The 120,000-nt window shown below is 36.5% G+C and overlaps 6 protein-coding genes and 1 non-coding gene across 9 annotated transcripts; 2 read left to right on the forward strand and 5 right to left on the reverse strand.

Moving 5' to 3' along the window:
- Positions 1–65,568: 65,568 nt before the first annotated feature.
- Positions 65,569–67,957, reverse strand: LOC141710589 (uncharacterized). Its single transcript, XM_074513160.1, has 2 exons — positions 67,362–67,957; positions 65,569–67,085 (listed from the first exon to the last, which is right to left on the reverse strand). Exons 1-2 carry the CDS (start codon positions 67,639–67,641, stop codon positions 65,905–65,907), a joined length of 1,461 nt encoding a protein of 486 aa, XP_074369261.1. The 5' UTR covers positions 67,642–67,957; the 3' UTR covers positions 65,569–65,904.
- A 6,758-nt stretch (positions 67,958–74,715) lies between these two features.
- LOC141711649 (uncharacterized) lies at positions 74,716–80,295 on the forward strand. 2 transcript variants are annotated; one of them, XM_074514246.1, is made up of 5 exons: positions 74,716–77,365; positions 77,443–77,488; positions 77,592–77,714; positions 77,856–77,933; positions 79,847–80,295. In XM_074514246.1, exons 1-4 carry the CDS (start codon positions 75,146–75,148, stop codon positions 77,915–77,917), a joined length of 2,451 nt encoding a protein of 816 aa, XP_074370347.1. In that variant the 5' UTR covers positions 74,716–75,145; the 3' UTR covers positions 77,918–77,933; positions 79,847–80,295. The 2 variants fall into 2 exon arrangements, with proteins under 2 accessions (XP_074370347.1, XP_074370348.1); XM_074514247.1 differs by having other exon boundaries at positions 77,595–77,714.
- An 860-nt stretch (positions 80,296–81,155) lies between these two features.
- Positions 81,156–88,637, reverse strand: LOC141711650 (tRNA dimethylallyltransferase 9). Its single transcript, XM_074514248.1, has 11 exons — positions 88,352–88,637; positions 88,205–88,258; positions 87,923–87,965; positions 87,227–87,335; positions 85,477–85,675; positions 84,776–85,001; positions 84,359–84,453; positions 83,591–83,682; positions 82,889–82,964; positions 82,359–82,498; positions 81,156–81,551 (listed from the first exon to the last, which is right to left on the reverse strand). The coding sequence occupies exons 1-11, from the start codon at positions 88,559–88,561 to the stop codon at positions 81,467–81,469; spliced, it is 1,329 nt and encodes a 442-aa protein (XP_074370349.1). The 5' UTR covers positions 88,562–88,637; the 3' UTR covers positions 81,156–81,466.
- Positions 88,638–89,373: 736 nt separating this feature from the next.
- Positions 89,374–93,346, reverse strand: LOC141711651 (uncharacterized). The gene is made up of 5 exons (XM_074514249.1): positions 93,259–93,346; positions 92,536–92,640; positions 90,827–92,291; positions 90,154–90,308; positions 89,374–89,885 (listed from the first exon to the last, which is right to left on the reverse strand). Exons 2-5 carry the CDS (start codon positions 92,623–92,625, stop codon positions 89,679–89,681), a joined length of 1,917 nt encoding a protein of 638 aa, XP_074370350.1. The 5' UTR covers positions 92,626–92,640; positions 93,259–93,346; the 3' UTR covers positions 89,374–89,678.
- Positions 93,347–94,175: 829 nt separating this feature from the next.
- On the reverse strand, positions 94,176–98,671 carry LOC141711652 (cold-responsive protein kinase 1-like). 2 transcript variants are annotated; one of them, XM_074514250.1, is made up of 8 exons: positions 98,514–98,671; positions 97,527–97,695; positions 97,147–97,262; positions 96,855–97,065; positions 96,532–96,772; positions 95,954–96,104; positions 94,994–95,360; positions 94,176–94,913 (listed from the first exon to the last, which is right to left on the reverse strand). In XM_074514250.1, the coding sequence occupies exons 2-7, from the start codon at positions 97,594–97,596 to the stop codon at positions 95,004–95,006; spliced, it is 1,146 nt and encodes a 381-aa protein (XP_074370351.1). In that variant the 5' UTR covers positions 97,597–97,695; positions 98,514–98,671; the 3' UTR covers positions 94,176–94,913; positions 94,994–95,003. The 2 variants fall into 2 exon arrangements, with proteins under 2 accessions (XP_074370351.1, XP_074370352.1); XM_074514251.1 differs by having other exon boundaries at positions 96,532–96,769; positions 98,514–98,669.
- Positions 98,672–108,772: 10,101 nt separating this feature from the next.
- On the reverse strand, positions 108,773–111,584 carry LOC141713861 (uncharacterized). Its single transcript, XM_074517429.1, has 2 exons — positions 111,073–111,584; positions 108,773–108,839 (listed from the first exon to the last, which is right to left on the reverse strand). The coding sequence occupies exons 1-2, from the start codon at positions 111,582–111,584 to the stop codon at positions 108,773–108,775; spliced, it is 579 nt and encodes a 192-aa protein (XP_074373530.1).
- Positions 111,585–117,803: 6,219 nt separating this feature from the next.
- On the forward strand, positions 117,804–117,875 carry TRNAT-GGU (transfer RNA threonine (anticodon GGU)). Its single transcript has one exon. It is a non-coding gene; the product is annotated as a tRNA-Thr (tRNA).
- The last annotated feature ends 2,125 nt before the right edge of the window (positions 117,876–120,000 follow it).

Genomic DNA, 120,000 nt, shown 5'->3' on the forward strand with positions numbered 1-120,000 from the left:
TATAATATGTCTAATGTTTTTTTAAATAAAATATATATAAAAATTCACACCGCCAGGGCTAAACAAATTATACTATTGATCGAATTTTAAATAAAATTAAAAAACTACATATAGTTAATTGGATTTGAATAATTGTGCTAATAAAATAATAAAATATTATTGATCCCTAAAATATTAAATATTGGATCAGACTATAACAAAATAAAATTTTGAAAGAAAATTCGTGGGGTCGATTAGTCATCAACTACCCCGGGGCTAAACAAAATTATATTATTGATCCAATTTAAATAAAAAATTAAAAAAATTACATAAGTTAGTTAGATTTGAAGTATCGGGCTAAAAGAAAATAATATTATGATCCCGATAAAAAGAATTATATTATTGAACCACTAAACAAAATAAAAATTTGAAAGAAAAATCGTGGGGTCGATATAATGTCATCAAATTAAAACAAAATAATACATATTATCAATTCGGTCTAAAATAAAATAATAATCATCCCGGGTTAAAATAAATTAAATAAATAGCAAGTATAATTAGCTGGATTGGTTAATTAAGGGCCTCAAGCTAACATAACATTTTTGCAATTGACACATAAAATTTTACTATTGATTCGAGTTTAAATACATTAAACTAACATAAACCTGAATAGTTGGTTGAATTTGATCAGTTAACAAACTAATGACATTTATATACTATTGATCTCAGCTAAAATTACCTTTTAATTAAATAATAATTTTTCGTAAACACACCTATAAATATTAATAAAATATAAATTTCAATAATTACATTATTTTTTAAATCGTAGTATAACTAACTTATACACGTATGTGTATTTAATAGGTATTATCAATCATGTATTAAAATTTCAAATGATAAGTATCATAATTTAAAATTTTTACTTTAAATTTAATTCAGAAAAATAATGTAGTATTAAAAATAATCCGTGCATCGCACGGGTTTAAGGCTAGTAGTTTTTAAATTTAAACTCAATAATTATTTATAACCAATCCCCTATGTTGATACTTTAATTAATTAATTTAAATATTAAAATTGCAAGAAGATAAATTTTCAGCACTAGTGATCTAGATCGAACAATTTATGTGTAAATATTTGATTCGGGTAAAATTTCCTCAAGGGCCTTACGTTGGACTCTGATGGACAAGACAGTATCATATTTATCCAAATGAAACGTCAGGCCTCCGAGTCCGGGGTTACCTCACAGGCTCACATCATCTGTCATCATTGGGCCATTTCAGGGCCTAGTGAACAAGGACTATAGTATACCATAAACATAAAATTTCATTCGGAAAAAACATCTGAAATAAAAAATATTTGTAATCTGTTTTATAAAAGGGTTCGTCTAGTGTGTGCAATTTTGATACATTTTAATTAGTATGTTTGTGTGAATGCAGTGACGTCCACCATTTTAAGAAGTGTAAGTCAATCAAAATAAGTTAAATTTATAAATTTTATGTTTAACATATTTTCACAGGTATACCACGGAAAACCGTTTATAAAATTATTGCCGGGACAAAAGTAATTAGCATTGCGTAATTAGGATTTTAGATACCAACCAAGATCAGATCGAAACTGAAACTACCAATCAATCACATTGAAATTGTCTTCGCAATTAATATACAACTATCATCACAAGTTTTTATGATATCATATATGATATGATTCGTGTGTATATTTTAGAAGAAATGACAAAAGTAGATAATTTTTTAAAAGAAAATAATTAAAATAATCAATTTTTTCAGTGACAAATTTTAGTTGATTGAATACTTTACTTTTAATTAATTATGCAAATTTGTATAAGATATTGTAGTGATAGTTGAATATTCTATATATGCGATATTTTATTGACACTTGCTTGAGTATCTTATATTTAGTAAATGTTTACCATTGGGTATGCGATTGGCTAAAATTGACCAATTTTTTTAAAATGATCATTTTCACTAATTTTATATAAAAATAAGCTGAATTTATCATTCACCCAATATTTTTATTTAATTTGAAACTATTTTATTTACATACAATTATTCACGCGTATAAGGAAGCAAAGCTTAAGTGGGTATGCATATTATTGGTAGTGGCACAATTTATAATTTATTTTTCTATCTATTCCCTTGATTTGGATGATGAGAAAGCATATGTAAAGAGTTATCACATAATTAAACAGGTATTTTTACTTTTTGGGAAAAATCGTTTTTTATTTTATTTTTTTAATAAAAAATTCAAATTATTAATTTTATAAAAATAAAATTTTTACAACCAAATGCATTCTGATACAAATAAATAAAAACTTAAACCAATTGAATTACTGTTTGAAAAAACATTAAAAAATTTTTTATATTAATTTTAAAAAACTTAAAAAAATAAATCAAAAAAATAAAATAAAATTCTAAAATTAATTATGTTTCTTTATTTTAACAAAATTTCACAAAACAATCTTACTATCGGAAAAGTTGCGGAAGACAAAAGAGTTTGTATTTTTATATTGATAAAAACTAATATTAATTTAATTATATCAAACCGTATTAATATGGCATGTTTTTAATTAATAATAAATATGTGAAATTTGTTGAATTTAATTAGAAATATAAAAGTCATTTATCATAAATGCACATTAGTATTTATGGAGGGTAGTTTTCTTACTTTTTAATAAAAAAAACTTCCCCTCCAATTATTTATCTTTTTTGACTTTCTCTAAAAAGTAGTACACAAATACTTTTATAGCTTTTCTTAAAGGTAAAATCAAATTGTAGGTTTTTGAACTATTATTTATTATTTAGATCCACTAATATTTCAGGTTACTTGACTTTTTCATTTTTTAATCTAAGTCTTCCGTCAAAAATTCTAATGACATTAGAAGCAGAGAAAATGGGTGTTTATACTCATCAAAATAATTTTGCAGGTATTAATAATACTAAAATTTAAAAATAAAATTCAAAAATTCAAACTAAGATTGAATCACCAGCAACACTCATACAATACCAATTTCTCAAACTAGACCCAATTCAAAAAATATATTCTAAATTAGACCTAAATCTTGCGTTCTTAATCGAATTTAGTGACTTAAATTTATAAATTTTGAATCGGACCGGTTTGTAAATATTGATGTCATATGAGTGTTGTTGATGATTCAATTTTCAATTTGACTACTAGAATTTTAAATTGGATATCACTACACATTCGAAATTATTTTAATTCGTATGAACATCAAGAAACCTAATTTTCTTATTCTTTTTAACGAAAAGACTTATTTCAAAATTTCAAAAATTAAATAACTCATAATTCGAAATTTTAGAGACCTAAATAATAAAACGTCAATAATTATTATTTATAATTAATTTTTCCTTTCCTAAATTAAGATTTTAAAGGAGTAAATTACTTAATCACTTGGGAGGGAGCATATCCTTTATACACGAATATTATCTACGTTGATTAGCCGAAACAATACTAATTTTGATCACAATCTCACTCGTATATCGTAAGATTGTTGACTGAGACGGCGCAAAATACCAAACGTGTACGACAATAACACTCTGACGTCCGTATCCGACTATTCCACGTGATTAGCGTGAAGTTGAAACTAAAACTAAAACATTAACTAATAGCATGTTTATTCAATCAAGCTGTATGCTTTCCCGATAGTCGTCGCTCTATATTTTAATCTTCTTGGTTTTGATTTAAATAAAAAAATCAACTCATATTAAGATAGTTATAACAATATAAATAGTAATCCCCCTATTAGTGCCTCCAATAAAAATTAATTACTTTTGTTATGCCTATTTTTGGATTTGAGCTCTTAACAATTCTCATGAATATATTGGATAGCTGGGTCTAAATTTTTGGAAAGTGCGAGCTCGCGCTTTGGTCCATCTGTTAAATATAGACTATTAAGTGATAAGAAGTCTCAACGAGTGGGGCTCGTGGACTCCCCATACATTAACATCGCACATGAGCCTAAACAAAGAAGACTGATTATAGAGTGCATGCAGGGATCATGGGCTCGCATCACTTATTTCTCAGGGTAAGTGGACTGCGAGCCCTCCACATGACACCCAGCTCGCATCGCGCATGAATTGAGTTACAAAAGGGTGCCCATTTATATGCGAGCTGCGCACATGAGCTCGTGTTTAATGGATAATAAAGAGAGGGCTCACTTATGGTTAGACAAGAGTCAGTGCGAGCCGAGGTGACCAGAAGGCTGCTAAGGGCAGGGAGACGACCAAGGATTCAAGAAAATCCTATACAAGTAAATGGCAGAAACACACCCCTCGTGACCTCCTCCATTGATCACATATATGCCACTTACGTAGGAAAAAGGGTATTCAGAAAGGCAGCCCCCCTCACAGACTACAACAAGAGGGACACCTCGAAGTATGGACATATCATGAGGTCACAGGACGCGATACAGATGATTGCAGGCAGCGGAAGATGAGATTGAGACGTTGATCCATCAAGGAAAGCTAAAGGAGTGGATTATCAGGAGGTTCGGAAATACATGATAGACTATCATGCAGTCCCCCTCCACCGTCGGAGGAAAAGGAAATGGTGCCTTGGGCCAGGGGCATTCATATAATTATAGGCGGTCTCATATTGGGGTAGATAACTGGAAAGCAATGGACAGGTATGCTCGGGAGGCGAAAGATAAGCCTCTCATCAATGTCAGTCATCTAAGCCAAAGGCCCCCCTGAGATCTTTGAAAGGGAGGTTGATGATTGTGTTCAGAAAAACAGATGCGAAGTGGGTCCATTACCCTCATACTAATGCCCTGGTGGTAAAAATGAAGACTGGGACAGTGAATATACACCGAGCATTGGTGAATACCGGGAGCTAAGCTGTGTTAACCTATGATGCTTACAAGAAACTAGGGTTCTTGGATAAAGAACTGACCTCCATAGGCATGCACCTTTACGGGTTCATAGGAGATTCGATCGGAGTAAAAGGGACAATCCAACTCCCGGTGACCTTGGAAGAAGAACCTCATATGGTCACCCAAATCGCTATATTTAATGTGGTAGACCATTCTTGTGCCTACAATATTAGTTTGTAGACCACTCATGAGTGTTGGGTTTTGAGGCATAAAACGCAGCAGACACAATGTTTAAAATTGTAAAACTAGAAAAATTAAAACCCATCATAGGATCCGTGCGAAAAGACTATATTTAATTCGTGGTTAAGATGTTTACCTTAAGAAATTTTATGATTTTAGTTGTCTATTAGAGATCCAAGATTTCAACAATCATCATCACATATCCCGTCTCAAAACGATCTACGCCTTGAAGGTATCCACACGAATGATCGAATAGAGGATGAGTGTGTACTAACACTCGTAAATCAGAAGCCGCCTTCTCCCTCTCTCTCTCTCTCTCTCTCTCTCTCTGCCAGGGTTTGTGTTTTATCTTATAAAAACGTAAAACCCTAGTTGAGGCTTAATAAGATATTATAGGCAAGAGAAAAAGACTTCTAGCTCTAAACTAATTTAGAGTTTTAATAAATCTGAAAATACTAATTATTTAACTAAGTCTTACTTAATCATCTAATAACTCAATTTCAGATTTAATAGTAAATTCAAATTTCTTATTTATTTAATTAATTAAGTCTTACTTAATAATAATAAATAATTCGAATTACTTACATTTAATTTAAATCCGAATTTAAATTAAATAATCCTCCAATCATTCTTTGTGTGACCTTTTAGGTTATTATTACATAGGAAAAAATTTTAATAATTTAAAATTATAAACAATGAGCGACATCTAGTAATACATCATTGCTACCCAAGTAATAATAATTAAATCGGTGATCTATTAAACATTTCGTGAATATTATACAATGTAATTTAATCCCTTTAACATATATTACAAATTAAACTAAGGCATGTTATGTGTCATCCTCTTCATGATTTGATCCAGGTTTCCTTGATCAATGAGTAGACTATCATTTCAAATCAACATTTGAGCGCGGCATCACACATTTTCATACTCTAGCTCACACAAGAGGCCAATATTATCTCTCCAAAATTAGGAGGTTAAATCCTTTCTAGATCATTCATATTTCTCACACACGATTACTAATATACTCGAAGTCCACTTTTATTATTACCCGGTCAAAGGTAACTTTTGATGTAATCAAATATTAATCATGGATAGAAATGTAATCAAAGAGTTGGGAAATGCATCAAAGGGGGTAGTCAAACCGACATAAGATGATTTCTTATGGAAGAGGCTGATGAGAGAAAAAGAATGCGCTCTAAGAGGCACGAGACATGTAACTCAATCTCGATCGAATATTTCCAGAGGGATATTTTGAGCACCTGGGATTTGGGTAGCCGTGCCTTTGGCTCTTGCTGATGGAGGCCTCTCAGCCGATCATGATGATACAAAGGGGATCATAGAGGAAGTAAGTGATGAAGAAGAGAGCCTAAAACAAATAGCCATGAGACTCAATAAAGGAAAATGGGTACGCAAAGAGACAACAATAACCATAGACCTGCACAATGGAATCACCCACGAGGTCACTATGACTTCTAAGGGTTTGGTAAGTCCAGTTCGATCCCATTAGCCCATGCTTGAGGGGGAAGAAGGCCTAACAATCATAAAAATAAGGAAACCAGTAAAGCTCAGGCAGACTTGGACCCAAGGATGCCCCCGATGGTTAAGAGATCCGGAGCTGCTAGAAGATACTGTCCCCATCCTGGTAAACCTCGAATGATCCTTATAAGGTGCTCCATATTGGCTCTAATTTGAGCGCCGTACTTAAAAAAGACTTGGCTCAGTTTTTGAGGAAGAATTTAGATGCATTTGCATGGTTGCATGCTGATATGGTGGAAATTGACCCGAAAGTTATGTGCCACCGTCTTAACCTCTATCCGAAGAAAAAAGGGTTAGATAAAAAGCCGGTCGATCGACGGGGAGAGCAGAAGATCTTAAGGAAGAGTGGATAGACTGATGGAGGAAGGGTTCGTGAGGAAGCCTTCTACCCGATGTGGCTGGAAAACCCAGTGCTTGTTAAGTAACCAAATGGCAATGAAGGACATTTGTGGACTTCACTGACTTTGACAAAGCCTGCCCGAAGAATAGATTTCTGTTGTGCATATGTTGTGTACTTGATAATTTCATAAACTAAACATTTAAGTGGATTTTACTTGTGAAATAATGTAGCACTCGACGGATAAGAATTACAGTCCCGACGAATAACTCATTATAGTCACGACGGACGTTCACTTATTATCCATCGAGTGAGTAGCTTATGTAATAATAAGTCTGTAGCACAGTTATGTATGCACCTTTGTATAGAATCTGTAGTGGCATATAAGTCATGTTGAATTTAACTAGATATGCAGAATAGGTTGATTAATTATACATAAATGATGTCATGTAATTTTGTATAAGTGAAGTGAAGTCATATGCTTGATTGCTACCCGACGAATAACCTACAAAGCAACCGACGGATGATCAACAACCCGACGATGATCACAACCCGACGTATGATCATGTACTCAACTAATAAAGAATTCAAACAGTAGTTGAATAGTGAAAGCTGAGCACAGCCGTCGAGATGTATACAAATCTACTGTGGAAGCCCATTAACCGGGTATAGAGATGAAAAGAAGCAAAGCTTAAGACTGATAGTTTTTATATTTGTTTAGTCTTTTGACTTTGTAATCTTGGTGATATATAACCAAGAATGTAGCAAATAGAAAAAGTGAGCTGAGATACACAAAACAGAGAAATCTTTGTAAGCAGAATTATTAGCATTTCCCTGTATTCTCAGTAGTTCAATTTTGTAAGCAGTGTGAGCATTCTTGCACACAGAGTCCTCTCGATATATATATATCTCTGGTGGAATTGTTTAAATCCATCAGAAAGTTTTTAAAGACTCTTGTTTTTAATTACTTGTGTTTTGATTCAATTAAGTTTCTATTCCGCATTGTGCTAATCAAAACATTATATCTATATTCGAGTTGAACATTCTTATTTTCGAGAAAAAGGTTCAAGAATTCCATTCACCCCCCTTCTGTAATTCTTGCTATATTGTTAAGGGACTAACAATTGGTATCAGAGCAAGCTCTTAATCTACAAGAGTTTAAAGATCAAAACAATTCAGCAAGATGAACAAGAAAGACGTTGGAGTCAAGATTCCTTTTCTTGATAAAGATAATTACCATCATTGGAAGGTAAAATGCTTCTTCATATGCTTCTCAAGATGAGGCCTATGTGGACTGCATAGAAAGAGGTCCTCATGTTCCAATGAGAGCTGCAACAGGAAACGAGCCATCTGTTCCCAAACCAAGGCATGAATGGTTTGATCCTGACATTGAACAAGTCAGGAAGGATAAAAGGCCATGAACATTCTGTTCAATGGAGTTGATGCAGACATGTTTGACAACATTATAAACTGCAAAACTGCCAAGAAAGTCTGGGATACTATACAGATAATCTGTGATGGCACTGAGCAAGTTAGAGAAAATAAAATGCAGCTCTTGATTCAACAATATGAGCATTTTCACAATGAGGAAAGTGAGTCACTCACTGACATTTTTAGTAGATTCCAAAAACTACTAAATGCTCTTAAGTTGCATGGAAGAGTCTATCAGACTAAAGACTCTAATATGAAATTCCTTAGATCTCTTCCAAAGGAATGGAAACCTATGACAGTCTCATTGAGAAACTCACAAGATTATAAGAGTTTACTTTGGAGAGACTGTATGGCATCCTGAAGACCTATGAGCTTGAGATAGAGCAGGATGAAAGGATGGAGAAGGAAAGAAGAAAGGAGGATCCATTGCACTAGTTGCTGACCTGGAAAAGGAGAAGGAAGTGAAGATGGAAGCTGTTGAATCAACTTCAAAGGTCTGTGAGAATAAGGGAAAGGGGCTTGCAGCATAAAGTGAAGATTCATTGAGCCAAGATGACATGGAGGACATTGATGAGCACCTAGCATTTCTTTCCAGGAGATTTTCCAAGCTCAAGTTCAAAAAGAACTTTGGAGCAGCCAAGCCAAATAAACATGGTGGATAAGTCAAATTCAATGTTTTAAATGTGGCTTGGCAGGGCATTTTGCAAATGAGTGTGAAAGTCAGATTCCAGTAAGAAAAGGTTTGAGTATGTGGATTATAAGCAAAAATACTTTGATCTACTCAAACAAAAGGAAAGGGCTTTTGTTACACAGAGAATGACTGGGCAGCAGATGGTTTGGATGAAGATGAAGATGTCAGCTATGTCAATCTAGCCCTATGGCCAAGTCTGATGAAACAGAGACAAGTTCCTCAAGCAATCAGGTAATCACTACAAACCTTGCACATTTATCTAAAGCTGAGTGTAATGATGCCATAAATGACATGTCTACAGAATTGTATCATTTGCGTATTACACTTAAGTCTCTTACTAAAGAAAATGCTAAAATCAAAAAAACAACTTATTTTTAAGTGAGAGGAATAATGTGCTTGAGTCTCAGTTTGTTGAGTTTGAGAAACTAAAAATTGAGTGTAAGATTGCCAAGGAGGAATTAACTGAGTCCTTGAAAAGGAAGAGATTTTAAAGAAGCAACTCGAGCATGAACAAAAGGTTATTAAAACATGGAAAACATCCAGGGATGTCCATGCTCAAATCACCAAAGTTCAAGGAATTGAGTTTTTTGTGATGAAGCCTGGAAAAAGAATAAGAGAAACTAGAACCTATTTTGGTAGATGGTTTACATATGTAGACTCGACGGATGATGAGGACTATCCGTCGGATAACAAAAAGTGTTATCCTCGAAAGATGAAAATCCTCATCCGTCGGCTGTGAGAAAGCCCATTAGCAAAGCCAAACTAATCAAGCTAAATGAGAAGTATGGGTCTGTTTCCAAGAACTTTGTTTCAGGAGAGTGAAGTCAAGCTAAGAAAGGGAAAATGCTAATGTTGGTCACATGACTGTCAACAGTTAAGAGACAGACTTGAGAAAATTGAGGTAAAAATAGAGACTAAAAGGAAAAACAATAGGAATAGTAAAGTAGGGATTACAAACACAATAACTACACACCTGATAAATATGCTCCTAGAAAAATTTGTGTCAAGTGTGGTAGTGTAAATCATTTGTCTGTTAATTGCAAATCTGCCATGCCTACTCCCATGTCTGTTCAGTCTCAATTTCCCAACATGAATGCCATGCCTCCTATGCCTGTTAATGCCATGCCTACACAGAACATGAATGCACAGTTTGCTAATATGCCATTTGCACCTAATCCATATTACTGCTGCATACAGTATGCCTCAAATGCCAATTAGCATGCCTTACTGGAATAACATGTTTACACCAAGCATGCCATTTCCTGTTAGCCATAATATGCATGATATTATTGTGCATTAGTGGTTTCAAAGGTAGTGTCCAATTGACTAAGGAAAATCTGAAATTCCTAAGTCAAATGAGATAAGACCTAAGAAACAGAAGAAGAACTAACAAGGTAGGACTCAAGGAAACTTGGGTACCAAAATCAACTTGATTTGATTTTGATGTGTGTAGGGAAATAGAAGGAATCTTTGGTACTTGGATAGTGGTTGTTCAAGACACATGACTGGTGATTCTACCCTGCTCACAGAGTTTAAGGAGAGAGCTGGCCCAAGTATTACTTTTGGAGATGACAACAAGGGTTATACTATGGGCTATGGCTTGATTTCAAAGGACAATGTCATCATTGAAGAGGTTCCTTAGTGGATGGTCTCATACATAATCTGTTGAGTATCAGCCAGCTTTGTGACAAAGGCAATTCAGTAACCTTCAACAAAGAAGCCTGTGTTGACTAATAGTCAAAGCAACAAAGTGGTTCTCACTGGTGTGAGAAGAGGAAATGTGTACCTAGCTGACTTCAACTCAACTAAAGCAGAATCTGTAACTTGTCTTCTCAGTAAAGCAAGTCAAGATGAAAGTTGGCTATGGCACAAGAAGCTATCCCATTTAAACTTTAAGACCATGAATGAGCTGGTAAAGAAAGAACTAGTAGAGGCATTCCTCTAGTGGAGTTTACAAATGATGGACTGTGTGATGCCTGCCAAAAAGGGAAGCAGATTAAAGCATCATTCAGGGTTGAAACTTGATTCAGCAATTGAAGAGCTTTGCAACTGCTTCACATGGATCTGTTTGGACCAGTCAATGTATTGTCAATCTCAGGAAAAGATTTTGCCTAGTAATTGTAGATGATTTCTCAAAGTTCTCTTGGACATATTTCCTAAAGTCTAAAGATGAAGCTAGTGAAATCATCATCAATCACATAAGGCAAATTAACAATCATCCTGATTTCAAAGTTAGAAGAATCAGGAGTGACAATGGAACTGAGTTCAAGAACTATGTCATGAGAGCATTTTGTGAAGAAAATGGGATCTTGCATGAGTTTTCAGCAGCAAGGACTCCACAACAGAATGGAGTAGTGGAAAGGAAGAACATATCACTTATTGAAGCTGCAAGGATAATGCTTGAAGAATCAAAATTACCAACATATTTCTGGGCTGAAGCTGTAAATACTGCATGCTACACTCAGAACATTTCTCTGATTAATCTAGCAAGATGCATGACTCCTTATCAATTGTTCAAGAATAGAAGCCAAATCTAAACTTTCATGTTTTTGGCTATAAATGATATATCTGAGAAATCAAACTGATCAAAATGGGAAGTTTGATGCTAAAGCAGATGAAGGAATTTTTGTTGGATATGCTATTGGTAAAGCATATAAAGTCTACAATCTAAGAACCAACATTGTTGTGGAATCTATACATGTTGTGTTTGATGATAAAAAGATTGAAGGACTGGAAGATGGAGATTACCATGAGAGCCTCAAATTCGACAATGTTGAGATGGTTAGTGATGAAGTGATGATGAGAGTGATCAAGAAACAGTGTCTAAGGATAATGCAGACAAATCTACCACCAATGAAGCACAAAACTCAACATCCGTTGAGTTACATAATGCCTCATCTGTCGGAAGGCAATCTGTGTTATCCGTCGGAAGACAACCTGCCTCATCCTCGGTACAAAAATTCACCATCCGTCGGGTTATCAAAGGAGCAGGAAGTCAAGACAGGTCACGTATAGAAAATTCTCCCTTCTTAAATCAAAGATCCATAAACTCAGGGGGAGTTTCTAGCATTCAAAACTCAATCACACATCATGACAATCATGAGGCCTCTTCATCTAGAGCTAATCTCCCTCAGCAAAGGAAATGGACAAAAGATCACCCCTTTGAGCTTATTATTGGTGATGTGTCTTCTAGAGTTCAAACAAGAGAACAACTCAGGAAGAATGTCTATACAGCAGCTTTCTGTCAAAGGAAGAGCCAAAGAAGGTAGAAGAAGCTTTGTTAGATCATGATTGGATTTAGCTATGCAGGAGGAGCTAAACCAATTTGAAAGGAATAAAGTATGGAAGCTGGTACCCAAGCCTAAAGGAAATAATCCAATAGACACCAAGTGGGTATTCAGAAACAAGATGGATGAAAATGGCATAGTCATCAGGAACAAAGCTAGATTTGTTGCAAAGGGCTATTGTCAGCAAGAGGGAATAGATTTTGATGAACATTTGCTCCTGTTACAAGACTTGAAGCCATCAGAATCTTCCTAGCCTATGCAACCCATGCCAATTTCAAGGTCTATCAAATGGATGTCAAAAGTGTCTTTCTGAATGGAGGTTTGGAAGAAGAAGTATATGTCAGTCAACCTCCTGGTTTTGAAGATCCAAAGTTTCCAGAATATGTTTATTATCTTCTGAAAGCACTTTATGGACTGAAGCAAGCACCTAGAGCCTGGTATGACACTTTATCAAAGTTCCTTTTGGAAAATCACTTCACAAGAGGTACTGTAGATAAACTTTATTTTTCAGAAATGTTAATGGCTCAAGCATACTTGTTCAAATTTGTAGAGATGATATTTTTTGGCTCTACAGATGAGAAACTTTGCAAAAAGTTTGCCAAATTGATGCAAAGTAAGTATGAAATGAGTATGATGGGAGAACTGACTTACTTTCTTGGTTTACAAGTTAAGCGAGTTAGTGATGGAATATTCATTAGTCAAACTAAATATATTTTTGATCTTTTAAAGAAGTTTGATCTAATGGATTGCACATCTGCAAAACTCCCATGACCACTGCAACTAAGCTTGAATTAAACACTACTGAAAAGTCTGTGGATATTTCAAGTTATAGAGGCATGGTTGGCTCACTTCTGTACTTAATAGCTAGTAGGCCATGTTTAGATATATTGATAATGTCATGGCTAATATGTTTTATGTTTAGATTTCAGATCTTATTTGAACAGAACAAATCAGTACTTAACTGATCAGTACTTATACTGGAAGTCAGAACTTAAGGTACTGGAAGTCAGAACTTAAGGGATATCAGTACTTATGTTATCAGGTATGTTATCAGGAGATAGATATCAGAACTTAAGTGCTGAAGGACGATCAGATAAGGACAGTAGCTGATTAAAGTTAAGAAGATCAAGATAAACATAAGAAGAGATATGCATGAAGAAGGAATTCCGTGAAGAATGGAATACTTGGAATAGAAGATATCTGATTGATATATTTTAGGAAGCAGAATTATATTCCATATCAATTAGCGAATATCTTGTAACTGTGTAGTATATAAACACAGAATAGGTTTACACTAAGTGTTATCATTATCGAGAATATTATTATTATAACTCTAGAGCTCTCGTGATATTTTGTTCATCACTGAGAGATAACAGTTCCAGATTGTAACAGAGTTTATTGTTTAAATAAAGTTTGTTTTCTGTTACATAAGTTCTTGAAGTTTGATTTGATTGTAATAAACACTGTATTCACCCCCTCTACAGTGAAAGTGTGACCTAACAAGTGGTATCAGAGCTATCTGTTAACACACATACAGTTAAAGATCCAAACACAATCATGTCTGACACAGAAACTCCAACTAAGCCTACCAAAACTGAGGAATCATCAAAGACATCAACTCAGAGTCGATATGAGACTATCAGAGTTCCCATATTGAGACCATCTGAATATCCCATATGGAAGGTAAGGATGACCATGTTTCTGGAAGCAACAGATCCAGAATACCTTGATAGAATCAGGAAGGGCCTCACAAACCTACCAAGCTCGCTGTTGTAGTTGCAGGTGAAGCAGCAATGACCGTACCAAAGGAAAAGAATTACACTGCTGAAGATATAGCATCTATTGCTAAGGATGCCAAGGTACGTCACTTATTGCATAGTGCCATTGATAATGTATGTCAAATAGAGGTAATCAACTGCAAGACATGCTAAGGAGATATGGGATGCACTGGAGACAAGGTGTCAAGGAACTGAAACAGTTAAGAAGAACAGGAAGCCAATACTCACTCAAGAGTATGACACTTTGACTCAGGACTAATGAGTCATTGACATGATGTATATGATAAGTTGTCAAAACTCTTGAATGACTTGTCATTAGTAAATAAGGAGTATGATCTTGAAGATACAAACCTCAAATTCCTGTTACTCTTCCCTGAATGTTGGGATTTGAAGGCAACAACAATAAGAGACAACTACAATCTTGATGAAAACAACTCTTGATGAATCTATGGAATGCTCAAGACCATGAACTTGAGATGGAACAAGAAGCAAGAGAGAAAGGAGGAAAGTCAAGGGACAGTTGCTCTCAAGGTTGAAGAGGAATCCCCCAAACCACCTTCCTCAAAGAAAGATAGGGTTAAAGCTCTTATCATAAAATCTGATACTGGTCATCAAGTTCTGAGAGTGATGATGACTCAGATTCTGAAGCTTGCCTGAAACGATGCTGATGAGGAGATGATGAAGCTGTGTGCTCTTATGGTGAAAGGGAATCACAAAGATTGCATACAGGAAGTTCAGGAAGGGAAAGATGTTTCCCAGGAAAGGCATAAGTTGCTGATAAGAAAATTTCAGAAGATCCTGAAGGAAAAGGAGGAAGTCTGACAGAGGAGATTTAACGCTAATGTTAAATGTTATAATTGTGGTAGAAAGGCCACATATCTCCTGATTGCAAGAAGACCAAAATGACAAAGGGCAAAGCTCTTGTCACAAAGCAGAAAAGCTGGACAGACCCCTCAGACTCTGAAAGTGAGGAGAACTATGCATGATGGCAATGCTGATAAATCAAGTTCTGAGAGCAGTTCTGAAGCTGCTGAAACAAAGGTACCTCAGACTACTTATGCTTTTCATACTGATGATATTGAATGAGATTGAGAAGATATCTTAAAAACCATGTTTGTTAGTTATAGAGATCAAACTTTAACATGTGAAAGATTAACTTCTAGAAAATTTTGCTTTTAAGAAAAGAAATGATTTCTTAGAAAAAAGAGTTAGTCATGTTTCATCAAACTCAGCAGGATAGAGATAATGCTTTTATATTAGGGATGAAGTGCTAAAAATGAATGAATCTCTAAAAAACTGAGTTAGAAAAGGAGAGAGAGATTATCAGAACTTGGACTAACTCTGGCAAAACAACTCAAAAATTTGCTAAGCAGTGGAAACTGGAAAGAGGGTTTAGGCTATGGAGAAAATGAAAAAGGAACTGTAGAAATTAAGCCTGTTGATAAGCAAAGCCGAAGTTAAAACCTGTTAAGTTTGTAACTGAAAAAATCCGAAAATGAGAAATCAGAAGTTAAAAAGGAATTAGCTTCTGACAAACTAAAACAGGAAAAGACAGCTGAAGTTAACATAGGCTTAATGACGAAGAAGCAGCTTAAGCATAAGCTGAAAGATGTTAAGGATGCAAACAAGGTAAAATCACCTAGGAAAAACAGGAATGGAAAGGAAGGTGTGAATAAAGCAATAACTATAAATCTGTTCCTGATGCTCCTAGGAAAGCATGTCATAACTGTGGAAGTTCTAACCATCTGGCTTCTTTTTGCAGGAAGAATAAGAATATTAACTCCTTATCTACAAAGTCAGGAGTTAAGAGTCAGTCTGTTAGATACAAACCACAAAATCCTTGTTTTCATTGTGGTAGTTTATGGCATTCCATTTATACTTGTAAGGAATATCATAGTTTGTACTATGATTATTATCAAATAAAACCTTCTTTAAAGAAAGTTTCTGTTGTTCCTTCTAGTATAAGGTCTGATAAGAAAACTGTTAACATAAAATCTGATGTTAAATCCGCTGCAAATGTTACAAACCTAAAAAGGCCAAAGGATCCAAGCAAGTCTGGGTCCTTAAAACTAATAATTAGTGGTCTTTTTGATTGCAGGGCAACAGGAAAATATTCTAGTTCTGGACAGTGGATGTTCAGGACATATGACTGGAAATAAGGCCCTGCTATCAGACTTTGTGGAGAAAGCTGGCCCAAGTGTTTCTTATGGAGATGGCAACATTGGAAAAACCTTGGGATATGGCAATATCAATCTTGGGAATGTCATTATTAAAGATGTAGCTCTGGTCTCAGGACTTAAACACAACTTACTGAGTATAAGTCAAATCTGTGACAGAGGTTATCATGTTGATTTCTTTGCAGAACATTGTGAAATAGTTAGTAAATCTAAAGGAAAAATTGTTCTGAAGGGATTCAGGCGTGGTAACATTTATGAAGCTAAGCTTTCAACAAGTTCTGATGGTTCTGCAATCTGTTTAGTGAGTAGAGCCTCAACTGAAGAAAGCTGGAATTGGCACAAGAAACTCTCTCATTTAAACTTCAACAAGATAAATGAACTGATCAAGAAAGATCTTGTGAGAGGACTGCCAAAATCAGTGTTTGTTCCTGATGGTCTTTGTGACTCATGTCAGAAGGCTAAACAAAGAAAATCTTCGTTCAAGAGCAAGACTGAATCATCAATTCTTGAGCCTTACTATCTACTTCATGTTGATCTATTTGGTCCAGTGAATGTCATGTCTATTGCAAAGAAGAAATATGCGTTGGTCATAGTAGATGAGTTCACCAGATACACATGGGTGTATTTCTTGCACACAAAAAGTGAAACTGCATCTATCCTGATTGATCATGTCAAACATCTGGATAAATTGATCAAAGATTCTGTGAAAATTTTGAGGAGTGATAATGGCACTGAATTCAAGAATTTGATAATGGAAGAGTTCTGCAAAAATCATGGAATAAAGCAGGAATTTTCTGCTCCTGGAACTCCACAGCAAAATGGAGTTGTTGAAAGGAAGAATAGAACTCTAATTGAAGCTGCACGAACAATGCTTGAAGAAGCAAAGCTTCCAACCTATTTCTGGGCTGAAGCTGTGCAGACTGCTTGTTTTACTCAAAATGCAACACTCATTAACAAGCATGGAAAAACACCATATGAGATGGTGAAGAACAAGAAGCCAAATCTCAAATACTTTCATGTATTTGGATGTAAGTGTTTTGTTCTCAAGACTCATCCTGAACAGCTATCCAAGTTTGATCTAAAGCTGATGAGGGAATCTTTGTAGGATATCCACTTTCTACAAAAGCCTTCAGAGTCTATAATTTGAGAACAAAAGTGGTCATGGAATCTATCAATGTCTCTTTTGATGACAAGAAGATCACTGGACTTGAAGATTGCATTGATCATAATAAGCTGAGATTTGAAAATGAAGATTCATATTCTGATACCTCAAGTCCTGACAGTCTAAGTCCTGATACTGTAAATTCTGATGGATTAAACTCTGATGTTATTGAAACTGTGGTGACTACGTCAAAGGAAGATGCACCATTGCAGGGGGAGCATACTCAAGATTTTATCACATCTCAAGAAGCATCAGAACATACATCTGGCTCGTCAAATTCTGATTCGTCAAGTTCTGATAAGCCAAGTACTGACAGTGCTGAAATCTAAATACTGAAGGATCCAACTCAGAGAGCATAGTTTCAGGGGGAGCATCAGAAAATGAAATCGAAGACAGCATGAATTATGAGGGAGCATCCAGTTCTAGAGAAAATCTTCCATCTGCAAGGAAGTGGACAAAATCACATACACCTGATTTAATAATTGGAAATCCTGAGGCAGGTGTCAGAACTAGAACAGGTACTTCGAATGAATGTCTTTACAATTCTTTTCTCTCTCAGTCTGAGCCAAAGAAAGTGGAAGAAGCTCTTCAAGATGCTGATTGGGTGCAAGCAATGCAGGAAGAGTTGAATGAATTTGAAAGAAACAAAGTCTGGACCTTAGTGCCAAGACCCAAGAATATATCGGTTGTTGGTACAAAGTGGGTATTCAGAAACAAAACTGATAGTGATGGCATAATTGTAAGGAACAAGGCAAGGCTGGTTGCAAAAGGATATTCTCAACAGGAGGGAATTGACTATGATGAAACATTTGCTCCAGTTGCTAGGTTAGAAGCCATAAGGATATTCATGGCTTATGCTGCTCACAAAAAGTTTACTGTCTTTCAAATGGATGTGAAAAGTGCTTTTCTCAATGGAGAATTGGAAGAGGAAGTATATGTTGAACAACCTCCAGGTTTTGTAGATTCCAAACATCCAGATTATGTCTACAGGCTTGATAAAGCACTTTATGGACTTAAGCAAGCTCCTAGAGCATGGTATGAGACTTTAGCTCAGTTTCTTCTGGAAAGTGGATTCAACAGAGGAACTATTGACAAAACATTGTTCTATCTCAACCATGGCAAGGACTTACTTTTGATCCAGATTTATGTTGATGATATCATTTTTGGGTCTCCAAATGACAAACTTTGCAAAAAGTTTGCCAATCTAATGCAGTCAAGATATCAGATGAGTATGATGGGAGAACTTAGTTATTTTCTGGGCCTTCAAGTCAAGCAGAGTGAAGAAGGAACTTTTATTTGTCAATCTAAGTACACCAGAAACTTGCTGAAAAAATTTGGAATGCAAGACTGTTCAAGTGCATCCACTCCCATGGCCATTGCAACAAAACTGGATAAGGATACTGGTAATTCAGTAGATATTACTGATTACAGAGGTATGATTGGCTCACTTCTCTATCTAACTGCTAGTAGACCAGATATCATGTTTGCTACCTGTCTTTGTGCAAGATTTCAAGCAGATCCAAGAGAACCTCACTTAACAGCTGTAAAAAGAATCTTTAAGTATCTTAAAGGAACAGCTGATCTAGGATTATGGTATCCTAGAGAATCAGATTTTAAATTAATAGGTTACTCAGATGCAGATTTTGCAGGTTGCAAAATTGACAGGAAAAGCACAAGTGGAAGCTGCCAATTTCTTGGAGGCAGATTGGTTTCTTGGTATAGCAAGAAACAAAAGTCAATTTCCACATCAACTGCAGAAGCAGAGTATATTGCTGCAGGAAGCTGCTGTGCACAGATTCTCTGGATGAAGAATCAGTTACTGGATTATGGGTTAACATATTTCAAAATCCCTATTTACTGTGATAATCAAAGTGCTATTGCTATGACAGGTAATCCAGTTCAACACTCTATGACAAAGCACATCAGCATCAGGTACCATTTCATCAGGGAACATGTGGATGAAGGTACAGTGGAATTGCATTTGTTCCCACAGATCAACAAGTAGCAGATATCTTCACAAAACCACTGTGTGAAGCTACCTTTTCAAAATTGGTAAATGAACTTGGAATGATTTCAGGTTCTTTCTCTAAATCTGCTTAAACTTGTTCTATGTTATCAGACTTTATGATCAGTATTTACAGAATTAATCTCTTTGTATATTCTGTGCATTAATTGATAAATGTCTTCAAGTACTGACTGTTGTCTGATATATGTGTCTAAACTCTGATAAGTGATATGTCTGTTTCAGTAACTCTTCTATCCTATGAGGATAACTGTGCTAGATACTGACCTACTAGTCTTCAATAAACAAATGATCCCATGAAAGAAGTAGTTATTTCTGTGGAAATCTTATGACACAAGCAAATTCTGATAACTGAGCTTAGTTAAGTTTACTTTGTATATCTTATTACTAAGTCACAAATTAGAATAATGCTACTCATCTGTTTAAGTTCTGATTCTAGTAAAACTGCTGAATGTACTAAGTGCTGATAAACCTCACTTATCAAAAGAAGAAGAACAATAATCAAAGAATAATATCAGGTACTCCTTTGAGATCTAGAGTAAAAATGTGAAAGGGACGACCCAAGTGCATTGCTGGTATTAAGTAAATATGCATTAGAAAAGCAAAATATTTTCTTGGTGACTTTTCACACTCTATGATTACTGGAGAAATACTCTGATAATAGCATAAATTCTAATAAACAGTCGTGACTCACTTACACTGAGAAGCCTCTGTAAAATAGAATTTCAAAAGATGCATAAAATTAGCACAAAAACAGTAGAGGTGAACTCATGCATGAACTCATTTATCAGTAGGTTTCAGGATAATGACAGATCTTTAGCAAAATTTTAATTATGACTTATTTCTAAGATGTACTGAAGTAGATCAGACTTTACTCTTTGTCTGTTATTTAGCTTAATGCACACACACATCACTCCATATGAATGATGAAATTTCTGTGGTGGTCTATGTTATTTTAGATAAACAGTCATTGTGTCACTTCTGCACAAATTCTGAGGACAAGTTCTAGTTACACGATCTGATGATTAATTTCTGACGTTCATAACTAAGAACTTGTATGAGTATTTACTAAGATAGATATTCCTTGTTCGAGTTAAGACATTATGTTCTGATGACTGTTAAGTTCTGGTATAGGTCTAAGTTCTGATTTTTCAGTCTAACCCTTTACTTAACTTATCTGTGAGTAAAATTTGGTAACAGTCTCAGATTAATTTCGAAATGTTGAAGTGGAAGATTAATAGTCTATGGTTAAAACATAATGGCACTCGTCCTTGAACAGTTCACTCTTGTTCCATGTGCACATTCCTTTTCCAATGACTGTTATTCTTTTTCAAAGTCTAGGGAGACGAGGTAGATTTAATTCTACCTGTCTGCATTCAATATCTTCGCGTCTCCTTGCATTCTCTTGCCTATATACACAGCCACTTCACATTAGTCTTTTCATCACACTTGTATCACAAATTCAGTCTTGTTTTTCATTTACTATCACAAATGGCTGAATTTGGCTGGTTCTACAATTACGGTGATGAGACTGTGCATGTCTTTTTGAATGGAATTCCAACTCCCTACCCTATCACCAACATCCCTCACAATCTCTGGATTCAATTTCCAGAGGTTATCAAACGTGATCTGGTGGCCGTTCAAAGAGACCTTCACCTTCGTCGTATCCGTCAGCAAGAGCGAATCATTCGACTCGCCATCTTGTTTGTCGAAGATAGGAAGAGGAAGATGACTTAATCTCGTCTTCTTCCTGTTCTTCTTCATCCTCAGCTTTGTCAGGCTTCTTAGCTAGGACTAAAGCTGTTGACGTTAGGATTAGAAGCTTAGGGAAAATCTTGTATTGATGTAATTTCTATTTCATTTATGTATTGACTTGATATATTAATGAAAACTGTTTTTACTTCAAGATTTTGTCTCTGAGTTATTTTATCTTGTGTTGATAAATCCTGCTTGATATTCTGATGACCATTTAAATTTTGTCTTAAGTTCTGATTTAAGTTCTGATTCTTTGTCAGCACTTATTCATCGAAATTATCAGTGATAACGGGTTAAAATTTGAATTGTTTCCATTGATAAATGGAACAGTTTTCCTTGAAACTCGGCAAATGGGTAAGTATTGACTACTGTTTTCTCGAGCCCAGTAACTATCCGTTATTACTGCATGTCTGACAGGTGTCCAACGGTAATATTTCTTTTGTATAAGTACAGCAGAGAGAAGATTTCTTAATCTTTTTAATTTCTTCATCTTCTATCTCTCTTCTTACTTTTACTCTCCTTCACTTTACTATTTCCGTTGTTTTCATACAGATATTATCTCAAACCACCTAACAGGCATACTTGAATTTCAATATTTTTCACATGGCACCAAGGATTTAATCATTGATGGAGCAAAGTTTGTTCCAAACAACTATGCTGCAATTCTTGATCATGCTGACGCTCCATCTGAATTGCATTTTGTGCAAGATCTTCTTGCACATAGTGAGGTTGGGTACGCCTTAACTCAGCCTGAATTATTTTCAAGTCAACAAGTTTCTGCGGTTCTGGAGGACTGGAATTTTTGATGATGGTGGTAAACGAGGAACTCCCAGTATTATCTTCAAGTGGGTGATTCTTCCTATGTAGTCACTCCTGGTACAGTACGAAGAGCATACATCTTCCAGAAGATTGTACCTTCTCTATACCAGAGGAATCAGAACTTCGGGGTTAATGACTGATTTGGGATATGAACAGAGTCTGACGAAACTTGGACAGTTGAAACGGGCTCATATCAGAAGAGAATGGAGTTTCTTCTTCGATTGCATCACCAAGGCTTTTGGGAACAAATGTTCTAATTATGATGCTATCCCAATTCTGAGTCAGCACATCGGGTATGCTATTATCCATCAAACTCATTTTGATTTTGCAACTGGAATAATTGGTTTTATTGGGGATAGGATGACAGAGGATCGGATGTTGTTTTATTTTGCTAGATTCTGTCAACTTATTTATACGTATTGTACTGCTGAACCCCAGTTAGTCAGCACTCAAACCCCACCTTTTAAGGTTGCAAAAAGGTACTTTAACGACCTGATAAATGCTGACACAAAGAAATCAATGGTGAGACAATTACAGATTCCTCAGTCTGTGAAACAGATTCTGGTAAATGCTGATCCAGCTACTTACAAATCTATTTACTCAAATGTTCAACCAACTCACCATAACCAAAATCCATCAACCTCAGTCCCTACCTCTCATTCTACTCAACCTACCCTCAGAACTTATCTCAAATCATATCTCTCCACTTCACAGACTGCTCAACCTTCTTCTTCAGCACCTACTGTGAAGCCTACATCCTCTAAACCAAAGAGAACAAAGACTGTTCCTCAAACATCTCAGAAGAAGAGGAGGATTACTTTGAGAGATGAAACAGATTCTGAAGATCAGGTTCCTTCTTCAGAACCTATGATTTATGAAGCTGAGAAGGCAACTTCTCAGAAGGATTCTGCAATTGGGGGTTCTAGGCTTCTAAGAGGCTTAGACGTATGACTGTTCCTGCAACTCCCAAGGAATCCAAATCAACAAGGAAGTACAAGAACAGAGGGCACAGAGGCCAGTTTTAGATGATGAGGAGGAAGCAGCTAAGGAAGGGTGATCAGGAATCTCTGATCTCACACAGACAAGGGAATTTGCTCCAGTCACTTCTTCTCCATCAACTCCATTCAGGAACCTGTATCTGACAAGGCTAATTTACCTTCTTTATCTCTTGTTGATCCAGGCACAATGTGCTGAAATTGATATTCAGAACTTGGTTTGTGCCTGAATAACTTTTCTTAGAAGCTCCAACAGCAAATAATCCTTCCACAACACCTTGTTACTGATGCTGTTCAAACTCCTGAGTTATCACTAACACCTTCTCTGCATCAAGATGATGATCAGATTTTAGGTGAGCATCAGGATATGGCTGTTGATCAGAACTTAGTATCAGATCAGCAATTAGAGGATGTTGAAGCCTCCATTGCTACTCATACAGTTGTCTTATCAGAAGATACTGATTCTTTAAGTTCTGATGCTGCAAATATTGGAGATACTGGTGAAGCTGCTACAACTGTAGATGCTGATGCAGCAGGTCCTTCAGGACATACTCCTCCACTGACTCTTCCTAAGTCTGAACTGCTAAAGGAGTTTGTTATCAGGGATGCACCAGTACCTTGGAGTGAAACTCCTGCAGGACAGGAGTGGACTAAGGAATGGAACTCAGTTTCATGTGTTCCAAATGCTTTACATCTTGCTGAGCACTTGACTAAAGCTGATGAAATGTTAAATTCTGATGATTTTAAAACCCAGCTTAGAGTCACTGCATTGAGTACTAAACATCTACAAGGTCTTCATTCCAACACTCATGCAGAGCTACACAAGATTCAGGAGAACTTTATTAAACAGGAACAAGTTTGGAAACTTGATAAGAAAAAGTTCTTCCAACCTACCATTGACAGGGTTGCTTATATTGAGAAAACTCAAGAGAAGCAACAAGCTCAGATTGATCAAATTCTGACAAATCAAGCTTCTCTGCAATCGCAACTTACTGAAATCCAGACCTCAGTGGAACTACTTATCTCTCTTTTATTACCTGCTGATGCCAAAAAGGGGGAGAAGGTAATTAAGTCCAAATGCAAAACCAACAAGTCACTGCAAGGACAGGATGATGGAAAAGATGACCAAGGAAACTCTGGAATGGGTAGTGGTCATAGTCAAGGTAGAAGATTTACATCAAGACAAGCTAGTCACAGAACAAGTTCTGATACTGGGAAAAGAATAAGTTCTGCTGCTGGTAAAAGGATAAGTTCTGATGAACTTCTAGATCTTGATGAGGAAATGTCAAGACAGTTATTTCTTCAAGAAAATCCAGGGATGGACTTGGAAAGTTTAAAGGAAGAAGAAGCCAGACTTAAATCAGAGAAAGTCACATCTAAATCTGAAGCTTCTGGTAAAAAGTTACTTCCAAAACCTAAAGGCATTGTGATCAAAGAGAGGATACATACTGAAGAAACTTTGGCTAGATCACAACCACAGATAGATCCAAGATCCAAGGATAAAGAAAAGGTTGGTGAACCTATCAAGCCTTATGTATCTCCTGAGGAAGAAGAAATTACTGATGGAAAACATAATCTTGCTCTGACTTCAAGAAAAATTCTTAAAACAACCTCTGACATGGCTCAAGTTGTTCAGAGTCAAGAAATTGTAAGTTCTGATATTCAGAAGAAGCAAGTAACCTCTGACAGTGCTCAAGTTAACTTGATATCAGAAGATAAATCTAAAACACTCCTACCAGGATTCACTAAAGCAAAACAGACTCAATCTTTGAAGACTACTTTAAGTGGTTTTGAAGCAAGAGTAGTTACTGGAAAGGAAGCTAGAGATAAAACTGGATTGGGAAGTGCTGATGAAAGAAGAGTACACAACACTACTGATGATCCAACTTCCTTGAGTGAACCAGGTATTGGAGCAACTCCTGAGAGATTGAATCAACTAGAATCTGTACAGATGGTTTACCATACCTACTTGAAAGAATACATCATGTTGTATTTCATGACAGATGGTAGGGTTTATCATATAAGACAAAATGCCATTCCATTGAAGTATTTTGAAGAATTGGAGCATGTATTATTCTTACTTCAAGTGGATGACAGAATAACAGAGACTGCTGCAAACTACTTAAAGGAACAGATTCAGAGACAGAAAAGACTTTATTCTGTTAAGTCTGACAGCAGATATGTTCCAAAGTACAGAAATCACAATGGTGATATTGTTGATATGAAGCCTAATACTGCACAGATCAGAACATATCTTGGTATTAAGGGGCTTGAATTCAATCTAGAGTCTAACAAAGCTTATGTCATAAGACTAGATCGGGAGTTGAGAAAAGCAAAGATTAATGATCTCAGAGCTGCAATATTTCAAACTGGTGAAGATACTGCAGAGCTTAAAGATGTCAAACGGAGAATGATTGATGAACTCAGATATGCTGAGAAATGTTTGTTGAAGAATTATCTCAGAACAACTCCTGACATCAGAGAGGTCGGAAAATGATGAAGCCAAGTCGAAGATCTACAACTGCTTAAATTCTGATATTTATACAGGTTGAAGTTGTTATCAGAAGTTGAATTGGTAAAAACTTTAAGGACTGTAAGTTGTAGTTATCTTGTCTATTTCTCATGCATTTGTACTTAATGTTTTTGACATCATCAAATATCTGTTAAACTTGTATATTTTGTTAATTTACAAGTTGGGGGAGATTGTTAGATATATTTGATAATGTCATGGCTAATATGTTTTATGTTTAGATTTCAGATCTTATTTGAACAGAACAAATCAGTACTTAACTGATCAGTACTTATACTGGAAGTCAGAACTTAAGGTACTGGAAGTCAGAACTTAAGGGATATCAGTACTTATGTTATCAGGAGATAGATATCAGAACTTAAGTGCTGAAGGACGATCAGATAAGGACAGTAGCTGATTAAAGTTAAGAAGATCAAGATAAACATAAGAAGAGATATGCATGAAGAAGGAATTCCGTGAAGAATGGAATACTTGGAATAGAAGATATCTGATTGATATATTTTAGGAAGCAGAATTATATTCCATATCAATTAGCGAATATCTTGTAACTGTGTAGTATATAAACACAGAAATAGAGTTTACACTAGAGGTGTTATCATTATCGAGAATATTATTTATTATAACTCTAGAAGCTCTCGTGATATTTTGTTCATCACTGAGAGATAACAGTTCCAGATTGTAACAGAGTTTATTGTTTAAATAAAGTTTGTTTTCTGTTACATAAGTTCTTGAAGTTTGATTTGATTGTAATAAACACTGTATTCACCCCCTCTACAGTGAAAGTGTGACCTAACAATTATGTTAATTGAAATTAAAACAGTGCACACAATATTTCAAACCTCACTTATTTTGTAGTAAAATCAAGCTAGTATTTTTCTACAAATCCTGGGTTCTTTGTAAGTAATGAACTCGGCTTCTTCCTTGAGAGGGTTACAAGAAAAACTAGATTTGTTTGATGCAATATAAAAGCAAACAACCAGTATTTACTTTATAAATTATTAAACACGGGTTTACACAGCATGCAATAGAATGTACTAAACTCTACTTTAAGTTATATGTAAAGCTTTCCATTTCTGGCTTAGTGTATCTTTGCAAATTCTGTGAATCTGTGACTTTTCTTTGTCAGTTAATCTTGGCATTTGATCTTGTACTCTTCAAACTGTGTTTGTAAACTTTTCGATCTAAGTTATTAGATCGTTTATTAATTGATAATCTTGAATATTTAATTTATCTGCATTCGGTACTTGAGCTTCATATCGAGATCTCCAGTTGTTGTTATAGAGAACTGACATCTCGATAAGTATAATGGTTTATCGAGATCTTTTAGCTCTCTACAAGTGTTTTGACTTGTCGAGGTCTTTGAGCTCTCGAGGTAACTTTGACTTGTCGAGGTCTCTAAGTTCTCGAGGTAACTTTGACTTGTCGAGGTCCAAAACTCTGCATATAGAAATGACTTGTCGATATCTCTGAGATCTCTATAGGCATATTGACTTATCGATATCTCTGAGATCTCTAATGAAAGATTTGACTTTTCGATATCTCCAATCTTCATGCAAAGTGACTTGTCTTATCGATATATCTGAGTTCTCTATATGCAAAGTGACTTGTCTATATCTTCAATCTTCATATCTTTATTTGACTTGTCGATATCTCTGGGACTTCTCGATAGGCCAATTTGGACTTCTCGATAAGTTATTCTGGAGTTCTCGAATAACTTCTCTATATGACTTGATCTGTGACTTGTAGATATCTTGACTTAGAATATTTTTTTCAAAACAAGTTTATTCAACTCCAAGCTTCTTCATAGTTTCTCTGAGGCATGATCTTCTTGATCTTCTTCCAGAGTTTATTCTTAGACTTGAGATTTTTTACAGAAAAATACTCTAGTCTAATCTTTGACATTTTTACAGACTCAAGTAATACAGTACAAAATACAAATTTAGATTATCATACAACTAATTCTTAGGGCTGTCAATTTGACTTAGTCTTGTTATGATATAGGCATGTCTTGCACAACAGCCACGAAATAGATGAGGAAAACCGCTAAAAAAATTAGAGAAAGTGATATTATTAAATTCCTTATGGAATTTAGAGTGTTTCGCTTTGGAACGCCCAGTTGCATCGTCACAAACAATGGCACCCAGTTTTTGAGGGATAAATTTGAATCCGCCAAATGTGATCTCAATATTCAACACTTGAAAGCCTCGGTGGCTTACCCTCAGGACAACGAACAAGTGGAAGTTACCAATAGGACAATTCTTCAAGGTTTGAAAAAAATAGGGATCAACATTCCTTCATCCAATATTTGCAAAGCTTCCTGAGTGAGTAAGCCATTATGCATGAAAGCATACTCGGAACAAACTTTAGACTTGCATTTCTTGTCCGCCATTTTCTTGTCTGTAAAAACTAAGATTATTTGGCATGGGATAACATTGGAGGAAACGGACTTCACCCTCACCGAAATTCTCCTAAAGTTCAAATTTTGAAAAATGGGAAAGTATTGTAAATTACCAAAATTTCTACGGACCCGGAGTAGTGTGTCCATGTTGCAAGGCCAAACTGGGTCATGTATTAGCAATGTGGTTCAGTTCGGTCGGGATGATCAAGGCCTTCCTCACTATTTTGTCCTATTTAATTCTTACACAATTTATAATTTGTTCACGATAACATATCACTTAACTAATGTAATATTTGGGGCAAAAATTCATCATATTATTATTCTATTACTTATATTCATATATTATATATATAATATTTAATATTTAAATTAGTAAAAAAACTAAAGTTAACATTTATATTAATTTTGTGTGATGTATATAAACATAATATTTTTTTGGTTATAATCCATATTGAAATTCTTTCCAATTTATGTAATTACTACAGAAACAACGGCTCCGTTTGGTACTGCTATTGTGAGAAAAAATGCTGGAGGAAAAATTGGTGTCAGGAAAATTAGATGATTGTTTATTTTTTTTAATTTATGCGTATTTTGAGATATAATATATAAAAATAATATTTTTTAGAAGGTTTGATGGAAAAACGGATAGTTACTTCCTGCAAATTTGAAAACAACTTTTTTCAAAAAAATGGGAGGACATATTTTTGCTAACGGCAATTTTTAGACCAAAAACGTTTCTATATATAGCAATCTTTTAGAATTTATCAAATATTTTTCTAATAGTTTTTCAGCAAAAATTTGTTATAAAACAGCACTACCAAATGGGCCAACATGTTCAATAATAAATTTTACCAAGTTACTTGATTAATATATAATAAAATAGATGTTTTAATAAAAGATATAATAAAATAGCTCGTGCAAAATTTGGTAAACCGCCGGGCCTATCATCTTATCGAAAGGCAAAAGCTCTCAGTTTAATTAAGATATCTATCCGTATCATGTTTCGATTCTTAAATTTACCTCTCATCTTTTTACCGAATTCTTAAATATACCTTGTTCGCAAATCATGTATGTTATTTAAATTGTTTCGTAAACCATTTACAGTTATATCTTTGAAAAATGAAACTAGATTAACTATTTTCACAACAGGTATTGTGAACATTAACTTCTGATATACTTTTAAATGCAACAAATGTTATCATTGTAGAAAAGAATATGATCAATATGATAATAACTAGAGTTTTGATACTTTATACATATTAAATTTTATATAAAATAGGTGTGAAAAAGATTAATATTAAGGCAGATGTTATGAATTCAATACTCATTTAAAACAATTTTAAATATAATACTCACAACAAATGAAATAATGAAGTATTAAATTTATTTTATTCAAGTTGTAATAAATTTTAGATTTAAATAATATTAAGAAAATTAGAATACATAAAAATTCGTATATTGCATGCAATAAAAATTAGTATAATGTAAAATGTTTATTATAAAGAAAAGTTCCTTTTTTTACTAATTGAGTTTAATTTTTATACATTTTAATTAGTTATGTTTGCGAATACATCTTTACTTTTAAATTTGAAATTGGTTGTCACAAATTTAAATCTTGTACATACAAATAAGTCAATTATTGTGAGAAAAATTTGGTTACAACACCCCATGATTATCGTGATAAAATAATTGTATAATTCTTGATTCTCGGGTTAATAGGTTTTACTACAATTGTGAATGTAATAGTATGACTGTGATAAGGCAGCTAAAAATGTCTAGTATTTGAGCTGAATTAGCAAAGATATCATGTACCAAAATGCAAGAGGAAGTCATTTTCAGTCTGTTCAAAAATACTCTGAAAATGATCATTGTGCTTATACATGTCAATTCGCGTAAAAAGTAAAAATCTGAACCATTTGCCAACGACTACATATCCAATAGTTTTACGTAATTTTATTAGGGCCGCTCATTTCCTTACGCAACAAGCCACATTGTTGGCAAACTAAATTTCATGTTAACCGAAGTGTATTTCAGGGGGTTTCTCGTGTCCATTCGTAGCAGGACACCCAAAATTCAATTTATTAATAATTTATAATGATTTATCCACGAATTCAAGTAATTATAAGTGAATATCATATTTAGAATGATAAATTTTCACTTAATGTTACGCAGAAACATATGTACCTATCATCCTATCATCAACTTAGAGTTTCAGTTTTGTATAAATACCCTAAAACTCACATAAATGTGGAATCTCATCTTATGAAACCACTCTCATCAGAATCTAAACATATTCTAATTATTCATTTCTATAGCTACAAACCATACTAAAGTTATTCTCAATTGATGTCAATCAAAGCTCCTATAGCGAACATGTGAAATTTTGAACACAATATAAATAATAAGTTAAAAGTGCAATTTTTATGTGCCCGGCAAGTCTATTTTAACCGACTTTATTGACCTCATCAACTTAGCATCTAATCATCTAATGAGAGGTTTGAATTATCAATAATGGGAATAAGTGTATATTTAGAAATAGGGTAAAAGAAAATGAAAATGATTTAAAATTTTAAGCGAGGACGATATAATTTAGCTCTTGAATCATTGAAGTTCATCTCTACCAAAATTATTAATCCAAATGACTGAAAGTTCTCTGATTACCCAACTTACTAATAAACCAAACCATAACTAAAAAAATTTATATATTTTTATCTAGTGGCCACAATATCACCTCATTAATTTGAAGTTAAATTTTAAACAAATAATAATAGAAAACAATAATATCTTAGATAAACTTTTTTTGTCAGTACACTGAATTAACTAAAATTAAGGAGTAAATGGACTCAACAGTGAATTTGGTCGAGCACTCTTTTCGTACCGTACGGAAAAAGTAATTTTTTGTGCAAAATCTGTGTAAAGCACTAACCTAATTTTAATTAGCTTTAATTCTAAAGCCATTATACTTTTACTTAAAATATTATTTAAGTTTTTGGGAAAATAATTTGCAAAGTTAGATAATGTGGAAACTTAAGTCCATCTAGTTATTAAAATTTTAAACAACAACATTTACATTTTCAATATGAAATATTTTTTTAATCCCAAAATTATATTACCCGCATGTTCTTAAATTATGCTCTAAAATTTTATAATATTTGTTTTAAGGAATAATGCATATAATTCTCTAATCATCTTACTTGTTTATTCTCAAGTGATAAGACTGCAAAAATCAAACTATTTGTTTTGTAATTGGGCTATTATGGTTTGACATGCTGTTATATTCAGTAAATTATGAATTTTTAAGAAATAACTTGTTATATTGAAGAGACTTTTGTTATAGCTGACAGAACATCCAAAATGTTAAGAACCGGATAAGGGAGTATGAAATGGATAATATAAGAACTAAGAATTATAATTCTTAAATAAATTATAACAAATTTGAAATAAATTTTGAAATATTCAAATAATTAATCATGGATGTTAAAAGCTTTTATAAATTGTTCACCGCATCCATCTCCTGTACATTGCTTGAACTTTTCTATTAGATGATTAAATATTAGTACTTTAATATGCATTCATCATCACACTTATAATAATCTCAAACATGCACAATCACATTAGCCGGTAAGGAGCAACCCATTGTATTGTACAAGTTTATAGTAATTTGTTCTAATCATTGAAAACTTGAAAAAGATTATATATGTCATAAAAATATGTTGTTCTTCTCACTAACAAGTATAACAACATAGAGGCAAGTGTATAAAGAATTTAACAAGTTTAGGCCAAGACCACAGTTAACAAAACAAAACATGCAGGTAAACAAAATCAGTAACTGAAATAACGTAGAGAGAAAGAAAGATGTACCCGAAACCATAGCTTTCAACAGTGACTGAAATAAAGGTTTACAGATACAAAACGCCAAGAAAATGATTACAGCTGAGTCACCAGGCCTTGCTCAAAGTCCTGGCTGCTCTTGAAGAGATTATTGCCCCCTACCTGCTGCGTTTGGGATGTGCGCAATATCTCCACCAGGATAAAATAGCTCGGAGTTTATGTTAACAGCAGCAACAAAACCTCCACTTCGACCAGCACCTCAGTCGCCGGAAAATATCAGCACTTCAGGACTTATGGGAGAGAAATGCAGAGAGGTTGAAGAGAAGAGATGAGAATGTAGTATGTTGTATTCATTCAGTTTAGCCTCTATTTATAGGAGAGGAAAAATGAAACTGTCCACACACTTAATGTCTGAATTAAACTGCTCCATTAATGAAAAAATCAAAACTGATCAGATTTTGAATTCATAAATGAAAAAATCAAAACTGAACAGCTTTTGAATTTAAATTATTTGTAACAGCTTTTCACATTAACACCCACATTATTATCAGAACTTAAGTTAAGTTCTGATTCGACTCATCAGTACTTAAGTTCTGATTCGACTCATCAGTACTTAAGTTCTGATTCTGATATCAGAACTTGTTAAGTTCTGATTTTATTCATTAGTTCTTAAGTTCTGATTCTTATATCAGAACTTGTTACAGATCAGATTATTTGCAGGTTCAATATAATATATTTAGACTACTTAGCCTATTTCAGAACCCAGCCCAATAATCCAATCACCGATAAATAAATTCGAATTAAAATAATTCTCAAATAAATAAAATCCTCGCCCAGGTCGCCTCGCGTACGCGAGACGCCGAGACATTCGCCCAATCGCCCTTCGACCCGACCCGGTCCGGTCCGGTGCGGTGCGTGGCGGGGCGGGCGCGCGTGTGTGTGTGTGCGCGTGAAGCACACAACAACACAATGGACCATCACACACCTTAGTAGTTGTATACTACTCATGTGGGTAATACCATATAAAGCACACAACCCCCTTTATTTATTTCAATGTGGGACAAACATTCTCAAATTTTCCAAGCTTTTCCAAGCTACTTTCATCTCTCATTTCATATGGATTTCATTAAGAAAATTCTTAAAACCATACATGAAAATTTAAGTTCAAATATCATTGAACAATTTCCAATCATTAGATTTTAGGATTAACATCAAGAACATAATTAAATTAAGCTCTAAAATCCTAATTTTCTAACAATCCCCCACAAATCCATACAGAAATGTGATCAATTTCCCATCATGACTTGTTTTTCAGAGTCGGTACCCATCCGGGTTTGAACCCTCCTAATTCCTCTACTTCAATGGCTATCGGACTCAGATGGAATGTTTCACCTTGAATCTTAATCCGTTTAGTATAACCATATTCCATAGACGACGACAAGTCAAAGGTTATGGTGCCAATCTACGGCTTTGAGACATTAATGGTCATGTCTCGATCCTGTTCGTCGAATGCTTCAAGGATTAACCCTATCCTCTAATTGCGACCACACAATTACATTCGCTTAGCTGGGCATCTCCAGAGATATACTGCCTCTATCTCATCAAATGACTTGATCCCATTCAGAGTTTCAACACTCTTGCTTTTCTGGCAGTGTCAGTACCTTCTAGGTTTACAGGGGATAGATTCAGATACTGTAGTATCATCTATGTAGCAAAGGTACTACCAACTCATCCTTACAGCTTGTTATTACCCATTGAATACACTTCAAGGGATCTCCTCTCATGTGTATTGGGTTCCCACTGTTGATGAATTATGATGGGTTGACAATCCCATCCCCAACCTTGACTTAAGGACCACTGCAGGTTCCAGTCCTTTAGTAAGAGGATCAGCTATATTATTCTGAGTTCCTATGAACTCTATAGCTATGATCCTATCAGTCACTAAACCCCTTATAGACTTGAGTCTAACTTGGATGTGTCTCTTAGTTTTAGCATTATGCTTTTTACTGCTAATCTTATCGATAGTTGTTCGACTATCACAGTGAATAGCAATAGCAGGAAGCGGTCTGCTTACTACAGGTATTGCAGACATAAGTCCCTGTAACCATTCAGCCTCCGTCCCTGTGGCATCAAGTGCACACAACTCAGCCTCAAAAGTAGACCGAGTAACAATAGTCTGTCTGCTTGACTTCCAGGATATTGCTCCACCAGCCAAGGTGAACACGTATCCAGTCACTCCATTGGAACCAGACTTCTTAGCTATCCAAATTGCATCACTGTACCCTTCAAGCACACCAGGAAATCTCCTGTAGTGTAAACTAAGGTACATTGTGCCTTTTAGATATCTAAGTACTCTATCAAGAGCATCCCAATGAGTTCTGTTTGGACAGCTTGTATATCTCGCCAATTTAGACACAGAATATGAAATATCTGGTCTAGTACAGTTAGCAAGATACTGCAAGCTCCCAATAATCTGAGAATACCTTAACTGAGACACAGGCACTCCTGAAGTATTCTTGACAAGGGCAACTTTCGAATCATAAGGTGTACTAGCGATTCTACACTGTGAATAACCATATTTCTCAAGTATAGATTTCTCTATATAATGAGATTGAGTCAAGGTTATTCCTTCAGTGGACTGAATCAATTTGATTCCAAGAATCACACTTGCCTCACCCATATCCTTCATTTCAAAATGCCTTTTCAAGAATTCTTTAGTCTCGTTAATAATCTCAATATTGGTTCCAAACAGTAAAATGTCATCCACATATAGGCACAAAATAACACACTCATTACCTTTAACTTTAGTGTAGACACACTTATCACTTTCATTAATCTTATAACTGAAAGGCAATATAGTTTCATCAAACTTTTTATGCCAATCTCTGGGAGCTTGTTTCAAGCCATAGATGGACTTGATCAACTTACATACTTTCCTTTCATTGCCTGATGCAACAAATCCATCAGGCTGATCCATATAAATCTCTTCCTCAAGTTCACCATGAAGAAAAGCCGTCTTTACATCCATCTGATGGATGATAAGACCATGGACTGAAGCCAATGCTATAAGCATTCGGATTGTTACCATTCTTGCAACTGGAGAGGATGTATCAAACTAATCAATTCCTTCCTTTTGCTTAAAACCCTTAGCTACCAGTCTAGCTTTGTACTTATCTATTGAGCCGTCAGGGTTCAACTTCCTTTTAAAGACCCATTTGCACCCAATAGTAGAACACCCAGGAGGGAGATCAACCAACTCCCATGTTCCATTGGAAACAATAGAGTCAATTTCACTCTTGATAGCGCCCTTCCAGTGCCTTGACTCAGAAGAATCCATAGCTTGCCGGAAAGTTAAAGGTTCATCCTCGATATTGTAAGTGATGAAATCACCTCCAAAATCCTTGACTATTTTTGCACGCTTACTTCTCCTTGGTTCCTCTAATTCCTTAGGAATAGAGCTACTACTAGGTTCCGCCCCCATATTTGTCATCTTTTCCACATGATCAGGAATAGAACTTGATGTGTGAGTAGGATCTTCCTCAGAAGTCATTTCAGGTATTCCAGTCTTCATAGGGTAGACATCCTCAAAGAATGTCGCATCTCAAAATTCAACTATCGTGTTTGCCACTATACCATCTATGTCAGATTTTAACACTAAAAATCTCATAGCTGTAGTGGTTTCAAGATAACCCAGAAAGATACAGTCAACAGTCTTTGGACCTAGTTTCTTTCTCTTGTGTTCAGGAACAAGCACCTTAGCAAGGCACCCCCACACACGAAGATACTTAAGACTAGTCATCCTGCCTTTCCATAACTCCAAGGGTGTTTTATCCATGTGTTTCAGAGGGACTCTATTCAAAATATGGCAAGCCGTATTTAGAGCCTCTCCCCACATGTATTTAGGCAACCCAGAGTTAATAAGCATACTATTAATCATATCTTTAAATGTTCTGTTCTTTCGCTCAGCAACCCCATTAGACTCAGGTGTGTATGGTGGAGTAACTTCATGAACTATACCATTGTTTGCACAAAATTCATTAAAAGCATTACTCGTATACTCACCACCTCTATCAGATATCAATCTTTTAAGTAACTTACTAGTTTGTTTTTCTACTTCAGTTTTATATATAATGAATTTACTAAGTGCTTCATCCTTATGTCTAAGTAAATAAACATAACAATATCTACTACTATCATCTATAAAAGTAATGAAGTATCTAAACTGGTCCTTGGTCAACACACCACCAAATTCACAAATATCAGTGTGTACTAAATCTAACAAGTCTGAATCCCTAACAACGTTATGAAAAGGTTTCCTTATCTGTTTAGCAGACACACATACTTGACATTTAGAATTCTTTTCTATGGTATATTTTGGAATCAACTCTAAGTTCATCATGTTCTTAAGAGCACCAAAGTTTAAATGACCTAGTCTAGCATGCCATATATTTGAGGATTCAATACAATTAACAGTAGGAATAACATTATTATTCAAACTTCCCAAAACGGGATCCGCATTAATAACAAATAAACCATTTGACAAGTAACCCTTGCCAAAGAATGTACCAGTGTGAATAAGAACTACTTTATTACACTTGAACGAAATTTCAAAACCACTAGAAACTAAACAGCTTCCACTTATTATATTTCTACGCATGTCGGGAACATGATGCACTCTCGTCAGAGATAGAATACGTCCTGAAGGGAACTTCAGATCCACGTTTCCAACTCCATGTACTTGAGCAGCACTAGCATTCCCCATCTTCACAGTCAGGCTATGACTCTGTTGATAAGATAAAAATAAACTAATATCAGCACAAATATGTACATTAGCTCCAGTATCTATCAACCATTCATTTGACAGATAGGTAGAAAATATCACAGGGTTGTAGGATACATACCGGTCAATATTGGTTTCAGAAGCCGTAGCCTCACCAACAACCATGTTCACTACAGGCCCACTTGCGGTTCCAAGCACAACATTTGCTTGTGCTACCTCGGTTTTCTTCGCTTTCTTCGTAGGGCAGTCCTTACTCCAGTGCCCAACCTGCCCACAAGACCAGCATGGTTTGTTTGCCTTGGGTTTCTTGGCCTTGGCCTTGTCACTCTTAGGTTTATTACTATTAGCTTTCTTAGCAAAAGCCTTCCTCTTTTGTCCTACAGTTGCTATGTTTACCTTCAAGGTACCGTGTTCAGTTGGCATCACATGTCCCTGTTTGGACTTGTGTTGTTCTTGCACCGAGATGTCCAGCATAAGGTTGGTCCAGGTGATCTCTCCTTTCTGTCTTTTCAGGGAGAGAGAGAACTCTTCCCAAGACTTCGGGAGCTTTTCAATCACACTCATCACCTTGAACTTCTCCGGGAGATTCATTCCAGACTCCTTCAAAGCATGCACTATCATCTCGAACTCATGCACCTGCTCAGTCATGGACTTATTGTCCACCAGCTTGAACTCGAGGAACCTTGCCACAGAATACTTTTCTAGACCTTGTGAGTCAGTATTATGTGTCTGGTCCAGCTTCTCCCATAAGAGTTTTGCAGAGTAGGCATCAGAAGAATAGACATCAAACAAAGTGTTTGTTAGTGCCGCCAGAATGGCCGCTCTAGCCACTCCATCCTTCTCAGCCCACATCGCAAAAGCGTTAACTGTGTCAGCCTTCTCTTGATCCACTACTGGTTTCTCATATTCCACAACCGGCCACAGACCCTTTATAGTCAACCACAACTTCATCCTTTTCTGCCAGCGAGAAAAGCCAATGCCATCGTTGAATTTCTCCGGTAAACCGGTTAGTTCAACATCTTGTGGGAAACTATAGGTGGTCCAATCAATGGCCCCAGCAGTTACACCCGAACTGCTACCACCACCAACGATAACCTCACTTTCGTTAACCATTATGCTAAATTCTAAATAACCAATAATCTCTTCAAGAATGTTGAGAAACTCACTAACAAGTATAGCAACATAGAGGCAAGTGTATAAAGAATTTAACAAGTTTAGGCCAAGACCATAGTTAACAAAACAAAACATGCAGGTAAACAAAATCAGTAACTGAAATAACGTAGAGAGAAAGAAAGATGTACCCGAAACCATAGCTTTCAACAGTGACTGAAATAAAGGTTTACAGATACAAAACGCCAAGAAAATGATTACAGCTGAGTCACCAGGCCTTGCTCAAAGTCCTGGATGCTCTTGAAGAGATTATTGCCCCCTACCTGCTGCGTTTGGGATGTGCGCAATATCTCCACCAGGATAAAACAGCTCGGAGTTTATGTTAACAGCAGCAACAAAACCTCCACTTCGACCAGCACCTCAGTCGCCGGAAAATATCAGCACTTCAGGACTTATGGGAGAGAAATGCAGAGAGGTTGAAGAGATGTGATGAGAATGTAGTATGTTGTATTCATTCAGTTTAGCCTCTATTTATAGGAGAGGAAAAATGAAACTGTCCACACACTTAATGTCTGAATTAAACTGCTCCATTAATGAAAAAATCAAAACTGATCAGATTTTGAATTCATAAATGAAAAAATCAAAACTGAACAGCTTTTGAATTTAAATTATTTGTAACAGCTTTTCACATTAACACCCACATTATTATCAGAACTTAAGTTAAGTTCTAATTCGACTCATCGGTACTTAAGTTCTGATTCGACTCATCAGTACTTAAGTTCTGATTCTGATATCAGAACTTGTTAAGTTCTGATTTTATTCATCAGTTCTTAAGTTCTGATTCTTATATCAGAACTTGTTACAGATCAGATTATTTGCAGGTTCAATATAATATATTTAGACTACTTAGCCTATTTCAGAACCCAACCCAATAATCCAATCACCGATAAATAAATTCGAATTAAAATAATTCTCAAATAAATAAAATCCTCGCCCAGGTCGCCTCGCGTACGCGAGACGCCGAGACATTCGCCCAAATCGTCCTTCGACCCGACCCGGTCCGGTCCGGTCCGGTGCGGTGCGTGGCGGGGCGGGGCGCGCGTGTGTGTGTGTGTGCGTGAAGCACACAACAACACAATGGACCATCACACACCTTAGTAGTTGTATACTACTCATGTGGGTAATACCATATAAAGCACACAACCCCCTTTATTTATTTCAATGTGGGACAAACATTCTCAAATTTTCCAAGCTTTTCCAAGCTACTTTCATCTCTCATTTCATATGGATTTCATTAAGAAAATTCTTAAAACCATACATGAAAATTTAAGTTCAAATATCATTGAACAATTTCCAATCATTAGATTTTAGGATTAACATCAAGAACATAATTAAATTAAGCTCTAAAATCCTAATTTTCTAACAAAATATTTAATTTTAAATATTAGTGCATCAAAAGAATTAATTAAGAGAATTTATGAAAAATATTTATATTTTCAAGCTTATTTTGCATATAAGATTGGGAGGTTGTTAATATTACATCTCATATTTTTTGAAAGAAATAGTATGTACTTAAAAGAGTTACATTATGGGATGTTTGTTCATAATAAATTATTATGTGTTGGGTTAAGGGGTCTAAACCTTAAATTCCAAGTGATTTTGGATTAGCAATTTACCTGTGAAATAGTAATCTCATTCTTTGAATTTTACATTTCATTTATTTTCCCATTGACCCACTTACCCTTCCTTTACATTTCCTGTTTTCATTCGAACATCCCATTTGTTCGGGAAATCTTTTTCTAAAAAAATGGAAGAACGAGAACTATAAAAATCTTCTTTGGTTAACATGGGAACACAGAATCCATATGAATTAAGTAAATTATTTGCAATGGTAATTTTTTGACTCTTGCACCTAATTTTATAAATTAAATAAATATATTGTCAATAGCAAAAATAAATCTACTAACGTTCAAATATAATCAATTGTAAAATTTCACTTTATTGTTTCTTGTTTGTGTGATGTAGATTGTATTATGCCCAAAATTTGGTATAGACCTTGTTCGGGTAAAAGCCGGGTCAATTGGTCAGAACCGGGATATTGGTGCCTAAAATTAAAAAAAAAAAAAGATAAGACATCTGTTTTATCACGAAGGAAGAAGGCGCGCCCTACAGATATAGGGAGGCGCGCCCTTATGCATACAAGAAGAGTAATGCTGACGCCTTACATAATCAAGGCGCGCCCTCATTGGTGAAGGAGGCGCGCCCTCATTGGTGAAGGAGGCGCGCCCTATTGATATATGAAGAAAGGAATTCAACTGATTCTTAGAGCTATCCCCTAAGGTATTAGGGCGCGCCCTAAGTGAGAAAGATAACTTGGATGAGACTTCAACATGGTTACTTGGACGGACTCTTTGGAGGATTCGAGGAAGATGGAGATTATTGTTACTAACCTATTTGATGCATGTACTATATTGAAGAACTACTTCCTGTAGCACATCTACAGGAAGGCGGTGTCCATGGTCAGAGACCTTCGGGGGTATGCTCGGATGGAAGGCCTCCTCCTGTAGTCAATGAGTGTCCTCATTGGGGATGTGGGATAAATTATGGTGTGTGCTTTGGGAGCTCTGTCTCTGTAGTCAACGGGTGTCCTCGTTGGGAGACTTCGGAGTATCCTGCACTTTGCACCCAAAAACTTGGGATCACCTGTCCTGCAATCTGGTAGGGGCTCCTTATTGGGGGGCAAGGATGCGTCCAACATTTGAGGTGAACCACGGCTTTACCTGCGTTCACGGACTAGAGAAACAGCTGGTAGCGGAGGGTTATCCTTGGCCAGAGAGATGCCTTATCCGTGAAGTCTCGAAGTCGCGGACGAGCCTTGGGCCTTTGTGGTTGGGCCTCAACGGCGGACATTCCTAAAACTAGTAGAAGACGGTCATGGACTTATTGTCCACCAGCTTGAACTCGAGGAACCTTGCCACAGAATACTTTTCTAGACCTTGTGAGTCAGTATTATGTGTCTGGTCCAGCTTCTCCCATAAGAGTTTTGCAGAGTAGGCATCAGAAGAATAGACATCAAACAAAGTGTTTGTTAGTGCCGCCAGAATGGCCGCTCTAGCCACTCCATCCTTCTCAGCCCACATCGCAAAAGCGTTAACTGTGTCAGCCTTCTCTTGATCCACTACTGGTTTCTCATATTCCACAACCGGCCACAGACCCTTTATAGTCAACCACAACTTCATCCTTTTCTGCCAGCGAGAAAAGCCAATGCCATCGTTGAATTTCTCCGGTAAACCGGTTAGTTCAACATCTTGTGGGAAACTATAGGTGGTCCAATCAATGGCCCCAGCAGTTACACCCGAACTGCTACCACCACCAACGATAACCTCACTTTCGTTAACCATTATGCTAAATTCTAAATAACCAATAATCTCTTCAAGAATGTTGAGAAACTCACTAACAAGTATAGCAACATAGAGGCAAGTGTATAAAGAATTTAACAAGTTTAGGCCAAGACCATAGTTAACAAAACAAAACATGCAGGTAAACAAAATCAGTAACTGAAATAACGTAGAGAGAAAGAAAGATGTACCCGAAACCATAGCTTTCAACAGTGACTGAAATAAAGGTTTACAGATACAAAACGCCAAGAAAATGATTACAGCTGAGTCACCAGGCCTTGCTCAAAGTCCTGGATGCTCTTGAAGAGATTATTGCCCCCTACCTGCTGCGTTTGGGATGTGCGCAATATCTCCACCAGGATAAAACAGCTCGGAGTTTATGTTAACAGCAGCAACAAAACCTCCACTTCGACCAGCACCTCAGTCGCCGGAAAATATCAGCACTTCAGGACTTATGGGAGAGAAATGCAGAGAGGTTGAAGAGATGTGATGAGAATGTAGTATGTTGTATTCATTCAGTTTAGCCTCTATTTATAGGAGAGGAAAAATGAAACTGTCCACACACTTAATGTCTGAATTAAACTGCTCCATTAATGAAAAAATCAAAACTGATCAGATTTTGAATTCATAAATGAAAAAATCAAAACTGAACAGCTTTTGAATTTAAATTATTTGTAACAGCTTTTCACATTAACACCCACATTATTATCAGAACTTAAGTTAAGTTCTAATTCGACTCATCGGTACTTAAGTTCTGATTCGACTCATCAGTACTTAAGTTCTGATTCTGATATCAGAACTTGTTAAGTTCTGATTTTATTCATCAGTTCTTAAGTTCTGATTCTTATATCAGAACTTGTTACAGATCAGATTATTTGCAGGTTCAATATAATATATTTAGACTACTTAGCCTATTTCAGAACCCAACCCAATAATCCAATCACCGATAAATAAATTCGAATTAAAATAATTCTCAAATAAATAAAATCCTCGCCCAGGTCGCCTCGCGTACGCGAGACGCCGAGACATTCGCCCAAATCGTCCTTCGACCCGACCCGGTCCGGTCCGGTCCGGTGCGGTGCGTGGCGGGGCGGGGCGCGCGTGTGTGTGTGTGTGCGTGAAGCACACAACAACACAATGGACTATCACACACCTTAGTAGTTGTATACTACTCATGTGGGTAATACCATATAAAGCACACAACCCCCTTTATTTATTTCAATGTGGGACAAACATTCTCAAATTTTCCAAGCTTTTCCAAGCTACTTTCATCTCTCATTTCATATGGATTTCATTAAGAAAATTCTTAAAACCATACATGAAAATTTAAGTTCAAATATCATTGAACAATTTCCAATCATTAGATTTTAGGATTAACATCAAGAACATAATTAAATTAAGCTCTAAAATCCTAATTTTCTAACAAAATATTTAATTTTAAATATTAGTGCATCAAAAGAATTAATTAAGAGAATTTATGAAAAATATTTATATTTTCAAGCTTATTTTGCATATAAGATTGGGAGGTTGTTAATATTACATCTCATATTTTTTGAAAGAAATAGTATGTACTTAAAAGAGTTACATTATGGGATGTTTGTTCATAATAAATTATTATGTGTTGGGTTAAGGGGTCTAAACCTTAAATTCCAAGTGATTTTGGATTAGCAATTTACCTGTGAAATAGTAATCTCATTCTTTGAATTTTACATTTCATTTATTTTCCCATTGACCCACTTACCCTTCCTTTACATTTCCTGTTTTCATTCGAACATCCCATTTGTTCGGGAAATCTTTTTCTAAAAAAATGGAAGAACGAGAACTATAAAAATCTTCTTTGGTTAACATGGGAACACAGAATCCATATGAATTAAGTAAATTATTTGCAATGGTAATTTTTTGACTCTTGCACCTAATTTTATAAATTAAATAAATATATTGTCAATAGCAAAAATAAATCTACTAACGTTCAAATATAATCAATTGTAAAATTTCACTTTATTGTTTCTTGTTTGTGTGATGTAGATTGTATTATGCCCAAAATTTGGTATAGACCTTGTTCGGGTAAAAGCCGGGTCAATTGGTCAGAACCGGGATATTGGTGCCTAAAATTAAAAAAAAAAAAAGATAAGACATCTGTTTTATCACGAAGGAAGAAGGCGCGCCCTACAGATATAGGGAGGCGCGCCCTTATGCATACAAGAAGAGTAATGCTGACGCCTTACATAATCAAGGCGCGCCCTCATTGGTGAAGGAGGCGCGCCCTCATTGGTGAAGGAGGCGCGCCCTATTGATATATGAAGAAAGGAATTCAACTGATTCTTAGAGCTATCCCCTAAGGTATTAGGGCGCGCCCTAAGTGAGAAAGATAACTTGGATGAGACTTCAACATGGTTACTTGGACGGACTCTTTGGAGGATTCGAGGAAGATGGAGATTATTGTTACTAACCTATTTGATGCATGTACTATATTGAAGAACTACTTCCTGTAGCACATCTACAGGAAGGCGGTGTCCATGGTCAGAGACCTTCGGGGGTATGCTCGGATGGAAGGCCTCCTCCTGTAGTCAATGAGTGTCCTCATTGGGGATGTGGGATAAATTATGGTGTGTGCTTTGGGAGCTCTGTCTCTGTAGTCAACGGGTGTCCTCGTTGGGAGACTTCGGAGTATCCTGCACTTTGCACCCAAAAACTTGGGATCACCTGTCCTGCAATCTGGTAGGGGCTCCTTATTGGGGGGCAAGGATGCGTCCAACATTTGAGGTGAACCACGGCTTTACCTGCGTTCACGGACTAGAGAAACAGCTGGTAGCGGAGGGTTATCCTTGGCCAGAGAGATGCCTTATCCGTGAAGTCTCGAAGTCGCGGACGAGCCTTGGGCCTTTGTGGTTGGGCCTCAACGGCGGACATTCCTAAAACTAGTAGAAGACGGTTTCCAATGGTTTTCCCATTGGGCCTCTGGACAAGAAATCTAAGCCCATTAGGTTTCTTGTTCCCCAAGAACTACGTTGGCTTGATTCCTTATAAATAGGGATACGTAGGCAAATCGCAAGGGGTCGGAAACGAGAGCCATAAGGAGCCACCACCAACCCTAAGCAATCTCAGCCCCCAATTCATCACAACCACCACACTCCGCTCACTTTTCAGGCGAAAAACCACCATCGTAGATCTTGATTCCGGCTACGAACCTCAAATTTTGTTGATACCAAATTCTTACGTCAACAAATTGGTGCTAGAAGGAGGGGCTGATCAAGATCATAATCTTAGGAGGAAGAGATGTCTCATCATGATGAAGGTTCTTTAACGCAAGAATTGAAGGAAAACCGCGGAGGAGGTTGCAAACAACGGCCACGAAAGAGATTCGTGGATAACTATATTCGGCCAGGGGGGTCGAAGGAGATTTGAATGTAGTATCCACGACCACGAGCGAGTTCCATGGATGATGATTTCTAGATATGGGGATTGAAGTTTACTGCCATGGCCACGAAGAAGCAAGGTTGGATGCAAAATTCGGATTTGGCGGGTTAAGTGATTTGCCTTCACTGTTTTGGCCCTATCTCGAGTTCCGTAAGTCAGTTTTGGACGATCTTAAAGCCTACGCGAAGCTTATTGAATTATCTTTAATTCAGAGATAATATGGTTATGAGAATCCAAGTTGAACAGCCCGGAAACAGAGGAAAATAGTAGCTGCAAATTTTTACCAAAAAATCCTATTTGGTTTAGAAGATTGGGAAAAACCTACTTGATATAGAAGATTGGAGTATCCTATTCTAATTAGAAGATTGAAGAATCCTATTCGATATAGAAAATTGGGGAATCCTATTCTAATTATAAGATTGGAGAATCATATTCCAACAAGAAGACTGAAGCATCATATTTGATTTAGAATATTTGAGAACACTATTCAGTTCAGAGTAATCAATCTGGAGCAAATCTGAGGAGGATCGGGAGGGGAACACTCCAATAAGAAGGAAGAATATTGTGAAAGAGATTTAGCATGGAGAAAATCCCCACAAACACTTAGAACGCGCCTTGATGAAGATATTCGAGGCCCAAGAGACTTCCAACAAATTTTAGGAGAGTTCGCTGATTGGACACGTCCGTCCCTCTCAGACGCGTCCTCCAGGTAACATTTAAAGTTTCATATTAATTGTATTTCTTGCAGGTAGGAAATCTTACCTGGGAAAAATCTCATAACTTTCCAAGCACAGTATCACAATCTATTAAGGCGCGCCCTCTGCATGTGAGACATTCAATAGAAAATTGCCTTCCCAGGGCGCGCCCTCAGAAGAAAAAGTCTATGAAAGTTTTCTATGAAGATGTCTTGATGATCAGATGAGTCATAGCCAGTACTTGAAGAATGGCTCGACTGGAACTAATTCTTTGTCTTTCAAGACGCGCCCTTTCTTTAAGGCGCGCCCTCACAGAAATATTGAGAGTGAAATGCCCTTTATTGGATGACACTTCGTGAGATGCCCAAGAGATGTTTCTACATGAGATAGTTTCGGCATCCCTTGAGCTTTGTAGAAGATAGAAGCCTTCTAAGAATATTGATCTTTGATTTGGTTTAATTACATGAAGATTTTGTAGAAGACCCTTGTCGAGGTAGATACGTCTCTTACAGAGGACGCGCCCTCCAAGGATGAATACCCTTGTCGAGGTAGATGCTCCTCTTATGGAGGACGCGCCCTCCAAGGATGAATACCCTTGTCGAGGTAGACGCGTCTCTGACAGAGGATGCGCCCTCCAATGAAGATTTCCCTTGTCGAGGTGGATGCGTCTCTGACAGAGGACACACTCTCCAAGGATGATTTCCCCTGTCGAAGTGGATGCGTCTCTGACAGAGGACGCGCCCTCCAAGGATGATTTCCCTTGTTGAGGTAGATGCTCCTCTTATAGAGGACGCGCCCTCCAAGAAGGAATACCCTTGTCGAGGTGGATGCGTTTCTGACAGAGGACGCGCCCTCCAAGGATGATTTCCCTTATCATGGTGGATGCGTCTCTGACAGAGGACGCGCCCTCCAAGAATGAATACCCTTATCGAGGTAGACACGTCTGTGACAGAGGACGTGCCCTCCAAGGATAATTTCTCTTGTCGAGGTGGATGCGTCTCTGATAGAGGACGCGCCCTCCAAGGATGATTTCCCTTGTCGAGGTGGATGCGTCTCTGACAGAGGATGCGCCCTCCAAGAATGAATACCCTTGTCAAGGTAGACGCGTCTCTGACAGAGGACGCGCCCTCCAAGGATAATTTCCCTTGTCGAGGTGGATGCGTCTCTGACAGAGGACGCGCCCTCCAAGGATGAATACCCTTGTCGAGGTAGACGCGCCTTTACAGAGGAAGCTCCCTCCAAGGATGATTATCTTTGTCGAGGAAGACGCTCCTCGTAAAGAGGATGCGCCCTTTAATTCAGAGATATTAATTTTATTTGAGGAAGACGCCGCCACTATAAAGGGCGCGCCCTTTAAAAATATATGATTGTAGAGGATCGTAAAGGTTTTCACTTTGAGTTAAATAAATGAATCACACTATTTGTGGAAAAGATGAGATCATCGATTTAGAGTTATGATTTGACAAGGAGCAAGAAATCAAATATGAAATGATATTGTGTTGTCGATGGAAGGATTACTCTCACCAACAAGGCACGTCCTCCTTTCATCAAAGATTATTTATTATTTGAAGATTAGAGAGCTGGTCTTTTATTCTTGTTGTGCCTTCCCTTAGAGAGCGCCCTCCTATGATGACCCTTTAAACTTAAGGTGTGTCCATAGGAGACCAATATTGGGATGAAAAAGTTTGAGAACTCTCGAACCTTTGTTAATGGATTGCGCTTTTCCAAGTTATGTGAGGTGCACATTTTTACAATTTCTCTTGTTTCTTACGCCGAGTTATCTCATGTAAGCTTAGAGATATGGTACATAAGTGGTAAACCTCTCTAGATACACCAAGGTTAAAGCTATTAGGATGAGAAGCAATAGAGAGTGACAGATGTTACGCTGGGGGTGTAAAAGTTGTTGTATAGATTCATGAGACGCGCATTCATACAAGGCGCGCCTTATCATGTTTAAAGAAGAATAGAAAATGATGAAGAGAGAGGAATGAATAAGTTCATAAGGGTATACCCTCAAATTGGTAGACGCTCATACAAATTTTTTAAGTTTTCTAGGAGTTGAAAATTCCAATCCCATTTTCAATATCATATATAATTTGGGGGGTAGTTGTATGCCCAAAATTTGGTATAGACCTTGTTCGGGTAAAAGCCGGGTCAATTGGTCAGAACTGGGATATTGGTGCCTAAAATTAAGGAATAGATAAGGCATCTGTTTTATCACGAAGGAAGAAGGCGCGCCCTACAGATATGGGGAGGCGCGCCCTTATGCATACAAGAAGAGTAATGCTGACGCCTTACATAATCAAGGCGCCCTCATTGGTGAAGGAGGCGCGCCCTATTGATACATGAAGAAAGGAATTCCACTGATTCTTAGAGTTATCCCCTAAGGTATTAGGTGAAAGAGATGTGTCCTAAGTCCAATCATGTATGATGATTTAGGAATAACTTTTATGTAATCTGTTTTGATTTCATTGATATTAATAAAAGACTTGTTTTGGTTTTATTGCGTGCTTTATCTATTTAAGTGTTTAAATAAGATATACCATAGTATAGAGTAAAGCTTTTTATGGATTATGATGAGATCATAATAATGAGACCTAAAAGATGATAACTCTAAACTTAAATATTTCCTGGTCGTAGGATTACTAACTGGTAATTAGTAATCCGCAAAGATCGGTACATACTATATTTGCTTCATTATGAAGGATGTCTGTTCTCATAGACATTTGTGTGGTGACACTATAGCTAGTATGTATGTGCTTATTATAGAATAAATTCACTGAACATGACTCACACAGCTGAACAACTGATGGAGTTCACTCACGTGTCAGCAGTTGTTCACATAGTGATAGTTGTACAAGTATCCTTAGACTTGAGGTCATCATAGTCATCTTGTGTACACTGAACTATGCTTTGGTTTAGTTCTTAGTCTCCAGGGACAATTATAAGGGCTCTACTAGGTATAGGAATTTGTACACGAAGATAGTGTATGATCAATAAATGATCTACCCCTTCCAGTGAAGGAAGATAATGTTCAATGCTGATCCACTTATGCTAGTTCAGGAATCTCTGGCCAGAGTGAATGAAATTAGAAAGGAGTTTCTAATTTACATTAAATAGAACTAAGCATAGTGAGTGGGAAAGCAAATGATTAAATAAGATAGGCTTGACAGAAGTTCCATGCCTTGTATTTAATCGTGACATTGAAGGGTAGAAGGAATTGATTGTACGGTAACTACTCACTGAATAGGTTCTTGGTATTCTGAGCAGTGAATTCGTATTATCCGGATAATCGCGATATGCTGAGAAGTATCCCTCATGATGTAGAATAAATATGATTAATTTATTAATTAATCATATTTAATGAATTAGAGAATTTATATAAATAATGATAAAATAGTTTTATTATTATTTATTTCTACTACCGGCTTAATATTGAACCTACAGGGTCACAGCATAAAAGAGAATGATTTAATGGTGGAGGAATTAATTAATAATGGCTGGTAATTATTTATTTGTGAAATAAATAATTAATTACCAGATTTAATAATTGATTAAATGAGATTTAATTAATTCTTAATATTATTAATTAAGAATTTAATTTTGGAAATTAAATCAAGTGAGAGAATTATTTTTCTAAAGTGTTTAGAAAAAGGGATTAATGATTAAAAGGTGTTTTAATTATTAGTTAATTGGTTAATAAGAATAATCAATTAAAGGGTTAATAATAATAATATTTTATGGAAAATTTTCAGCTGAAAATTTTGCCTATAAATATATTATTATAAACCCTATTTGCCTCAACCCAAATAATTAACCCTAATTCTAAAGTAGAGCAGGAGGGAGGCAACTAATTCTCTCAACCTCTTCCTCTTCCATCACATTGTACTCTTGGTGGATACCGGTGGTGTGCTTCACACTTGAGGAGCAGCTGCTAAGGATTTCCGTTCATCGTTCTTGGATCGCTATTAAAGACCTTCATCCATCCATTAACGTAAAGCTTCTTAAGGTAAACATACTGAACTACGAATTAAATATTATTTTTCGCATGGATCCTGCAGAGGGTTTCGGTTTTTTTAAGATTTAAATTTACGTTTTCGTTGCGTTTATGTGCTAAAAACCCTTCAATGGCATCAGAGCTACTTGCGAAAAGTTTTTAATTCGTTTATGTGTTTAACTGTTTTCGATATATGAGCATGTACGTGATTCACCATGATTTGATGTTGATATAATATGCTTATATATGTATGGTTTTGAATATATGATATTTATGTGAGTTGTATAATCATAAGATGATTATGTAATTTGTATATATATTGATATATACATGATTTATGTTTGTTCTAATTATGAGAATCATATTAGATACGGATTCTGAATTGGCTGCTGCAGATTTGCTGAAATCTGGGTCTGGTGTCCGATTTACGCAAACGAATACCCTATTCCATAGGTAAACGAGCGTCTGAACAAAACTGATAGCTAAAGTTATCAACGACTCGTCTGTAAGGCGTTTGACGTCGTTTACTGCCTGAAAACAGTGATTCTTGTTTTTCTGATTTGATTCTGATTTTTCTGATTTTTGTCATATTTTTTTTTATGATTAGATAATGGATAATATGATATGTTAAGATCAGATTATGTTTTTTAACATGCTTTTATGTGTTGTATGAGCATGGTGGATGGTTATGGCCTTTCGACCTTAGTGTAATGGTTTTGGTTTTGGTTTTAAATACGACTTGCATGTCGTCAATCTTTTTAATCATAAATCTCGAATATAACCCGAGTTATTCTTGTAAGTTTATTAGATTAGTTTTACTTTCAATCTATGTAATGTAATTGAAGACTCAAGAAGGCTATCCAATGGAGGTGATACAAAGAAGAAGACGAGGCATACAAGAAGTCTAAACAAAGAAAAAGACTTATGTAATAAGTTGTTGTATTTATTTCCATCACCATATTAGATTGACCTTGATCTTTATCATGAGCTTGATAAAGATCAAATAGGATGGGGCCATAACCAAACACATTTACTTTATTGCACTTTACATTTACTTGTTTATTTAATTTTATATATGAGATATATGCATATGTTTACCATGCGATGATAGATTTAGGTGAACTTAAATCAATATAAGGCATGCTCTAGAAAATCTAGAATAGGAATCGTTTCTTGCCTTAACAATAATATTATGAATACAATCATGAGATTCTTGTGTTTATGAAACACGTAATTAAATATGAATTTTAATATTGAGAGAAATGATGATTCTGTCAAAAGCAGATTTCTATCTGTAAGAAAGGGGTATTAAGTGACGCATCTTGACAATGCTCCCCCTGATCTGGGAATCATATGATTATCGATTATTGATTTGAAATATTTAATTTAAAAGGAAGAATCTCTTTATAATATGGTTATGATTGTAACATAATATAATCCCTCTAAAATTAAATAATATCAAGTAGTAATTGGTCAATGACACAACAGGTTTGTGTCGGTCATAGCCTTCCAATATGGTAGAAAGTGGTTCTTATTTTAAATCATTGTCGGTTCGTGCTACAGCCGAGGGCTTTGATTTTGAAATAAGAAATACTTGTCTATTACATAGAGATGTGTACATTGAATTAGAATCTAAAGGTCATTACGTGCTACAGCCGTGGGCCGTTGGAGACTGATTCAATTGTACGAAATGTTGGGTTAGACTTAACTTAGAATATTGAGTTTGTCGTGCTACAGCCGTGACTCAATTATTCAAGAGGCTAAAGTTTTATTAGGGAATAACATAAGATGTAATTGATAAGAGTTGTCTGCCTATTAAACATCACATGAGGTTTCATGCTACAGCCGAAGTTGTGTGATAGAATGTAGGATCCCTATTCCCACTAGCATTATGAATGCTTAATTTTCACTTAGGGGTTGTATAAATTAGATAAACTAGTGAGAGCCACTTATGAATAAAGACCCGATTCATATAGTGTCTTGAAATGAAATTGAATATTTTCTAAGTGTTGTTATGTGTTCATCATTTACAGATTTACTATATTCGTTATGTCTTCTGCACTATCACTCCGGAGTATACTAGATGCTCACAAGTTGACTGGTCCTAATTTTGCTGACTGGCTTCGAAACTTGAGAATTGTTCTCAGGGTTGAAAAGCTGGAATATGTGTTTGACTCACCTAAGCCTACTGAACCTGCTAGCAATGCACATAATGATGAACATGTTGTGTATCGTAAGTGGATAGATTATGCAAATATTGCTCAATGCATCATGCTAGCTTCCATGAACATTGAGCTACAGAAGCAACATGAGCATATGGATGCTCACACTATCCTTATGCATCTACAAGAGTTGTATGATGTGGCAGGGAGGACAGCTCGATATGAGATATCGAAGGAGCTGTTCGGTTGTAGGATGTCTGAGGTATCATCTGTGAATGACCATGTACTTAAGATGATCAATTTGATTGAACGTCTTGGACAACTTGGTTTTTCCATGGATGGGGAGCTGAGCCAAGACTTGGTCTTGTAATCACTTCTGAGTTCGTTCTCGCAGTTTGTTGTGAACTTTCACATGAATAAGCTGGATGTCAGCCTGCCTGAACTCCACAACATGTTAAAGACTGCGGAATCGAATTTTTCCCCTAAGAAGACTTCTGTTCTTCTAATTGGTGAAGGTTCCAATCCTAAGAAAAGGAAGAAGAACCCTTCCAAGAAGAAGAAAGTAGGTGAGAAAATCCGGTTCCATCAAAAGCTGAAGACCCCAAGAGCAAAGCTGTTTGCTTTCACTGTAACAAGGTAGGGCACTGGAAGAGGAACTGCAAGGTTTACCTTGTAGAATTGAAGAAGAAGAAGGGTAGTGAGACTACCGCTTCTGATTCAGGTATGTTCATGATCGAAGTTGATATGTCACTAAGACAAATTTCTACTTCGGTATTAGATACCACCTGTGGTTCTCATATTTGCAATTCATTGCAGGGACTAAGGAGAAGTAGGACTCTTGAAGAAGAGGAGGTGATTCTACGGATGAGAAATGGAGCAAGAGTTGATGCTGAAGCTGTAGGATCATTTCATTTACATATACCTACGGGCAAGACTATTATTCTAAATAATTGTTATTTTGTTCCCCCGATTGTGAGGAATATAATTTCTATTCCATGTTAGACTTGGTTGAATTTTCGTTTGTTATTCAGAATAATAAATGTTCAATTCTTAGAGATAACGTTCTTTATGGAAGTGGTATTTTAAACAATGGTCTGTATGTATGTGACGTAGAGCATAATTTACTACAAATTGAACATACTAATAAAAGAAAAGGGATGATGAAAATCGCACTTTCTTGTGGCACTGCGGACTTGGTCATATTAGTTAAAATAGACTGTGGACATTGCATAAGGAAGGGTTACTTGACCCCTTTGATTTTGAATCATATCCTACATGCAAGTCTTGTCTATTGGGTAAAATGACCAAATCTCCATTTAGTGGACATGGAGAGAGGGCTGCAGATTTGCTAGGATTGGTACACACAGATGTATATGGACCAATGTCTACGCAAGCCATGGGTGGATTTTCATACTTCATTGCTTTCAAAGATGATCGATCTAGATTCAGATATGTGTATTTGATGAAACACAAGTCTGAAGCTTTTGAAAAGTTCAAAGAATATAAGTATGAAGTGGAGAAACAAACCAAACATAGTATTATAACTCTTCGATCAGATCAAGGTGGTGAATACTTGATTGAAGAGTTTCTAGCTTATCTCAAAGAAAATGGTATAGTCTCCCAGTGGACTCCTCCATATACTCCACAGTTGAATGGGGTATCTGAAAGGAGAAATCGAACTTTGTTAGACATGGTTCGGTCCATGATGAGCTATGCGAATCTTCCAGTATTCCTGTGGGGTTATGCATTGGAAACCTCAGCATATTTACTGAATAAGATGCCTTCTAAATATGTTCCTCAAAATCCATATGAGATATGGAAAGAAAGGAAATCGAGTCTTAAACACGTTAAGATTTGGGGATGTCCAGCTTATGTCAAGAAAGTTGACCCAGATAAGCTGGAATCTCGATCTGTAAAATATAATTTTGTGGGATATCCTAAAGAGACTTTAGGGTATTACTTTTACACCGATCATCGGGTGTTTGTCTCCAGACATGCTACCTTCTTGGAAAAGCAGTTTATCCTTGAAGGAAATAGTGAGAGCAACATTAAACTTGATGAAGTTCAAGAAGCACAAACTACTACGGATCAAGTGGAAACACCTGTTCAGACTGAACAACCTTCTGTGGAACAGCCCATTCGTAGGTCAGGGAGAGTGTCTCGCCAACCTGAGAGGTATTATGGCCTTGTCATTGAGAATGACAATGAGTTGTCAATTATTGATGATGAAGACCCTGTTACCTATAATGAGGCTATAAGTAGTGTTGACTCAGAGAAATGGCATAGTGCCATAAAATCCGAAATGGAATCTATGTATACCAACCAAGTATGGACTCTGGTTGAGGCACCTGAAGGTGTTAAGCCTATTGGGTGCAAGTGGGTATACAGAAGAAAGATTGGAGCAGATGGGCAGGTGGAGACCTATAAGGCCAGGCTCGTGGCAAAAGAATTCAGACAAAGGCAAGGGATTGACTTTGATGAAACTTTTTTGTCTATAGCCCTGTTAAAATCAATTCGGATTTTGCTTGCGATTGCTACTTACTACGACAATGAGATCTGGCAAATGGACGTGAAAACGGCCTTCCTCAATGGGAAACTTGAAGAGGAAGTGTATATGACACAGCCAGAGGGTTTTCTTTCCAAGGGAAATGAACACCTAGTGTGTAAGCTGCTGCGAACCATATATGGTTTAAAGAAAGCTTCTCGTAGATGGAACATCCGTTTTGATGAGACAATCAAAGAGTTTGGTTTTATCAAAAATATAGATGAACCATGTGTCTACAAAAAGGTTAGTGGGAGCGCGGTAACATTTCTTGTATTGTATTGAAAGAGGAGACGTCAAGAGAGTTGACACACATAACAACGTAGCAGACCCACTCACAAAGCCACTTTCTCAAAGTCACTTTGATCGTCATAAAGACAAGATGAGTATTAGATACCATAGTGATTGGCTTTAGTACAAGTGGGAGATTGAAAGAGATGTGTCCTAAGTCCAATCATGTATGATGATTTAGGAATAACTTTTATGTAATCTGTTTAGATTTCATTGATATTAATAAAAGACTTGCTTTGGTTTTATTGCGGGCTTTATCTATTTAAGTGTTTAAATAAGATATACCATAGTTTAGAGTAAAGCTTTTTATGGATTATGATGAGATCATAATAATGAGACCTAAAAGATGATAACTCTAAACTTAAATATTTCCTGGTTGTAGGTTTACTAACTGGTAATTAGTAATCCGCAAAGATCGGTACATACTATGCTTGCTTCATTATGAAGGATGTCTGTTCTCATAGACATTTGTGTGGTGACACTATAGCTAGTATGTAGGTGCTTATTATAGAATAAGTTCACTGAACATGACTCACACAGCTGAACAATTGATGGAGTTCACTCACGTGTCAGCAGTTGTTCACATAGTGATAGTTTTACAAGTATCCTTAGACTTGAGGTCATCATAGTCATCTTGTGTACACTGAACTATGCTTTGGTTTAGTTCTTAGTCTCCAGGGACAATTATAAGGGCTCTACTGGGTATAGGAATTTGTACACGAAGATAGTGTATGATCAATAAAGGATCTACCCCTTCCAGTGAAGGAATAGAATGTTCAATGTTGATCCACTTATGCTAGTTCAGGAATCTCTGGCCGGAGTGAATGAAATTAGAAAGGAGTTTCTAATTTACATTAAATAGAACTAAGCATAGTGAATGGGAAAGCAAATGATTAAATAAGATAGGCTTGACACAAGTTCCATGCCTTGTATTTAATCGTGACATTGCAGGGTAGAAGGAATTGATTGTACGGTAACTACTCACTGAATAGGTTCCTGGTATTCTAAGCAGTGAATTCGTATTATCCGGATAATCGCGATATGCTGAGAAGTATCCCTCATGATGTAGAATAAATATGATTAATTTATTAATTAATCATATTTAATGAATTAGAGAATTTATATAAATAATAATAAAATAGTTTTATTATTATTTATTTCTACTACCGGCTTAATATTGAACCTACAGAGTGTGGCGCCCTCCAAACCCGGGTCTGAAATTTGGGGTCCACACACACATACCTTATTAATAATCTGCTTATAACAATGATAATGATAATAATAATGATATGCAGTGACCCTACTTACCGATTACCACGGACCGCAACAGGTTAAAGTATGCACACAAGCCAACCACACTTACTTATATTACAAAACGTTCAAATCCCAATGATCCAACTCATAACTGGGTATTAAACATTATTACAACTTTTACAAACTTAAATTATCACAAAAGAAGCCTAACTATCTCAACTTGATCAACCTGAACCCCTAGCTCTCGCGCTGGACTGGGGATCCTCGCTACCAACTGGTTCCTTTTTAACTGGAAAAGAACATAAACAACATCGCACAAATGAGATAACTAGCTCAGCAAGTCACAATGACAAAACTGAGAATAATGATCATCAGGTGAATATGGTTATGATATCAAGTGAACAATGGATTATGATTTAGAATTGGATATTATATTTTCATTTTAAAAACCAAGGTTAGGCTGTTGATCAGTCACGCACTAATCCCTAGCAAAGCACACAGCACTGCTCTAACTACTGGATCCAAGGCACACATTGGCCTAACTTGACCATTATATGGTCTGACCACGAATCTGGTCCACAATTTTATAAAAATAATCCAATTCTATCATAATAACAGAATAAGCAGTAATAAACAATAAACAGGATCATTAACATCATTGGACGTTCAATAATGAAAATGGTTTCAATCTACATAACGATCAATATGGCATTTCCAAAGCTTGGCTGCTAGGTAGTGCAAGAATTGGATAACAAAAAGATCAATGTTTCAGGGTTTCAAGGATTTGGTCTTTCAAAGCATAAGATACAATGGTTTGAGTGTGTAAGCAATCTGGTTTAGTGTTTGATAATTAGTTTGTATGTATTTGTGGAGTAGTATCGTATATTTGAGGTTCGTATTTGGGGATACAACAATCAATGGTTTAGAAAGAATCAGGTTTACAACTCAAGATCAATAACTGGAATCAGGGTTTAGGGTTCAGTGCTTCAAAGCACTTGCAATATAAACAGGACTATCAATCACTATAATATCCCGAAAAAGTTCAGAACACTTGCCTGGTACTAGCTTACTACACTGCACTTGCTCTCAATCACCATTGTCTTACTCCTTGACTATCTGTTTCCCTTTCCTACGCTTTGCCTCTTCTGCTCACATATCATAAGCATCTATCAATATTTAATTCATACGATTCGATTCAACACATAATTCTATCTACCCTTCGTTTCACCCAAATCCGATTAACGGATTGAAAGTTACGGAATAAACAAGTAAACATCGAATATATAGACCGACAGTTAACCAACAAGTCACATATAACACATAACACGTCACATAATCAATGGTATATCATTTATAAAGAAGTCTCGGGTCATAAATAGGCTTTCGAATATTTAAAATGATTTTTAAAATATTTTTCGAAATTAAAACGAGTCGTTGGATCAATCTCGGAATAATAAACAGAGTTCGGTTGTTCAATTCTGGCTTGAAACAATTTTATAATAATTATCGAGCCTTGGAAATAATTTAAAATAATATTTTAAAGCTCAAAACTATTTTTCGGAATTTTTAAATCATTTTTAAATAATTAAATCTAATTAAATAATTAATTAAAATCAATTAATAATTAATTAAATCAATTAATCAATTAATTTTCGAACTAATTGACCAATTAATCAATTAAAAATTAACTAAAATTAATTAACTAATTAATTCAGATTTATTTTTGAATTAAAAATAATTTTCGGAATTAAAATAATAATTTTTGGAATTTTCAGAAATTAAAATCGAATTTTTATAATAAAAATAATAGGAAATATGATTTTTGAATATTTTTAAAACAGGAATCCTATTTTTGCAAATTCTGGAAAGTTCAGGGACCTAACTGTTTCTTCCCCAATAATTCAGGTACTAAACTGTAATTTTACAGGGGGGTCGCCGGAAAATGCCCTGTCTCGCCGGAGAAGACGATCCAGGGATGCTCAGGCCACCACCACCTCCAGATCACATCTACAATTCATCAGGAACATAACTATGCCATCAAATCGACATAACAATCCCTGAGTTGGCCGGAATTTGGCCGAGAAGTTTGCCGGTTTCCGGCGAGTTCGACGTAAACTTCAAATGACAACTCCCTTCTCTACAGACCTCGTCGATTTATGAAACTGGTACGAATAGATTGCAAATTTCACAGAGAATACAACCCACTATACCACAACATCTATCTATCTCGAAATAAGAAACCCTCAAATTCAATTAAGAACATTCATACGGGTTATAAACCTTAATTTTAAAATTCGAGAATAAAACTCAATTTTGAACATGTTATTGAACTCCAAATCAGACGTATGACATATGAAAATTATCAGGAAAACAAGCTCTATAACATGCAAGCATCAAATCATACAAACAATCATCCGAACAAAAATTCATATTTTTAATAAAATTAATTCAAAAATAAATAATTTTTCAGAAAATAAACGTTGATTTCTGCAGTGATTTGGAACACAAAATCTGATAGAACACCTCAAGACCTTTGGATTGAGTACTCGAGCTTTTCAAACGGACTCCGGTAACACCTCCGATTGTTAGTTTGATTCTCAGAAGATTATATGAATATATGAATTTTCTCTGGAAATTTATATAATTACTAACTGCAAATGATTTTTTATAAGAAATAGAATACGGAAAAAGGGCTATTTATATTTACGAAAAATTAGTATCCCGTTGGATCATTCCGGATATAAAATGGTACATTTATTTGTAAAAACTGATCCAAACGGTATCCGTTTTCGGGATAATTATCCAAATCAGTACAATTTGTACTGCGGTTTTGGTCTCAGCGCCTGGTTACACGTACTACGAGGTGATAATTGGGATAGTTTAATAAAAAGCTCCTGTTTATCTAAAATACGAGTTTTATTGATTTACCGAAACGAATATTGTATCGAAAATATTGCGTCGGGACCCGCGCAGGACTAACCGTACGCCGGATCGAAAAAGTCGAAACATGGAATATGCTCGGAATATTACAATTAGGTTAGGAAGGAGTTCTCGGAAGAGTTTCGGGTTCTAAAAACGTAAAAATAGATGACGTCGGTTGGTTCCCGTTTTTATAAAATAGATTTTAAATACCTGGAAAAAGATTTTATAAAATTCATATGATTCCTATATATTCATAAATCAACATAAAAATAATTAGGAAGATATGACAATTATCTATATTTTATTTTGGACATATAAAAATTAAAATACTCAATTATTATTATTTTTAAATATCCAAACACAGATAACACTTAACAATTAATTCACAGAATAGATACTGAACACAAATAATAATTATTTATTAGCGAAAATAATTACACGATATATCCCGGAAATTACACAGGGTCACACCATAAAAGAGAATGATTTAATGGTGGAGGAATTAATTAATAATGGCTGGTAATTATTTATTTGTGAAATAAATAATTAATTACCAGATTTAATAATTGATTAGATGAGATTTAATTAATTCTAAATATTATTAATTAAGAATTTAATTTTGGAAATTAAATCAAGTGAGAGAATTATTTTTCTAAAGTGTTTAGAAAAGGGATTAATGATTAAAAGGTGTTTTAATTATTAGTTAATTGGTTAATAAGAATAATCAATTAAAGGGTTAATAATAATAATATTTTTATGGAAAATTTTCAGCTGAAAATTTTGCCTATAAATATACTATTATAAACCCTATTTGCCACAACCCAAATAATTAACCATAATTCTAAAGTAGAACAAGAGAGAGACAACTAATTCTCTCAACCTCTTCCTCCTCCATCACATTGTACTCTTGGTGGATACCGGTGGAGTACTTCACACTTGAGGAGCAGCTGCTAGGGATTTCCGTTCATCGTTCTTGGATCGCTATTAAAGACCTCCATCTTTCCATTAACGTAAAGCTTCTTAAGGTAAACATACTGAACTACGAATTAAATATTATTTTTCGCATGGATCATGCGGAGGATTTCGGTTTTTTTTAAGATTTAAATTTACGTTTTCGTTCCGTTTATGTGCTAAAAACCCTTCATTAGGGCGCGCCCTAAGTGAGAAAGATAGCTTGGATGAGACTTCAACATGGTTACTTGGACGGGCTCTTTGGAGGATTCGAGGAATATGAAGATTATTGTTACTAACCTATTTGATGCAGGTACTCTATTGAAGAACTCCTTCCTGTAGCACATCTATAGGAAGGCGGTGTCCGTAGTCAGATACCTCCAGGGGTATGCCTGGACGGAAGACCTCCTCCTTTAGTCAATGAGTGTCCTCATTGGGGATGTGGGGTAAATTATGGTGTGTGCTTTGGGAGCTCTGTCTCTGTAGTCAATGGATGTTCTCGTTGGGAGATTTTGGAGTATCCTGCACTTTGCACCCAAAAGCTTGGGATCACTTATCCTACAATCTGGTAGGGGCTCCTTATCGGGGGGTAAGGATGCGTCCAACATTTGGGGTGAACCACAGTTATACCTACGTCCACGGACTAGAGAAACAGCTGGTAGCGGAGGGTTATCCTTGGCCAGGGAGATGCCTTATCCGTGAAGTCTCGAAGCCGCGGACGAGCCTTGGGCCTTTGTGGTTGGGCCTCATCGGCGGACATTCCTAAAGCTAGTAGAAGACGGTTTCCAGTGGATTTCCCATTGGACCTCGGGACAAGAAATCTAAGCCCGTTAGGTTTCTTGTTCCCCAAGAACTACGTTGGCTTGATTCCCTATAAATAGGGATACGTAGGAAAATTGCAAGAGGTCGGAAGCGAGAGCCATAAGGAGCCACCACCAACCCTAAGCAATTTCAGCTCTCAATTCATCACAACCACCACACTCCGCTCACTTTTTAGGCGAAGGACTACCATCGTAGATCTTGATTCCGACTACAAACCTCAAATTTTCTTGATACCAAATTCCTCCGTCAACAGATTGTATAAAGTTTTGCTGTCTAGACTCCAGCCACAGAAAAAGACAAAGTCGAGGATGTGAAATTGTGATTGGGGTACATGTCAAATAAACAAAACACAGAGTTCATGTTAATTAGTTAGGACAAAACAGATGAACATATTAATACACTTGTAAGTAATTTAATGAAATTTGAATATATAACCACAAACCTTTAAAAACATTAGGTCAAAAAACTTTTACAACTTAAGGTGATATATTAGTAGCAAATTAGCAAATTAGAAACTCAAGTAAATAAATTGATAACAATTTTATAGTAGAAAAATTATCCAACCATATGGTGCGACCCCTACTTTTAAGGTTCACGAATAGCTGCATATCCGAGCCTTAAAACTTTTGTATATATTGTATAAACAAAAAATGTCAAAGTGGAATCTACTCTAGTATCATCTTGTCTTTTATATTAGTGAGACGGCCATACAATAAAAATAACCAAAAACAAGTTATGGACGCCTATATAAACTCTAGCAATGATACCCTTAACATCTCAATACATTTCTCTAGCTATACATACATTGCCAAAAGCAGATACAAAAAATGGCTGGCTTAAGCTTCTGGTTCTGTCTTGCTCTCCTGTTTCTTGCATCTTCATCTGAAAGCCGCATTCTTGATCCATCTTTGAGTACACCAAAACATGCATTGATCGAAAATGCTCGCGAAATCATACGGGTAAATTTACAGAAACAAAAATCGAGTAGCGGAAGGACTTATAAGACTTTTAGGCTGAGTCCTGGAGGACCTGATCCTAAACATCACTAGGGTTCGAAAGAAATTGGAAATTTTCGATGCTACTATTCGAAAGCGGGAATGCAATACAATGCAATGTAACAGTAGTGTTGATCAAGAGAGAAATGGTCAGTTTGGTTTCAGTTTGTTTTCTGTAATTCACAAGTTTTGAATATTTTGGCATCAAGTAAGATGCAACCATTGGTTTGGTAAGTAGAGTAGTATAATAAGCACGTCTTTATGTCAAGTTCGGTCAAAAGAGAAGGTTAACATTTTATATTTATTTTGCATGTATGTAACGCAAAAGTTTTGATTCTATAATATTGAAAGAGTATGGCTTCTTAATTAGTTTTGTGTTTGGTAGGGCGGTACCTTCTTTTGTTAAAATTATCATGCAATATTTTTATTGCTCAATCATTTTGCAGCGGTGCTGCATGAAGAAGCACAGCACGAATGATGCACGATAAAAGCATTTTGTTAGTTCATTGAGTGGATTAAGTGATTCTACTAAAATTCCTTGACAGAATGGTCATATCCATATCAATTGCAAAATTAAAACGCATTCATCCGGTGTTGAAAATATAGCTGAAATCCGGTTAAAACATGATGCGTAAGTTAATTGTTCTCTTAAAATCATACAAGTGGTTGATGAAAAAATGTCACAAAAAAATATTATTTGCACACGACCAAAGTAGAGCCCCGGTTGGAATCGAGTACGTTGAACTCAGGTTGTTTTTATGGTATATAAATACTTCTATATATATTAAAGCAATAGTACATACTCGATGGTACATGATATAATATAAAAAGAACAATATCAATTTAAAATAAGGGTCAAATATTACGAAAAAGCAACCCCCACTAAATCACATATGAGTGACCTGATTTTTGTTATAAATAAAATTTGGTATCAGATCGTTCTGTGTTTAGAATATATTAATTGGAATCAAATTGAAATAAAAAATTAAAAAATTAAATTTTAGACTGCGATGCATGAAGGAAGAACGCGCTATAGGCGTCATAAAAATAGGACGCATTCTCATTAGATGAAATACATGATAATATAAGATACTAGGATGGTAAAATAACAATGCAAGAGAAAGTAAGTGCATTTCACGTTATATGGATTAAAAATAATTTGTAAATACATAATTAATTCAGCATTAATTGTGTCCTAAAGCTGACTAGTCAAACATGTGACACCGCGGCTCCAAGTAGTTCGTCATGGTCACGGCAATTTTGATAATCCGAGTAGACTATGACGACCACGATCCAAGGTGGTCGTGTAGCCCAAGGCCCAATATCCGCTACATGATAGGCCCGTCAAGCAGACCTAAGAATGAGGTCCATGTTGACATCAACATCGTATACAACATGGAAACGGACTCCTCATAGAAATGATTTAGAATCCAGCGTCTAGGAGAGTCCTACTTACCATCTAAGTAGAAGACTCGTCCACCACGTCTCCCTACCTCAGTCTACCCTAGACTCAACTTCTATATAAAGTGTTCTATCCCTCAACCTAAAATTACGTTTTTAGCTTAATTCTCTACAACACAGAGATACGTAGGCATCTTACGAAGACAACTAGTCCCCACCGCGAGAACAACCATTAAAGATCGAAACTCAACAACCCTAGGATTAATTTTAATCACAACCCTATTTTTTATTCCACAACATTTGGCGCCGTCTGTAGGAAGACAACAACAACCATGATACTTACACGGAGCAGAAACAACAATGAAACTGATGATCCCATCTCATCGCAAAAGGTCTCATCCTCGGTGGAGATCCCCCATACTCGACCTACGCCACCACGGAGGGAGGAACCCCTGTAGGGGCATCTGAGACTCAACCTCAAGGGACGAATCCCCCAATCTAGGGACGAATCCCCCAGCTCCTCAAGGAACGAATCCCCAATCTCAGCAACTACAGGCAACAATAAACCCTCAATCCGTTGGGTATGAGTACTCAACGATCGTGATTTCACTGACTACCAACTCACCTTACGGGATGCTTTTATACCCAGAGGCTGGAGAAAGTGGTTTCTTCAATTGAAGTGAAGGACAAGGGCGGACGCCCCAATACATTCGTAACTTGGATCTCATCCCTGACAATCGAGAATTCTCTCGACCCTACTCTGCTAGAGACTCCAACTAATCCGACGAGGAGACCGCTCCAAGGAGGAGACACTCTGGTAAGGAGCCGATGTCGAGTAGTTATCAGCAGCCCAGGAGCATCCAATGGACGATTCCCCAAGATGTACAAGAGAGGATTATGACTCATGAATCTGAGATTCAAAGGCTGAAGCGTGATTTGGAGATGCATCAGATACCTAAGGCAAAGGGTTGTTCCCCCAAGGGATGACCTTAATGTCTTAATTCCCATAGGAGATCCTAATAATCCAAACCCATCATTCACCGAAAGATAATGGATTCCCACATCTCAAGTAAGTTCAAGATGCCCACCATCAAGGCATATGATGGTACCGGCGATCCCGAAAATCATGTCAGGACATTTTTAAATACACTGTTATTGCAGCCTGAATGACGCTATCAAGTGTCGGGCCATTCCCCGGACTCTAGCTGGCATGGCTCAAAGGTGGTATAGCCCTCTACCCCTAAATCGATTGGGTCTTTCAGAGAAGTAAGCCAAGCCTTTATCAAGCAATTCATTAGTGGCAGAGTATATAAGAAAAGTTCATCCTCTCTCATGGGCATTGTGCAAGGAGCGAAGGAGTCCTTAAGAGACTACTTGAATCGGTTTACTAAGGAAGCTTGAAGGTCCCGGATCTTGATGACAAGGTAGTTATGATAGCACTGCAGCAAGGGACTAAAGACGAGTTATTCAAGATGTCCCTAGCTAAGCGCCCCCATGAAAGCATGTTACAGCTCCAAGATAGGGCCGAAAAATACATCAAAGTGGAGGAAAACATGAAAAAGATAATGGTAAACAATGAACCCACTGGCAACAAGAAGCGGAATACGGATCAAGAGTACGACGCAAAGGACAAATATCCTCGAACTAACAAGAACTCTGATTCCCCTTCCAGAACCCTTATTTGTTGTAGGTACTCTTTGAAAAAAATCATTCTTGAGTCGGTGAAGGAGATGTCCATGAAAATTTTGAAGGACTTCAGGGAATATGCCTGGTGATTGAGGTCTCCTCATGTATTTAACGGGTGTCCTCGTTGGAGATGCGGGGTTAATTTTGGTGTGTATTTTGGTAATTTTGTTCTTGCATTCAATGGGGGTGCTCATTGAAATTTGGAGTCATCCTGCACTTTATACCCAAAAACTTGGGATCACCTGTACTCCTATCTAGTGGGTTATCCTAATTCGGGGGACATGAATGCATTTAGTATTTAAGGTGAACCGTGGCTATACATGCGTTTCTAATCAAGGGAAATAGCTAATAACGGAGTGTTGTACTTGTGCACGGAGATGCACTATCCGTGAAATTCTACAATTACGGAGTATTTGCGGTTGGGTCTCACAATTGGACATTGCTAAAGTTGGCGAAATACGGATATCAGTAGGTTTCCTACTGGGTCTCGGGATGAGAAGTCTAAACCAAAAAAAAAATTATTCCCTAAAAATTATGTTATAAGGGCCACCACTTACCTAATCAATCTCAATCATAAATTAAAATACAAATACCACACACCATTTTTTTCAATGAAAAATTACTATCGTAAATTTTATTTCGGACATAAAATTTCAAATTTTATTGTTAGCAGATTTTTCCTCATCTGCCCTCCGTGGGCAGGGCATTCAACATGGTCTTTCAAATTTTGTGCTATACGGAAAATGATGCTTTAATCATGATGATAGTGCACAAAAGAGTATAAATATTGTCACTTGTTAATGGTTAACAGGTGTTTAAGACACAAAAATGATGCCGTAGACACATGATTCAAATTTTTTTGAAAACCAGCTTACTATGCAGATCATAAACTTGACAAATGACATAAAAGTTTAGACATACCTCTGTCCATCATTAAGCAAAAGGACAATTTCCTCAGTCATCCGGACCACTTAAAAGTGATGCAATCTTTGCTTGAATCTACCTAATTTATTAGAGAATTACTATCTTTATGTTTACCGTTTAATATAGACATACAACCAAAATAAGGTGACTAGATGGTTAACTAAAAACTAAACAGTTGGTCTATAATAAGAGTTCCAGGTTTCTAACATATACCAATCCATTGAGTGAAATGAGAAAGGTGAAACATTTTTTTACATAAAAAAGACAAAAGTCACTTTGTGTTTTGGTTTTATAGGCATATACAATCTTCCCATTCCATGGATTTTAGAATTGCATTAAGAAATCAGATGGAGAAACAAAGGCGCCGATTAAAGAGTTAGATTTGGATCCGGTTAATGGGAATAAAAATGAAATTTTTGTATTCGTATTTCATTCTCATTCTCGTTAACCATCTAAGAATCTCATAACTCAAATAGTCGAGGATTTTATAATATAGATCAGTAGCACTTTCTGACTCAATTTGTTCTTCTTCTCTTAACACTTTCGGACTCAATTTGTTCTTCTTCTCTTAGCTATAAACTAAACCAGCTTGAAAGTCATACCAAATATAATAGGTAAGAGATGACAATGAACTTGCTGTAATCTGACTATAATCTGTATGTAGCTGTGTAATATTTATATTTATGATATGTTTCGAAGTACTAATGCATAAGAAGCTGAAATTATATAACAGATCAGCTAGCAGTCTGTGGCAAGAGGGTACTGACAATATCTAGTGTTTTTCATGCAGAGAAAAAACCTCTCATAAGCTGATGCCATTTTAGTTGCTTTAAACATTGATAGTGCATAGTTCTTGCAAACCATACCTTTTCTCCGCAACACTTCTGCCCCATCTCTTATTGCTAATTCCATGGCTTCTATGAAAGATGCTACATTAGGTGCAAAAGTGTAGCCAAATCCTTCATTCAACACCACTGTTCCTGTAATACTTGGATAGTTTGGAGTCAAAACTGGTGTGGCACAGTGCATCGATTCCATTAATGTAAGATCAAGCCCTTGAGGCCTCAAAGTTGGATTTACAAACAAGTCAATCGCATTATAAAACTCAGACAGTTCAGAAGGCTCCAGTTCACCTAATACCTTCACACTAGGGCCTAATTCAGCATATCTCTTGCCCCATGGACCTGATCCTGCTACAAGTAGAAAAACTCCAGGATGGTGCTTAGTTATCGTCAAAAAAGCTTCATAGAGAAGTGGATGCCCTTTGTCCCTGACTAATCGCCCTGCCACGCCCATTACTAGGGTCACATTTCTAGGCACTCCATGTTTGTCGCGAAAATTTTGACCAGATTTAGGATCATGAACAAACTTTGTCTCATCAACTCCATTAAGTATGACATGAACATTTCTTTGTGGGAGCTGATATATATTAACCAAAGCCTCACCAGCACTATTGCTGATACATATATGCTGTTTATAGCTTGAAAAGAACTTAATTTCATCAACAAGCCGTGGCATTGCTTCTTGAAGTTCAGTCATAGGCCCTGGTAACTGTCCATCAGGATTAGAAAGAAGCTCTTGGAATAGTTTTGAGTGCATTATTTCATACCATATTCCGTGCCATGTCACTGCCACTTTTGGCACCAGTTTAGCACGCCAATAAGGCAATGATACACTTTCACTGTGCACGTAATCAAATTCGCCTACCAAGTTTTCTTGATTGAATATATCAAATGCTAATGAACAATTTACTGATCCATGATCATTTGCTGCAAAATGAACATGAAGACTGCCTTCTTGAATGTCATTGTGAGGCCTTTTATCTGATGGCACGGTGAAAACATGTATTTCGTGACCTTTTGCAGCTAGAGCACTGTATAACGTTGAAGCGTGTCGCTCCATTCCACCAGGGCCTGCACCTGTACACAAATTGAGATTCGAGTTTGTAGGAGAAATTCTCTACAGTTTTTTTAATGTAGTCTGTAAAGTTGATTTTTCTGCAATGTATAAAATTCAATCGGAAATCTACAAACACAAATTGTACTAATGATCGGACAGTAATGTCTCCACTGATTTTATAGCACTTCACTAGATACAACATTTTCTAGACTAATTTGAACTAGAAAAAACAAAATAGATTTGAATTATGATCATGTAAAAAAACAGCATTTAAGAACTGAAAATTGGAAACTCACCAACGGGCCATGTTTTGGAGAAAACCGCGAGCTTGAGCTTCTCAGACGGTGGACCAAAACAGAGTTTGTTCCATGGAAATCTAGCATCCCTTAGATCACCGTTGAACACCTGTGCTTCATTGGCATTAAAGAATGGTTCTTGAGAAAATCTCAATGGAGTGAAGAAGTAAACAAAAGACGAAAATATAAGGATTATAGTGAAAACTGTCGAAGATTTTATGGAAATAATCTTGAACAAAGAAGCAGAGGAGAATTTGTAGGTTTGATGTTTAAATCCCATTGTAACATTAAAAGGGGTAGCTTTGTGTTATTAGTTTCTTGAAGAAGATATTAATGTTGACCCATTGATGGTGGATCTCTTCCTCAAATTCGATAGAATGCACATGACCTGCTGCTTAGTCAACTATTTTTCTCCCTTTGTTTTAGCCCCTTCTTACTGTATACTTCTATCAATGTTGAAGCTCAGTTCACATAACATTATATCATGTACACTAATTTTCCTTCGTGAATTGAACCGAGACCTGCCGATCAGCGGGAGTTCCACAATCAGCTCATTGTTGTGCCATGTGCCAAAATATGGTGATCTTGGGGAAAAAGCCTAGAGATATATGTGTTACTGCAGGTTACACACCTCATGAGTTCACATAGACATGTAGAACCATACATGCATTGGATAGGGCTCTCTTTTCTGCCCAAATTCAGGTTGATCCCGTGTCTACTTAAAAACGGTTTTCACTTCTGTACAACAAATCTCGTGATAAAGTTAAACCCCCATTAACTAATAATTGTTAAAAGTAATAATCTCGTTAAAATATTATTTTTTTCAGTCCCAATATAATAGATATAGTGTATTTTTACTTCCGATAAAATAATAAATTCGTCAAGGTAATATTTTTTCTCGGTACTGACACTATTACTTTAAAGGTGGTTTAACTGTATTTAGTGCATGTTTGGGTTCCCGTTTATTATAAATGGGCCCAAAGGCCATTTTTAATTTGTAAAGAATTTTTAGCAACGTTAATATGAGGCTCATTTTCTCCTGTAAATGATGAAAAACAGAAAGTTGGTTGAATGGTACATTACGGTTTTCATCTCACGTTTTGTCGAGTCGTTGAGCTGCCACTCTGTTTTCTCAAAGGCTCCATTAAAACCACCTTAAATTTAACTATAGTTAATATTATTATTATATTAATTATTTGTTAATAAATATATATTTATATAGGATAAATTTTATAATTACTCATATTTAAATGAATTTAGTTGTTCATATTACTTATATGACACATTTCAATTTTAAGTTATAAGTAACATTTTAAAAAAAAATCGCAAACAAGCCTTTATTGGATACTAAACTCAAAAGTTACATGTCCATTTACCCACCTTCAAATCCACAATAAAAGTGCAACGAATCTGTTGTACCTCAGCATTCGTCGTCCTTAGCTGATATGAACTTGGAGCCCATTCCATTTCAAGTTCACTAACACAATGTGCAACAATAAAAGTATTTGGAGCACCCGTGTCCACCAGAACCATTACTGCCCTCCCATTCACTAAGGCCTTCACATACATTAACCCGTCGCCTTCACATACATTAACCTGTCGCCTTCAACAGATTGCTCAGTCCTTATTATCACCAAACGTATAGGATTTACTCTAGCTGGAACTCTATCATTCCCTTCCCTCATTTTCCTCATTTTGCTCCTCCACACAAAGAGCATTCGGTCTCTCTTTTCTGGGATAATTCTTTGTTAAATGTGGCCCATCACAAATAAAGCACCCATTGTCACCAACGCCTTGAGACTACCATGATTTCTTGGCATCCCCATTGCCATTTTTCTTATCATTCTTCTTGTTTCTGCTCTCATTCCTATGATTCTTCCCACTGTTTTTCCCACAATCAACGTCATTTGAAGAACCAGCTTGCTTGTTGTGGTCTACTAAACTATCAGCAGCAGCCACATCAGTTGGCAAGTCTTTAACAGCCTGCCTCCTTAATTCTGCATGTGCCCAAGGTTTTAAGCCAGCCAAGAAGTTGAACAACTTGTCTTCATCCGACATGTTCTTTATATCCAACAATAAAGAACTGAACTCTTTCACATAATCTCGAACAACCCCTGTTTGTTTGAGATTTCTTAAACTTTCCCTAGCAAGCCAAGAAGCATTAAGTGACAGAAATTACTCCTTAAGTTCCTTCTTCAATGCCTCGAATGTGGTTATGGTGGGTCTGTCCACACTCGCATCACCATCGGTACGAGTTCGCCACCACAACTTAGCATCGCCAACCAAGTACATAATTGTTATTGAAACTTGTTCACTTTCCTCAATGTGGGCATCCTTGAAGTACTGTTCCAAATCCCATAAGAAATTTTCCAGATCCTTTGCAACCCTTGCGCCACCATAGGCTTTTGGTTCTAGAATCTTTACCTTTGAGTGGCCCTCCCTTGCACCACCAACATGACCACCAGCAACAGCCCTCTTTAAGATAACAACTTCATCTGCCATCTTTTACAAATCATCCTTCACCATCCCAGATAATACAGCAGTTATTGCAAATAGATCAGTAAATTTGCCATCATTTGTAGCCATCACCCCAGCCACCATCTCTTTAAACGCAGCAAATTCATCCCTCATAACTTGAACTTGATTTGCCAAACATATTTCATATGTTGACAGTGGAACTCCCATAAATGTTGGATTTTAAACGCAGCGGGGGCATGGCAAAACTCTTTCACACATACAAAATCCAAATAAAAGCATATAAATCGTGAATAAAAATTCGAGGGATCGAATCTAACCTTTAAAAATAATTCGGAGACAACGATCAGAGATCCTTAGCAGTTGCTCCTCAAGTGTGAAGCACTCCACCGGTATCCACCAAGAAAACGACTTTTAGGAGGAGGAGGAGGTGGAGAGAATTTGGTTTTCTGAAACTTTTGGGTTTCTGGGGTTCGATGTGTGTTAGAATAAAATAGGGTCTATAATAGTGTATTTATAGGCAAAATTTTCTGCTGAAATTTTCCCATAAATATTATTATTATTATCCCATTTATTATTCTCATTAATAATTAAAACACCTTTTAATCATTAATCCTTTTTCTAAACACTTTAGAGATAATTCTCTCTCTTGATTTAATTTCCAAAAATTAAATCTTTAATTAATAATATTAAGAACTTTTCTTAATTAATTTATAATCAATTAAATCTCATTTAATCAATTATTAAATTTGCCAATTAATTATTTATTTCACAAATAAATAATTATTAGTCATTATTAATTAATTCCTCCACCATAAAATCATTCTCTTTTTATGGTGTGACCCTGTAGGTTCAATATTAAGCCGGTAGTAGAAATAAATAATAATAAAACTATGATTAATTAATTAATCACATTTATTCTACATCGTGAGTGATGCTTCTCAACATATCGCGACTATCCGGATAATATGAATTCACTGCTTAGAATACCAAGAACCTGTCAGTGAATAGTTACCGTACAATAAACTCCTTCTACCCTACAATGTCCCGATTAAATACAAGGCATGGATCTCGTGTCAAGCCTATCTAATTCAATCACTTTGCTTACCATTTACTATGCGTAATTCTATGCAAATTAGAAACTCCTTTCTAATTTCATTTACTCTGGACAGAGATTCCTGAACTAGCATAAGTGGATCAGCCTTGAATATTCGCTTCCTTCACTAGAAGGGGTAGATCCTTTATTGATCATACACTATCTTCGTGTACAAATTCCTATACCCAGAAGAGCCCTAATAATTGTCCCTGGAGACTAAGAACTAAACCAAAGCATAGTTCAGTGTACACAAGATGACTATGATGACCTCAAGTCTAAGGATACTTGTACAACTATCACTAAGCGAACAACTGCTGACACGTGAGTGAACTCCATCAGTTGTTCAGTTGTGCGAGTCATGTTCAGTGAACTTATTCTATAATAAGCACCTACATACTAGCTATAGTGTCACCACACAAATGTCTATGAGAACAGACATCCTTCATAATGAAGCAAACATAGTATGTACCGATCTTTGCGGATTATTAATTACCAGTTAGTAATCCTATGACCAGGAACTATTTAAGTTTAGAGTTATCATCTTTTTAGATCTCACTATTATGATCTCATCATAATCCATAAAAAGCTTTACTCTAAACTATGGTATATCTTATTTAAACACTTAAATAGATAAAGCCCGTAATAAAAAACAAAAACAAGTCTTTTATTAATATCAATGAAATCAAAACAGATTACATAAAAGTTATTCCTAAATCCTAATACCTGGTTGGACTTAGGACATATTACTTTCAATAAATCCCTCTAACATAGCCAACCTTTCACCAGTTGTATTTTCTCCAACCATCGTTGTTTAAGCCCACAAAACTCACAATGAATAGGGTCAATTTTTCGCCTTAAACTGAAACCTGCGCGGCCTGATTTTGATGCTCGTCGCCCAACTGTGCGCCTTGTCAAAACCATCTAGCCTTCCTAAGAGGTTGTCGCCCAGAAACCCAAATTAACTTTGTAGCGGAAACACAAAGAACCAAGAGTGCAACACCAAGTGCCTCGTGTGTGCAAGTATGTTTAATTACCAAGCAAATATAAAATACACAAAATTATGAGCTCCACACCCCAACTTTATATTACCATAAATATAAAGGATTACAACCAAGTATTATGCTTTTAGCCTTTGCCTAACTGCCTAGCATAAATATTACAAGTGCAGAATTCTATTACTTGTTTCTATCTCTAGATTACATGTAATTCGAATTTCCAACTGTTGAGCAGTTTCCATAACTGCTTGGTAGTTTCCAAAACTGCCCAGGCCCATGCACCAAATGCTCCCCATGTTTTCCCAACTGTTGGGCAGTTACTTGCACATCCAAAAGCCTTTCATTTAAATATATATAAGCCCATATATATTTATTTTTAATTAATCCTGAATTTGGTGCCTTACCCAACCATGACACTTGTCAAATTCTCCTTTATTCCCACAAAATATGTGCCCAACTCATGCCTTGACTTAACCAACTTAGACTTCAGCTTCAACTCCCAGCTACTTGCTTTGCCTACTTATAATTATCCCACAAGCCGACTAAATATCTCAAAAACCCATGGTGCCCCAGTTGTCGCCGCCTACGCCAAGCGCACCAATGCGTGTGCCGCTGCCCAGCTCAGCGTCGCTTAACTTTGGTTTGTGCCTTAGTGCGCCAAACCAGAATCTTTAAATCAAAAGGTGTTACAAACCCTCCCCCACTTAGAGTTTGATATCCTCATCAAATTGCTTAAACTCACAAGAAACCTTTCCTTCGATAAGCAAAACCCAATGCTGCAACCATATGCATCTAGGCACCACTGCCTTAAGCCAACTACCATATTCAAATCTTCCTGATTATCCTCCATATTTAAATATGAAATATGTCCATCCTTATCTCTAGCTCCCTGATTTTTAGATACAACAAAAACTGCACAATTATCTCCCCCCTTTTCTCGCACCACACCTGTCATGTCCGTGAATCTCTCCATTTTGTCACTGCTGCAACCTCCCTCTTCTTGGGATGACGTACCTCCGCCATGGCTAGGTAATCCAACACCTCATGCAGCTGTTCTCAGCCACCTTGCACCAACATTTTGTTTTCCGCCTCGTCTTGGTGCCCTAAGCCATGCTCCATACGCTCTTTCGATCTCCTTCTCTGGATATGCATACACAACACTACATTCCCGATCTGTATGTCCCATAATCCCACAAACAAAACAAAAGATACCTAACATTTCGTACTTAAAATTCACCCAACTCCAACTTCCGCCTTCACGTTTAATTTTCATACGTATCTTCAATGATTTTTGGATGTTTAACGTAACTCGTATTCGAACAAACTCCCTCGTTATACCATCAAAATTACCAGGATCTGATTTAATGTACTTGCCTATAAACGCACCAATGCTCTGCAAAATGGTCTCGGATATAAAACTTTTACGTATATCATGCACTTGGACCCGGATGTCCACCTCATTCAATATAACCTGTTGTGCATCCTCGCCTCCTGCATTTTATGATATACTAACATGTTTTGTTCAAACGAACACAGTCCGCCCTCTATAACCTCACGCAAATCCATCACATGGAAAAATACAAATAAGTATCGGTACCCTCCTAGATCGTGCACCTCCATGCCTTCTTTAGGTTTGATGCCATCACGTTTTGTATTGCTTGAAAATTAATATATTTATCTGTCAAAAACTTCCCCACGAGTACAAGATTAACCCGTTAATATTCAAGAAACAAGTAAAAGATGGATCGAAGGAGTCATGAGTTCCTCTGAACTCTAGTTTTAAAAGTACTCCTGTGTTCTATCACCTTTATATTCTTAAGAATTTTTTTTAGCTTTTTATTAAAATAATAAAAAACAATTAATTTTATTATATTCCAAATGACTCTCTATCCTTATCTTGAATTTAGTTTGCATGACAACATAAAACCTCACTTTTAGCAAATTGAGAATCATGTCCTATCATGCTTTTTATTTTATATTTGTCTTTTCAAAAAATAAAAAGGAGAAATATTCTCTGAAAAATAAAAAGCTTTAGTATTAGATTCTCAACAAATAAAAAATGTACCACTGCCTCAGACAAACAAAACTACTACAGTGTTTGTGTGTACCTATATCCTCTGTTTCATTCCACACTTTCACTGCACGTGTCACTTCTCCCCCACTCGCTAAACACCTCCGTGTCCCCCATCTCCCCTCAGTGTCTCACTCTTTGGCGGTCATCACTCACGTCATCCTGTTGAACGTATGCCTAAATAAATAAAATAAATTTAAAACAGAAATAAAAATTTATTTTTCTTTCCTTTTTTAATTATTATATTTTATTTTTAGTGGTCAAATTAATTCATATTTGATCAAAAATTAAAATATTATTCCTATATTATTTAGAAAAATAAGTATTATATATTAAAATAAATTATATATTTCTTTCAATGATCTAATATTTTATTTTGCTCAATTATAAAAATATTAAAAAAGTTTAGTCAAATTTCGATCAATATTAAATTTTTAAAAATCAATCAGTAATCACTAAGGAATTTTTCAGAAAATAGGGAATTTTCAATATTTGATGAAAAGTTAAAAAAAGGATTATCTTTATTTGAAATTTACTAAAATTCATCTGAAAATCAAATTTACATATTTATGAAGTATTTATTTTCCAAGTCAACATACGTGTGCCTCAACCGTCTCTCTGCCTGCCACAGCGCGTGGGCAAGAACAAACATGACTAAGCCTACGTTAATCTTGCGTAAGTGATATATATAGGCACTTAATCTATACATACAAAAAGATTTGTCAGAAGAGAGAGAAAGTAGAGAGAGAGAAGAGTTCGGATCAAACACAACACAACCCTCTTTCCCCTTGTTCAAACACTTCAGATCTTGTTTTTGTGCGTGTGTGTGTGTTTTTTTTATTTCTCTCTTCCCCCAATTTACAAACCCTAAAAATCTAATTTTTTATTTTCCCCTTTCTTTTATTTTCCTTTTTTTCTTTATTTTTCTTTTATTTTTTTCAAACTCTTCTTCAGATCTCTCACTCAAAACCCTAGCTTTTTTCAATTTACGATTTTGGGTCTTTAATTAGCGTAAAAATCGAGTCTTTAGTTTAAAGATCGAGTCTTTTTGACCCGGATCTAGGGGAATTGTTGCGGGTTTTAAAAATCCCCAATTTTTAGAAACCCTAATTTTGAATTGAATTGAAAAGTTAGGGTTTTTATATGTATGGCGTCGGAGACAATAGGCGGCGCCGATGAAAAGCAACGGTGGGGGCATATTAGTAAAGTTTATACGAGAAAGTTTCATAATAAACGGCTTAAGAATACCTTAAATGATGGTGTTTTGACCGAAAAAGTCGCCGGAAAAGTCGCGGTTAATGGTAATGGTAGGGTTAACGGTGATGAGAAGAAGGATGGTGGTGAGAATTGTGGGACTGGGGTTGTTGTTGAGGAGAATTTGGGAACCCTAGGTGTCGAAAACGGGGATTCGAAAGAGTTGGAAATAGAGAAGGAATTGGGTGTTGGGAATGGGAATTCGAGAGAGTTGCAACGGGAGGAATTGGGTGTTGAGAATGGGAATTCGATACAGGAGGAATTGGGTGCTGAGAATGGGAATTCGATGGAGTTGCAACCGGAAAATGGGAATTCGAATGAGGTGCAATCAGAGAAGGAATTAGGGGTTGAGAATGGGAATTCGATGGAGTTGCAACCGGAAAATGGGAATTCGATGGAGTTGCAAACGGAAAATGGGAATTTGATGGAGGTGCAACCGGAGAAAGAATTAGGTGTTGAAAATGGGAATTCGATGGAGTTGGAACGGGAGAAGGAATTAGGTGTTGAGAATGGGGTATTGGATGTGGATAATCAGGTTTTGGAGGAGTTGGTGGAGGTGGAGGATGTGAATGGGGAAAGGAAGGAGGTTGTGATCAGGGTTGATGATAAGGTTAGGATTAATTTAGGGGCAGGGAATTCAAAGGACGAGTTACAGGAGCTTAGAAGTAAGTTAGTTAGTGAGCTGGATCAGGTTAGGAGTTTAGTTAAGGAGCTTGAAGAGAAGGAGATTGAGCTTAATAATGCATGTGATGTTCCTGTTCCCGGGCCTGTTGTAGAGCCAGCTCCGCTGGCTGAAACGGCTTTAACTATGGGCGGTGGTTATGGTCAATCTCAGCATTTAGGGGACGATGTGATGGAAAGGAGAGCTTTGACTAGAGTACATTCTGAGGTCGGTCCTGTGTCTCACATGCCGTTTCGACCTGCTCCTGTGAGTGTTCCGGTGATGGAGAGTAATGATTTCGGAGACAGGAGAGTGTTGTTGAGGAGGAATTCGGATGCGGGTGGTATGGTGGGTGGTCAAGATAGGAGAGCATTGATGAGAGTGAATTCTGAGATGGGTGGTGGTCAAGATTATAGGCCCTTTCGACCATTAAGTGTGTCGGTGATGGATAACAATAATCATGTGTATGGAAATGGTGAATTTGTTGAGAAGGAGAAGAGGACTCCCAAGGCTAATCAGTTCTATCGAAATTCAGAGTTTCTACTTGGGAAGGATAGGCTGCCTCCTGAAACTAACAAAAAGCCGAAATCTAGCGGCGGGAGGAAACATGGTGGATCAGGTTTTGGGTTCGGTATGGAGAGACACAGGAATCAAGCTTTTAAGAATTGTGGCAATTTGCTCCAGAGGTTGATGAAACACAAACATGGTTGGGTGTTCAATGAACCTGTCAATGCTAGGTTACTTGGTCTGCATGATTATCATGATATCATTAAACATCCAATGGATTTGGGAACAATTAAGAACAAGCTAGCACAGAACTTGTATAAGTCTCCGGGGGAGTATGCTGAGGATGTACGGCTTACTTTTAGTAATGCCATGACATATAATCCTCCGGGGCAAGATGTTCATGTTATGGCAGCTCAGTTATCTGACATTTTTGAAGAAAAATGGGCAGCTATAGAATCCGAGTATAATCATGAGTGGAGGAATGAAATGATGCATTATGCAGGATTACAGACTCCTACTTCAAGGGCAGCTCCCCCTCTGTCAATGAGGGCTCTGGATAGGTCCCAGTCTATGTTGAATCCCGGTGATTCCAGACCGAGACCTTCAATACCTCCGGTCACTAGGACACCAGTACCAAAGAAGCCCAAAGCAAAGGATCCAAATAAGAGGGACATGACGTATGAGGAAAAGCAGAAGCTGAGTACGAACCTGCAGAGCTTACCCTCGGAAAAGCTTGATAGCATTGTTCAAATTATCAAGAAGAGAAATTCTACTCTTAATCAACATGACGACGAAATTGAAGTAGATATTGACAGTGTTGATGTTGAAACACTTTGGGAACTTGATAGGTTAGTTACCAATTACAAGAAGAGTTTAAGCAAGAACAGAAGAAAAGCTGAAATTGCCAGAGAAAGAGCTGAAGCTGCTCGTAACAATGCAGCACTGGTAATAATTTGAGTAACTTATTTCTTAGAATGGGGAAAACAGTGATATTAAGTACTAATATATTTGTGTCTTTGCAGAACCCAGTCCCTCCAGTTATGGCGCCACCTAGAGATAATGAAAGAGGTGGGACTCTTTAATTAGTTCTTTTATTGGCCTTTACCGTAGTTTTTATCCTGGTTCTCAATGCTAAAGATATTATATTGATTATCTATTTTCGGGTGTGCAGCAGCAGGGGAGATGAACATTGCAACTGGTGTTTCTGTTCCAGTCGAAAAGCAACATGATAACGTTAGTAGGTCAAGCAGCAGTTCAAGCAGTTCTAGTAGTGATTCTGGATCCTCTTCAAGTGGTATTGTTTTCCCTGCACATTTTAGTTTTTGCCAGTCTCAGATTTCTGTGTCTAGCAATTGTGCTGCCGCATGAAGTGGCTATATTTTGTGTGATGCATACCTAAATATTCATCTAACTTAATGCAACACTCTTGATGCAGATTCAGATAGTGATAGTTCCTCGGCAGATGGATCGGACGCCGGGCACTCTCCAAGAAGCTGAAGGGAATTAGATTAAGGTAGAAGCACTTTTAAGTTAGTTAATTATTTTGTAGTCATTTTTTTGTGGTATCAGTGAATTTCCACGATTTCAACAACCCCCCATGCATATTTTAATACGTGATACTTGCTCTTTTGGTCATTTATTGTATTTAATTACCTCTATAACTTGTTGATGTCGACGTTTGCAGTTTTAACTAAGAATCCCTTCTTACGAAATAATATGTACATAAAATGATAATGATAAGGAAAGTTGATATATAGCATGTTGGGTAGTTGTGAGTCCCACTTTACCTCTGTTAAATGTATAATGGCGTGTTCTTAATTCCTATTTGTTCAGTTTGTAGTAACTGCATGTTTGACCATTTTATCATAATGTTTGCAAGTTTCAGTTATTTCGCTAGCAAGTAGCACTCACTGTCTGTGCTCAGCGGGAATTGATTTTGGTTTGTGTAAATATTTTAGAATATTACTTGTAAAAATTTGAACTTCCAAATAGACGCCTGATACTGTTAAAACTCCCATTGTATCAGTGATGATTTGAAGAAGTTTTTTTTCATCATAAAGCTGTTGGGTTCATAGAGATTGTCTGTTTTTGTATTGTATTGGATTTTGTAATTTTATTAAAACGCCTTAAAATTTACTTGCCTTCTTTTTAAGTTTCCTCATGTTGATCACTTTCACCCAGGTAATTAATAGTTGCTCACATATGTAAGCATTAGTTACACCCACGTGTCTTTTGGTATAGGCAAATAAGGTAAAATTTAATACATATAATTTGTATACCGAAACGAATTTCAAATGATATGCTGTTTTAGAGCACATAAACTTGACCAAGCAGGGGATGGCTGTAGAAAACTGTGGTGTAAATGCAGAAGTCAACCTCTGTTAACTTTTTTTGAGAAAAAATGTGAAGTTAAGTCCTATAATGTGTTATGACACGTAGGCACAATCATTTTAAGGGTCAGTTGTGATTTGAAGGTAAGTTTTGATGAACTAAAAGTAGTGACCGGAAAAGATGACATATGTAAAACACAAAAAATAAGATAGTGCATCGTTTAATGAATGTAACAGGTTTTTAATGCGTTGTTTGTCAAGTTGACTATACTTTGACGCGAGATTTATATATAATCATACGGATCCAAAAGTTTTATCTTGTAGTAGATTATATGTAGCTTCTTATGAAATTTAATTCGTAATTTTATACCAATCAATTGTTTAACTAATTCTCATCTTATAAATGTCAATATGACCATATAATAATGCCAGTTTCAACGTAATGGTGCATCAAGTAGTGAGATTATTTTAGTACTACTAATGTTGCGGTGATGTGTTGTTGTTTGAAGTTCCTCCTGTTTTCCTTGTGAGGATTGGTCCAGTGGTCGAGGTCTTGGTTTCTCTAAGAGAGGTCAAGGGTTCGAGTTGTGGCGTGTGCGCGTGTTTAACTATAAAAAACAGTATTTGCTCAATGATTGCTGGATTGTATTCTTTTGATGTACAAAGAAAGTGATTAAATATTAGAAGTCATATTATAGATTTGGATATTTACTTGGATATTGTGTTTGGTATTTGAGTCTCGGGATATACTTTTCAGCACTGATGAGTCGAAATTGCCGCCCTAAATTAAAATGGCTAGCTTGTGATCATGTTTAATGGGCGGAATTTTTCATCTGAATCTGTAATAATACAATAGCAAAAGATGTACTTAGCTAAGAAACTATTATACATGGAAAAGAATTAAACGAAATTTATTTCAGGTCTTCCTCTTTAGGGATTTTTTTTTCTTTATGAAAATTATGCCATGATATTGCGCATTTTTGTATTTTTCCCAAAAAAAATGTAATTACTGTGCTTTTTGCGTTTCCACATCACGCTACTGCTTTTTTAGGTAATATATGATCTGTAAATTAATGTATCTATTTTGATTTTGCAGCTAGAATGCACGGGACAATGCGACCCGGAAACTTCTGATAATGTTTTAGGCTTTCTGGCTGGAGAATCCCGTGCCTTTCATTTGATGTTTTGAAGGGTTTATTGCATGGAAGTCTCCTTTGTCCTCATTTGTTTTGTTGGAGATGTTGATATGATGGTGATGGGGACTCCTTTGTGTAGCAGATGTAAATTTCTTAGAATTGCTACCAGTTTCGGCCATGAGAAACCCTATATTAGGTTTTGTATTTGTGACATTGCATCACAATTTGTGCTATGTTTCAGCAAGGGCCTCATGCCAGGTTAGTTCAAATTAGTGGGAACGAAAAAGTCAGGATTGAACATATGTATATTCTAGTTTAGTTTTGTTTAGCATAATGTTAGGTGTACTGTTTGCCTATATAGTTTTCTAGTGTGTACCTTCGTTTAATGACAGAAACACAGTTCTTGCAAGCTCCTTTTATGTTATCGTGACCATTCTCCTAAAATCTAGAGGCTTAGTATTTACTAGGATGCAATATTAACCCGTTTATAAGCTTGATATGTGCTGTGATGATATGTAGTCAGTTCTGGTTTACAGGTTTGATGGTCCAGGTGAAATGTGCTGCTACTGTGTAATCAAGTTAATAGGCCTGATTGCCATACTGGCAGCCATTGTTTTCTATGTATTTCAGTCTTGCTGAGCAGAATGGAAAGGCTGTGTTTTTTCAACTTGAATCAAGAGGGTGTTGTTATCCTTTCCCTCAGTCTCATCTCGCTACTGATGTCGAACTCTATGCACTGTTGGAGAAATGCCATTAAAATAAAATAGTGAAGTGGGAGCTAGTTGCATATCAGAAAGTTGATGTTCAATGAATCTTATATGATAGACTTCAGATATGGATTTAAAGATCTGATAGATGTTTTTACTCAAATTCAAGTATTCAGTTCTGACAAAAAAAAGTGCAAAATATTCAGTTGCAGTTAAATTCAACTAGTACTATAAAAACACCCTCAGGGTTCACAGAACATCAGAAACTTGAGCATTACAAAACTGCCACCTCTTCAACGAACAATGTCAGGTCATTTTTTATGGCGGAAATCATCTTTTCAAAATATATTATACACCCTTGTAGAATCACACCCTTAAATTTTATTAAGATGGTTCTATAGAATGAACACAATACCAGCTGCAAACCGTAGCAATTAGCAATGGTACACAAGGCAGCTTGGCCAACTTAAAACCTCCTATACAGGAAAAGAAGGTATATTTGCTGCTTGCAGGAACAATACACACTCCAAGCACTAACATAATTCTATATGGAACTGGGGCATGCAAAATTCGAGTTGTCATATGGACAGTGATAATCAGCAGTGTTTTATGATCTTTGCCAATAGAATTCTCCTAACCCTTGCTTTTTGTACTTAGGAAGAGAGCCCAACTATGTTAGGCAGACCTTTTCAACCCTTGAAAGAACAAAAAAAAATTACAATTTCACCTAAATATCCTATGCTAACAAAATTTGTCCTACGTTCTTACAGATAAGTATTAAAGGTGAACAGAAAGGAAAAACAGTAAGCCTTTCCAGGATCAACAATGGTCAAACATACAGCCAGGTAAGGTAACAATCTTATTGGAACACCACTAACTAGCAGATAAATTCAACTGTCCCTGAGTTTCCCTTATCCATTCTAGAATATCTGCACAATTATCACGCCCCACAAATTGCCTGCATAAAATTGATAGCCAAAGAAATTAGTTCACTCTTGGAAATCACACACACACATAAACATATATATCAGTAAAATATATTACGAACAATACCTGACATTCCAATATTGAAAATTAAAAAAGTTAACAGATTATTTTTTCTGACTAAATTATCGAACATCAAAAAGTGATGAAAAGTGATTTCAGAGTCGGTATCATTTTAAAAGGATAAAAAGTTTGTAATCAGCAGAGCTGGATTCAAAAAATACTATTGAGTTGGGAAGATAATAGTTTACATACCAATTATCTATAGTGCCCGTTTGAGAAATTTTAAAATAAGTAACTTATGACTTAAAATGATTAAGTGCGAAATAACTGATAAGTTGATAAATACTTATAAGTTCTATAAGTGTTTGGATAAATTTACTTATAAGTCAGAAGTTTTTTTTACTTAAATGAATTAAAACAAATGATTATTAAATACATTTATCTTAGTTCATGAATCTTAAATTAGAAAATATTTAAAAATTTATATTTTAAAATCAAAACTTTAGAAAAAAGTGAAAAAATGAAAATAAGTTGGAAAAAAGTACGTCACTGCCAACTTTCAACTTATCAGCTTATAAGTTGTAAATTCAGCTTATAAGTTGGGTCGACAAACACTCGTCGATAAGCTGTTACGGGCTTATAAGCCATAAGTGGCTTATAAGTATATTGCCAAACAGGCCCATGTCTGTGTGTGTATGTGTATTATTCAAGTGCCTATGCTTGCCCTCTTTGCATATGTCACAACAATAAATAGTATTCAGCATCGTCACAGGCATACCTATTGTTGGTACGATAACCCTTCATTTGTAAGATTTCCCTACGGTCTGATAGATCTCTCTTCATTTGGAGTGCTTTCGGCACTTCCATAGTCCCGGATTGATCATGGTATGATTCATAAATGAATTTGAGCACGTCTTCCTGCAAAAATTAGAACTGAGTTCTACAGAAGAATGTGGAAGGGTCAAAATGATCACTGGGTAAAGGTTAAGTTATCACTAGAGAAAATTTGAATCCATATCTATGTTAACCATATTAATAATTTCCAAGTGCTTTACTAAACAGCAGCTTCCGACTATAAAACTCGATTCACCAGAAAAGAGATATAGTTATACAGTCTCACAATAGCTAGAAAATTTTAGTGCATCTTTGCAGTATATACAGGAACAACAATCAGGCATAAGGATTAGTAAGAAGTTAATACACACAGGGATGACATCCCATGTGTTCAAAGTCATTCTAAACAGCATTGGCTGAAATATCAACCAAATCGGATAAAACTGCAAAGCCAAGTTTTTAGAAATGTCATACCATAGGTCTTGAAGCATTGATCCAGTTATATATAGGCTCATTACGGAACCATGTCAACTGTCTTTTGGCAAAATTCCTGGAGAGAGAGTGATCATTATATTAATTCACAGGAACAATAAATAAGTAAAACCTAATTGGTCATGTATGACTACATACTCACCACTGCATACACCAGCTGGTCAGCAACATTAGTGAGGATATACTTCATTACTTGTGTTGGGCCAAATGAGTAAGACTACTTTCAATCATTGAATAGCGATTACAAATTTTCGTCTAATTCTGGAATCCTTTTCCTAAGGTGCCTAATTTGTGATGTTTCAGTGTTAAACCAAGTCAGATGAGAAACATGAATGGCGATCAACTCCCCACACTTTGGATCAGATGAGTTTATGTACCACAAGCAAAATGGATTAATGTGCTACTATATTAGAAACATATAACTATTCTAATCACAACAATACAGGAAGCTTTAAACATGTGTCAAAATACTTTCATTATTCCACACATCTGCATTTTAGCAAATGCATCAGGTCAGTAACAAGGTAAACAATTTGTGTGAATTTCAGTGCATACTTTATAGGTGTGACAAAAATTGGTGAACCATATTCAGAACATATTTCACTCATGAAAATACATTATATATTACATGGTAAGCAGATTATATGATTACCATAACTAGAGGGAAGAAGATGGAACATTTACCTAGATGCTTTCTGGAATCCAGATAAAAAAGTATAAAAGTCTCTTGTCGAACTCCCACCTCGTTCTTTACAATGCAAAAGATATTCCATAGCCTGTATATAATAAAAGAAAGTAACTGCAGTCACTGAACTCGATCATAGGAACCAGTAATCTTGATCTACAGTATAAAGATTACGGAAATCAATTCAATGTGTGCAATATAAAAGAATTGCCTAAATAGAAGATAATGTAGCAACTCCTTTAATTATATCGACCCAACCTTTGAATGAAAGATGCTATCTATCACTTGATTGCTAGCTGCTACCTTAAGATGCACAAGCTTTGGACAGAATAATGAGACAGGAAATTTTAAACAAGAAAGGAATAAAGATCATACATATTTTAAGTATTAGGACATATGATTATTACAATAGTGTATCTTTTTATCTATTTGTTTAATATATACAAGATTGTTTTCGCAGGAATTCGATAAAATTAATGAATTTAAACTTGTTAGGCTCTTCTAGAGGATTCCTAGTAGATGATTGGATATCAAAAAATATTTCACTGCAACCAATCTAAATAGTACAAATGTATTACTAATACGTATCTTATTGTAGAGTTTCGCCTAGATCACATCAATTATATAAGAGTCAAATGACTTCGAAGAGTCGGACTAGGTCATTTGTATGCAGGGTATTATACTGTCTTAGATTTTCAGAAAACACTGATAGTTTTAACTTCTAAAACATATGAAAGATTATGACATGCATATTATGTAAGGCATACATTTCTGTAACCAATTGCTCGAGTTGCAGAATTAGTATTTGGCTGAAGACCAATATCAAGAAGCCACTTAGCCTCTGACAATATCCCATCACTTCCTACAATAGAGAATTTTTACGTTATCCATCTTCTCAAGTTTCATGCAGTTAAAAGCTAGAATAAGTAAAGCTGAATTCAATTCTGAACATAAAATTTTACAGTATTTTTGCAGCTTCTGTCCAAAATTTAAGATAGGAGCTTTTATGTTAGTACTTATCTGCATTAAAATTCTAAAGTTTTTTAACATTTGAAAATTATTTAATATGAAAACATATAGTTAAAACACACACACAAAACACATGAATATACATTTTCCAAATAAAAAACAGATAATACAGCCAATACATAATGTACATATAAAAAAAACATCTGCAAGGTCACCTGAAACCATATCTTCACACCGGAAGTCAATTGACCTGTATAAGTCCATTCTTGGGCTTGATAAGAAAAAGCAAGAGAAGTCGTAGTCTAGGTCCCCTGGGGATCTACTCTCCTGGGGTTGATTATTTAAAGAGCTGCTGCTGCAGTGATCATCTACATTGGGTGAATTAGGTTCTCTAAATGAATCATAGGGCACATGAAAAGCTGACGGAGGCGATCCGCTAGACTGCAACATTTTACGAAATAATATTATAGGAATCATTCGCTGATCAAAGTGACTACTCGCAGCGAAGAAGTATCCTATAATTATTCAGGGGTAAAATTAAACATAATATCCAGTATACCACCCAGTGTAAGCAGACCAATTCGCTGTGGGTTACCTGAAGTTATAAAACTGCTTTTTGAAAGCGATAGAATTAAGAATTTGGAACGGTGCCCAAAAGCTATATATCCTATCTGTTCAATAATTAAGTCATATACCGTAATGCCGTATCCAGTGGGATATACAAAAAATAGCCAACCACGTCAGCAATACAAAAAGAAGCAGCTTGAAGGGGAATCACTTTTCATGCAGTGTGAAAAATACAATCGGTCAATAATATTTAATGACGCGGATAACTAGTATTCGATACTGAAAACATGGACAGAATAGTATATAGAACTGTATTAGAGTCAGAACAGCAGAAAATATCGCAAACTACCTTGATAATCTCAAGTTTGCGACGTATACGATACCAATCATTTGCAGGTAAAGACCGAGCACTTGGATCACCTGCTTGAACAACCAACTGCACAGCAGCATCCCAGTCACCATCTCTTTCTAAATCTGAAATTTCAGCTTGTACTTCAGCAACAATCTCAGGAGAAGATTTTGGGACATCTGGTTTTCCATATATGTACCTGAAAAGTAAATAAACAAAAGATTTCATGTATACCAAGTAGTTTGCGTTTCATTAAACATGAGAAAACATTCGAGCACTGCAAAATTATTAATTAGTTAAAAAAAATCCTGCATCAATCAGCATTAACATTAACATCAACAAATCCAAGCTCATTTGATCTTAAGGTCATTTAAGATCTAAGGAAAGCTTTTGTGATAAACTTATAAACATGTGCATTGACATGAGCAGATAACCTTGTGCACAATATGTACAGTAATGAAAGTTTGTTATGTAAGCCCATTTGCAGTAATTAAAAAAGGGGTTAAATATCAAAACAGTCACTGAAATGAAGGCCGTATATCACTTCCTTCACCGATCTTAACGGAATATCATTTTGATCACTAAAGTCTTATAAATATCAAATAGATAATTCAAAATATGTGATGAGAAAATAATTATAATCTTTTGTTGAGTTCTATACATTTGTGTTCAACGCAACTACAACCAAATGAATTGTTGTGGATTCTAGTATTTTAGATTATATGTCAGGATTTTTTAAAAAAATATTTACTATTTATTTTAATTTTACAGTTAATATATCTTACTTAATTAAAAATAAATAGTAAATAGAAGTTTTAAAATCTAGATATTTTATCTAAAATACTAGAATTCACAACTTTTCATTTGATTATAGTAGTGTTGAAGAAAAATGTGTAGAACTTAACAAAATATAATATTACTTTCTCATCGCATTTTTGGAGGTAACTATTTGATATTTATATGACTTTAGTGATCAAAATGATAACCCGTTAAGATAAATAAACGAATTGATATATCGCCTTCACTTCAGTGACCAGTTTGATATTTAATCCATTAAAAAAGTAACAAGGTTTTACTTATCCAGTATAGTGAAAGATAGGCATCCTAACAATGACACGAGCCAGCTAAAATTCCTTGCTGATAGATTAAGAACAAGGCCGATGAAAATTCACCCAGAGAATTATAGGCAAGTGCTTGAAAAGTTGAGTGTTGCAGGTACCAAATGAAGTTGTTAAAGAGCAATGCAAGTCCATGCAAAATAGTGAGACAAGCTATCTTAACTGATGTCTCATCATTTATTTCTGATAAGGAGGATGAGCAATGAAACCTAGTAGTCTAATACTTAAAACTAGTGGTGGTTTTTAATGGAAGTATTCCTATATTATTGGAAAACAATGAGATAGAAAGATTATTGAATTATCATCTTTAACCCTTACTGCAACTTTGTGAAAATATTTCTTCTTTAAAGTTGGCCCTAGAAATAACCTTTTAACTCTGTCAAAGAGTTATATACACAGATTGTATTGAAATAATTGAATTTTATTACTTGGCGAAAAAAAAGTCAGATAGTGCCTTTACAGTCTAAACTGGAGAAAGTGATTATCAGGGTAGAGATACTGATCCAACTATTTTAATTATGCCATAATTCAACTGCTTAGAAATGTGCTTAAGTTGAAATCTAATTCTCAACTTTTCTAGGCAGATGAAGAATTGCTAGAAAGCTAATTTGCAAACAGAGGCAAAATTTTACCATCGTAAGTACAATCCCGTTCCACCAGTGACTATTGGGACCCTTCCACTTTCAAGTATCTTTTCCGTAGCATTCCTTGCTTCCTCATAAAATTGCCCAACAGAGTAGTCTGGTTTTAAACATATAATATTTTATATAAGTGATGATACTCATTTGATAAACTAAAATTAAAAATACCTAATGATGACCTCTAAAAGTTATAAAACACGTGACATGATGAGAAATTCGAAAGAATTCAGCAAATTGGTTCACCAGAAAAGTAGTAAAAACTTTGTCCTTTCACTAAAACAACTACATGTTTCTGCAAATTAGATATAAATTTCAAACAAATTAATTTTAGTGTCATTACTCATTATGATGTTATTTTATCAGCTCCATAGGAACAACATGCTACACCTGCAATAGATATCCTAGGCTCCTATGCTGATTGCTACACATAAATCCCAGTTTTAGCATGTATCTTATCATACATTGCTCGATTCTGTCATTCAAACAAATCAATTTCAGTCCGTCCTTATCTTATCATGCTCCATAAGAATGACTTGCTACACGTTCAATAAATATCTTAGGCTCCTACGCTAACTCATATACATCCCAGTTTCCAACCGCATGAAGTTATCTATGTACCTTAGTTATTAAGTGAAAAAAAAACACATTGTGTGCAACAGAAAAAGCTACAACTCCACAAATACATACCTTCAGACGGCTCCAAAATGTCAATTAAATGGTGTTTGACTTCCTGCAAACAATCATAAAATCAAACACTGACCAACTCTATCTCCACACACATACACACAGAAATATAGACAGAATAAACGAAACTATGTAATGTAGTTAAAAACGACTAAATTAAATACAAATAAACCTCGAGAAATCAACATCCTCTATACCGGATAATTTCATTCATTTATCGAGATTAAAAATACAGTAACGCCGTCTCGATAAACACTTATCCAAATTAAAATACAGCACTGGTACCTTTCTATCAGACAATGAAGGCTTAGCAGAACCAACATCAAGTCCTCTATAAACCTAAAATATCAAACAGTAACACACATATATTACATTTTACCTAAATTAAAAGCATTATAAAAAGAAATATTTCATTATAAAATTAATAAGCACCTGAACTGAGTCGGCGCTAACGATTTCGCCGTTGAGTCGCTTAGCGAGTTCAAGAGCAAGTCTACTTTTTCCGGCGCCGGTGGGACCGGAAATAACAATTACTTTCTGCTTATTTGCTGCGGCGGAGACGCCGCAGAGTTGACGGCGGCGAAGGTAGTAGAGAGGATGAAAGCAACGGAAACGAATGCCGCCGGCGACGCCGCTCATCATTTTCGAGGCAGAGTAGAATAAGATGAAAGCTTGTGTTTGTTTCAGTTTTGATAAGCTTGTGTTTGTTTCAGTTTTGATAAGCTTGTTGATACAGTGTCAAACTTGTAATATTGAATTTTATTTAAATTATTTTAAGCAAATATTAAAAGCTAATATTCAATTTAAATTTATAATAAGAATATTTTTCAAAATTTTAAAAATAATTAGGTTTATAAACATCTTACAGATATAGTATTTTTTAACAAATTTTGTCTTACAAAAATATTGTTCTAACAAATTTCACAAATGAATGAAAATTCAATAAGAGTAAAATATAATTTCATGAGTGACTATCAATTCAAAGTTTATTATTAAACCGTAATTTTTTTGATTTATTTTTGTCGGATATTTTCATTGTCGCGGAAGAAATCTAACATCAAAATATTAAAATTATGTATATATTTTTATTTTTATTAACTAGTTTAAAATTTCATGATTTTCAAACAATATTTAAGTTTTGACTACAAAAGAATACTGCAACTTTTATATGAGGAGCAGACATGGCACGTGCAGCTTATACAGAGCCTTTGGGCTTTGTGTAAATTGTATTTGCTGGTGGTTTACCAGGGAGATCTTTTATGTACATTTGCCCTAAAAGAATCGTTTGTACCATAACGATCTTTATAACAATGTTCACAAAATCAATCCACATATAAGAACTGGTTGAACTCCGTCCACATATCCTCCTCTCGTGGAATAGAGTATTCTGGATATGTTTGATTTGATTTTAGAAGATTCGGATGAACGTATTAACATACAAGCCGCTAATACCAAATTAAACGTCATTGTAGTTTTTGGAATAGAAAAAGTCTGAAAGGAAATCCTAACATTCTTTACTGGGAAAAATAATTAAATAAATACAATAAGATTAAAAAAAATGAACTTTCATTTCCTTGAACAAATAAACACTCAATAGCCCTGTACCGTCTTGGGAGCAAAAAATGTAGGAAAACCGTTAAATATCAAGAGGGGTCTCTACAGTGTTTGGGGCAAAAAAAAACTGTTTAAAATCAAGGGGTTCATCTCTGACATGCATCTGCAGTCACAGATATGGATTGCTAAGCATGAGCAAAAATACTTATAGAAGTTCCCAGTCAGAGTCACCTATATCTCTTGTTAGTGAATGTTCGTTTCCTGGTGTTTCCTCGATAATAGAGGGCAAGCGCAAACTACTATCTTTCTCATGCTGAACAGACTCCTTGTCGATGTCTCCATACAAAATTCCCAGTAGCTCGTACTCCTTCGATATCCTTTTCGTTTTAGTATATGCATCTTTGATCATTTGCTAGAGAATGGAAGGGCATGATTAGTCCGTTTATCATCTTACATATTTCACAAAAAAAGTTAAATGGGGAAACATATGAATATAATGAAGATGAACAATTATTGAAACATATATTGATATCATATACTTATTGATGTAATAATTGGACTTCCAAGCTATAATCATATGAATTCAGGCAGAAAATTAACTACTTTCAATCAGTATTCTCAGTTTTTCATGTCATGGATGGCGCCATGCCACTGTGTTTAAGGAGTAGAACAGTGAGTACCTTGTATGATCTGTGTCTTCTTGGCCTACAAGAGGTAACATGGAGAAACTTAGTGTCCACAATGACACCACTTCCATTAAGCTCTGTCTTTTCAAATAAATCAATGCTTTCCATTTTAGGATCTGGAATATCATTTTTTAACTCGTCTGCCTGTCCTGCAAAAGCTCAAAACATACTTGCCATTAGTCGAAAATGTCAAAGAAGAAGGATATGGAGCAAGTAATATCTGAGTATCTATACAGCTCCTATAGAGGAAGCCTTAGCTTCACCACAATGATAGCCCCATGTATTTTGATGCCACATTTCATAATTGAATGATTATAATATTTATGTTGTATCATACACACAGCTAAACTGAATATAAAATCTTTCCAACTACAATATGTTTCTTTATTAAAGGAAAAACAGAACGGCTGTGTACATTACTTATATAAATTTTTGCATTCTACATGCTCAGGAATATGTGTAAAGGCTAAAGCCATACAGCCAGTATAGGTTAATACCCACTTTTATTTTAGCAAGGTAAAAGACAACACTTTAATCATGTTTCTAGGTTATATCAATACAAAACATATAGACAAGGACAAGCTTACTCAAAACAAAACATATAGATAAGCTAATATTGCATTAGAAAAAATATAAAAAACTGATATTTGGAGTGGTAGAAGAGTACCTGGTGTTTCGGAAACGCTACTGTCTGGATCTGTGTGATCATAGGCAAAGTTTTCTGTCTCATATGGAATGGTATCAAACTCTGACTGATAATAAGAATTGTTAGAAAAGGAACTGGTAGAACAAAAAAGTGTCGGCTCTACTACTTGGCAACCACAGGAAAGGGAACTTTCCACATCAGATGATTGAGGAATGTCTAAAATTTTACAGTCACAATCGTCAAAAAAAGTATCACATGTTCTCTCTTTTACAGACGAACAAACCCTCACACTATCATCTTCAGCTGGTGAGACAGCCGTGTCAGTAATCTCATGGTTGTGATAGTCATCTTCAGTCACAACAACTAATGACGTTTCATCATTGATCCCAATAGAATGTGAGTCCTTAGACGAAGAATTCTCCTTAGCAACAAGTCCTTCAAAATCTGAGAAAGCCTCATCAATAATCTCATGGTTGTGATAGTCATCTTTAGTCACAACAACTAATGATGTTTCATCGTGGATCCTGATAGAATTCGAGTCCTTGAAAGAAGATATCTCCTTAGCAACAAGTCCTTCAAAATCCGGGCCGATATAGCCTTCTCTCGTTAAAGGAAAGAGAGCTTTTGTTACTTTCTTGTCCCCTTCAGTGGGTATAGGCATAGTCTGCTTCACATTGTTAGGTCTATGGTAAGGGGGCACATGATGAACTGAATCCTGCTTTGTAGATATTCGTTTCGAAGCTATATCTGCATACTTCTCTTCTACGAGGTTTAAGGGCTTGTTATAGTTCTGGGTTGCATGTATTTCATTCTGAGGAACTAAATCTGCATCACAATTAACAGGATTGGACAAAGCAGAGGGAAGAAACTTCTTATCAGTATCTACATGCTTCTCTCTTAGATCAGTTACAGACTTCTTATAGGTCTCTGTCACAAATTTTCCTCTCTGTGGAACTGTGCCCACATCATGATTCACTGGATTGGACAAAGCAGAAGGAAGTAATTTTGTATCAGTACCTACACACTTCTCTCTTAGATTAGTTACAGACTTTTTGTAGTTCTCCGTCACAAAATTTCTTTTCTGCGGAACTGTGCCTGCATCTTCATTCATTGGATTGGAGAAAGCAGAAGGAAGTAATTTTGTATCAGTGTCTACATACTTCTCTCTTAAATTAGTTACAGAATTCGTATACGTCTCTGTCACAAAATTTCCTTTCTGCGGAACTGTGCCTGCATCATTATTCACTGGATTGGACAAAGCAGAAGGACGTAATTTAGTATCAGTATCGACATACTCCTCTCTTAGATTAGTTACAGACTTCGTATAGGTCTCCGTGACATGTCCTTTTTGTGGAACTGTGCCTGCATCATGATTCACTGGATTGGACAAAGTAGGAGGAAGGAAGTCCTGAAAAACATTAGAACAAAACCCCTTTACAGTCTCTCCAAGTGTCTGTACTTGGTTTTCAACATATTTTAAAGTGTCCTGTAAAAGCAACAAGTTCAAATTATTATAAGAACGACCGCCTGTGAAAAATATTTTCTCAGAAGTTAGACAATATTAATATAACTATTTTTTCAGTGGCATGCCTACACAAGAAAAAAAACAAATATCGGCAAGATGGCAACAGTAAGGAGAAATCAGAGAAGTGAGATTTCTCGAAGCAACAGCATCATATATGAGAACAAAAGAAAGGTTAAATAGAAAAAGTATAGGGGAGTGATTATACCATGCTGAATTCATCAACCTCTTGGCACACAACATCAAACTTTTGGTGGATATTCCGAGTCCAAGCTTTATCCTTGACTTTACGATCCATTCAAGAACAGTGTAGCTGGAGTAATACAAAAAGGAATTACCCTTAACACAGGATGTTGATAATAAACTCTACACACAGTTTAATATAAAATTCCATAAGTGATTAACGTCAATAGTGATCGATTATTTGGAACCTATATTTACATAATAACTCCATTCCAATTTACAAATACAATTCGATTACTTACAATAAATCTTCTTATCCAAATTAAGATATAATCTATAACAAATTTGATCGAATTGTCGTAACCAATATACTGAAAAATTTAAGTCTCTAAGTAATCAGTAAACGCTTAAGTATCACAAAATACGATATCAGCACGAAACTAGCCATGGCTAATCCCTAAAGAAAGAGGAACATTAACAATATCTAGAAGCAACATAAAAGCTTAACAATTAACATAAACTAATTACAATGAAACATAAACAATTATGCATATTTTAAATATTAACACAAACAGAAAATTTTGCTACGTATTAGCATTACTATCGATCAAAAAGTACAAAATAATTAACTGAACTTCACAATTATCAACTACAATAAGCTAACATAGTTAAATAGATTACTTTTGCAAGTGTAGCTTAACCTTAAGTAGTAAAACAGAAAGTGACGAGAATGATGACGAAAGCTTACCGGAGATTAGTGATCGCCGGAGGTTTGTTGCCGGGAAATAAATTGAGTTTGTTGGGATATGAGAGGAGGGAATAATAAATAGGGTTTTAAGCTGGCGGTAAATATAATAGGGGTATTTATATTTTTATGGTTTTCGCGATGTGAATTGATTTGTGATTGTATAGGAATTAGAATTCGCGACAGTTTAGTATTTTAAACTTTTCGTGCAGGTTTCAAATAATTTATCCTACTGTTACGTTTTTTATTTAAGTCAGGTAATATTTTTAAGTATAAATAATAAATCTATGTAATTTAAATAAATAACGGATTTTCTGTGCGGGCACACAATAAGTATTGATATATCAAATTTTAATTAGTGTTACAATCATAAATGTTGATGGACCTCGCATATACAGCAATTTCACCAATAAAAACACTCCAAATTTATGATTGTTAATGCTTAATGTGTATTTATTGGCACTTATAGGATTCAATATTTATCCGTGATTTTAAAAATTAGACTTTTTAGAAAATATCCAAGACCAAAAATATTATATTTTAAAAAAATGGAAAAATATTTTTAATTTACAAAAAATACTATTTTTCAAATTATTTTTGTAAAAATACGATTTTCTGCAACTCGATTCAGCTAGATGCAATCTTCGAAGTGTTTCTTCAACTCCATGTAATCTCAAATTCAACCAAAAAAAACTCGATTGAATTAGTTGCATATATGATTGATTTTGGTTAATTTTAATTACACCGTACTTTTGCAAATATTTTCAGGAAATAGTAATATCGAAAAAATCCTTAAAAAATAGTGTTTATGATAATTTTTCTTAGTATAATCAATTTTTTTTTTATATTATATACACAACGGGCGTCTAGGTGGAACTCTCATTAATTTACAAATGCACAAAAAATATTTTGAACGCAAATTTTCTAAATTTTAATTTGTACATTGGAATTCAAGATAATTTGTATCTTAACAATCTCACATGAAACACTTGCAAATGCAAAGTTATCCATAAAAAGAATCATTCTTAAAGTAGTGGACAGCAACCACACTATAATCCATGTTTCTTGTCTAAAGAGTAATGGATTACTTGTAATATCATTTTTTTGGCATTTATAAAACCAAGTGTTCATCTCTGGTCCAGAACTTGGTACTATGTTTAGTTAGCAGCTCTCGAAAAATCTAAACATGTCAGGGAGGAGAGTTTAATCAGAATCATATATCTTTTTAACATCTGGCATCTCTCGTGCCAATTGTCTGCGATACCGCCCAGCCGTGGGTAGTTCTTCTAGTGCCATCATCTAGCCATGGACCAGATTCACAATGCAATGCTGCCTGCATTCTTTTAGAAAACTTCGCATCTTCTTTTGTGGGTATATTGGATTACATTTCTCGCGTGCTGACGTGAATCTTCATAGATGATCAATATGGTTGCACCCTCCACGAAGTTTGGACGTTGATCTTTATATCAAGCTGATTCTGTCAATGCTGATCACAGGGTTCTACACCTGTACTGATTAGCTATTAGATTTGTGCAGATTCCCTAACTTACAAATTTTCTTCGTCAGTACAACCTTTGTCTGTCATGAAATTGTCTGTCAAACGCATGAATTGTTCTCTCACATCACAAAACGCATGAAAATGTCTGTCAGGCACAAAACTGAAAATAAACAAAAATAAGAAGGTATGCGTATAATATAAAACGAAAGAAGCAATAACAGACATGTAAAAGATATTTACCACATCACAATCAAGGACTTCGGTTATATATCGATGAAAAAGTCATAGTCCCATGTGTCATAGTTGTGTCACCTGTAGAATTATCTTGCTTTCCCAAGCCAGAAGAGGAGGCATCTGATGTGTTTTTACTTTCGAAATATTCGGAGACCAGGCCAGGTTGTGATATCTTCATCTCATCTACACCAATCTCACCTCGTAACATCTTTACAACAGTAGACATGGATGGTCGTAGCTTTGGCATTTGTTGGGTGCAAAGAAATGAAATTTTCACAAATTTACAAGCCTCATCCAGGTCAAAGTCCTGATCCCCTTCCAATGATACATCCATCAATTCTTTTAACTTGTTATTACTGTATAGCACCCACGCCTAAATGAAGAAAAGGCATATGTTATGTGTAGATTTTAGCTTTAAGGAAAAGAACTTATACAGAGATAAAGGTAAGTTCCTTTAAAAACCTGGCCAATAAATTAGAACATATAATTGACATATGTTATATCACTTGGTGCTTAACATTCTCCAAAAAAATGAGACACACTAGCACGCTGCAAATGAATATCGATGACCATATACATCACGGTTTTATAATCTAATTAGAATCACAACCTACTAACTTTAAAAATAACAAGAAATTATGAAGGAAACTGCAATCTGTACACATAAGAGTATAACAACAAAAGTTACTCTTCGTGCACCCGAAAATTTGTCAAGTGAAGGGCCTTAAATAAGTTGCACTAGGAGAAGTCATCACGTTCCAGTATACTTCTGGGTTATAGAAGCTATGTTGCAGTGAGTAGCTTTCACAATCAAAAAAGATTCTAAATTCTATGTATCTTTCATTATCTGAGCTAAAGCTTAAGAGGGCCGACTCCTACTATAATAAGCATTTATGTTAACATACAAGTCAACACTGACATTCAGCTAAATCAAAGAAGGAGATTATTAAATAAATTTTTGCTTACCTTTTCAAGAAGATACTTCTCTTCAGCAGGTAACCGATCATTCTTGTTGCATCGTCCACAGACAATCTCCAAGAGGAGAACGCCAAAACTATAAATATCTGCTTTTCTCGTTAATTGGCCTCGTAATGCATACTCTGGGGCCAGATAACCTCTACAACAATCACAATTTTTTCAATTAAACAGAATATCAAAGAACAAAAATTGAAAACTCTGTAAACTCTGCAGCTTAGTAAGTGTCAAGCAGTATTGATCTTAGTTCTAAGATAAGTCCACTGCTTAGCAGGGGATTGGGTGCTTTATGCAGGAAATAAGACATAAAGATAGTAAAATAAAAATATTAGGAACAGTCATGTCCTGAAAAAGGTCTTTTCGTACACCAGTTTTTTTTTTGTAAAATGCTTGAATTCAACAAGAACCGCAAGACCTTTTCCATTTCTGTTTAAGGTGAAAAATGATAGGTTACTGTCACACTGCTGTAAGTTATATCCAATGCATTTGTTTTATTATATACAAAATAGAATTATAACCGAAACCAATTCGACGGTTAAAAATTACTGAATAAGCAGTGATGAACTTACAAAGTCCCTGCAACACGAGTACTGATATGAGTAAGGTGTGGTGGGAAAAGTTTCGCAAGGCCAAAATCTGAAATCTTTGCAGTGAGATCTTTGTCTAGGAGAACATTGCTTGCTTTAATATCGCGGTGAACAACATGAGGCTGGATTTCCTCATGAAGGAATGCTAAACCCAGTGCAACCCCTATGCAAATCTTGGTCCTAATTTTCCAGCTGAACTTAATGTTAGATCTCACACCACCTGCTTTGAAAGTCACCGAAACACATTAGTACATTGAATGTACTAAACCTGCAGACTAAAACTCCAAAGCCATAAGGTGAACTACCTAATAAAGTTTGAGCAAGGCTATTATTTTCAAGGTAACCATAAACTACAATTCTATGACCTCCTTCCACACAACAACCACATAATGAAACTAGGTTTTCATGCTGTATGGCTGAGATAGTATTTATCTCCGTCAAGAACTCCCGCACACCCTGACTTGACTCCACTGAAAGAACTTTTAAAGCCACCAAAGTACCATCCTTTAGTTTCCCCTGGAATATTTGATAGTTTGTTAATACATGACAGTGATGAAATCACTAAAATAAATTTTATAAAAATCAATACAAACTTACCTTGTAAACAGATCCAAAGCCTCCCCTCCCAATTTTATTGACCACACTAAAGTCATTAGAGGCAATTTGAAGCTCCTTATAAGAGTACAATCTGATGTTCTGAATACTTGAAATCTCTGTATCATTTGAAAAATTAATCAGATTCTTTACGTATAGGGATTCAAGTGTAGATAGGGATGGTACGGTATCTGATATACAAGTCAACGTGCATTGGTATGCAAAAGAAAAACCTCTATTTTTCTTTGCTGCCTTGATATAACAGAATGATATAGAAGTCAACATTCGCTACAATGTTTAACCTTTTCTTTTGATCCATTACACCTTGAGGAAAATCAATTTACAATTAGAAAAATCTGATAAGCTAAAGTTGAATCAATTACCTTCCTCAATGTCTATGGTTCTCGTAGTTGGTGATTCTGCCTTTCGACCAAAACAAGTAAACCAAGCCATTACACAAGTGGTTTATGATCGATGATATCTCAAAAACGTGAGGCACCCCTTTTGTCAAATTGAACCAAGCAGACCCTTTACTAAGAGAACCAAAATTTTCTGCAGTTGTAATTATATCCATTAGCAAACTGCACAATTATAAGTGACTGAACACAACAAGAATGATAAGTAAAAAAATTAAGTTTTCCTAGTCCATCTCTGTGGCTACAGTCACTTTTTTTTTCTTGTAGCAAAAATTTAAGAATGATTCTGCAATACAATAGTACATTGTGTTTAATTGCTTCATAAACATATAGTCCTTCATTAGTTTGGCTTATTGGAACATAAAACATCGTAGTACAACAAAGAAATTTAAGTACTACAGGGAAACCTATTTATAATGTGAGAGCTGTCCAAAATTTTCTTCAAAAATACCAACCAAATTATACGAAAACTTCAAGACTGTATCCTGATAATGAAGCATCTAAATTATACCCAATTTCTATTCTATCTATATGGTACACCATGTTCAATATCCAAACTTTAGAATCTAAACTTCATATCCAACCAATATTTCCAGTAGTAGAGTCTAGAGGTGTTAATGTTGACATTGCTAAGGACAGAACCCGATCATCATATTCAACATAAACCAAATCCTAAAAAATAACATACAAAAAGCTTAATTAACCTGAGGGGCTGAGTAATGACAGGGGTTATCTAAAAACAATACTTCCTCTAAATTTGTAGAGTACATAATCATTTACATCAACTTTCAAGAATGACATAGAATAATACTACTATAAATTTAACGCCTACCCGAAACTCGAAATTGACACCCCCTAACCAACATCTTGAATTCAAGCATGAAAACATCAAGACAAAAAGTGAAGACAAAAGAAATGTAAAATTAACAAAAGGCATGTTTAAAAGATGCTCACCTCGAAAAATCTCTGAAATGTCAAAAGAGAGCAAGATTGTGGGGATGTAATGGAACAGAACAGGAAGGAAAGTGATGAAGTTGACCCAAAGTATGGAGTAATGGTGGGTAGATAAAGAAGAGCCTTGGACACAATATTACTAGCTTAATGTGCAGACTTTTCTTTGGTTTTGACTTTGACAACTTTGTTCAGGATCTACATAATCAAATTTTGATGGCTTGTTTTTTTCTTTTTTAGGAAAAAGTTAATTATTGCACGCAGTTTGTTACTCCCTCCGTCCCTTTATATATTTTTTATATTGATTTTAGACATTATTTATATTAAGTGATTGATTATTAATTTATGTTTAATCTATAAGATTAAATATAATTAGGAGTGATTTTATTGGACACTATTAAATATTTTAATATAATAAAATTTTTATATTTAATACTATTACGAAATTAGAAATATTAACAATCAAAAATTTGTATCATCAAACGTGTGCAGCACAAATAGTACGCATTTTTAGCAACGGAGGAGGGAGTACAAGTTTTTACATAACTGGGTCCACTTATTTACCTTTTTCTTACGAGGTGCTACATTTTTGTCCGTGTCATTTTGTTTTTACTAATCGGTGTTGGATACTTGGATCATATTTGCACGCATAGTAATTCAAAATGAGTTGAATTTAAACTGGTGTGAAGGTGGAACTTGGAACCGAACAATTCTACGATTTGGTTCAAATACGTTTATCGGTGAAATACTCGCTTCGCTACAAAAAGACAAAACTACAGTTATTTTGGATGAGAGATATATTTTTTTATATTTAAACCTAGATTTATTTAATATTTCAGCAAAGCCGGCTTAAATGAATTTATTCTTTTTAAAGTCCTATTGCTGTTTATATATGTCTTACGTCTAAGACCGTGTCCAATAAACTAGTTAAATGAAACATTCAATTTAAAATATAAGTAATTTGATATAAATATTACTTCAAAACACTAGTTATTCATTTCTTGAAAGTTTGTCCTGTTGCTCTTCACCCTTATTATTTTTGAGGAACTCTAACTCATCTTTTATTTTACTTTTTAATTGATTATACACGCATATATTAGGAGTTCATAATATATCAAAAATAGAATTCTTGACCTTCCGTAATAGGTATAAGAGCTCAAATACTGCATCAATACCTTTATTGGCACATTAATCATTTATAAGAATAAAATATTTAGTATCCTCCATTTTTAATCCTCTTTTTACTACATATTTTAAAATAAAATTAATAATATAATAATGATAAAGATAACGTATAAAGAGTATTATTGGTGTTGTCAATCCTTATAATATATGTCAACAAAATGTTAATATTTGTACCCTTGCGAAGTTCAGGAGTTCGATCATTGTGCATGTATTATTAATTAACAAAAAAAACTAATAATATTATAAACCTAGTTATTTATAATATTTATGAGGAATTTAATAAGAGTCTACGCTATAAGAGCAAATACAACGGTCCCCTCAAATGTTATCCTAACTTCAAATTTAAGGTCCAGATGCCCTCATTTTTAAAACATCACTATATATGTCCTCTCTCATTTTTTGATAAAAAGTATTTTTAAAAAGTATTTTTCAAGTTTTTTACACATTTATCTCCTCTCATCCTTTGATTTTCCTCTAACCATAATTCAAATATATTATTATTTTAATAATAATACATAGATATAATCTATGTTTTGAAGTTGATGTACAACAACAATATCCTAAATCACTAGAATATTATATTTTATTATATTTATAAGATATTTAATAGGACATTGTTGAATTTACTAGGATTTGAGTGTCCTGGGAGATGTCTTAAAAATATTACTCTCTACATTAGTTGTTTTATTTGACTTTTGTATATAATTTAAGGTTACTTGACCGCATATTTTCGTTAATTATTTTTAAAATTTTTGTTTTGTAAATAAAGTTTTAAGAATTAAATTTTTATTCACAAAAATATAATTTAAAAATTAATCGAAGGAGGTATACAGTCAAGTCATCTTAAAATACGCGTAAAAGTCAAATGTTATAACTAATTTGGGATAAAGGAAATGTAAAATATGATGTTCTACTAATTTAGGACAATATTCTCCTGCATGCATTCTAAATTTCCAACAATAATAAGTTATAATTGTGTCTTATTATTAAAATAATATCATATTTTAATTATATTTAGAGGAAATGAAAAAATTAGAGAAAAAAACATGTGTAAAAAAAAAGAGAAAAATGTTTTTTTTATTAAAATGAGACATATCTATTGAAAATTTAAAAATAACACCTAAACGAGGATTACGAAGTCAACCTAAATGCTTGTTTGACAAGTGACAACGCATGTCACATTTCAAGCCAAGTTGGAACCAGGTCGTAAACTAGGGGCAAGCAGGCACTATATCCGGGTTTTAAACATCATTGACATCCATCAGTATTAACTTATAATTAAATTATTCATTTAATAATTTAGCTAATACAAAAATTGAAGGGTACTCTTTTGATTTTGATTTTATTTTTATAATAAAATAATTGCATTTTTTTAACTTACAAACGATATCCTAATACTTATGTATTATAGTTAAACATAAAATTTTAGAGAATCATGTATGTTATGAAAATTGGTCGTTTATTCAAAAATCAGCAATAAACCATTTGACAAGTAATTCATTTAATTGGTTCCGATTTCTGAAACCCATAACCACGGGTATCTTACATAAATGTTAAAAATATAATGACAGAATGGACAAAAGTCAATGGGGATAGTGGTGTAAGGAGTGTTGTAAAGTTCGGAAATCGGCATTGTGTTGGGTTTTAAGCCTAAAACCAATTTTTTTAGCTTTCACTCTTTATCCCATGTTGATAAGAAAAAAGGGACAACTACCTTTATCCCCTATAAATAACCCTCATCCCCTTCATTTCTAATTACACCTTTCTTTTTCTTTCTTCTTTTATATAACCGCTCGATAGTCCATCTAGTAGAAGAATGGGCTTAGCTTTCTTTCGGGAAGTGTCGAGACAGAAGGTCCTCGTGCCTAAACTATTCCTTAGGATATTTGGGTCGGTTGCAGTCATCGGAGGTGGTCCCGCTGCAGCAGGAGGAGACCCGCTGCACTGTCCGGGATTAATAGGAAAAGAAGGAAAGGTTGTTGGAAAATAGTGATAGGGGGAGATTTTGAGAGAAACATTTCAGTGAATGAGGGATATATATATATAATAGATATGCTAGTAGACTGAATTCGAGTATAGAATTCAGGCTCGCATATATCCGGATATTGTAATATCTGTTTATCTAGTGAAGTTGTTTTGGATTTAGACTTGTCGAATCACGTTAAAATATATTGTCTTTTTTCCTATATTGTTGGTTTGTTGTTTCCATTATTATCATAATATTTGGGGGTCTGAGTACACGAGTTTACAAACACGCTTTCGTAGATGCTGAGAATTGGGACAGATTCGCAACAAATTGTTCGGTAGAGACACATTCAAGTGATTAATCATATTGATTTACCAGAAGCAACTTAATTATTAAATAATGATATATAATTTTCATTAAACTTCCATAAGATTTACAAAAATAATATCATGTATTTAGTAATTACATAAGTTTATATTTGATATTTAAGTGGTTTATACGTATTTTTTTGATATTGGGTTTATTCATAATAATTATTACTCACTATTTAGTAATTACATAGCAAATCAACTATAAGAGATCCAGAATGAATATACTGATCGAGTAAATTTTTTGGAAAAATAAGATTAATTAACTGAATGAATTTATTTAAATATTAAAGATTAGAATTTAGTTACATATGATAGTCAATATATTATTATTAAATATTAATTATTAGTTTTAATTTCAATTCTTTTAAATATAACTATTTTTTTATTAATTTTAACCCCCTTAACCGAATTATTGGATTCTTGGCCAATTTGGCCGAATTTTGACGGAATTTTAAAAAAAAAAACATATTTTGAACCGATTTTCGATTAATCGAGACGAGATCCGTCCAAATTCTGATTAATCGGTTAATCGGCCGATTTTTAGAACAATGGGTGTAAGGAATAATATTTATAAACATAAATTTTGAAGTTTTGGGCATGCATTTGTTTTAATATTTTATTATTGTTTTCATATGTAATACATTGTTATGATTGTTTAAAGTGCTAAAATTATAAGTTATAAAATTTTAATAGTTGAGTAACGTTTGAATAGTAGAATAACATAGCATATGTGAATACTAAAATTATACAAATATCACTCATAAATCAAGAATAAAAAATAACAACACCTTAAAAAATCTAATCTTAAAAGATGTAACGCGAATAAATATTCCAATGATAAATTTTGTTAACTATTCAATCTGGTTCAATTATTTAAATAAGTAACTGTGGACCTGAACTAGAAGCCCACGAGAAATACTTCGTTTGGTTCTTTAGCCCAATAAAACTTTGCATTCACGTAATTATGCGCAACTTTATCCCAGACAAAACTACACCAACACGCCAAAGGTTCCAAACATGTACAATTGTAAACCAGATATTATGAATAGAAAGCCCCCAAGTCGGATGATTTTTTTTTATTTGTCGGAAAGTCGGATGAAATTTTAAAAAAAGGGTTTGCAAGTTCAAACTTTCCCAAGTTTCCAATGAAAGGAACACATCTTGGGTGTCAAAGGCCCCAATTTTTATATTTAAATATGTGCCGTTAGGAATGAGTAAATTGAATCAAAATCGGAAAATTAAATCGAAATCGTAAAAAATTGAATCATTAAAAACCTCACCAATCTATCGATATTATATTAAAATAGACGAAACATTAAAAGTTTGGTAGGCGGTCTGTCGGTAACTGCTGAAATTACTTAATTAACCTTATCTAATTATTTTAATTCTAATTATTGGGTCGATCAATTCTAATTCTAATTAATATCGAAGTCAACTTCCTCTGTTTTTTTACCAATTTTATTTTATATCGAATTCTATATCATTATAATTTATATTAAATTCAACTTCTTCTACCAATTTATAGTTTAATATTTTTTAAGGTCCCAACATAATAAAGACATTATATTTTTACTCTCAATAAAATAATAATTTTGTCATAATAATATTTCTCCTACCAATGCTATCACTTTAAATAAGTTTAAATGTTCTAAAAAGTTTTGAACATATACCCCTACTAATATAATGCCTACTAATATAATTATCATAAAGTCATATCATTTAAAATTTTAAATGAATAAAATTATGAATTAAATTCAAAATATTTTTTTTAAAATTATATAATATTAGAAAAATCTTGTGATCCGTGCATCGTACGGGTTTTAAACTAGTTAATAATAAATCGAATAAGAACTGAACCGAGTATATGGTTGTGGTTTGGTTTTGATTATTTTAATACCGAATATAAAACGAACCGAATAAATTAATCATATTTTAATAAATATATATTAATATAATTAAGTATAAATAATAAATAATAATGATAATAATCATTCGTAGTCATGCTGTTGCTAGTATTTCGTTTGCTATGACAGTTCACACTTATGCTCGTGTCGTGAGAGGAGAGAGTAATATTCATTTAAAGAAGATTAATAATAATCTTATAAATATATCATTTGTTTTTCTAAATATCTTGTATCTCCGGTTTTTAATTTAATCTTAAATTTATATGTTGACGGAGGAATCTGGTAACAACAAAGATTGAGGTTTCTCGCCGGAATTAAGATCTGTGACGGTGGTTTTTTGCCGGAAACTTAAGCGGTGTGTGGTTGATTGTGGTTGTTTTAGGCTGAGATTGATCAGATTAAGTGGTGGCTCTCTTATCAGCTCTCAACTTCTTAGCCTCTCAATGTACTTACGTACCCTTTATATAGGGATCAAGCCTGACGTAGTTCTCGCAGAACAAGAAGTCTGATGAGTTTAGACTTACTATTCCTAAGTCCAGTAGAAGCCCATCCAATATCCGTCTTCCGCTAGCTTTAGGAATGTCCAACTATGAGGCCCAACCGCGAAGGCCCAAGGCTCGTCCGTAATCGCAGGACTTCACGGATAGTGCATCTCCCTGCGCAAGGATAACACTCCGCTACAGCTATCTCCCTTGATTTACGAACGCAGGTATAGCCACGGTTCACCCCAAGTGCCAGACGCGTCCTTGTCCCCCGAATGAGGATAACCCACCAGATAGCAGGACAGGTGATCCCAAGCTCTTGGGTGCAAAGTGCAGGATGACTCCAAAATTCTCCAACGAGGACACCCGTTGAATACAAGAACAGAGCTCCCAAACCACACACCAAAGTTGACCCCGCATCCCCAACGAGGACACCCGTTTAATACAGGAGGAGGCCTTCAATCATCAGGCATACCCCTGGAGGCCTTCTAGCTTTTCACGGACATCCCCCTCCTTGACCGTCTCAAGGAGGGAATTCTTCATAGAGTACCTGCAACAAATACATTAGTAAAAATAACCTCCATCGCTCCTCTCCAAGCAAGCTTTTTCCTGAAGTCACCATTAAGAACACATAAAACAAACACAGGACGCGTCCTAGAACATAGGGCGCGTCCTAACCCTCATTATACTTACACCGTCCCCTCTAAACCATCATGCACAACATTTCACTTCCTATGACGCGTCATGGTTAAAGTAGGCGCGTCCTACAGCGTCCATCGCCATAAAATCTCATCGGCCAAGCACTTTCATAAACATCGACGCGTCCATATTTCCCGGGCGCGTCCTTTCTTGACCATGCACTCATCTTGCCTCGTAACATATCCCTCCCAAAACAGGCGCGTCCTCTTTAGCTGGACGCGTCCTAGTCCTCTTCAATGTAACACCGAGTTTGACTTGTAATCAGCCCGTGTTTGACCCAAGTCAATCCAGTGCCAAATTTTGGGCATAATAACTACCCCCAAATTCCATTTGCAGTTGAAAACAAAATTGAAATTTCTTTCCAAAAAAGCGAAATTTGGCTCACAGGACGCGTCATTGACAGAGGACGCGCCTTGCCTTCACTCCATATCCGTGGTGTACAGCTGTCGCCCACGTAAGCCGACTATCCTCTATAAATATCTTCCTCCAACCCACAATTGCACCTTACTCTTTTTCTCTCCGGAAACCACCATTACCGCCGCTCTCAAGCGTTTGGCTCAAAATCCCGACGATTTAACCTCCCATTACTTGATTTCTCTTGCTCAATCAACTCCCCAACTCAAAAGGTACACAAATCTACTCTTATTTCTTTATTTAGCCAAGTACATTAGTTTTAATGAGCAAGAAACTGTTCGCATGCTTCATGTTCATATCAACTGCCCTTCATATTCTTTTGTATGTATATGTGTATGTATATGCGAATATACCATATTTAGCTTCCCCCATGTTTCAATTGCATGTTTCTAAGATTTCATTGTATTTCCCCCAAATTGCTAACAGTCGATTAACATTCTACAACATTGTAACCACGTAGGACGCGTCTACCTGTAAATGCGCGTCTTATTTCCTTTGTTTAAGGCATATGTTTAAGCCGTTTTACCTAAAGGTCGCATAGGAACAACAATTTACTAGGACGCGTCTAACTAATGCATTCCACACGTTAGGTTCCTAGGACGCGTCCTATAATGTCTCTAGTAGCTTCATCATAATTCATTCATTTTCCTTCTCTTCCCTTTTTTTTCCTGACGCGTCCTCAAATGTTTATTCCTTCTTTTGCAGCTGGAGGACGCGTCATATTCTTCCCCTTTCCATCCATTCAAGGTTCTCAATAAACGCCTTGGTATCTACTCCCCACACTTAATCACTTTCAAACCCGATTTTCCCGAAATTCACAGGACGAGTTCCTTCCTTAGAGCAGAAAGACATGTCTTTGGTTCCCTTAAATCAAGAAGCTCTATAATGTCTGATTTCAGCTCTGGCTCCATGGATCATGTCCCCATAAGTTCTAGAATGAAAAAGAAGGGAGTTAAAAGGCAAAGAACTTCAGTTCTCCATACAAGGGCCGCCATCGAAGATTGGACGGACGATGAGATTGTTCCTGCTACAGGCCAAAAGCCACGAGGGACAGCTGTTTCAGACGAGGACACGTCCTACTCTCAGGACGCGTCAGCTTCCCAAGGCGCGGCTCCTTCTCAGGACGCGTCACCTCTCAGCATAAGTGAATTCGAAAGGAGGGTTCCTGACCCCGAGACATATCCTGTTTCTCCTCAGAAATCTGATTCTCCCCTGGAACATTGGGAACCTTCAGATGTTGAAGTGGATTGTGACTGGGCCAGGCTTGGCGCCCTAACTGAGACAGAGAAAAATGCCAAAAGGAAGAAAGAAGGTAAGCTAGCATGTGTTGCCCTTGACTCGACTGCGACTGACTGGGAAATCCAATGGCATATGAAATACTATGACATGGAGGGCATCTGGGCGCGCCCTCTTCGAACCATGAGGCCGCACATCTTCAACGTTGAGAACCAAAGGATCCCAAGAATGGTGCTTACTCCAAAGTTAATTTCCTTGGGTGTGGGCGCGCCCTTACACCCCTACAGTAAGAAAATTTTGAAATGGTACGACATGGCTCCAGTCCAACTATCACCAAATTCATACAAGCTAGCCTGGGCTCTGTTCATTATGTACCATAACCTGAGATTGGGCGCGCCCTCGATGAAAGAATTTAGCTTCTTCTACAGCATCAGGAAATCAATTCCCGGGTACCACTTCCTGGTTGTCAATAAATGGTTGAACAACAAAGGATTTAATGAAGGTAAAATCAGCCATGAACGGGACTGGAAGGAGCCATTTTTCTACATTTATGATGTCAAAAGGACGCGTGTTCGCTTCAACTTGGAACCAAGTAAGTTCAATGTTTTGGACGCGTCCTCTCTATCAGGGCGCGCCTTTTCTTTTATAACCTTCTCTTTTTCCTTGTTGTAACATATTCTCCCTTCTCTAGACAAAAGAACTCAGAAAGAGCTAACAAGAAAGAAGAAGAAGAGAACAGAGAAGGTTTTACAGTATGCTGAGAAACATTTCAACCTCAAGGACATGATTACCGAAGGGAATTTGAAAAAAATAGGAGCTTTGTCCCCACGGGTGGGTTCACTCTGTAAATTTCGAGATTTCCATAATGGGAAACCAATCCTCACCGCTTCCGAAAAATCCAAAGGGCTCCAAGCCACAGAAATTATTCAGCCAGACGTTAACAAAAAGGTGGATTTAGAGCAAGGTAAGAAATTATAATACTTAAGACGCGTCACGGCTTTAGGACGCGTCATATTCATGCTCACCTTTGTCCTTTAATTTTAGCCTGATTTATAAACGTTACTTCACATATGCGCTATCACCTTGGGCGCACCCTACCCCCCGGGCGCGTCTCTTTATAAAACTCTCTGATTGCTGTTATTTGTGCCTTTACAAAAAGCGTCTTAGGTAAGACGCGTCACTTCTTTAGGACGTGTCATTCTCACACTCATTTATACATCTTTGCATTCGTCTATATCTGCCATGCATGTAGAATTTTATATCATGATATGGGCGCGCCTTGTTCCTAGGATGCGTCTTCTTGTACTTAACTAATACCTTTTCATATTTATATCGCAGATATGGCCTCTCTTCCCAAAGGATTCGCAAATGGGGCTTCCAAAAAGCTAAGGGCCAAAAAACAGGCCCCTACAAAGGTTGATCCAAAGGCAAAAACCCCCCCTCCTGTTGCAACTCCTTCTCCTCCACCCAAGATAATTGACACCACTGTGCTAGACATTCCCGAAAGGGTGGAGGACGCGCCCTCCAAACGCCAAAAGGTAGTGCCAGATGATCAATCCTTCGTGCTTCGATATTTGGGCGCGTCCTCGGTTGGGGATTTCACAGAGGATGAAGTTAGAGGTTGGACCTTCAGAACAGAGCAGCAAACAGAGGAGGCCATGGTGAGGGCTGCAGCTGAGCTCCACTTGCACGCTAGGCAAAGTGCTAATATGACTGCAAGGCTTAGGACGCGTCTTGCTGCTACCGACACTGCAAAGAGCCAGGCCGAAGATAAAGTTAAATCCCTGGAGAGATACATTACCCTGCTTGTCCAAGAGAAAGATGCTGAGATCAAACGCCTGGAGGGGGAGAGGACGCGTCTTGAGGCAGACAAAGCTGTGCTAGAAGGGAATGTCTCCTCAATGGAGAAGCAAATGGATAGTGCATCGCACTGAATTCCACCATGCAGCTGGAGCTTGACACCCTGAATGATGACAGGCTGCATGGGTGGACATAGGAGAAAAAGCTAGTTTACCAGCACGGCTTCCAGGCTGGGTTTGAAGAATGGTGTTCTGGGTTCATTGCCAACGACCCTGGGTATACATTTTTAAAGTTTGATGCAGACACCCAGATATGGGTCAATGATTTCAGGGTCAGGGCCGCAGATTCCATCAAGAACAAAAGGATTTTCCCGGGCTTAGAGGAAGAGGACGCGTCCCCTGATCCTCCTCCGCTTCAAACTCAGCCTCCCCCTGCGGAAGACCAAGACAAGCCACAGGACGCGCCTTCTGCTTAGGACGCGTCCTTTGTCTTTTATGTACTCGAGCTATTTTAAGGGTGCGGGACCCTTGAAGCCTTGCAAGTTGTAATATCTATTTTTGAACTTCATTCACCTGCACTTTTTTATAAAACCTCTTTGCCTTATCCATGCATATTTTTACTTAAGTATTCTATTTTGCCATTCACACGGGCGCGTCTTATTCATAGGATGCATCTATTTTGACTATCACAAGTCAAGAAAGTAACCGTCTTGGGCGCGTCCTCCTTGACTGGACGCGTCTTTTAGTTATTTAATGAATATTTTTGTTTGCAAAAACATATGAGCATAGCACCATGTTGTACCTGCGTATTTAATCAAGGCAGAAGGCTCAATTGGGTGCGTCTTATGGTTTTGACGCGCCTCACCTTTAATCCAAAACACATCATCCTTCAGGTAGAACGCGTCCTAAACAAGGACTTTTCCTTTTTAATCATGTTTTGTCAAAGTTACAATAACATTCAGTCTAAAAGAGCATCAACCAAGACAACTTGGGCGCGTCCCTGGAAATAGTACACTTCCTAGTTACATTTTGACTTGAGTTTTATTGATCCTTTTGACAACCATTAATTCAGTTAGCATTCGCATAAAACCATCAATCAGGACGCGTCCTATAGTTAGGAGGCGTCATGCAACCAAGCAAACAAAACAAATAACTTTTTAGGAAAAATTTCAAAGATTTTATTTATAGTGCGCCCTGGTGTCAAAAGTGCACCAGTCCCATGGCTACTATGCTCTGTGGGGAGATAAATTCTAAAAAACGACCCTTCAACTAGTTCCAAGGTAAGTAGTACATGCACTACCCCCCTAGGCTAGGAGGAATTTATTTAATTCTAGCCTATAATCCGGGCATAACCCTAAATAATAAAAGAGGTACGTAAGGGGCTAAAGCCGCACCTTACTAGTAATACTTTCGGAGATGTTCCGCATTCCAAGCTTGCGGAACCAGCTTCTCTTCCATATCTTCAAGGTGATAAGTCCCCTTCCACATGATGGACTTTATTCTGTACGGTCCTTCCCAGTTAGCTCCAAACACTCCATGTTGGGGGTTCTTTGTATTGGGCATCACTTTCCTAAGTACCAAATCTCCCACCTTCAGCAATTGTCCTTTTACCTTCTTGTTATAATACCTTGCGGCGCGTTGCTGATACGCCGCTAGCCTTAGCTGAGAATTTTCCCTCATCTCCTCTAAGAGATCTAAATGAAGCCTTTGATTAACCTCATCATCTTCTTTCCTGTAACAATCTCTGCGAAGTGATCCCGATCCAACTTCCACGGGGACCATAGCTTCGTAGCTGTAAGTCAGCATAAACGGCGTTTCTCCCGTAGTAGATCGTGGCGTAGTGTTGTATGACCACATCACCTTCGGGAGTTCTTCAGGCCAATTCCCTTTGCGTTCCTCCAGTTTGGTTTTGAGGGTATGCTTTATTATTTTGTTAACAACTTCTGTCTGTCCATTACTTTGAGGATGATAGACCGCTGTAAACTCCTTCTTGATTTTCAACTCCTCACATAGTTGTCGCAACTCCTTGCTATCAAACTGCTTTCCATTGTCGGAGACAAGCTTGTAAGGGATTCCAAACCTATATACGATGGAGTTGAAAACAAAATCCCTGATTTTCTTTGCGGTGATTTTAGACAGTGGCATAGTTTTCGCCCATTTAGTAAAGTAATCGACCGCAACCACTGCATACTTGACGTCTCCTTTAGCTTTCGGCAATTCTCCGATAAGATCAATTCCCCACATGGCGAACGGCCACGGGCTTGCCATAGGCGTCAAGAGTGTCGCCGGTATAGATGAGTAGTTTGCAAAGCGCTGGCAGCGATCACATGCCTTGACAAAATTTGTAGCATCTTCTTTCATTGTGGGCCAATAATATCCCTGGCGCAAAACTTTCATTGCCAACGAGCTACCCCCCGAGTGATTGCCACAGATTCCTTCATGTACTTCTCTTAGGATGTAATTTCCTTCTTCTTCTTCAACACATCTAAGCAGAGGTTGGTTGAACCCTCTCTTGTATAGGACTTCGTCGTATATCACATATCTTGCAGCCTGATAGCGGAGTCGGCGAGCCTTAAACTTATCCTCGGGGAGTATTCCCTTGTGAATGTAAGCTAGAATGGGCGTCATCCATGTTTCCTTGGGAGCCTCATCCACTTGCATAGCTGGGATACTAGGAATCTCCTGGATTTCAAGAGGGATGGATCCTAACAACACAGCCTCTTGTTGCGACCCCATTTTTGCTAGAGCATCCGCATTACTGTTCTTCTCCCGCGGGACACATTCCAATCTAACTTTTTTGAACATTCCAATCAAGCGCTGTGTACATCTCAAGTATAATTCTGTTCGCGGGCCTCGCGCTTGAAATCCCCCGTTCACCTGATTCACTACTAACTCTGAGTCACTCCTTGCAATCAAGTTTTGCACCCCCATTTCCAAAGCGATTTTTAGGCCATTAATCAGCGCCTCATACTCTGCATCATTATTGGTTGCATAAAACTTGAAATGAATTGCGCTCATCAGATGGTGGCCTTCCGGAGACACAAGTACTATACCCGCACCTGCTCCTCCATTGTTAACCGCCCCATCCACATGCAAGATCCACCAAGGGTGTGGAAACTACTCCAAAGACTCCTCAGCATGAGGTGGATATAGCATTACCAAAGCTTTATCATCAATTTCAGAATCAAATTCCAACAAGAAATCGGCTAAGGCTTGCCCTTTTATCGCTGTTCGGGGCGCATATTCCAAATCAAACTGTCCCAACTCCACAGCCCATTTCAGTATTCTTCCTGATGACTCTGGTTTATGCAGGACCTGTCGCAGCGGGTACGTTGTACGAACTTCAATTCTATGGGCCTGAAAATACGGCCGCAATTTTCTTGATGCAAGAATCAGGGCATAAACCAGTTTCTCCATGCTTGTGTAGCGAGTTTCAGCGTCGTGTAACCACTTGCTCACGTAGTACACTGGTGATTGCTGCCCGTCTTCCTCTCTTACCAGAACTGCACTGATCGAATATTCAGACACTGCGAGGTACAGTATTAGAGATTCCCCATCCAACGGCTTTGACAACATGGGAGGGTTTCCCAGTTGCTCCTTGATTCTTTTGAAAGCCTCTTCGCATTCTGACGTCCATACAAAGTCTTTTCCTACTAATTTAATTGCCTTGAAAAATTCCCTGCATCTATCGGACGACTTGGAAACAGATCGATTTAATGCGGCGATTCTCCGAGTCAAACTCTGCACCTTTTTCACATTGGTGGGTGACTTCATATCCATTAATGCCTTGATCTTTGCGGGGTTGGCCTCAATTCCCCCGTGGTTGACAATGAACCCGAGAAACTTGCCCGACTCCACGCCGAACACACACTTTTGTGGATTTAATTTCATACGAAACCTCCTTAGAATGTTAAACATCTACACCAGGTGCTTGATGTGGTCACTCGCCACCCCAGACTTTACCAGCATATCATCCACATACACTTCCATAGTTCTCCCGATTTGATCCTTGAACATCATGTTTACCAACCGCTGGTAGGTTGCGCCAGCATTAATCAAACCAAATGGCATTCCTATGTAACAGTATAACCCCCTGTCCGTAATGAAGGATGTATGTTCTTGATCGGGGCCATACATCGGAATTTGATTATAACCGGAGTATGCATCCATAAAACTTAACAACGCATGCCCCGCCGTCGCGTCAACCAACTGATCGATTATTGGCAGCGGGAAGCTGTCCTTTGGACATGCCTTATTGAGATCTGTGAAATCCACACATGTCCTCCACTTCCCATTCGGTTTCTTCACCAGTACTGGATTTGCAAGCCATTCGGGGTAGAACGATTCTTTGATGAACCCCACCTCCAACAACCGGTCTACTTCTTCTTTTAATGCTATCGCCCTTTCTCCACTTACTGGGCGGCGTTTCTGACGTATGCCCTTGCAATTCGGGAGGATATTCAAACGGTGACACATTACTTCTGGGTCGACTCCTATCATATCTGAATGACTCCATGCGGAGACATCAAGATTTGTAATTAGAAAGCGGGTAAGACTTCCTCTCATCTCATCATCCAACTGGGATCCCACTTTCAAAACCTTACCCGGGTCATTTTTATCAACTGGAATAGATATTGTGTCTTCAGCCGGTCCCGTCTTTTCGGCATGCATAGGGATCCTGGGATCCAAATCGAAATCAAAGTCTCGGGGGTCTTCGACTTCCACTTTTGTATCTGAGGGCGCGTCCTCGTTTGGAGGAGCATCAACCTCAATTTCATTCAAGGGCGCGTCCTTCTTTCGAGGAACATCCACCTTGAAGTTATTCCCGAGACCTTGTAAAATCTCACTTCTTCCTTCCAACTTTTCCCCGTTAACCTCTTTCTGTATGATCGCCTCTGTATGGTTCACCACCACTTCTTCCACGCTACAGATTTTCGAAACACGTCCCCGCGTCAAAAAAGAGTTCCCAGAGATGTAGGTTTCTTCCTTTTCGGGGTCTTCAATGAAATAGTGGGCATGGACCTCTCCACTAGGTTTCGTATGAATATCTTCTACATCCTCAAATTGGAGACCTTTCCCTTCATACCTTCTTCTACGGAATTCCTTAACAACCTTGTGATAGCAGTCGCGTGACTCATACTGTGACCCTCTCAGACTGCCAACTCCGTTTGGCATTAGAAACTTTATCATCAAGTGGTGTATTGAGGTTATCACCCTGAACGCTCGCAACCAAGGTCTGCCGACTAGCACATTGTGCGCGGAATCCTGATCTAGCATCTTGAAATCTATCATTTGAGTAACCGATAAAGCTCCTTCCCCGAGCGTGACGGGAAGCCTGACCGAACCCATAACTCTCACTGCTTCCCCATTAAAGCCATAGACGTGCGCATCTTCGAAATACATGTCGCTATCTGGGAAACCTGGCTTTTTGTAGGTGCTGTAGTACAAGATGTTTGTAGAACTCCCATTATCCAAGAAGACTCGATGTACGTTCATTGCCCCAATAAGCATGGTAATCACCAGCGCATCATTGTAAGGATGATGCACCCACCTAGATTCTTTTTCCTTGAACGTAATATCAGCGGACTCTCCCTTAAAGACCTTCGGGGGTCTATCTTCCAAGCTGTGGATGTTGGTGAGTGGTGGATGTCGTGCTTCTCTCGCATTTCTCTTTAGTGCTCGATTACTATCACCAATGAAAGGGTGTCCTCCAAAAATTGCCCTGATACTGCCAGCCCTCTGAAACTTGATCTCTGCTATTTTTTCAACATCCTCCACCTGCGGGGGCTGTCTTTCATCCTTACCCTTGTCATCAAGTCCCCTGCGTCGCTTCACCTTGTCAATCCATTCTCCTAGGTATCCAACCTTGATCAATTCCTCAATCTCATCCCGCAGATGACGACACTCATGGGTGTCATGGCCAGTAGACTCATGGTAGTCACAATACTTCTTTTTGTCTCTGCTCTGCCATGAAGTTAGACGGTCGGGCTTCTTGAAGATTCCTCTATCCTTATTTACCTCGAAAATATGATCAATGGACGCCGCCAGTGGTGTATAATTGCTGACCCTTCTCTCGTAGTTCGACGGTGGGCTCCATTCTCTCCGCGAGCTCACAGTGTTCACCCTGTTAGGGCTTCTGGCATTTCGCCGATAATCTGGGATCAAGGATTTGTCCCTTCTCTTGGATCGCCCCTTGGAGTTATGGGTATTGTCATTCTTTTTTGTTTCTGCAAGCGACTGCTCGATTGCTTTGAACGACTCCGCATGCGCAAGCACATCAGCTAGTGACATTGGGTCCTTCCCTTGCAGGTGCTTCCAGAAATCCGTCCCCACACGCAACCCAGCTATAAGCAGTATTTTCAGTGTTTCATCAGTTGCACCCCTCATCAAAGTGGATTCTGCATTAAACCTCTTGAAATAAGAAGTTAAACTTTCTCTTTCCTTTTGTTTCACATTAGCCAGCGTGGTAACAAGTGGTGTGTACTTCACCGCGGCTTGGAATTGTGTCAAAAACAAAGTTTTCATCTGTTCCCAGGATGTGATCACACCTGGACCAAGTTTTTGGAACCACTGCTGAGCGCCTTCTCTAAAAGTGGCTGCCAGGAGACGGCATCGAGCCAAATCAGGTACTTGATATACGTCCATTTCAATGTTAAAACACCCCAGGAATTCCATAGGATCAGAGTTCCCATAAAAAAACGCAAGTCATTGGTTGTGTTCCTGTATCCTGCGGGAAATTGCGCCTCCCTCACAACAGCAGCAAAAGGAGAAGGAGCTTGCGCAGTCGCCGTTACTCTTCCTCCCTCAAGATGGTTGAGCAACCTCTTGAGGTCGTTCACATTAAACGTCCCTACCCCAGGAATGGTTTGAACATTAGGCTGTTGGGGTTGCTCTGCGACTTGCTGAAATTCCCCTTGATTGCCCCCCGGGTGTGGCGGAGGATCTCGCCGCCCCTCGCCCTGATGCTGCGGTTGTGGCATGTTACCATTTTGGTTTCGAATATTTTCCCGCACGCGAGGTTCATCTTGACCGCGTCGCGAAATTTCATCATTGTTCTGCATTCTTACTTGAATTCTCCCGCCGTCCTGGTCATGAGGACGCGCCCCAGACCCATTACCAGTAGCACTGTGGGAAGCTACGGGAATAACGGCGGGGGCTTCTCCAGCGGAGTGTGCTCCACCTCTCTTACCATTGTAGGGTGCTCTTTTATATTGATATCCCATTCTTCCTCATCCATTCCTCTGATATCCCCGGTAGTAATTCCCGGGCCTTCCTCGCGGAGGGGCACGCTCGTGATCGCGATGTCGCGCCCCGTCATCCCTTTGGAATGCGGGGGGCACACGCGTCGTGTCACGGGGCCTCGCTTCTCCGGCGTTTCCTTCTTTTTGCCATTCTACCAGTAATATCCTCAAATCGTCGTCTTCCAATCTTATGCCAAGCCTCCTTTTCAAGGCTGAAAGATACCTTTCTTCCTCGTCTTGATTTTGAGTGTTCTCCGCACGACGACGCTCGTCCATCGTACGCCCAGACCTATGTGGGTGTGGCACTACCTGGTTACCCAGGTGAGGCCTTTCTCTGCCATTAGTGTCCTCATCCACAAGCTCCACAATAGGCTCTACATCATCAGAGTACTCCAAGCGCCGTGGAGTGATTCACGGGTTTTCCCCGCTCCCCTGGGTATCTCCTTCAACTACAGGGGCTTTTCCCAAGGCATGACCGTGACGGGGGAAACGACGACCTCTCCTCGTCCTTCGACGCTCCACCGTGTTCAGTCTTGAGTTAAAACTGTTAAGAGTATCCCCCATGCGATGCAATTGCTCCAAGATATCAGCGTTGCTGATGAGAACAGGAGGTGTCCCCCCCACATCCGGAGCTCTTGGTGGATCCTCCATGTTTCTGGAAACGTAAGGTTCATGGCGAGTATAGCGCCCCCCGCCTTCTCCTTCAGACCTGCTGTCACTTCCATCATAAGAACTTCCATCACGATTGTAAGACATCTTTTCCTCCTAAGATTGCGACCTTAATTAGCAGCCCCTCCTTCTAGCGCCAATTTGTTGACGGAGGAATCTGGTAACAACAAAGATTGAGGTTTCTCGCCGGAACTAAGATCTGTGACGGTGGTTCTTTGCCGGAAACTTAAGCGGTGTGTGGTTGATTGTGGTTGTTTTAGGCTGAGATTGATCAGAGTAAGTGGTGGCTCTCTTATCAGCTCTCAATTTCTTACCCTTTCAATGTGCCTACGTACCCTTTATATAGGGATCAAGCCCGACGTAGTTCTCGTAGAACAAGAAGTCTGATGGGTTTAGACTTCTTATTCCTAAGTCCAGTAGAAGCCCATTCAATATCCGTCTTCCGCTAGCTTTAGGAATGTCCAACTATGAGGCCCAACCGCGAAGGCCCAAGGCTCGTCCGTAATCGCAGGACTTCACGGATAGTGCATCTCCCTGCACAAGGATAACACACCGCTATAGCTATCTCCCTTGATTTATGAACGCAGGTATAGCCACGGTTCACCCCAAGTGCCAGACGCGTCCCTGTCCTCCGAATGAGGATAACCCACCAGATAGCAGGACAGGTGATCCCAAGCTATTGGGTGCAAAGTGCAGGATGACTCCAAAGTTCTCCAACGAGCTGGGGGCATATTTACCCAACGTCCTCCACCGTTGCTCATTGTAAGAATAGGTTCTTAGTATTGTCAATAAAGTCGACAGATTCAATAAGTACATCCATCATTTTTCCCTTTTTCATCATTGAATTTAGAAATCATTCATTTATTAATATTAATTAATAATAGAAATTAATAAAATTCTATATATATATAGATATATAGAAATAATACGGAAGGTAGGATTCTTTCGGGGAGTGGTGCGTCAGAAAAGAAAAAAAAAAGAGAAGAAGGATCAAGAAGTTCTCGAAAAAATTTTCTATTCCTATAAGAAGTTCGTTCGGGGACAAGTAGAATCTATTCATCACATTTTTCGATTAAATTTCTTGAATCTATATCTATGTCTAATTGATAGGTGTACATGTATCAATCAAACGAATTTATTTTTGATCGGTTTTGAAACAATTCATTGCTAGATAAATCAAATTCTATTATTATTCAAGAATAAGCCACTAGCCACTATGAAGGTACTGTCTGGACTTATGTATATATACTTAAATATATAATATATGCACATGGATCCGTTTTATCCATATCCATAGAGTTACTAATTCAGGAATTGAATCAAAAGGGCCCTTTTAACTCAGCGGTAGAGTAACGCCATGGTAAGGCGTAAGTCATCGGTTCAAATCCGATAAGGGGCTTTGGCTTTTTCATAAAACTATAGCCGTAGTATTCATATTTGAAACAAGAATTGAGAGATTTTAAATAGAACAAACAAAATAAAAAGTAAACCCCGGTATAATAAAAAAATAGGTTATCATCCTACTAAATTAGAATTTATTAGAGTATAGGAGTTTAGTGAATAGGTAGAAAGTTGAACATATAGGAGTTTCTTTTTTCAGTAAATTCTAATTCAGTAGGATGATAAGTCGTCAGGATGATAAGTCGTCTCTGGAATTACCAAACTTTCCTTTTTCCGTTTTGCTAATCAAATGCATTGTAAAGATTACAAATCAACAAAATAAAAATTAAGTGGACCTGACCCATTGAATCATGACTAGATCCGCTATTCTGATATTAAAATTTGATAGAGACAAAATTGGAACAAGTTAACCCCTTTTTTATTTTATTTTGGCTCCGCAAGAATTTGTCGATATTTCCAATTCAATCTTAGTGTTCCTAGATATTCCATAGGAAAAAATAGTTATTTCGTTCCTCCACAGATAAACTTTTATTCCAAGTCAGAACATAAGAGCCCTTCTTTGATTACAGACTTTTATCTTTATCAAGGTTCATTTCTATCCAGATAAGATTTATAATAAGATTTATTTATTTAGATGTATATCTATCAAATCGCAGCTTAATGTACCAAACATTTATACTGTATCCGATATTTTTGTCCCGACCGCGTCGTGTAGAATTGATACGGGAAAAATACTTTCATTTCCAGTATCCTTCTTTTTTTCTTTAAATTTAATACAATATGAAAAAAAAGAAGGAATAATCAAAAAAAGTTCGTGTATTTACCTAGGTGAATTTATGGGACAATAAAAAAAATTTATCTTCGAAACCCCATTGAAAGGGGGAGTTTACGATAAATCAAATCATACAGAAATGATCGAATCGGTGGACACCCCAAAAATGCTATGAAGGTTTGGGGGGGACAGAACCAAAGGGAAGGGTAGTTTGCGTTCCCCAAGCCGTTAAAAAGGAAAACTTTTGTCCTTTCGGGGCCTTGGCTTGTCCCATGAGTTTGAATTTCATATTTTTGTATGTGAAAAGAAGTATAAATATCTTCATAAACCAAACGCTCGCTAATGAGCACTGCATTTTTTGTTTTTGTTCTGATTCAGCATTCCCAGAGAGTCGTGGGATAAAAAGTTCTTAAATAGTAACAGTAACAGGAGGTCTTCATTTAAATATATGTATATCCGTGTATGTCCGAATCTCATTAACAACGAATAATGTATATAAAGACTTGTAATGTATATAAAGACTTGTAGTTCAGTCTACCTGATCGGTACGAAAAACCCCTACTCGTTTATCTTATCTTATTAATAAAATTCGAATCAAAAGAGCAAGTACTTAAATCTTCTCTTCGATCGGTCTTTTTTATCTATCTCACACAAAAAAATGGGGTTTTTGTTCAATCCATTATCTGCTTTAAATCGTTGATGGTTCAATTCGAAAATAAGAAGATATTTAAATTTTTTTAATTTAATAAAAAGTAAAGTTAAAGTGTTGCAGTCATACAATAACATACAATAATAGGTGGGGTCTTGCTAAGACTGCTTCAAAAATTTTTTTGACATCTTATCTTTGTATAGAAGAATTTGTATAGAAGAAAAAAGGGGTATAGATTAATATGTTTATGTATCGACAGAACCAATGACTATTCATGATTCCATAATTGAATCAATTCCATATGCGTTCCAAATTAGAGGAATTTTTTGTTATGGTAAAACTTCGTTTGAAACGATGTGGTAGAAAGCAACTTGCGACTTGAATGACATGATCCGGTGTGGATTTTTATTCTTATATCCGCCATCTTTTCTATGAATGAAGGCTCGCAAGGCTCATAACCTTGAGGTCACGGGTTCAAATCCCGTCTCCGCAATATCTTTTTTTGGCAACCCTTTTTTAGGTTTGGCTCTCTTAACTAGTAATTCATTAACACCTTTTTGTTTTGGGGTGGGAGGAAAAGAAGGGGTGGATAGCATCACTACACTATTCTGGCTAACTCTATAGTGAATCCTTTCTTTATCTTTTTATCATATGAAAAAATTACTTCATCTTAGGCGGATAGCGGGAATCGAACCCGCGTCT

This window comes from Apium graveolens, chromosome 3 (genome assembly GCF_009905375.1).
Source record: "Apium graveolens cultivar Ventura chromosome 3, ASM990537v1, whole genome shotgun sequence".
In the NCBI taxonomy this organism is placed as follows: Eukaryota; Viridiplantae; Streptophyta; class Magnoliopsida; order Apiales; family Apiaceae; genus Apium; species Apium graveolens.

What these genes read in the sequence shown, in the direction of transcription:
- LOC141713861 (XM_074517429.1), bottom strand. Translation starts at nt 111,584, where the DNA reads ATGAGCGCAATTCATTTCAAGTTTTATGCAACCAATAATGATGCAGAG. An exon ending in GAAGTCCTATACAAGAGAGG is followed by an intron (nt 108,840 to 111,072) that starts GTTCAACCAACC and finishes ATGTATACCCAG; the next exon opens with GGTCGTTGGCAATGAACCCA.
- LOC141711651 (XM_074514249.1), bottom strand. Translation starts at nt 92,625, where the DNA reads ATGGATCGTAAAGTCAAGGATAAAGCTTGGACTCGGAATATCCACCAA. An exon ending in TAGCGTTTCCGAAACACCAG is followed by an intron (nt 90,309 to 90,826) that starts GTACTCTTCTAC and finishes GAGCTTTTGCAG; the next exon opens with GACAGGCAGACGAGTTAAAA. An exon ending in GAAGACACAGATCATACAAG is followed by an intron (nt 89,886 to 90,153) that starts GTACTCACTGTT and finishes TCCATTCTCTAG; the next exon opens with CAAATGATCAAAGATGCATA.
- LOC141710589 (XM_074513160.1), bottom strand. Translation starts at nt 67,641, where the DNA reads ATGGGATTTAAACATCAAACCTACAAATTCTCCTCTGCTTCTTTGTTC. An exon ending in CTCCAAAACATGGCCCGTTG is followed by an intron (nt 67,086 to 67,361) that starts GTGAGTTTCCAA and finishes ATTTGTGTACAG; the next exon opens with GTGCAGGCCCTGGTGGAATG.
- LOC141711652 (XM_074514250.1), bottom strand. Translation starts at nt 97,596, where the DNA reads ATGGCTTGGTTTACTTGTTTTGGTCGAAAGGCAGAATCACCAACTACG. An exon ending in AACCATAGACATTGAGGAAG is followed by an intron (nt 97,263 to 97,526) that starts GTAATTGATTCA and finishes CAAATGATACAG; the next exon opens with AGATTTCAAGTATTCAGAAC. An exon ending in ACTCGTGTTGCAGGGACTTT is followed by an intron (nt 96,105 to 96,531) that starts GTAAGTTCATCA and finishes TGATTGTTGTAG; the next exon opens with AGGTTATCTGGCCCCAGAGT.
- LOC141711650 (XM_074514248.1), bottom strand. Translation starts at nt 88,561, where the DNA reads ATGATGAGCGGCGTCGCCGGCGGCATTCGTTTCCGTTGCTTTCATCCT. An exon ending in GCAAACTTGAGATTATCAAG is followed by an intron (nt 85,002 to 85,476) that starts GTAGTTTGCGAT and finishes AAAATGTTGCAG; the next exon opens with TCTAGCGGATCGCCTCCGTC. An exon ending in GAGCAATTGGTTACAGAAAT is followed by an intron (nt 83,683 to 84,358) that starts GTATGCCTTACA and finishes TATTATATACAG; the next exon opens with GCTATGGAATATCTTTTGCA.
- LOC141711649 (XM_074514246.1), top strand. Translation starts at nt 75,146, where the DNA reads ATGGCGTCGGAGACAATAGGCGGCGCCGATGAAAAGCAACGGTGGGGG. An exon ending in ACCTAGAGATAATGAAAGAG is followed by an intron (nt 77,489 to 77,591) that starts GTGGGACTCTTT and finishes TCGGGTGTGCAG; the next exon opens with CAGCAGGGGAGATGAACATT. An exon ending in TTCTGGATCCTCTTCAAGTG is followed by an intron (nt 77,715 to 77,855) that starts GTATTGTTTTCC and finishes CTCTTGATGCAG; the next exon opens with ATTCAGATAGTGATAGTTCC.